We start from the raw sequence: 144179 nt of genomic DNA, 5'->3' as shown, positions 1-144179 counted from the left end.
TGTTTCTCTGGAAGATCGCTGCAGCCAACCGAATTCCAAACGGGCATCTGTTGTAGATGAACAGTCTCTTGTGCGTGTTGATGCAGGTGAGGCCCTTCGAAGACTCCTCCAGCTCCTGCATCATGTAGGTCGAAGTCAGGTCGAACTTGGTGAACGTCTTGCCTCCTGCCAGCGTCGCAAATAGGTCGTCTGCCTTAGTTAGCGGATATTTGTCCTGTAGGGAGAAACGATTAATAGTTACTTTATAATCGCTGCAAATCCTGGCCGTGCCATCACTTTTGAGTATTGGAACAATCGGGCTGGCCCACTCGCTGAATTCCACTGGGGAGATGATGCCCTCGCGTTGCAGCCTGTCCAGCTCGATTTCCACTCTCTCCCTCATCATGTGAGGTACCGCTCGCACTTTGTGGTAAATGGGTCGTGCCTCTGGGACCAAGTGGATCTGCATCTTCGCCCCAGAAAAGTTTCCAATGCCTGGCTCAAAAAGGGAAGGAAATTTGTTAAGAACCTGGGTACATGAGGCCTCATCGACATGTGATAGCGCTCGGATGTCATCCCAGTTCCAGCGGATTTTGCCCAGCCAGCTCTTTCCAAGCAGTGTGGGTCCATGACCCGGGACAATCCAGAGTGGCAATTTGTGCACCGTGCCCTCGTAGGTGACCTTGACCATGGCGCTGCCCAGGACAGTGATAAGTTCTTTGGTGTACATTCTCAGTTTCGTGTGGATGTGGCTCAGGGCTGGTCTGAATGCCTTGTTGCACCACAGTCTCTCAAACATCTTTTTACTCATGATGGATTGGATAGCGCCAATGTCCAGTTCCATGGCTATGGGTAAACCATTCAATTTTACGTTTAGCATTATAGGTGGACATTTCGTCGAAAACATGTGCAACCCATGTACTTCAGCATCTGCCTCCTCTCTCTCAGGCTCGAAATTGCTTTGATCCACCATGGACCAATCTTCCTCTGCCACGTGGTGGTTAGCAGGTTTTGCAGAGATTGCAGCTTGTTTGCAAGCTCGTTGGAGGTGCCCCATTGTTCCACAGCTCTTGCAAACATACCCTTTGAAGCGGCATGAATAGGCTGAATGGAAGCCTCCACAATGCCAACAAGGTGTGAATTGCCTTGCATTCATCCTTTGTTGGGGACTCTGAGTCATCTCGGTCACCTGAGGCCTGCTGGCAGTTGCAGACTTGTGTTTTCTGTCCTGTACATGTCTGCTCACAAACACTGTAGCAGTTAATTTATGAACATTGCTAGCACTTGTGTGCTGAGAGATTTGTTTGGTGCTATCGCAATGGCCTTACTGAGGGTCGGTGTCTCTACAGTAAAAAGTTTTTGTCGGATGGTCTCGTGGCCAATGCCCAATACAAAAAAGTCTCTGAGCATTTGCTCCAGGTAGCCATCAAACTCACATTGTCCTGCAAGTCGCCTTAGCTCGGCGACGTAGCTCACCACTTCCTGACCTTCAGATCGCTGGCATGTGTAGAACCGATACCTCGCCATCAGCACGCTCTCCCTCGGGTTAAGTTGCTCCAGAACCAGTGTACACAGCTCCTCATACGAATTATCACTGGGTTTCACCAGAGCCAGAAGATTCTTCATGAGGCTGTAGGTCGGTGCCTCACAGACTGTGAGGAGGACCGCTCTCCTTTTTGCAGCGCTTCCTTCTCCGTCTAGCTCGTTGGCTACAAAGTACTGGTCTAGCCGTTCAACATAGGCTTATAAGAACATAAGAACATAAGAATTAGGAACAGTAGTAGGCCATCTAGCCCCTCGAGCCTGCTCCGCCATTCAACAAGATCATGGCTGATCTGGCCGTGGACTCAGCTCCACTTACCCGCCCGCTCCCCATAACCTTTAATTCCCTTATTGGTTAAAAATCTATCTATCTGTGATTTGAATACATTCAATGAGCTAGCCTCAACTGCTTCCTTGGGCAGAGAATTCCACAGATTCACAACCCTCTGGGAGAAGAAATTCCTTCTCAACTCGGTTTTAAATTGGCTCCCCGTATTTTGAGGCTGTGCCCCCTCGTTCTAGTCTCCCCGACCAGTGGAAACAACTTCCCTGCCTCTATCTTGTCTATCCCTTTCATTATTTTAAATGTTTCTATAAGATCACCCCTCATCCTTCTGAATTCCAACGAGTAAAGACCCAGTCTATTCAATCTATCATCATAAGGTAACCCCCTCATCTCCGGAATCAGCCTAGTGAATCGTCTCTGTACCCCCTCCAAAGCCAGTATATCCTTCCTTAAGTAAGGTGACCAAAACGGCATGCAGTACTCCAGGTGCGGTCTCACCAATACCCTGTACAGTTGCAGCAGGACCTCCCTACTTTTGTACTCCATCCCTCTTGCAATGAAGGCCAACATTCCATTCGCCTTCCTGATTACCTGCTGCACCTGCAAACTGAGTTTCATGCACAAGGACCCCCAGGTCCCTCTGCACCGCAGCATGTTGTAATTTCTCCCCATAATTTCTTCCCAGTCATCACCCTCCGAGAACTTCTCCAGGATGCCCTCAGTTTGCTGCATCTTTGCGTTGGATTCATATTTTCGTCGCCAGTTATTGTGTTCCTAACACAGATGAGGCTGCACACAGTGAGGTTAGAGTAACAGTGACTTCAGTCTTTAATAAGACACTCCAGAGTGAGGAACAGGCCTTAGGGGTCGGCTTATATACAGTGCTCCCAAGGGATGCTGGGATCTCTTGGGACTTCAGGGGATGCACTCCGTGGTGGCGGAACATGGGAGTGCATGCTTTACAGATGCACAACAAAAACCACCATTAAGGGTCTGTCAACAAGCCAATAATTGCTTTAATTGGGTTGCCCGCCATTGCTGGTCGGGTCCAATCCAGGATCACAGACGCACCATTGGGAAAGGCGTGTTGCGGCGGGATAGCGTGTTCTGGACTCACTGTAAAAAAAAAAAAATCTAATTTTTCACCCGACCCGCCACCAATCCTGCCCACTGACCTCCCGGAAAATTCCAGCCTTAGATTCTAAAATTGAGATGATAACTGACCATGTCTTTCTGTGCCAGTAGCTGGAATTTTAACTGAATTGACACGTGAGAGGTTGCGTGAACAGTGAAGAGAACCAATCCAAACACTTGGAATACCTGGTTACACTTGGAATATCTGGTTATTCTCTAAACAAACTTTATTTCCTGGTAACAATATTTTCTTTTGGTGGTGGAACCCCTTTGATAATCTCAGTTTGTATGATAGGAAGTTAACCACACTTGTTGCCAAGAAGAGTATATGAGATTTGTAAGTTGCAAGCTCTAATATAATTTTTCATGCCAAGCATCTTTATTTAGGTCTCAATGAGGGTCTCAATTACACTGACAGTTTTCCCAACAATCAATGCTGTACAATTTGTAGCAAGTGGCAGACTTTGTCCTTAAGATCTATCTCTTGATGTTCTCAGCACAAGGTCTCTGCAATCAGGATGCAGGCTGATAGTTTTCATTTTTGAGTCAGATCTCAGTAACATTACCAGAATACTAACAGCAGTTAAACATGAACAGAGACATCAGATGCCCCACACAAGAGCGCTATACCAGTATCCACCGGTAGTCACCTCCACACACCAAATCTTCTGGAGTAACAGTTTCCTTCTCTCCATCTCATAAGAAATATATGCCCTCCAGGCTGTGTTCAGGGGTTAAACTGCTCCTTCTCTTTCTGGTACCTGTTTAAACGTAGCCTGGGAATAAAATTAAAACCGCGCTGATTTTGCATTACTCAATAAAAATGCTCAAAGGCTGGTTCTCTCAAGTGGACGTAAAAGATCCCATGGCACTACACGTTGTACCTTTCCAGTCCGGGATTCTCTCATCCGGAAACATCCATGGTTCGGCAATAGTTGGACCTGAGGGAATGGAGGGTTTATTTTTTTTGACGTTTTCATCGGCTGCAATGGCTGCCAGCAGTGTGTTTGGCGAATGGCTAGGAATGGCTGTCAGTCAGTGAATGTGTGTGCGTGGGTGCTGAGGAAGCCACTCACAGGCTGCCAACACGCACTCACGGGGGCGCGGCGCTGTCCACTGGTACCAGTAAGCAAGACCTCCCGTCGTTCGGGAAATTCTCTGTTCCGGCACCGGTCAGGTCCCAAGGGTGCCAGAGTGGAAAGGTATAACTGTATTTCGAAGAAGAGCAGTGGAGTTATCCCCGGTGTCTTGGCCCCTAAATCAACATAACAAAAGCAGATTATCTGGTCACTATCACATTGCTGTTTGTGGGAACTTGCTGTGCGCAAATTGGCTGCCACGTTTCCCACATTACAATAGTGACTACACTTCAAAAGTACTTCATTGGCTGTAAAGCGTTTGAGACATCCGGTGGTCATAAGTATTGTGTGCAGTTTTGGTCTCCTTACTTGCCATAGAGGGAGTGCAGCGAAGTTTCGCCAGACTGATTCCTGGGATGGCAGGACTGTCATATGAGGAGAGATTGGGTCGATTAGGCCTGTATTCACTAGAGTTTAGAAGAATGAGAGGGGATTTAATTGAAACATATAAAATTCTGACTGGGTTGAATAGACTGGATGCGGGGAGGATGTTTCCCCCGGGAAATCTAGAACAAGGGGTCACAGTCTCAGGATACGGGGTAGAAAATTTAGGATCGAGATGAGGAGAAATTTTTTTCACTCAGAGGGTGGTATACCTGTGGAATTCTCTACCACAGAAGGCTGTGGAGGCCAAGTCACTGAATATATTTAAGAGGGAGATTTCTTGAAACAAAAGACATCAAGGGGTATGGGGAAAAAGCAGGAATATGGTGTTGAGATAGAGGATCAGCCATGATCATATTGAATGGCGGTGCAGACTTGAAGTGCCGAATGGCCTACTACTGCTGTTATTTTCTATCTTTTCCCGCATCACGTACGGCACCGCTCTGGCCTTGTGGTGTACTGGCCTGGCGTCCGGGTTTATGTGAATCACTACCTTGGTTCCCATGAAAGTGCCAATGCCGGGTTGAAATAATGAGTCAAATTTGTCCAGGACCTGTGAGCATGATATTCGCTCCACAGAAGAAATTGCATTGACATCGCCCCATTTCCAGTTCATGAAAGCCAGTCAACTTCTCCCCAGTAGTGCGGGACCATACCCCGCGAGGCCCCTTGGGGAAGAGTGACCATAATATGGTGGAATTCTGCATTAGGATGGAGAATGAAACAGTTAATTCAGAGACCATGGTCCAGAACTTAAAGAAGGGTAACTTTGAAGGTATGAGGCGTGAATTGGCTAGGATAGATTGGCGAATGATACTGAAGGGGTTGACTGTGGATGGGCCAATGGCAGACATTTAGAGACCGCATGGATGAACTACAACAATTGTACATTCCTGTCTGGCGTAAAAATAAAAAAGGGAAGGTGGCTCAACCGTGGCTATCAAGGGAAATCAGGGATAGCATTAAAGCCAAGGAAGTGGCAGACAAATTGGCCAGAAATAGCAGCGAACCCGGGGACTGGGAGAAATTTAGAACTCAGCAGAGGAGGACAAAGGGTTTGATTAGGGCAGGGAAAATGGAGTACGAGAAGAAGCTTGCAGGGAACATTAAGACGGATTGCAAAAGTTTCTATACATATGTAAAGAGAAAAAGGTTAGTAAAGACAAACGTAGGTCCCCTGCAGTCAGAATCAGGGGAAGTCATAACGGGGAACAAAGAAATGGCGGACCAATTGAACAAGTACTTTGGTTCGGTATTCACTGAGGAGGACACAAACAACCTTCCGGATATAAAAGGGGTCGGAGGTTCTAGTAAGGAGGAGGAACTGAAGGAAATCCTTGTTAGTCGGGAAATTGTGTTGGGAAATTGATGGGATTGAAGGCCGATAAATCCCCAGGGCCTGATGGACTGCATCCCAGAGTACTTAAGGAGGTGGCCTTGGAAATAGTGGATGCATTGACAGTCATTTTCCAAGATAGAAAGCGAATTGGACTGCCTGCTGAGGGAAGGCATCATCTTGCCAGTCGAATTCAGTGACTGGACGAGCCCGATCGTGCCGGTGCTCAAGGCGGATGGGTCGGTCAGGATATGTGGCGATTACAAGACCACTATCAATCGGGTGTCACTCCAAGACCAGTACCTGCTACCGAGAGCGGAGGACCTCTTTGCAACGCTATCCGGTGGCAAATTTTTTTCAAAATTGGACCTGACCTCAGCTTACATGACCCAGGAGCTGGTGAGTGAGTCGAAGAAGCTGATCACCATCACGACACACAAGGGATTGTTTGAGTATAACAGATGTCCGTTCGGGATTCGTTTGGCCGCCGCGATCTTTCAGCGAAATATGGAAAGCCTCCTCAAGTTGATTCCAAGGACGGTGGCTTTTCAAGACGACATCCTCATCACAGGTCGCGATACTGAAGAACACCTCCACATCCTGGAGGAGGTGCTACGCAGACTGGAACGGGTAGGGCTGTGACTGAAAAAGGCGAAGTGCGTCTTCTTAGCTCCAGAGGTAGAATTCCTGGGGAGGAGGGTAGCAGCAGATGGGATCAGACCTACTGCATCCAAAACGGAAGTGATCCAGGGAGCGTTCATTCCTGGGGCTCCTGAACTATTTTGGTAACTTTCTTCCCAATTTGAGCATGCTGCTAGAGCCGCTACACGTGCTCCTACGCAAAGGTCGCGATTGGGTCTGGGGGGACAACCAGGAAAGGGCTTTTGATAGAGCACGCAATTTGTTATGCTCCAACAAACTGTTAACGTTATATGACCCGTGTAAGAAACTTGTTTTAACGTGCGATGCGTCATCCTATGGGGTCAGGTGTGTGTGTTGCAGCATATGAATGCCAATGGTCAGTTACAGCCGGTAGCTTATCCCTCCAGATGTCTGTCCCAGGCAGAAAGGGCCAAGGGATGGTAGAAAAGGAAGTGCTAGCATGTGTATATGCAGTAATAAAAATTCACCAGTACCTGTTTGGCAGGAAATTTGAGCTGGAGACAGATCACAAACCCCTAACGTTCCTTTTGGCGGACAACAAGGCCATAATTGCGAATGCATTGGCCCGCATACAGAGGTGGGCACTTCCGTTAGCCGCCTATGACTATACAATTCGGCACAGACCGGGCACTGAAATGTGTACCCGATGCACTCAGCAGGCTCCCACTAACCACCACTGAGGGGGCAGCTGAGCATGATGCTGAGATGGTCATGGCTGTTGAAGCCTTCGAAAGCGAAGGCTCAGCTGTGACAACCCGTCAGATTAAAGTCTGGCATTCGATAAGGTGCCACACAAAAGGTTACTGCAGAAGATAAAGGTACACAGAGTCAGAGGAAATGTATTAGCATGGATAGAGAATTGGCTAACTAACAGAAAGCAGAGAGTCGGGATAAATGGGTCCCTTTCAGGTTGGCAATCGGTGGTTAGTGATGTGCCACAGGGATCGGTGCTGGGACCACAACTGTTTACAATATACATAGATGACCTGGAAGAGGGGATAGAGTGTAGTGTAACAAAATTTGCAGATGGCACAAAGATTAGTGGGAAAGCGGGTTGTGTAGAGGACACAGAGAGGCTGCAAAGAGATTTAGATAGGTTAAGCGAATGGGCTAATGTTTGGCAGATGGAATACAATGTCGGAAAATGTGAGGTCATCCACCTTGGGAAAAAAAACAGTAAAAGGGAATATTATTTGAATGGGGAGAAATTACAACATGCTGTGGTGCAGAGGGACCTGGAGGTCCTTGTGCATGAATCCCAAAAAGTTAGTTTGCAGGTGCAGCAGGTAATCAGGAAGGCAAATGGAATGTTGGCCTTCATTGCGAGAGGGATGGAGTACAAAAGCAGAGAGGTCCTGCTGCAACTGTACAGGGTATTGGTGAGGCCTCACCTGGAGTACTGCATGCAGTTTTCGTCACCTTACTTTAGGAAGAATATACTAGCTTTGGAGTGGGTACAGAGACGATTCACTAGGCTGATTCCGAAGATGAGGGGTTACCTTATGATGATAGATTGAGTAGACTGGGTCTTTACTCGTTGGAGTTCAGAAGGATGAGGGGTGATCTTATAGAAACATTTAAAATAATGAAAGGGATAGACAAGATAGAGGCAGAGAGGTTGTTTCCACTGGTCGGGGGGACTAGAACTAGGGGGCACAGCCTCAAAATACGGGGGAGCCAATTTAAAACCGAGTTGAGAAGGAATTTCTTCTCCCAGAGGGTTGTGAATCTGTGGAATTCTCTGCCCAAGGAAGCAGATGAGGCTAGCTCATTGAATGTATTCAAATCACAGATAGATAGATTTTTAACCAATAAAAGGAATTAAGGGTTATGGGGAGCGGGCGGGTAAGTGGAGCTGTGTCCACGGCCAGATCAGCCATGATCTTGTTGAATGGCGGGGCAGGCTCGAGGGGCTAGATGGCCTACTCCTGTTCCTAATTCTTATGTTCTTACATTCTTATAAAGACCCGCTACTGTCTTTAGTTAAGAAATATGTCCTGAATGAGGACTGGCAGCCACGTACGGGGCATGCCTTGAGGAATTTAAACCGTTTCATAGGCGCAAGGATGAACTCTCGATTCAGGCCGATTGCCTACTGTGGGGAAACCGAGTAGTCATGCCCCAGAAGGGCAGAGAGGTGTTTATCAGAGAACTTCATAATGAGTACCCAGGGATTGTCATGATGAAGGCAATTGCCAGGTCACACGTTTGGTGGCCAGGGATAGATGCAGACCTGGAATTTTGTGTTCGCAGGTGCAACACGTGTGCCCAGCTGGGCAACGCACCCAGGGAAGCCCCCCTTAGCCCCTGGTCCTGGCCCGCCAAGCCATGGTCACGCATCCATGTGGACTACGCAGGTCCTTTCATGGGAAAAATGTTTTTGGTTGTAGTAGACGCCTACTCCAAATGGATTGAGTGTGCCGTTTTAAATTCAAGCACATCCTCTGCCACGGTAGAAAGTCTACGGGCAATGTTCACTGCCCATGGTCTACCGGACGTCTTGGTCAGCGACAATGGCCCGTGCTTCACAAGCACTGAATTCCAGGACTTCATGGCAGGCAATGGAATCAACCATGTCAGAACAGCACCATTCAAGCCGGCCTCAAACAGCCAGGCGGAACGAGCAGTGCAGATAATCAAACAAGGGATGCTCAGAATCCAAGGGGGTTCCCTACAAAGCCGCTTATCACGCCTCCTGTTGGCCAATAGAGCCCGACCACACTCGCTCATCGGGGTTCCACCCACAGAGCTGCTAATGAAAAGGACGCTCGAAACCAGGTGATCCCTTATACACCCTACTATGTCAGTCACAATGTGACTATCATGACAGGAATGCTAGGGCACGATGTATTGATGTCAATGACCCTGTTTTTGTCCTTAATTATGCTGCAGGGCCCAAATGGCTTGCAGGCACTGTGATTGCCAAAGAGGGGAATAGGGTTTTGGTAGTTAAACTTACCAATGGACAAATCTGCCGCAGACACATGGACCAAACTAAAAGGAGGTTCAGCAACCCCATAGAAGAAGCAGAGGAAGAACACGACGTAGAGTTTACTCCACACAAGTGACCGAACACTGGAACCAAGTGGAGGAGAACCCAGTCACTGTGGACAGTCCGGACAGGCCTGAGGCACCGCAAACAGCAGACACTCAGGCCAGCGCCCAACAACCGGAGCCCCAACTCAGGCACTCTACAAGGGAGCGTAAACCACCACAGAGACTTAATCTGTGATCCCAATAAGACTTTGGGGGGGAGATGATGTCATGTATTCAACTGTCATTGTAACCCATGTATAAGCTGACCTAAGTTGGACAGCTTGAGAACACTGACCACAGGGGGCGAACATGTGGGAGACACTCCTAACCTGGACTTTCCGGTATAAAAGGGAAAGCTCCACCCACCGTCTGTCTCTTGAGGTCTTGGTAATAAAGGCAACTGGTCAAAGAGTGACCTTCTCTCAAGTATGGGCCTCGAGTGCATTTATACTGTATAGTAAGGACATATCACCATGAATGTAATACTTCTGTTGCTTCACCGAGGGATGACACATGATCACAACTAATACTTCCACTTCAGTTTTACTGATTAGTGGTTCATCATGTTTCACTTTTTGTAACTTGGAACTTCAGCTGCCTGGCTTGGCCCTTATACAACGTAGTCTGAATTAGGCAATCACACAACTAGATTTCAATTTCTGCCTAAACAACTCAGAAGTTTCATATAACTTATTGTACATTCAGCCTGTACCTGTTGCAGCTTCTGGTCTGTCTGTTGGATATCAGTCAATTGTTGGTGAGCTTCACAGTTGGTGCAAGTTGGTAAGTAGTTCAGAATTCCAGGCACAATTCTGATCTTGGCAGAACTTCTTAATATGCAAATACCACTCTCCACTCCCAACTATATGTGAGTTCAGGATGTGCAAGATTGGCAGGGAGAATTTTCTGGCTTGATGAATATATGCTGGGCTCAATAGAATATCATTACATAGTAACCACTCTAGAGAAGTATATCATTGCAAAGAGGTGCACTGTGTTTTGTCTGTCTACTGGTTATCACTTTCTTCTTTTTTAGAGAACACCTGAGAGATCAAAAGGACTAATTATAATGACTAATACTAAAAAAAAAACTTATGTCATCAACTGGTATCTCTACTTAGCAGTTCTTATGGCAGAGTTCACTGGGATTCCAGAAAATACTTAGACACTGGAAGTATTGGCAATCAACACTTTTTTCGCAGAAGGTAGCAATTTCTCTTAAAATCTAAAACAATCATGAAACTTTGATTGACTCTTTTTATATTTAAAAGACATGAAAAATATCACCCATCAAGACTAGTAGCCATTGAGTTGCAGTTGCTGCTCAAATCTCTATTCTCATACAAAACTCAATCACGCAAGCAATTGAACTGAACACTGCTTTGACTCATTCACTGAAAGAGTTAATATTTACACCCATATAACAGTAAGAACTAACCATTCAAATAAATAGATCACATGGAAAAAAGAAACATCGTGACATTTTTGTTTGAATCACTACTTTTGACCTGTATTCAAGAGAAAACAAATTATTTTTAAAAACAAATAAGGGCCAAGAAATGGCAGGTTACAAAGGGCTGCACAAAATAAATCTTGGAGTCATGTTGATAGGTGACTTAAAAAGCCTGAAGCCATAAACAACTTTCTAAAAAAATTAATAAAGGGTAAAACTTCTCTAAATACCTCTGAATAAAATGTAGGGGTAGGAAAAAGCCTATATTCCTTTAAACTGGTGTCACATTTCACTCATAGTAACCCTTTAAAATTAAGAGCACAGACTGGAGGAGAAACTAAGGCTTAGAAATTTGTGACTGCCCACAAAAGCTGGCAGTGCCATCGTGGTCGGATTTTAATGGCCTAAAAATTGTCGCTGGGGACTAATTAACATATTTTCTAGAGCTTAGTAGAATAAGAGGCGATCTCATTGAAACATACAAAATGTTTACAGGGCTTGACAGGGTAGATGCAAGGAGGATGTTTCTTCTGGCTGGTGAGTCTAGAACCAGGGGGTCAGTCTCAGAATAAGGGGTCGGCCATTTAGGACTGCGATGAGGAGAAATTTCTTCACTCAGAGGGAGGTGAATCTTTGGAATTCTCTGCTCGAGGGTTGTGGAGGCTCAGTCATTGAGTATATTCAAGACAGAGACCGATAGATTTTTGGATATTAAGGGAACCAAGGGATATGGGGCTAGTGCAGGAAAGTGGAGTTGAGGTAGAAGATCAACCATGAACTTACTGAATGGCGGGGCAGGCTCAAGAGGCCGAATGGCTTACTTCTGCTCCTATTTCTTATGTTCTTAACTTTAGCCCAGCACTTTACTCACAGTGCAACACCGTCCTGGTGCCAATGGTCCTGGCAGGAGGCTCCAATGTGGTGTGGCCCAAGCATCGTTGCAGCTAGAACAGCCTGTTCTGAAAGCGAGGCTGTCATTTCAGAAAGCATTGTTGATTTCTTAAAGGGCCAATGCCTTCTAAAATGAAAAAATAAAAATGATGTAAAAATATGCAGTTTTTAGCCCTTACAGCTCAACTGCCTTCTGAAAAAAAATTAACATTAAAAACAATTCCCAAATGGGAGTCTTTAGCTCTTAAAGCTGAATTCCTTTCTGCACCTAAAAAATGGGAAACGTGTTTCAACATTAACACAAATGGTTCATCAAGCCAGGGAAGGGGCACACAGGGTCTCGCACACAGGACTCCAGCTTTGTACAGGGGGTCAACACTGCAAGAGAGGTCTTCTACCCACAGGGGTCAGGAGGCCCTCCAGAAAGAACGATGTGGGACTACATCATAGAGGCCATCACTGCTAGAGTGCCGCCCCCACGATCTGGCTCCAGTGCCCAAAGAAGCCTCAGACTAGTGGTTGAGGTTAGTGAGTGCATCTTCAAAAGCCGTCTCCTACCAATTGCACACTAGCCTCAGACATTTCTCAATGCACGACTTCCCCCCAATCACTCATCTATCGACAATCTGCACTAGACACCTCCCATTCCTAGCTTCACCTCACCCCCTTGGAGGAGACAGTGCTGGCCATTCTTAGCAGGGGCTTGTCAGAGCCCTTGACTAGCAGAGGGGCTGCAAGGATACAAGATGTTGGTACCCTCATACGTTATCCTCCTTCTCGCATGCAACTCTTGCTTTCCTGCCCTCCCCTCACCACAACTCCACTCTTGTGCCTTCCTCATTTCACAAAGCCAAGAAATACTGCCTGCCCAGCCAGTGGTTGACCAAGAAGTGAGAGAGGAGAGTGAAGAAGAAAAAGAAACACTGTCACTCGATTTGGCACTCACAGCCACCAGCTCCTCAAGGTCAACCAACAAGGCCATTTGCAGTTTCCCCCACTGAAAGTTAGCAGCCTTCCACCAGCCATGCTGTATGCACTGGGGTAGCACTGTGTGATGTTAACAGGATAGACAAAGGCACACAGAAGACAGTCACTAAGGAAATGGTGAATTGATTTCTTGATGTCATATTGGTTGGATAGATGTATAAAATTGGATTGGAAAGTTTTCTTTGTGGTGGCTATTATTTCAGCATTGTAGCCAAGAGGATGCTGTGATGGTCAGTAACAGAAGGAATGTAAGGTGTGGGACAACTTTTGGAAGGGGAATTGGGGTTGTGATCGCGTACTGCAGGTGGATGATTCCCCTGTATATCCCAGCCAGAAAGTGTCTGTCTGGGTTGCATCCTTCCTTCTGCTTCCTCCTCTTTTGCTTCCTCCTCTTCTGCATCTTCCTCTTCCTTCTACGAGCGGATGCTGTAAATCTAAAATAAAAGCATAAGTTATTGGAAATACTCAGCAGGTCAGGCAGTATCTCAACCTGAGACGTGGACTCTGTCTCTCTCTCTCCATGGATGCTGCCTGACCTGCTGAGTATTTTCAGCATTGTCTGTCTTCTCAGAGGCCTTCCTTTATCATCCGAGGCCTTGCAAGCATCCAGCAGCACTCCCTGCACACTTAAAAAACTTTTAACTGATCCACTACTTCAATTAAAAAATTTAAAAATCCAGTCCAAAAGCTTAAATGCAAACTTACCTGAAAGATGTGACTGTCCCTTAAGAGGTGCTGACAGCGTCTCTGTCACTCTGCTGCATGGTGGCTTTTCATGGCGAGCTTAGGACCCAGCGCTGAACTCAGCGCTAAGGTCAAAGTTCGTTGAGGTGACATTAAGTCAGAGTGCCGTCACCCTCACTTCATTTACATTTTCCGGGCCAATGCTGCTGTTGGTAGCGCTAAGGCCCACACCAAAATGCTGGCCGCTGAGTCCCACGCCAGAGAAGGTTGCTTGAGTGGCGGTCGCCATTTTTCAACTGATCGCGGGGGTAACTTGTGGCAGTAAGTGGCCCAATTTCTAGGCCTATGTCCTTTGACACCACTGGTGGAAGAAAGAAATAATAACACAGCAAAGAGAGACACAGGTTCAACCTTACAAGCACTCATTGTCCAGCCTACACAATATTCAGTCATCCTTCAGTGGCTGACAACATAGAACAACACTTCTCAGCTATATGAGTCTTAAACTTGCACTGTCTTCCTACTCACTCACACATACTTCACACTCCACTCAAGTGGTTTTAGTCACATGCTGGTTGTCATTGGCTACAGTGAGTTGGTGGATAGTCTGTTACACACATCCAGCTGCTGTCCTGGTGGAGATATTGACGCTACTGCGTTCATTTTCATTATGTCCTTCTCTATTGTATCATGGTCTAATTCACTGGGATGGGGTCCTGTTGTCTCATAATCCTGAGTATGTAAACCTATTATTAATTAACAAGATTATAAAGTGATAAATTTCAGATAAAATAATAAATGGAAATCATGATTACAATTTATCTAACCTTAATGATAATAATACTGAAATCCTGCCTATGCAATGTGAGACAGTAAAATATCAAAGTGTTACAAAATCTAGTGGAACTGCAGAAAATGCAAAACATATTTATTAAATGAATTAGAAGTGATTAGTAGTTAATTTGTATTGAAATATAAATGCATACACATTTATATTAAATTAAAATTTAAAAAGAATGATATAATGTGGAGAAGTTATGTGCGGAATGAAGTTTAAAGAAATGATGAAAAAGCATTGAAAGTTAATTTTAAAAATTCAGACTCTAATATATACATGGGGGAAGGCGAACGAGGCAGCAGGAAAGGACCTTGGACCTAAGGAACTGATTTGGACCGATACGCTCAATCTCGGTGGAGGGAGTAATCAAACAGGTTAAAAAACATATTTATAGAATAAGTAATATTAAAAATGTAAGCCTGCCTCTAATATTCAAGCAGGGAAGCTGTAAGATTGATTGTGCCCTGGAGCTGTGAAGGTTCTGAACTTGTACAATGGTGAGTTAGCAATGGGAATGTGGAGCGTCTGTAGCTCCATTTGTTGATGGAGGTGGAGCTGCTGGTGTCACTGAAAAATTAAGGCAACTACTGCGACACAGGTCGTGAACTTTTAGAGACTCATATACTATAACATTTAGGTCTCTCTCCTGCTCAACAGAACTCAGCATGGTATACACATGCTTGGCATTAGCCCTACTCATATGCTCAGTGGGTGGCACTCTCGCCTCTGAGTCAGAAGGTTGTGGGTTCAAGTCCCACTCCAAGGACTTGAGCACGTAATCTAGGCTGACACTCTAGTGCAGTGCTGAGGGAGTGCTGCGCTGTCGGAGGTGCCGTCTTTCGGATGAGACATTAAACCGAGGCCCTGTATGCTCTCTCAAGTGGAAGTAAAAGATCCCATGGCATTATTTCGAAGAAGCGCAGGGGAATATTTATCACTCAATCAACATAACAAAAACAGATTATCTGGTCATTATCACATTGCTGTTTGTGGGAGCTTGCTTGGGCGCAAATTGGCTGCCGCATTTCCCACATTACAACAGTGACTACACTCCAAAAGTACTTCATTGGTTGTAAAGCGCTTTGAGACGTCCGGTGGTCATGAAAGGCGCTATATAAATCCAAGTCTTTCTTTTTACATTACACCACCCGCCCCCCACCAAAAAAAATTGCAATATATTATGCAATGGTATGCATCTGAGCTATGGTATTTGTCTGGCGAGTAACAAGGAAATTGTCCTCCTCAATCTGACAACATACATCTTAACATTTCCTCAGTGCTGAGGTAAACATTGAGGTAAATTTTCATATAGATAAACTAAGAATAATGAACATCTATTTACACAAGAATATTAGTACAGAATAGCTTTATGTGTATAGTGGAACTGCTCCATATGTTCCCACCATACAGACTGTCTGGAAGTGCAAGAATGTACTTATAAACATACACTGACCTCTGCTCATCTTCTGTACAAAATTAATAGGAAACAGATCAACAGCTGTAGTTGTTATAAATTTGTTTATATGGAATTCTGCAATGCCCGCTAAAATATTTATTTTTGACGTGTTTAGTTAAGTTTGAAAAAATATACCAAACAAAAGATAAAGGCAGTTTATACATGCATTCTGACATTACTAAGCACTCCCTGCAGATGAAATTTTATTGAGACAAGTATCGTCACCAGAATGGGATAAAATAACATTTACAAAGGCTGGTGGATCTGCTTGGGTATTGCTCAATAAATTGGGGATATGCTATCTTATAAGGAATGGAGTATTATATCAGGTAATATAAGATGTGTTTTCTCATTTTATTCAGCTTTATTTTACAGATGTGGTAAAGTGTATGAAAACGGTCATTTAATTTTCCTCATCATACCTTCATTTATGAAATGCTGTCACGTGTACTTTGGCAGAGCACACCGACAGTAAATCCTGCCTCAACATAAGAACATAAGAATTAGGAGCAGGAGTAGGCTATATGGCCGTTCGAGCCTGCTCCGACATTCAATAATCTTCGACTTCAATCCACTTTCCCGCATGATCCCCATATCCGTTGATTCCCCTAGAGTCCAAAATTCTGTCTACCTCAGCCTTGAATATATTCAGAGACTCAGCATCCACAGCTCTTTGGGGTAGAGAATTCCAAAGATTCACAACCCTTTGAGTGAAGAAATTGCTCCTGATCTTAGTCTTAAATGGCTGACCTCTTATCTTGAGACTATGCCCCCAGTTCTAGGCTGACACTCCAGTGCAGTGCTGAGGGAGCACTGCATTGTCGGAGGTGCCGTCTTTTGGATGAGACGTTAAACCGAGGCCCCGTCTGCTCTCTCAGGTGGAGTTATCCTGGGTGTCATGGCCAATATTTATCCCTCAATCAACATAACAAAAAAACAGATTATCTGGTCATTATCATAGTCCCGTTTGTGGGAGATTGCTTGTGTGCAAATTGGCTGCTACCTTTCCCCACATTACAACAGTAACTACACTCCAAAAGTACTTTATTGGCTGCAAAGCGCTTTGAGATGTCCGGTGGTCGTGAAAGGCGCTATATAAATCCAAGTCTTTATTTTTTGTAGACTCTCCAGCCAGGGGAAACAACCTCTCAAAATCTACCCTGTCAATCCCACTCAGAACCTTATATGTTTCAATGCGATCACCTCTCATTCTTCAAATTCCAGAGATTATAGGCCCAATCTACTCAATTTCTCCTCATAGGACAACCCGCTCATCCCAGGAATCAATCTAGTGAACTTTCGTTTCATTGCCTCTAAGGCATGTATTTTCTTTCTCAGATAAGAAGACCAAAATTGTGCATAAAGTGTGGGTCACCAAAGCCCTGTACAATTGTAGTAAGACTTCCTTACTCTTGTACTCCAACCCCCTTACAATAAAGGCCAACATGTCATTTGCTGTCCTAATTGCTTGCTGTACCTGCATGCTAACGTTCTGTGTTTCCTGTATGAGGACACCTAAATCTCTCCGAATACCAACATTTAATAATTTCTCACCGTTTAACAAATATTCTGCTTTTCTATTCTTCCTACCAAAATGAATAACCTCACATTTCTCCACATTATGCTCCATCTCAAGACACTTGATTCATCTAGTTTTTCTACCACTAATCATAAGTCTCTATAATAACATCATTTTTGGGCTTCAACATCAGATTCCCATCAAATACAGAAAGCTTTCTTTTATGAGTGGAGCAGTAAGCACCTGCAGCGTACACTGACCCAGTCAGCATTCATATATGTGATACGTCAGCATGATAGTCCATGTGATAAAACAACAATGGCGTGCATCGCACAAATGCTGCCAGAGTCTCTGCTGCCTATATTTTTTCTGAGTCATCTGGATACAAGAGCATAGGTAATTTCTCAGGAGATTTGAGGAGGAATCCAGCTGGAATCTCATTGAGCTTTATCATTGCTTTGTCCTGTCTTTGTTTAGTCTGCTTAAAAATGAAGTAAATAGCTTGGGAACCGGCTGTTGCACTCAAGGTCACTTGAGTAGGGAGCTAGCTGGCCGTTAGGAAAGTAACACTCCATGTGGACGGGTAGGGAAGTAACACTTCATGTGAGCAGACAGGGAAGTGACACTCAGTTGGTGCGGATAGGGAAATAACACTGAGTGCGGATAGGGAACTGATACTCAAAGTGGGTAGAAAGAGATGTAACACTTTCCACATGTAGGTAGAGAAGCCACACACCATGTAGGCAGGTAAGGAAGCAATTTTTTCAATTCATGGGATGTGGGCATGGCTGGCTAGGCCAGAATTTATTGCCCATCCCTAATTGTCCTTGAGAAGGTGGTGCGGAGCCACCTTCTTGAACTGCTGCAGTCCATGAGGTTAGGGAGGCAGTTCCAGGATTTTGAACCAGTGAGATGAAGGAATGACGATATATTTCCAAGTCAGGATGGTGTGTGACTTGGAGGGAAGTTTGGTGATGATCTTCCCATGCGCTTATTGCCCTTGTCCTTCTAGGTGATATAGGTCGCAGGTTTGGGAGGTGCTGTCGAAGAAGCCTTGGCGAGTTGCTGCAGTGCGCCGGTGCTGGAGAGAATGAATGTTAAGGTGGTGGATGGGGTGCCAATCAAGCAAACTGCTTTGTCCTGGATGGTATCGAGTTCTCGAGTGTTGGAGCTGCACTCATCCTGGCAAGTGGAGAATATTCCATCACACTCCTGACTCGTGCCTTGGTAGATGATGGAAAGACTTTAGGGAGTCAGGAGATGAGACACGAGCAGCAGATTACCCAGCCTCTAACCTGCTCTTGTAAGAACAGTATTTATATGTGCTTACAAGAATGGGGTACTGAAGTTGCATGTTCAGCCATGAACTCATTGAATGGCGGTGCAGGTTCGAAGGGCCGAATGGCCTACTCCTGCACCTATTTTCTATGTTTCTATGTTTCTATATGGCTTGTCCAATTAAGTTTCTGCTCAGTGGTGACCCCAGAATATTGATGGTGGGGATTCTGCGATGAATGTCAAGGGGAGGTGGTTAGACTCTCTCTTGGATATAGGCATTGCCGAACACTTGTGTGGCGTGAATGTTACCAGTTATCAACCTATTAATTATGTTCCTACAGTAATAATAAATTCAACAACAAAAAAGATCAGTATTTAATAGTTATTTACAATGACTTAACTTGGTACTTATAATTCAGATTTTATTTTGTCCCCTCAAGGAGTTAGGTGGAAGGAGGTCTACTGCAAGTACACATGTATATTATATGTTCATTTATATATATAAAATATATATATATAAAAAATGACCTGGACTTGGGTATAGGAAGTACAATTTTGAAGTTTGCTGATGATACGAAACTTGGCAATGTAGTAAATAGTGAGCAGGATAGTAGCAGAGTAGAGGTAAAATGGGATGTGTGAGTAGAGGTCAAATGGGACCAGTGTGCGGAGAGATAGAATGGGATGTGAGTAGTAGAATGGGATGTGTGTGAGTAGAGGTAAAATGGGATGTGCAAATAGAGGAAGCACGAGATGTGTGAAACTATTCGCAAAATGTAAGTTGAAGAGAGGTTCCTTCTCACCAAACCTCCAGACGTTGATGTAATGGCCATCGTCATGGTTTGACTGCTAATCAATTTAACCTGATGTTTCCTGTCTGAATTTACAAAGTTACAGGAGATGAACAAAATTGGCTCAGAGACAGCAAGCAAAGGCTAATGGTCGATAGGTGTTTTTATGACTGGAAGGCTATTTCCAGTGGGGTCCCGCAGGGCTCAGTGCTAGGTCCCTTGCCTTTTGTGGTATATATCAATGATTTAGACTTGAATGTAGGGGGTATGATTAAAAAGTTTGCAGGTGATACAAAAATTGGCTGTGCGGTTGACAATAATGAAGAAAGCTGTAGACTGCAGGAAGATATCAATGTACTGGTCAGGTGGGCAGAACAGTGGCAAATAGAATTCAATGCTGAGAAGTGTGAGGTAATGCATTTAGGGAGGGCTAACAAGGTAAGGGAATACACAATACATGGTAGAACACTAAGAAGTGCAGAAGAACAAAGGGACCTTGGAGTGCATGTCCACAGAGCCCTTAAGGTAGCAAGCCAGGTAGATAAGTTGGTTAAGAAGGCATACGGAATACTTGCCTTTATTAGCCGAGGCATAGAATACAAGAGCAGGGAGGTTATGATTGAACTGTGTAAAACACTAGTTAGGCCACAGCTAGAGTACTGAGTGCAGTTCTGGTCACCACATTACAGAAAAGATGTGTGTATTAGAGAGGGTACAGAGAAGATTAATGAGGATGTTGCCTGGACTGGAGAATTTTAGCTATGAGGAAAGGTTGGATAGGCTAAGGTTGTTTTCTTGGAACAGAGGATGCGGAGGGGAGACTTAATTGAGGTGTATAAAGATATGAAGGGCCTAGATAGGATAGATAGGAAGGACCTATTTCCCTTAGCAGATAGGTCAACAACCACGGGGCATAGATTTAAAGTGATTGGTGGAAGGTTTGGTGGGGATTTGAGTGGAAATGTTTTCACTCAGAGGATGGTGGGGGTCTGGAACTCATTGCCTGAAAGAGGTAGAAACTTATTGAAACATATAAGATAATGAGGGGGCTCGACAAGGTAGATGCAGAGAGGATGTTTCCACTCATGGGGGAATCTAGACTAGGGGGCATAGTTTCACAATAAGGGGTTGTCCATTTAAAATTGAGATGAGGAGGAATTTCTTTTCTCAGAGGGTTGTAAATCTGTGGAACTCTCTGCCCTGGAGAGCTGTGGAGGCTGGGTCATTGAATATATTTAAGATGGAGATAGAGAGATTTTTGAGCGATAAAGGAGTAAAGGTTTATGGTGAGCCGGCAGAGAAGTGGAGCTGAGCCCGTGATCAGATTAGCCATTATTGAATGGCAGAACAGGCTCGAAGGGCCAAATGGCCTATTCCTGCTCCTATTTCTTATGTTCTTACGCTCTTAAACCCTCACCACATTTTAAAAGTACCTGGATATGCACTTGAAGTGCTGTAACCTACTAGGCTACGGACCATGAGCTGGAAAGTGGGATTAGACTGGATAGCTCTTTGTCGGCCGGCGCAGACACGATGGGCCGAAATGGCCTCCTTCCGTGCTGTAAATTTCTAGGATTCTATGCCCTGGACATTCCCAGATAGTTCATTTGACCTGCTAACAGTTTTTTTTTTTTTGAAATTCGTAGCCAATCGTTCCAATTCTTTGTCAAATCACAAACGCCAGAGGTCACCTTGGGCCCATTCAAGGATCACTCTGCGCCAATGCTCTTAGCCAAAAGGCCTAGAGCCACTGCACCGTTCCTGGAAGTACTGCAATACCAGGTTCGTGCCATGGAGGTGGATGGGTCAGGTCCCCCACACACCTCCATGGAGGTGGATGGGTCAAACCACCCCACCCACCTCCTATTTCCAAAAAGCAAGCATATACCTTCCTGATCCAGGGAGAACCACCTTGGGGTTATGGTGGTTACTCCCCTGTCAGGTCAGTTACGCATGATCTTAGCCAAAAGGCCGAGAAGCGATCATTTGACCTGCTAACAGTTGCTATGTGTTAGCTTCGGTGCCTCCATTGTTCTGGCCAATTTGCTATTAACACCCGGGATGGCGGGACTGACCTATCAAGAAAGATTGGATCAATTGGGCTTGTATTCACTGGAGTTCAGAAGAATGAGAGGGGACCTCATAGAAACGTTTAAAATTCTGACGGGTTTAGACAGGTTAGATGCAGAAAGAATGTTCCCAATGTTGGGGAGGTCCAGAACCAGGGGTCACAGTCTGAGGATAAGGGGTAAGCCATTTAGGACCGAGATGAGGAGAAACTTCTTCACCCAGAGAGTGGTGAACCTGTGGAATTCTCTACCACAGAAAGTAGTTGAGGCCAATTCACTAAATATATTCAAAAGGGAGTTAGATGAAGTCCTTACTACTCGGGGGATCAAGGGTTATGGCGAGAAAGCAGGAAGGGGGTACTGAAGTTTCATGTTCAGCCATGAACTCATTGAATGGCGGTGCAGGCTAGAAGGGCTGAATGGCCTGCTCCTGCACCTATTTTCTATGTTTCTATGTTTCTATGAGATGTTGCCTGACCTGCTTACTTCTTCCTACTCCTCCATTGTCAAAATTAATCTCCAATATTAGCATATCCTAATCAGACAATGACCCTGAGATGTTATTATTAACTTAGATGAGACACCTGACAGAGAAAATTTTAATACAAGACATGTGTAAGAGCTGTGACCTGTTAAAGATTAAATAAAGCCACTAATGAGGTTTATAAACCAAAAAAAAAAGCAATGATTTTAATGATTTTTAAGTTTGTCTAATTGTCTTGTGATTTGAGAGGGTGGGGTGGCAATATAGCATTACTGTATATAGTCTTTTAAGCGGTTGCTGTTTACATTGTAAAAGTTGTTGTTGTAAAATTTGCCCACGGACAAATAGGTCGCGGTCAAAGGACTTCGCAATACGCTCTGTACAAAATAAAATTAGAGGGAACATTGGTGCGGAACTCAGGAGGAGGCTGAGATGAATCATTCACTCGGCACTTCTGGCTGAAGATGGTTGCAAACAATTGCTGGGCTCTGCCATCATTGAGGATAGGGACATTCATGGAGCCTCCTTCTCCAATTAGTTGTTTAATTGTCCACCACCATTCATGACTGGATGTGGTAGGACTGCAGAGCTTTGATTTGATCTGTTGATTGTGGGATCACTTAGCTCTACCTGTAGCATGCTGCTTCCACTATTTAGCATGTTTGTAGTCCTGTGTTGTAGCTTCACTAGGTTGGCACCTCATTTTTAAGTACGCCTAGTGCTGCTCCTGACATGCTCTTCTACACTCGTCATTGAACTACAATTGGTCCCCTGACTTGATGGTGATGGTAGAGTGAAGGATATGCCGGGCCATGAGGTTACAGATTGTGGTGAAATACAATTCTGCTGCTGCTGATGGCCCACAGTGCCTCATGGATTCCCAGCTTTGAGCTGCTAGATCTGTTCTGAATCTATCCCATTTAGATTCCATACAGTGGTAGTACCACAAACACAATGGAAGATGTCCTCAGTGTGAAGACAGGACGTCTCTGCAAAGAAAAAGATACATGCATCTTGCTAAAAGGTGCTTAGCAGTGGCTTCTGGGAATTTTATTTTTGCTCTTTGGCACATTTTCCTAGCCCTCGAATGAGATGTTTTAAATATTATATGTCTAGCCTGAAGCAAATCTGTGGAGATCCAGGATTGATGTTTTTTTCTTATACGGTGTTTATTTTAGAAATATTTTTAAGGACTAGATGGTAGGGTCACTAAGAAATTGAGATGGCACTAGAAATCACTGATACATGTTTTAAGCATTTAATTTGTTGGCTTTGAGGTGCTTCCTCATTGGTTAATTTTATTTTTGAAACTTGTCGGTTTGCTTGGGCTTCTCCCTGGCCATATGCATGATGCAGCTATTACTATGCAATATAATTGTTTTTAATAAAAAGGAAGGTGAAGTGAGAGGTTCTATGATACAACATTGATTGTTTTGAAAATCATATCCACGCTCCTACAATTTCATCTTATTCATTGAAAGTACAATAGAGTTCTGCTTATTATACTCATCACACAATATTTGTAAATACTATAACCTTACTCGCTCAACCCAAAATACCAATACTAAATTAATAACTCCATAGCGAAAGCCTCTGTGGATTACAACTCGCTCTAGAGTGTTGGTATTTTCCATCTCTTTAAACAACCCCATGCTACTCAGTTGTCAGGAAGCCTGCGCACAGAATTTAATACCATTACGACTAAAAAGTAAAAAAGTTGCAACTTGCATTGTCTGGTTGAAGTAGTTCATAGGAAAACATTTTACATACCATGGTTCAAAGACAGGTTTTTTTTGTTACTGGGATGGTTATAATTTCCTTTCTGGCAGCGTGAACGACAAGTTATGAAATAGAAATTAAAAAGCAAGCATGGAAAAGCAGTTAAAATTAAATAAGATCAACTCAAATGCTTATAGAAATAGGAAGTTGATCTTGAGGAAAGTAGTCATATTTCACATGAATCAGAGTGAAAGTCACAAAGTACGACACAAAGCATACCCTTAAAAATGACAGATATAAATGCCGCTATTCTATATGCTTTTTAAAGTCACATTTCCATGTCTGAAGTCCCAAGTTTGGACCGCTTGGGCCTTTGCATTCTCCACAGCCATCATTGATGTTCCATAAGCCAACAGGAGGCAGACAGACCTCTTTCCGAACAGTTTATCCTTGTATAGAAGGAGTGTAGAGTATGGTGTATAGATAGGAGTATTCTACCATGTCAGAAGATACCAGCACAACTTGCATATGGCAAATGGAAAACTTCAAATCCACTTTGGATGTCTAGCACAGAGATCTAGGATTCAATCAGAGCTTATACTTCTGCATAATGCTTTCTTGTGTGACATGTCAAAACAGAATACACCTCTATAAATATTACTTATGAGAATGAATAAATGCATAAATGTGCTCTATTCAGGCACTTTCAAAATCATAGTTTATTAACTGAAAGGTAAAAAGCTAGTATACAGATCAGGGATCCCTTTAATTTCAAGTCTACAGTTCTACACCATCTTGTATTTTTGCTCTGAATATTTAAACAAAAATAATTCACAAATACCTGTAAGCCCCACCATTAGTATGCAGTATATCTTGAATCACTGTATTTCTAATCATCTCCTTGTTATATATACATATGGTGAAACCAGCAGCAATGAAGCAAGCAGTGGAAAGAGCTCACAGGTTAAAAAAGCCAATAATTTCATATGATATGCTAAATCAAGTTATATGTAAAACTAATAAAATCTGTGCCATAATTGGAATATTTGCTATCCCTCAAAGGAACAACCTTAATAATTACAGTGGCTGTCATTGCTACAAACAATCCACATGCCATGCCTATAAAAGAACATTTCCAAGGTTGATATTAATTAAAAATTAACAATATTTGCAGAAACCAAAAATTGTGATTTCACATCATGTTTCAGTGTACAAAGAACAAAGAAATGAAAAAATTGCACTCAGCTTGCTATCGGTCACAAACGTTCTTTGACATGAAACATATTCTTTACAATGACATAGAATTAACTTGTACTGTACATTGAATAACATAATAAAAGGCTATGCATAGGTCAAAGTACCTGCAAGGTACTTTTCCACATACATCAAAATCACATACAAGAGTTTTGCACATGCTTTACAGATGAAGCCCCTTTTCACCATATATCAGTGGCTAAGCACAGATGAGGCCAGGTGTAGAATTCATTGTGTCTTGCAAAAAACTAGGATGGGGTAGGTAAATATACAAGTCTATAAGTTGAACTATATACATAATATACTGGAATGTTGGCTATCCCAGAATTGCTTCCATTTAAAATTAGGAATTGATGGACCACTGTTAGAAGACCTCCTCTGCCAACTAAGTTGATGTAATAATTTAAAAAGAGAGATGCCTTACAAAAAAGTATATATGTAACAAAAACATATAAAGTTACAAAACTAACAGAAATCTTCAAACTTTAAAGAGACTGTTATTATTCTGTTCTGTTACAGGGGCAGGACTGAAAAGAGGGAGAAAATGCACATACTGACAATCTAGTTCCAATGGAGGAGAATCTCTCACTGAGAAAACACAACTAAATTGTAGCTATGGAAATATTTTTCCATGTTTCTTTCATACATGAACCAGAAGATGATGCCATTTCCTGACATGTATTTTTAAGATTTATCAGATGTGTACAAGCTTTTTTGTGTTTTATGATTTTATTAATTTACATGTGCACGCCTATTTTTCCAATGTTCATTGTGAGCAGTAATGTCAATAGTTTCACTGCTGTCATTACAATGAATACTTACTTTCACTGGAATGAAAAGATCACTTTTGGTGGCATTTTACAATTGATGCCACACACAAACAATAACGTAATACTGTAAAGCTTCACTTAAACTTCTAAATGTAGTGTGCATGGGCCCCCTAAATTTCAGTAACTGGCTTTAAAAGGATGGGGGGGGGGACTACACACATTCTCTTATATATCTCATCTTTATAAGAAGATTGACATTAATTTAAACTGTAGAAGAAAACGCTGCAGTAAAAATGCAGATCTTTAGTGTTTTATACTGCAGCAATTGAATCTTTTTTTAAATTGTGGCAATGCAGTTTACAGTCCAGATAAATGCATACTTGATCCAAATATAAAACCCACCATCCCCATTCACTCCTATTACATAAAAATGCTGACAGACATAAAATATCTTGGCAGACTGGTTATGAATTTATCAGGAATAAACTGCATTTGCTTTTTTTTGACACTATCAATCATTTCAATGTACCTGGGAGTAGAGAATTGGACATGCCACAAAATAAAGTTGATCGTATCTCTTTGGCTGTACTAAATGCAGCGTTTCATAGGCCATTTATGAATCAATCTTCCTCGATTAATTGCAAACAAAGCCTCTAGCAGCTTCGAAAGGAAATAACAAATGTTATGGAAAAAAACTACAGTTTAAGGAGTATATGAATAATAATGAGGAAAAACAGGAAAAAATATACTTCATATAATTCGATAAATTTTACTTAGTAAAGGCTGCCACTACAGCCCAAAGCAATTCATTTGTATTAGACTTCATAGATTCAACTTCAGGATCCAAGTCCAGTAGCTGTCGTACTCTTTTCATGGCCAAGTCATAATGTTCATCCAAGAGTGGGGCAAAAGCATTCTCCAGTACATCCGAGGCATGGGCTAAATAAATGAGGGCGAGCAGGCGCTTGTCCATCCGGTGAGGGTCATTCACCCACTTATCCAGCACCGCTTCCTGCACTTTTTTGATGAGACGCTGCTTGATGACATTGTTGGTAAGGGGGTGAGTTGTCATGTCGAACAGCAGGAAGTTCTGTTTCTCTGTAGTCAATACACCTTTCTCCACCAGGTTTTTAGCCAATCGTTCACGGACATTTCGTAATTGATAGTGTAGTTTTAATGGATTCCACGTTTCACCTTAGGGTGTGAAAGGAAAGAAAGAAGAAACATGCATAATTAGTACTTCACCCTTGTATATGATGGAAGCTGGAACAAATTGTGCAGAAATTTAACAAACTTGAAGTTCAAATTCATTAGAAATGATGTTTTCTGTAAATCTGAATAATGTCAGAGGATCCAACAATCCACTAACATTTTAAACATATTTCCAAGTATAATGTTTATAAAATAACTAAAGCAAAGCTGGAACAAGTTAACATTAAACATAGAGATACTCTCTCAGATTGGCCCTTCTATTTATATAACAAATGCTTCAATCTTGAGTGTGCAATGAAATAGCACATGGTCCTTTCAACTCCAGTTTTAAACCTGTCCCAACTAACAAAGTAAGTCTCCTCTCTCTGCTGGCTGCAAAGGTCTTCATGGAATGAGTTACACTGTCTCAAATGGGTTTCAACAAGTAGCTGCAAGCACAAAAGAGGTTGGTTTGTATGAGCAACAGGGAAAATTCATATAAGTGCAGTGGGGTGCCCTTCCGAGATTAGAGTCAAGGCACACATTGGAGTAGATGTAGTTATTCTTTGCAACTAGCTACGTTATTCCTCACCTGACAGCACTTGCCATTAACAAAAGTGGAAAAGTGCTCCATTTACCAGCACAAATACACTTCACCATCAGCAAAAACATAACTACAAAATTAAAAATATTCAAAAGCAGCATTCAAGATGTTAGAACCAATGTAAGACTCGGTGTAACTAAGCACATTTTTCAAGCATGTGATGGTCACAATAATCAAACTTCATCTGTAGAAGCTTTAGAGTTCTTAAAAGAGGCATCATGGCATGATTTTTTTAAAATTCTTTCATGGGATGTGGGCGTCACTGGCAAGGCAGCATTTATTGCCCATCCCTAATTGCCCTTGAGAAGGCGGTGGTGAGCCGCCGCCTTGAACCGCTGCAGTTTGTGTGGTGAAGGTATTCCCAAATTTCTTAGACATGCATCGTCTACAGTCCTAACTCTCGCACAGGTCTTAGTATCATCTGCAAAATGTTTCCAGATTGTGCCCCCAAAACCAACATCCAGATCATTAATAAAAATAGTAAAGGGCAACGGTCCCAAAACCAATCACTATGGGACACCACTGGTGACCGGTCTCCCAGCAGATCCAAATCCATCTATTACTTTACAAGCTCATGGTCTACAGGGTTGTAGTAATATCCGCCCTCCTGTATGGCTCAGAGACATGGACCATGTACAGTAGACACCAAGTTGCTGGAGAAATACCACCAACGATGCCTCCGCAAGATCCTACAAATCCCCTGGGGGGACAGACGCACCAACATTAGCGTCCTCGACCAGGCCAACATCCCTAGCATTGAAGCACTGACCACAGCTGATCAGCTCCACTGGGCAGGCCACATCGTTCACAAGCCAGACACGAGACTCCCAAAGCAAGCGCTCTACGCGGAACTCCTTCATGTCAAACGAGCCAAAGGTGGGCAGAGGAAACGTTACAGGGATACCCTCAAAGCCTCCCTGAAAAAGTGCAACATCCCCACTGATACCTGGGAGTCAAAGATTGCCTTAAGTGGAGGAAGTGCATCCGGGAGGGCGCTGAGCACCTCGAGTCTCATCACCGAGAGCTTGCAGAAATCAAGCGCAGGCAGAGGAAAGAGCGTGCAGCAAACCTGTCCCACTCACCCTTTCCCTCAACGACTATCTGTCCCACCTGTGACAGAGTCTGTGGCTCTCTATTGACTGTTCAGCCACCTAAGGACTCATTTTAAGATTGGAAGCAAGTCTTCCTCGATTCCGAGGGACTGCCTATGATGACATCCTGCCAGCCAGTTCTCAATCCAGCTCAATATATTACCACTAATACCGCAGGCTTTGATATTATAGAGAAATCTCTTGTGTGGTACCTTATCAAAAGCTTTTTCGAAATCTAAGTAGACTATGTTGGTGTTCCAATATACAGTGCCTCTATGCCACATCACTTTTTAAGTATATGGATGACACTGGCAAAGCCACATTGATTGTCTATCCCTGATTGAATGGAGATGGTGGTGGCAGTAGTAGTACAACGCCTTCTCCATAAACCACTGCACTTAGGGCTCCCACAATTGGAACTACAGAATATTGACCCAGCAAAAAAGGAACGCCAATATATATCTGTCAGGAAGGTGTGTGACTTGGTGGCGAAGTTTGTGGTGATGATGTTCACACGACAGTCTACTCTTGCCCTCTTGGTAGACATCATCATATCATAGGCAGTCCCTTGAAATCGAGGAAGACTTTCTTCCATGCTAAAAGTGAGTTCTCAGGTGGCTGTACAGTCCAATACAGGAATTGCAATCTCTGTAACAAGTGGGGCAGATAGTGGTTGAAGGAAAGGGTGGGTGGGGAGCCTGGTTTGCCGCACATTCCTTCTGCTGTCTGCACTTGGTTTCTGCACGCTCTCGGCGACGAGACTCGAGGTACTCATCACCCTCCCAGATGCTCTTCCTCTAATTAAGGCGGTCTTGGGCCAGGGATTCCCAGATGCCGGTTGGGATGTTACATTTTATCAAGGAGGCTTTGAGTGTACAGTGGCCTGAGCGAGAACATTGACGTGGGTGCATCTGTCCTCCTAATGGATTTGTAGGATCTTGCGAAGGCAGCGCTGGTGGTACTTCTCCAGCGCTTTGAGTGCCTGCTGTATATAGTCCACGTCTGAGCCATATATGATCAGGCCAACATCCCCAGCATCGAAGCACTGACCACACGTAACCAGCTCTGTTGGGCGGGCCACATCATCCGCTAGCCCGACTTGAGACTCCCTAAGTAAGTGCTCTACTTGGAACTCCTACACGGCAAGCGAGCCCAAGGTGGGCAGAGGAAACACATCAAAGACACCCTCAAAGCCTCCTTGATAAAGTGCAACATCCCCACCTGGGAATCCCCTGCCAAAGACGGTCCTAGGTGGAGAAAGAGCATCCGGTAAGGCGCTGAGCACCTCAAATCTCGTCGCTGAGAGCATGCAGAAATCAAGCGCAGGCAGCGGGAGGAGCGTGCGGCAAACCAGACTCCCCACCCACCCTTTCCTTCAACGACTGTCTGTCCCACCTGTGACAGAGACTGTAATTTCCGCATTGGACTGTACAGTCACCTGAGAACTCACTTTTAGCGTGGAAGCAAGTCTTCCTCGATTTCGAGGGACTGCCTATGATGATGATGTTGGCCTGAGTGAGAACAATGACATTGATGCATCGATCCTCCCAATGGATTTGCAGGATCTTGCGGAGGCAGCGCTGGTGGTACTTCTCCAGTGCTTTGAGGTGCCTGCTGTATATAGTCCACGTCTCAGCCATACAGGAGGCAGGTATCACTACTGCCCTGTAGACCATAAGCTTGGTGCCAGATTTGAGGTTACGGCTTTCAAACACTCTCTTCCTCAGGCGACCGAAGGCTGCGCTGGCACACGGGAAGCGGTGTTGGACCTCATCATCGATGTCTGCCCTTGCTGATAGTATAGTCCCAAGGTATGTAAATTGTCCACGTTGTCCAAGGCCGAGCTGTGGATTTTGATGACCGGGGTGCAGTGCTGTGTGGTGGGGTCAGGTTGGTGGAGGACCGTTGTCCTACAGATGTTTAGCGTAAGGCCCATGCTTTCGTACGCCTCAGTGAAAGTGTTGAAGATGGCTTGGAGTTCGGTCTCTTGGTAGGAGAGGTTGCAGGAAAGAGAGTTGCTGCCACAGTAACCTTGCTGAGTTGCTTCAGTGCATTCTGCAAATCATAATCACAGTGCGCTAGTAGCGGTGGTGTTCGATATGGAGTTCAGGCATTGATCAAGCAAACTGCTTTGTGCTGGATGGTGTTGCGCTTGAGTGCTATTGTGGTGCACTCAGAAAGTGGTGAGCATTCTATCACACACCTTGTAGATGGTGGAGAGGCTTTGAAGACTCAGGAGGTGAGCTACGCATTGTACAATACCCAATATCCCTGTCCTGCTTCTGTAGCTAAGTTGCTGATATGGCTGGTCCAGTTTAGCTTCGAGTCAATGGTGACCCCCAAGACGTTGATGGTGAGGAACTTGAGAAATGATTGTTCTAGTTAATTTCAAAGGGGACGGTTGGGCTTTCTCTTGCTCAAAATGATCATAAACAGAAACAAAGGTGGTGTGAATGTTATCTGCCACTTGTCATCACATGCTTAAATGTTAGCCAGGTGCAACTCTAGGCTGGCATGGGCTGCTTCATTATTGGATGAAGCTGAACACTCAAATAATCAGTAAACAGCGCTAAATCTGACCTATGACAGGAGGAAAGTAATTGATGAAGCAGCAGAAGATGGCTGTGCCAATGCTGCTTCCCTGAAAAACTCCTGTAGTAATGTATGGGGACTGTGATGATTTGGTCTCCAACAACCACACCATCTTCATTTGCATCAGTTATAACTCCAGCCACTAGAGGATTTTCCCTTTGACCCTCAGTTTTCCCAGGGCCCTTAGTCGAATGATCGAATGATGCCTTGATAGAGGGTACCGACTCTTCTCTCTCCTTTGGCATTCAGCTCATGTTTATGTCTGGATCAAGGCATAGATTAGGTCAGGAACCCAAACAAAGCTTCGGTGAGCAGGTTATTGGTAAGTAGGTGTTATGTGATGGCTCTATTGATGACTACTTCCATAACTTTACTGATGATTGAAAGATGATTGATTGTGAGGTAATTGGCTGGTTAGATTTATCCAGTTTTTTTCCAAATTGCCAGATTGATGCAAGTGTCATAACTGTGCTGGAGACACAGCTTGACAAGATCATCAGTTAGCTCTATTTTTTTTAATAAATTATTTGTTCTCAGGATATGGGTGTCGCTAGCACGGTCTGCATTTACTGTTCATCCTTAGTTGCCCTCGAGAATATGGTGGTGAGCCACCTTCTTGAACCGCTACAGTCCATGTGGTAAAGGTACTCTCAGTGTTGTTACATAGGGAGTTCCAGGATTTTGGCCCAGTGACTATGAAGGAATAGCGATATATGTCCAAGTTGGGATGGTGTGTGATCTGGAGGGGAACTTGGAGGTGGTGCTGTTCCAATGCAACTGCTGCCCTTGTCCTTCTAGATGGTGGAGGTCGTGGTTTTGGGAGGTAGTGTCGAAGGAGCCTTGACGAGTTGCTGCAGTGTATCCTATGGATAGTACAGCCACAGTGAGACGGTGGTGAAGGGGATGTTTAGTCTAGTAGGTGAAGTGCTGATCAAACAAATTGCTTTATCTTGGATGGTGTCGAGCTTCTTGGATGTTGGTGAAGCTGCTCCCATCCAAGCAAGTGAAGAGTATTCCATCAACTCCTCACATGTGCCTTTTAGATGGTGCAGAGGCTTGGGGAGTCAGGTGGTGCGCCACCCGCCACAGAATACCCAGGCTCAGACCTGCTCTAGGAGCCTTGGCATTTATGTGGCTGGACCAGTTGAGTTTCTTGTCAACGGCAACCTCCAGGATGTTCATGATGGGAGATTCAGCAATGGCAATGCAATTGAATGTCACGGGGAAGGCAGCGATGTCTTGGGGCGTTGATGATTGGCCTCCAACAACCACAACCATCTTCCTTTGTGCTAGGCATGTACGCAGCCTCTGGAGAGTTTTCCCCTGATCCCCATTTACTTCAGTTTTACTTGGCCTCTTTGATGCCATGCTTGGTCGAATGTTGCCTTGATGTCAAGGTCAAGGACAGTCACTCTCCTCTCACCTCTGGAATTCAGCTCTTCTTTCCAAGGTTGGATCAAGGCTGTAATGAGATCTGGAGCCGAGTAGTCCTGGTGGAAACCAAACTGAGCATCGGTGAGCAAGTTATTGGTGAGTAAGTGGCACTTGACAGCACTGTTAATTACTCCTTCCAACATTTTAAAGATGATTTAGAACAGGATAATAGGACGGTAATTGCCCAGGTTGGATTTGTCCTGCTTTGTGTGTAGTACATAGCGAGGCATTTTTCCACATTGTTGAAACGATGCTTGTGTTGTAGCTGTACTAGAACAGCTTGGCTAGAGGCACGGCTAGTTCTGGAGCAAAGCTCTTCAGTACTACAGCCGAGATGTTGTTGAGTCCCGTAGCCTTTCCCATAGTCTAGTGCACTTATCTGTTTCTTGACATCATGTGGAGTGAATCAAATTGGCTGAAGATTGGCATCTGTGATGGTGAGGACCTCAGGAGGAGGCAGAGAAGGATCATCCACTCAGCACTTGTGGCTGAGACCAGGATGGGAAAACAGAAGGGTAATGGAGAGATTAGGATGAGGAATCAAAGGCACAGCCAAAGAGGGTATTTAGGTTTTGGAAGCAGAGTGAAGTGTGGCAAGGCAGAAGGAGCTGCTTTGAATTTCAACAGGTAGCAGCATAGTTACTGAACATGTAGCCACTGAAAGCAGAGGGAGCAAGGGACGAGGAAAAATGTTAGAGGAGTAGGGTGTGTGTGCAGGATAGAATTTAGGTAGGATGGGCAAAATTATGGAGAGATTGAAAAAATAAAATTCTTTCTAAAAATCAAAATATTAGGACAGAGGGAGCCAATAGTACTGCGAGAGGATGGAAGTGGAACTTAATATTATCAATCCTCTTGATTTTAGGTAACAGTTCTGTACCACTTTGAAGGTTTGGATGTTTCCCTAGTGCCTTGGTGACTAGAACTGCAACATTCAAGATCTGGCCTGTACTGCACGCCTCTATTGTTTTGGCAATGTAGCTCTGCATTTGTGCTTTGAGCTGTACTGGACATGACTGGACATGATCAGTGCTGAATCTACTTACAATCGCAGACCCTCTTCAGCTAGTTTAGCACCATTAACCTCGATCTCCAATTCTTTCCCCAACTTTCTTGCACTTATCAGTATTAAATTTGTTCAGAGTGCTTCCGACTACTCTCTGCCCCAGTTTGGCATCATATTCAAATCTGACCAACATATTTTGTGTTTCTGAATCTAGCTTACTTGTACAGATCATAAATGGGAGCAGGACCAGTAGGGATTCTTGGTTATGTGAATCCAAGCAGCATTGTCTGCCCCTTGATTGCATCCCAGAGGTAAAAATAGAGAGTTTACTACTGATCAAAATAAAAAACAAGAAATATATAGTGTGGCCATCAAATGGCAACTTCACCAATTTGCTGCTGAAGAATTGCTGCCAGATGACCAGGTTTTTAAGGGTTAACCCCCTTTACACCTCAAAATGAGAAACTCTCTCACGATGGAACTCAACGGATCAATTTTTTGTGTCACCAACATTGACATTGAAACTACTACCACAAAGTGAGATTTTAACAGCTATTATTTCTGCCAGAGAAGTGTTCTTCTTTGGCGCTTAATTTACTGAAATATGTCCACTTCCAGTACAAAGTAACCATAAAATTAGCCACTAGAAAAGTTACCCTGATTACTAAATACATTGCATAGTGCAATATTGAGCCATAAAGACTAGGACAATTCTAAGTTTGTCAATGTCAACTGAGACAGCGGAGGAAGCACTATATCATTGATCTCAATTTCACAGGAGAAAAATTGGGTCGATTTGGCACCTCTGATCATTATCAAATGACTACTTGCTGAAAAGTAGACTAGGACCAGATCGTAGTCAGTTGTGACACATTCAAATAATCTACCAACTTTCATGCCTAACTCACATGAATTGTCACTTGGGAGAAGTACCCCAGCATGAATCAGCTCCTTCAGAACAGCAAGGAAAGAATACAAAACTGCAACAGTAGTATCGAGTGATAAAACATAATGGGGGAAAATTACGGTCTGAGGCTTCCTTCGTACGAATGCCTCCGACCCGAAAAAAAATCTAAGAAAGTACCTGGGGTCCCGGAGGAAAGTAGGATTCCGGTCGGAGGCCTAGATTCGTTGCACAGTACATGGGAAGATGCCTTTCAGGTACGTATGTACAAGCTGGAGTCACATGGGCCTGGACCACCATTCACTATGCAGTATTCTCATTGATAAAAATGGGAGCTCTGTTTGTATGGACTTCCATCATTATCAATGAGAAAACCCCATAAAACACCAAAACACAGCATAATAAATAATTAAAACACCTCACATATTTAAAATGAATTGTAATTAAATGTTTTAGAAAAAATATATATTTTTTGGAATTTTTTTAATGTGTTTTAATAGTGTTAAACATAAACTTACCTTAATGGACAGAGATTTTAATATAAAAATGAGTGTTGAAATTTAAATTTTATATGTTTTAAAACTTTTATGCTGGTAAAAGTAAGCTATGCGTCTGCTTTTACCAGGCGTAAAAGTTTGAAGGACATTCGCTGGGCATGAGTTGGGCAAATAGCCCAATCTCTCCTGTACGGATGTCCTTCCTTCTCTCTCTCTCTCTCTCTCTCTCTCTGTCGGATACGGAGGATCTGTCTTTAGAAATCTTGACAGATCGGAAAAGCCGGTTTTCGGCTTTTGCGAGGCCTTGCCGGGTCCGTGCGCACTTCGTACGGACCCGGCAAAGCCGGAATTTTTGACCCAATCATTTTTACATGGTTACTCAAGTGAATCATGTCCTCCCAGGGGATTTGCAGGATCTTGCGGAGACATCATTGGTAATGTATCTCCAGCGACTTGAGGTGCCTTCTATACATCATCCATGCCTCAGATCCATACAGGAGGGCGGGTATTACTACAGCCCTGTAGACCACGAGTTTGATGGTAGATTTGAGGGCCTGGTCTTCAAACACTCTTTTCCTCAGATGGCCGAAGGCTGTGCTGGCGCACTGGAGGCGATGCTGAATCTCCGCATCAATGTCTGCCTTTGTTGATAAGAGGCTCCCGAGATACGGGAAATGGTCTATGTTGTCCAGGGCCGCGCCGTGGATCTTGATGATTGGAGGGCAGTGCTGTGCGGCGGTGACAGGCTGGTGAAGGACCTTTGTCTTACGGATGTTAAGCATAAGGCCCATGCTTTCATATGCCTCAGTGAATACATTGACTATATCCTGGAGTTCAGCCTCTGAATCTGCACGGACGAAAGCGTCGTCCACATACTGCAGCTCAATGACAGAGGTTGGGTTGATCTTGGACCTGGCCCGGAGGCAGTGTAGGTTAAACAGCTTCCCACTGGTTCTGTAGTTTAGTTCCACTCCAGCGGGGAGCTTGTTGATTGTAAGGTGGAGCATGGCGGTGAGGAAGATTAAGAAGAGGGTTGGAGCGATAACGCAGCCCTGTTTGACCCCGGTCCGGACGTGAATTGGGGCTGTAATGGATCCGTTGGTAAGGATCACGGCCTGCATGTCATTGTGAAGCAGGTGAAGGATGTTGACAAACTTTTGGGGGCATCCGAAATGGAGGCGAACGCTCCATACACCCTCACGGTTGACAGTGTCAAAGGCCTTTGTAAGGTCGAAAAAGGCCATGTATAAGGGCTGGCGCTGCTCCCTGCATCTTTCCTGCAACTGGCGCGCTGCAAAGATCAAGTCTGTTGTGCCCCGTGGGGGACGAAATCTGCACTGTGACTCCGGGAGGAGCTCCTCGGCCACAGGGAGAAGACGATTGAGGAGAACTCGAGCGACAACTTTCCTCGTGGCTGATGATAGGGAGATTCTCCTGTAATTGCTGCAGTCAGACTTGTCCCCTTTTTTAAAGCATAATACAGTGCACGTAACCAATCAGAAGGTAATTAATTTCAAAGATCTGCCAGTTAAGATACAGTTATTATCAATGCACTGCACCAACCAGTGCAGTTTGCAATATTTCTGTTAATAAAGATTTTTACAATTGTACAAAATAAAATACCTTATATACTGCAAGTTGCACCACATTCAGAACATACATTTGGGGACAGAAACTCTTTTGAGTTGAATCTGGAAACCTAGGAGATGAGGAGGCTTCAATAAGGGGAAAGGTGTCGCCACCCATGAGCCACGTTTCAGTCCAAGCCAGGATGTCAATGCAATCACCCCAATAAAGCTGTGGGTGGCAAGGGTCTTGTTCATGAATGGACATTCAAAAGGGAAATGTGCTGAGGGAGTGTGATTGTTAATCTGCTGGCATGGACCAAGTGATAAAAGTGCAACAGCGAGTGCAACTAGTACGGCTAGTTTACAGTAGAATAAAAATGCAACTGAAACAATGTGAAACCATACAGTATTTTCTTTTTGAAAATAGATGACAAGTCCAAATTGTAATCACAATGCATCTCAGCACTTCTAATTAACAAATAAGATCTCCATCTGAACATCTTCTGCTGGTCATAACAGCTGGCTTATAGTGACACCATGTGGTCACTACTGCAAAGTGCAGAGTACAGTGCAAAAAAAAAAACAAATCACTTAATTCTTGTCCACAAATAAAAACAGCGATGGAGGAAGGAAAGCACTTCAAAATCACTTACCTTCCAGTTCTAATTTGCAAGATGCTGCATTTTTATTATTTTGGGGAGCTGACTTATAGAAATTCTGCTCTGAAAGGAGAATAGCTCTGGATAAAAAAAAAGATTTCCTATTTTGCAACAGCAAACGTTTCTGCAATATATATTTTTTTATAACTCTAATGTAGGCTTTAGATTTTGGGGGAGTGGCAAAAAGAAAAGAGAAAAGCTGAGCAACTGTTTCTGTCACCAGTAGCGAGAACAACCAGAAGTGGCAACTTAATTTTAATAGGGATAATCACGCATAAAGGACACAATGTGCCATTATACTCTGTTCAAACAGGTGAAATGTTCAGGCAAAATTAGGTGCAAACCAGTTCTGCCTGATTCTACAATTTGCAGTCCAACCTGGGTCATACGTTGGAAGCTCTCATGAGAGACTTCATTTCAATGTGCAAAAGGATGCAGAAATCACCAGCTCAATTGACCAGCATACCACAGGCCAGGTTCAATGCACACCTAGGAAATTAGTGTGCAGGGGTACCGGGGGCAGAGATTTCAGGCAGGATATCAATTAAAGTTCAGTTTTTAAAAAGATAAGTGATTTGAGGTCATTTCTGTTCCTTTTTTCTGCTCATACTAGGGCTTTCATGAGCCTTTGTGCCAATTATAATTATTTTCTCTCCCAGCTTCCTTTACTGGCACCAAGGGCTTCCCAGTGGGAATCCCTCCATAGAATCATTGGGCCCAAGTTTCGGCCTCAGTTGCTCCTGATTTTTTGGAGCAACTGGTGTAGAACGGAGTATCTTAGAAATTCAAATTATCGGCATTTAGTTTGCTCCAGTTCTAGTCAGTTAGAACAGTTTCACTTTGGAACAGAATTCTTTTTTCAAAAGGGGGCGTGTCCGGTCACTTACACCTGTTTTCAAAGTTTCAGCAGTGAAAACTTACTCCAAACTAACTTAGAATGGAGTAAGTGAAGATTTTTGTACGCTCGAAAAAACCTTGTCGACACTTGAGAAAATCAGGCGTAGGTTACAAATCAGGCGTAGGGAATGGGGGGGGGGGGTTTAAAGGGAAGTTTACAAACATTAAACACTTCAGTTTTACAAATAAAGAGCCATCATTAATAATAAATGATAAAAACATCAATAAATCAACCAATAAATCAATAAAAAAAAATTAATAAGAAATTATTTTTTTTTTAAATCAATAAATAAAACATTTTTTACTTACCGACTGCAGCACCGGGAGCACTCCAACAGCGTGCTGGGATGCTCCCCGCCCCCCCCCCCCCCAGTGTGTCTCTGTCAGTGTCTCTATCTCTCTGTCTGTCTGTGTGTGTCTCTCACTCTCTGTCTGTCAGTGTCTGTGTTTCTGACAGCGAGGGGAGGGCGAGGAGGGGGGTACAGGGAGATAGGGGGGGGGCAGGGAGGGAGGCAGAAGGGGAGGGAGGGAAGGGGGAGGGATGGAGGAGAAGGGGGAGGGAAGGGGGGGAGGAGAAGGGGAAGGGGGGGAGGAGGAGAAGGAGAAGAGGGGGAGGAGGAGAAGGGGAAAGGGGGGGAGAAGGGGAAAGGGGGGAAGAGGAGAAGGGGAAAGGGGGGGAGAAGAGAAGGGGAAAGGGGGGGAGAAGAGAAGGGGAAAGGGGGGGAGAAGAGAAGGGGAAAGGGGGGGAGAAGAGAAGGGGAAAGGGGGGAGGAGGAGAAGGGGAAGAGGGGGAGGAGGAGAAGGGAAAGGAGAGGGGGGGAAAGGAAAGGAGAAGGGGGAAAGGAGAAGGGGGAAAGGAGAAGGGGGAAAGGAGAAGGGGGGGGGTGGGGTGGGGGAGGGAGGCTGAATGGGTCAGGCCCGGCTGGGCCCAAGACTTCTGGCAGGGCCCTCCCCAGCACCAGATTTACAGGTAGGTGGCGTTGGGTCGGGTCGGGTCGGGTCCGGGATCCGGAGCGCGCGCAGGTCGGGTCGGGGGGGGTGGTGGGAGGGAGGTCGGTTCGGTTCAGGTCGGGGGGGGGGGGGGGGGGAGGGAGGGAGAGGGAGAGGGAGGTCAGGTCGGGTGGGGGGGAGGGGTGGGGGGGGGGGGGGGAAGTGCAGGTCGGGTCCAGTCCCGGGAGGTCGGGTCCGGTCCGGGGGCAGGGGGGAAGCGGGAGTCGGGTCGGTGTCGGGGGGGGAGAGCTGGAGTTGAGTCAGGTCGGGAGGAAGCAGAAGCTGGGCGTGGGAGGCAGCCTTATGCAAGTGGGAGGCAGCCTTATGCACGCAGCCCCAGTGATGCCATTTGGCCAGGGCTAGGGGCTGTGTGCTTCGGGCCCCTAGCCAGAGAGCGCAGGGACCTGGCTCCGCTCCCTACAGCTCCTGCTGCGCCGCACCCGGCTCCAGAGGACCAGCAGGATCTGTAAGTTTTTTTTAGGCGCACTTTGTGGCGCGAAAAACGGGCGTCCAGGTCGGGGCTGCGCCGTTCTAGGCGCGGCCCGAAACTTGGGCCCATTGATTGGTTACAGCCCAGAAGGCCATTTGGCCCATCAAGCCCCTACCGACTCTCAGCTAGTCCCATTCCCCCACCCTTTCCCCATAGCCTAGCAAATTCTTTTCCTTCAGATACTTATCCAACTCCCTTTTCAATTATAAAATTGAGTCTGCCTCCACCATCCTTTCAGGCAGTGCATTCTAGATCTTAACCACTCGCTGTGTAAAAAAAGTTCTGTCTTACACCACCTTTGGTTCTTTTGTCAACCACTTTAGAAACATAGAGTTCATGGCTGAACATGCAACTTCAGTATCCCATTCCTGCTTTCTCGCCATACCCCTTGAACCCCCCAGTAGTAAGGACTACATCTAACTCCTTTTTGAATATATTTAGTGAATTGGCCTCAACAACTTTCTGTGGTAGAGAATTCCACAGGTTCACCACTCTCTGGGTGAAGAAGTTTCTCCTCATCTCGGTCCTAAATGGCTTACCCCTTATCCTTAGACTGTGACCCCTGGTTCTGGACTTCCCCAACATTGGGAACATTCTTCCTGCATCTAACCTGTCTCAACCCGTCAGAATTTGAAACGTTTCTATGAGATCCCCTCTCATTCTTCTGAACTCCAGTGAATACAATCTCAGTTGATCCAGTCTTTCTTGATATGTCAGTCCAGCCTTCCCAGGAATCAGTCTGGTGAACCTTCGCTGCACTTCCTCAATAGCAAGAATGTCCTTCCTCAAGTTAGGAGACCAAAACTGTACACAATACTCCAGGTGTGGCCTCACCAAGGCCCTGTACAACTGTAGTAACACCTCCCTGTCCCTGTACTCAGATCCCCTCGCTATGAAGGCCAACATGCCATTTGCTTTCTTAACCGCCTGCTGTACCTGCACGCCAACCTTCAATGACTGATGTACCATGACACCCAGGTCTCTTTACACCTCCCCTTTTCCTAATCTGTCACCATTCAGATAATAGTCTGTCTCTCTGTTTTTACCACCAATGTGGATAACCTCACATTTATCCACATTATACTTCATCTGCCATGCATTTGCCCACTCACCTAACCTATCCAAGTCACTCTGCAGCCTCATAGCATCCTCCTCGCAGCTCACACCGCCACCCAACTTAGTGTCATCCGCAAATTTGGAGATACTACATTTAATCCCCTCATCTAAATCATTAGTGTACAATGTAAACAGCTGGGCACCCAGCACAGAACCTTGTGGTACCCCACTAGTTACTGCCTGCCATTCTGAAAAGTACCCATTTACTCCTACTCTTTGCTTCCTGTCTGACAACCAGTTCTCAATCCACGTTGGCACACTACCCCCAATCTCATGTGCTTTAACTTTGCACATTAATCTCTTGTGTGGGACCTTGTCGAAAGCTTTCTGAAAGTCCAAATACATCACATCAACTGGTTCTCCCTTGTCCACTCTACTGGAAACATCCTCAAAAAATTCCAGAAGATTTGTCAAGCATGATTTCCCTTTCACAAATCCATGCTGACTTGAACCTATCATGTCAAATGCGCTGCTATGACATCCTTAATAATTGATTCCATCATTTTACCCACTACTGACCGGTCTATAATTCCCTGTTTTCTCTCTCCCTCCTTTTTTAAAAAGTGGGGTTACATTGGCTACCCTCCACTCCATAGGAACTGATCCAGAGTCTATGGAATGTTGGAAAATTACTGTCAATGCATCCGCTATTTCCAAGGCCACCTCCTTAAGTACTCTGGGATGCAGACCATCAGGTCCTGGGGATTTATCGGCCTCCAATCCCATCAATTTCCCCAACACAATTTCCCGACTAATAAGGATTTCCCTCAGTTCCTCCTTCTTATGAGACCCTCTGACCCCTTTTATATCCGGAAGGTTGTTTGTGTCCTCCTTCGTGAATACCGAACCAAAGTACTTGTTCAATTGGTCTGCCATTTCTTTGTTCCCAGTGATGACTTCCCCTGATTCTGACTGCAGGGGACCTACGTTTGTCTTTACTAACCTTTTTCTCTTTACATATCTATAGAAGCTTTTACAGTCCATTTTAATGTTCCCTGCAAGCTTCCTCTTGTACTCTATTTTCCCTGCCTTAATCAAACCCTTTGTCCTCCTCTGCTGAGTTCTAAATTTCTCTCAGTCCCCGGGTTCGCTGCTATCTCTGGCCAATTTATATGCCACTTCCTTGGCTTTAATACGATCCCTGATTTCCCTTGATAGCCACGGTTCAGCTACCTTCCCTTTTTTATTTTTACGCCAGACAGGGATGTAAAATTGTTGTAGTTCATCCATGCGGTCTCTAAATGTCTGCCATTGCCCATCCACTGTCAACCCCTTAAGTATCATTCGCCAATCTATCCGAGCCAATTCACGCCTCATACCTTCAAAGTTACCCTTCTTTAAGTTCTGGACCATGGTCTCTGAATTAACTGTTTCATTCTCCATCCTAATGTAGAATTCCACCATATTACGGTCACTCTTCCCCAAGGGGCCTCGCACAACGAGATTGCTAATTAATCCTCTCTCATTACACAACACCCAGTCTAAGATGGCCTCCCCGCTAGTTGGTTCCTCGACATATTGGTCTAAAGAACCATCCCTTATGCACTCCAGGAAATCCTCCTCCACCGTATTGCTTCCAGTTTGGTTAGCCCAATCTATATGCATATTAAAGTCACCCATGATAACTGCTGCACCTTTATTGCATGCACCCTTAATTTCCTGTTTGATGCCCTCCCCATCATCACTACTACTGTGTCCTCTGGTCCTCGACCCTTCTGCCAATGGGAACAGTTCTCTATATCATATAGGTATCAATGATTTAGGTAAAAAAAGGGATGAGGTCCTACAAGACGAATTTAGGGAACTGGGAGCTAAATTAAAAAGTAGGACCTCAAAAATAGTAATCTCAGGATTGCTACCAGTGCCACGTGCTAGTCAGAGTAGGAATCGCAGGATAGCTCAGATGAATACGTGGCTTGAGGAGTGATGCAGCAGGGAGGGCTTCAAATTCCTGGGACATTGGAACCAGTTCTGGGGGAGGTGGGACCAGTACAAACCGGATGGGGTCTGCAGCTGGGCAGGACTGGAACCAATGTCCTCGGTGGAGTGTTTGCTAATACTGTTGGGGAGGAGTTAAACTAATATGGCAGGTGGATGGGAACCTATGCAGGGAGACAGAGGGAAGTAGAATGGGGGCAGAAGCAAAAGATAGAAAGAAGAAAAGTAAAATTGGAGGGCAGAGAAACCTAAGGCAAAAAGCAAAAAGACCCACATTACAGCAAAATTCTAAAGGGACAAAGTCTGTTAGAAAGACAAGCCTGAAGGCTCTGTGCCTCAATGCGAGGAGTATTCAGAATAAGGTGGACGAATTAACTGCGCAGATAGCAGTTAACGGGTATGATGTAATTGACATCACGGAGACATGGCTCCAGGGTGACCAAGGCTGGGAACTCAACATCCAGGGGTATTCAACATTTAGGAAGGATAGACAGAAAGGAAAAGGAGGCGGGTTAAAGAGGAAATTAATGCAATAGTAAGGAAGGACATTAGCTTGGATGATGTGGAATCGGTATGGGTGGAGCTGTGGAACACCAAGGGGCAGAAAACGCTAGTGGGAGTTGTGTACAGGCCACCAAACAGTAGTAGTAAGGTTGGGGACAGTATCAAACAAGAAATAAGGGATGCATGCAATAAAGGTACAGCAGTTATCGTGGGTGACTTTAATCTACATATTGATTGGGCTAACCAAACTGGTAGCAATGCGGTGGAGGACGATTTCCTGGAGTGTATTAGGGATGGTTTTCTAGAACAATATGTCGAGGAACCAACCAGGGAGCTGGCCATCCTAGACTGGGTGATGTGTAATGAGAAAGGACTAATTAGCAATCTTGTTGTGCGAGACCTCTTGGGGAAGAGTGACTATAACATGGTAGAATTATTTATTAGGATGGAGAGTGACACAGTTAATTCAGAAACTAGGGTCCTGAACTTAAGGAAAGGTAACTTTGATGGTTTGAGGCGTGAATTGGCTAGAATAGACTGGCAAATGATACTAAAAGGGTTGACGATGGATAGGCAATGACAAACATTTAAAGATCACATCGATGAACTTCAGCAATTGTACATCCCTGTCTGGAGTAAAAATAAAACGGGGAAGGCGGCTCAACCGTGGCTAACAAGGGAAATGAAGGATAGTATTAAATCCAAGGAAGAGGCATATAAATTGGCCAGAAAAATCAACAAACCTGAGGACTGGGACAAATTTAGAATTTAGCAGAGGAGGACAAAGGGTTTAATTAAGAGGGGGAAAATAGAGTACAAGAAGAAGCTTGCCGGGAACATAAAAACTGACTGCAAAAGCTTCTATAGATATGTGAAGAGAAAAAGATTAGTGAAGTGAAACGTAGGTCCCTTGCAGTCGGATTCAGGTGAATTTATAATGGGGAACAAAGAAATGGCAGACCAATTGAACAAATACTTTGGTTCTGTCTTCACGAAGGAAGACACAAATAACCTTCTGGAAGTACTGGGGGACCGAGTGTCTAGTGAGAAGGAGGAACTGAAGGATATCCTTATTAGGCAGGAAATTGTGTTAGGGAAATTGATGAGATTGAAGGCCGATTAATCCCCGGGGCCTGATTGTCTGCATCCCAGAGTTCTTAAGGAAGTGGCCCTAGAAATAGTGGATGCATTGGTGATCATTTTCCAACAGTCTATCGACTCTGGATCAGTTCCAGACTAGAGGGTAGCTAATGTAACACCACTTTTTAAAAAGGGAGGGAGAGAGAAAACAGGTAATTATAGACCGGTTAGCCTGACAACAGTAGTGGGAAAATGTTAGAATCAATTATTAAGGATGAAATAGCAGCGCATTTGGAAAGCAGTGACAGGATCAGTCCAAGTCAGCATGGATTTCTGAAATCATGCTTGACAAATCTTCTGGAATTTTTTGAGGATGTAACTAGTAGAGTGGACAAGGGAGAACCAGTGGATGTGGTGTATTTGGACTTTCAAAAGACTTTTAACAAGGTCCCACACAAGAGATTGGTGTGCAAAATCAAAGCATATGGTATTGGGGGTAATATACTGACGTGGATAGAGAACTGGTTGGCAAACAGGAAGCAGAGAGTCGGGATAAACGGGTCCTTTTCAGAATGGCAGCAGTGACTAGTGGAGTGCCGCAGGGCTCAGTGCTGGGACCCCAGCTCTATACAATATACATCATTGATTTGGATGAAGGAATTGAGTGTAATATCTAAAAGTTTGCAGATGACACTAAACTGGGTGGCGGTGTGAGCTGTGAGGGGGACGCTAAGAGGCTGCAGAGTGACTTAGACAGGTTGGAACTGGTGCTCTCCATTCTCTCATCCTGCAACAATTGGAACTGTTGCTCTCCACTCTCCAGTTTGTGTAGGAGGGAGGGCTTTAGTTTCCTGAACAATTGGGACCGCTTCTGGGGTAGGTGGGACCTGTACAAGTCGGACAGGTTACACCAATGTTCTCGCGGGTGGTTTTGATAGTACGGTTGGGAGGGCTTTAAACGAGCTTGGCAGGGGGATGGGAACCCAGGAGAGGGCTCTGAGCTAGTTAGAGTGGGTGAGAGCGCAGATGAACAGAACCCCAAGAAAGAATGCAAAAGGCAGGAGGCAACAGAGCAGAGTAGCACTGGGGTAAGTGTAAACCACAAGGTGATAGGAAGGGACAATATGTATGAATATAAAGGGGCTGCAGGAGGGGTCAAAACGAAAAATCATGGTTTAAAAACTAGTATTAAAACACTTTACCTAAACACACGCAACATTCGAAACAAAGTAAATGAGTTGACGGCACAAATCATTACAAATGGGTATGATTTGCTGGCCATTACTGAAACGTGGTTGCAGGGTGGCCAAGACTGGGAATTAAACATACAGGGGTATATGACAATTCGGAAAGATAGACAAGAAGGGAAAGGAGGTGGGGTAGCTCTGTTAATAAAGGATGATATCAGGGCAGTTGTGAGAGACGATATTGGCTCTAATGAACAAAATGTTGAATCATTGTGGGTGGAGATTAGAGATAGTCAGGGGAAAAAGTCACTGGTGGGCATAGTTTATAGGCTCCCAAATAATAACTTCACGGTGGGGCGGACAATAATCAAGGGAATAATGGAGGCATGTGAAAAAGGAATGGCAATAATCATGGGGGATTTTAACCTACATATCGATTGGTCAAATCAAATCGCACGGGGTAGCCTTGAGGAGGAATTCATAGAATGCATACGGGATTGTTTCTTTGAACAGTATGTTGCAGAACTTACAAGAGAGCAAGCTATCTTAGATCTGGTCCTGTGTAATGAGACAGGAATAATAAACGATCTCCTAGTAAAAGATCCTCTCGGAATGAGTGATCATAGTATGGTTGAATTTGTAATACAGATTGAGGGTGAGAAAGTAGTGTCTCAAACGAGCGTACTATGCTTAAACAAAGGGGACTACAGTGGGATGAGGGCAGAGTTAGCTAAAGTAGACTGGGAACACAGACTAAACGGTGGCACAATTGAGGAACAGTGGAGGACTTTTAAGGAGCTCTTTCATAGTGCTCAACAAAAATATATTCCAGTGCAAAAGAAGGGCAGTAAGAGAAGGGATAACCAGCCGTGGATACCAAGGACATAAAGGAGAGTATCAAATTAAAAACCAATGCGTATAAGGTGGCCAAGGTTAGTGGGAAACTTGAAGATTGGGAAAATTTTAAATGACAGCAAAGAATGACTAAGAAAGCAATAAAGAAAGGAAAGATAGATTACGAAAGTAAACTTGCGCAAAACATAAAAACAGATAGTAAAAGCTTTTACCGATATATAAAACGGAAAAGAGTGACTAAAGTAAATGTTGGTCCCTTAGAAGATGAGAAGGGGGATTTAATAATGGGAAATGTGGAAATGGCTGAGACCATAAACAATTATTTTGCTTCGGTCTTCACAGTGGAAGACACAAAAACCATGCCAAAAATTGCTGGTCACGGGAATGTGGGAAGGAAGGACCTTGAGACAATCGCTATCACTAGGGAGGTAATGCTGGACAGGCTAATGGGACTCAAGGTAGACAAGTTCCCTGGTCCTGATGAAATGCATCCCAGGGTATTAAAAGATGGCGGAAGTCATAGCAGATGCATTTGTTATAATCTACCAAAATTCTCTGGACTCTGGGGAGGTACCATCCGTTTGGAAAGCAGCTAATGTAACACCTCTGTTTAAAAAAGGGGGCAGACAAAAGGCAGGTAACTATAGGCTGGTTAGTTTAACATCTGTAGTGGGGAAAATGCTTGAAGCTATCATTAAGGAAGAAATAGCGGGTCATCTAGATAGGAATAGTGCAATCAAGCAGACGCAATATGGATTCATGAAGGGGAAATCATGTTTAACTAATTTACTGGAATTCTTTGAGGATATAATAAGCATGGTGGATAGAGGTGTACCGATGGATGTGGTGTATTTAGATTTCCAAATGGCATTCGATAAGGTGCCACACAAAAGGTTACTGCAGAAGATAAAGGTACACGGAGTCAGAGGAAGTATATTAGCATGGATCGAGAATTGGCTGGCGAACAGAAAGCAGAGAGTCGGGATAAATGGGTCCTTTAAGGGTTGGAAATCGGTGGTTAGTGGTGTGCCACAGGGATCGGTGCTGGGACCACAACTGTTTACAATATACATAGATAACCTGAAAGAGGGGGAAGAGTGTCGCGAAACAAAATTTGCAGATGACACAAAGATTAGTGGGAAAGCGGGTTGTGTAGAGGACACAGAGAGGCTGCAAAGAGATTTAGATAGGTTAAGCGAATGGGCTAAGGTTTAGCAGATTGAATACAATGTTGGAAAATGTGAGGTCATCCACCTTGGAAAAAAAAACAGTAAAATGGAATATTATTTGAATGGGGAGAAATTACAACATGCTGCGGAGCAGAGGGACCTGGGGGACCTTGTGGATGAATCCCAAACAGTTAGTTTGCAGGTGCAGCAGGTAATCTGGAAGGCGAATGGAATGTTGGCCTTCATTGCGAGAGGGATGGAGTACAAAAGCAGGGAGGTCCTGCTGCAACTGTATAAGGTATTGGTGAGGCCGCACCTGGAGTACTGCATGCAGTTTTGGGCACCTTACTTAAGGAAGGATATACTAGCTTTGGAGGGGGTACAGAGACGATTCACTAGGCTGATTCCGGAGATGAGGGGGTTACCTTATGATGATAGATTGAGTAGACTGGGTCTTTACTCGTTGGAGTTCAGAAGGATGATGGGTGATCTTATAGAAACATTTAAAATAATGAAAGGGATAGACAAGATAGAGGCAGGGAAGTTGTTTCCACTGGTCGGGGAGACTAGAACTAGGGGGCACAGCCTCAAAATACAGGGGAGTCAATTTAAAACCGAGTTGAGAAGGAATTTCTTCTCCCAGAGGGTTGTAAATCTGTGGAATTCTCTGCCCAAGGAAGCAGTTGAGGCTAGCTCATTGAATGTATTCAAATCACAATTCGATAGATTTTTAACCAATAAGGGAATTAAGGGTAATGGGGAGCGGGCAGGTAAGTGGAGATGAGTCCACGGCCAGATCAGCCATGATCTTGTTGAATGGCGGAGCAGGCTCGAGGGGCTAGATGGCCTACTCCTGTTCCTAATTCTTATGTTCTTATGTTAGGTGAGTGGGCGAATGCATGGCAGAAGCAGTATAATGTGGATAAATGTGAGGTTATCCACTTTGGGGGCAAAAACGCGAAGACAGAATCTTATCTGAATGGTGGCAGATTAGGAAAAGGGGAGGTGCAATGAGACCTGGGTGTCATGGTTCATCAGTCATTGAAAGTTGGCATGCAGGTAGAACAGGCGGTAAAGAAGGCAAATGGTATGTTGGCCTTCATAGCTAGGGGATTTGAGTATAGGAGCAGGGAGGTCTTACTGCAATTGTACAGGGCCTTGGTGAGGCATCACCTGGAATATTGTGTTCAGTTTTGGTCTCCTAATTTGAGGAAGGGCGTTCTTGCTATTGAGGGAGTGCAGCGAAGGTTCGCCAGACTGATTCCCGGGATGGCTGGACAGACATATGAGGAGAGACTGGAGTTTAGAAGGATGAGAGGGGATCTCATAGAAACATACAAGATTTTGATGGGACTGGACAGGTTAGATGCAGGAAGAATGTTCCCGATGATGGGGAAGTCCAGAACCAGGGGATATAGTCTTAGGATAAGGGGTAGGCCATTTAGGACTGAGATGAGGAGAAATTTCTTCACTCAGAGAGTTGTTAACCTGTGGAATTCCCTGCCGCAGAGCGTTGTTGATGCCAGTTCATTGGATATATTCAAGAGGGAGTTAGATATGGCCCTTACGGCTAAAGGGATCAAGGGGTATGGAGAGAAAGCGGGAAAGGGGTACTTAGGGAATGATCAGCCATGATCTTATTGAATGACGGAGCAGTCTCGAGGGACCGTATGGCCTACTCCTGCTCCTACTTCTTATGTTCTTCGGTCTCTCTATTCATGCACCCCCTTTAGGATTGTACCATTTAGTTTATTTGTCTTCTCTTCATTCTGTCTACCAAAATGCATCACTTCACACTTTTCTGCGTTAAATTACATCTGCCACGTGTCTGCCCATTTCACCAGCCTATGTCTTCCTGAAGTCTATCACTCTCCTCCTCATTGTTCACCAGCCTATGTCTTCCTGAAGTCTATCACTCTCCTCCTCATTGTTCACTACACTTCCAAGTTTTGTGTAATCTGTAAATTTTGAAATGTACCCTGTACATCCACATCCAAGTCATTGATATAAATTTCAAGAAAAGCAATGTTCCTGGAACCGACCCCTGGGGAACACCACTGTATACCTTCCACCAGTCCGTTCACCACTACTTACTCTCTCTTTCCTGTCACAGCCACTTTCATATCCAGGCTGCCACTGTCCTTTTTATTCCATGAGCTTCAATTTTGCTGGCAGGCCTATTATGTAGTACTTTCTCAAATGCCTTTTAGAAATCCATGTACACCACGTCAACCGCATTACCCTCATCAACCCTCTCTGTTACCGCATCAAAAAACTCGATCAAGTTGGTTAAACATGATTTGCGTTTAACAAATCCATGTTGGCTTTCCTTAATTAATCCATAATCCACCCCTATCCAACCAAGTGACTGTTAATTGTGTCCCAAGCTGATGTTTGGAAGAAGAGGACCAATGGAGGAATGCCAGGCTACCTAAGAGGTGTTCCATGATCTCCAACCAGCACCTGTATCTGAATGGAGAGATGACATTAGCTCACTCTAGCAGATATGCTCATGGAAGCTCCTTTTCCGAGCAGCAAATCCTTGATGGTGTCATTACAATACATGACTACCTGACAACAACTTGCATTTATATAGCACCTTTAATACAGTAAAACATCACAAGGCGCTTCCAGAGGAGCATTAGCAAACAATATCTGAGACTTGAGCCACATGAGGAGATATTAGGACAGACAAAGAGGTAGGATTTAAGGAGCGTCTTAAAGGAGGAGAGAGAGGTAGAGAAGCAGAGAGGTTTAGGGAGAGAATTCCAGAGTTTAGAGCCTAGACAGCTGAAGGAATGACCACCAATAGTGAAGCGAAGAAAATCGGGGATGTGCAAAAGGCCAGAATTGTATTGTGCTGCATAGTTCTTCAGAAGCACCTCAATCACGGTATGTCATGCTTTAGGAAATACTGCATGAAAGGCGGCATAAGAACTTAAGAAACAGGAGGAGTAGACCATTGGACAACTTAAGACTGCTCTGACATTCATGCTTGACAAATCTTTTAGAATTTTTTGAGGATGTAACTAGTAGAGTGGACAAGGGAGAACCAGTGGATGTAGTGTATTTGGACTTTCAAAGGGCTTTTGACAAGGTCCCACACAAGAATTAGAATGCAAAATTAAAGCACATGGTATTGGGGGTAATGTACTGACATGGATAAAGAACTGGTTGGCAGACAGGAAGCGAAGAGTAGGAATAAACGGGTCCTTTTCAGAACGTCAGGCAGTGACTAGTGGGGTTCCGCAAGGTTCAGTGCTGGGACCCCAGCTATTTACAATATAGATTAATGATTTAGACGAAGGAATTGAATGTAATATCTCCAAGTTTACAGATGACACTAAGCTGGGTGGCAGTGTGAGCTGTGAAGAGGATGCTAAGAGGCTGCTGGGTGACTTGGACAGATTAGGTGAGTGGGCAAATGCATGGCAGATGCAGTATAATGTAGATAAATGCACTTTGGTGGCAAAAACAGGAAGGCAGAATATTATCTGAATGGTGACAGATTAGGAAAAGGGGAGGTGCAACGAGACCTGGGTGTCATGATACATCAGTCATTGAAAGTTGGCATGCAGGTACAGCAGGCGGTGAAGATGGCAAATGGCATGTTGGCCTTCATAGCGAGAGGATGAGAGTATAGGAGCAGGGAGGTATTACTGCAGTTGTACAGGGCCTTGGTGAGGCCACACCTTGAATATTGTGTACAGTTTTGGTCTCCTAATCTGAGGAAAGACATTCTTACTATTGAGGGAGTGCAGCGAAGGTTCACCAGACTGATTCCTGGGATGGCAGGACTGACATATGAAGAAAGACTGGATCGACTAGGCTTATATTCATTGGAATTTAGAAGAGTGAGAGGGGATCTCATAGAAGCATATAAAATTCTGACAGGATTGGACACGTTAGATAGAAACATAGAAAATAGGTGCTGCACCACCATTCAATAAGATCATGGCTGATCATTCACCTCAGTATCCCTTTCCTGCTTTCTCTCCATACCCCTTGATCCCTTTAGCCATAAGGGCCATATCTAACTCCCTCTTGAATATATCCAATGAACTGGCATCAACAACTCTCTGTGGTAGGGAATGCCACAGGTTAACAACTCTCTGAGTGAAGAAGTTTCTCCTCATCTCAGTCCTAAATGGCTTACCCCTTATCCTTAGACTATGTCCCCTGGTTCTGGACTTCCCCAACATCGGGAACATTCTTCCTGCATCTAACCTGTCCAGTCTTGTCAGAATTTTATATGCTTCTCTGAGATCCCCTCTCATCCTTCTAAACTCCAGTGAATACAGGCCCAGTCGATCCAGTCTCTCCTCATATGTCTGTCCTGCCATCCCGGGAATCAGTCTGGTGAACCTTCGCTGTACTCCCTCAATGGCAAGAACGTCCTTCCTCAGATTAGGAGACCAAAACTGAACACAATATTCCAGGTGAGGCCTCACTAAGGTCCTGTACAACTGTAGTGTGACCTCCCTGCTCCTATACTCAAATCCCCTAGATATGAAGGCCAACATACCATTTACCTTCTTCATCGCCTGCTATACCTGCATACCAACTTTCAATGACTGATGTACCATGACACCCAGGTCTCATTGCACCTCCCCTTTTCCTAATCTGCCGCCAGGAAAAATATTCCCGATGCTGGGGAACTCCAGAGCTAGGAGTCACAGTCTAAGGATAAGGGATAAACCATTTTGGACCGAGATGAGGTGAAACTTTCTGTGGTAGAGAATTCTACAGGTTCACAATTTTCTGAGTGAAGAAGTTTTGTGAGATATATTCAAAAGGGAGTTAAAGGGCTCAAGGGGTATGGAGAGAAAGCAAGAATGGGGTACTGAAGTTGCACGATCAGCCATGATCATATTGAATGGTGATGCAGGCTCGAAGGGCCGAATGACCTACTCCTGCATCTATTTTCTATGTTCCAATAAGATCATGGCTGATCTTCTACCTCAACTCCACTTTCCTTGGGGAAGAGTGACCATGATATGGTAGAATTCTTTATTAAGATGGAGAGTGACACAGTTAAATCAGAAACTAGGGTCCTGAACTTAAGGAAAGCTAACTTCGACAGCATGAGGCGTGAATTGGCTAGAATAGACTGGCGAGTGATAGTTAAAGGGTTGACGGTGGATAGGCAATGGCAAGCATTTATAGATCACATGGATGAACTTCAACAATTGTACATCCCTGTCTGGAGTAAAAATAAAACAGGGAAGGTAGCTCAACCGTGGCTAACAAGGGAAATTAAGGATAGTGTTAGATCCAAGGAAGAGGCATATAAATTGGCCAGAAAAAGTAGCAAACCAGACGACTGGGAGAAATTTAGAAATCAGCAGAGGAGGACAAAGGGTTTAATTAGGAGGAGAAAAATAGAGTACGAGAGGAAGCTTGCCGGGAACATAAAAACTAACAGCAAAAGCTTCTATAGATATGTGAAGAGAAAAAGAGTAGTGAAGACAAACGTAGGTCCCTTGCAGTCGGACTCGGGTGAATTTATAATGGGGAACAAAGAAATGGCAGACCAACTGAACAAATACTTTGGTTCTGTTTTCACGAAGGAAGATACAAATAACCTTCCGGATGTATTAGGGGACCGAGAGTCTAGTGAGAAGGAGGAATTGAAGGATATCCTAATTAGGCGGGAAATTGTGTTGGGGAAATTGATGGGATTGAAGGTCGATAAATCCCCGGGGCCTGATTGTCTGCATCCCAGAGTACTTAAAGAAGTGGCCCTCGAAATAGTGGATGCATTAGTGATCATTTTCCAACAGTCTATCGACTCTGGATCAGTTCCTATGGACTGGAGGGTAGCTACTGTAACACCACTTTTTAAAAAAGGAGGGAGAGAGAAAACGGGTAATTATAGACCAGTTAGCCCGACATCAGTAGTGGGGAAAATGTTGGAATCAATTATTAAGGATGAAATAGCAGCGCATTTGGAAAGCAGTGACAGGATCGGTCCAAGTCAGCATGGATTTATAAAGGGAAATCATGCTTGACAAATCTTCTGGAATTTTTTGAGGATGTAGCCAGTAGAGTGGACAAGGGAGAACCAGTGGATGTGGTGTATTTGGACTTTCAAAGGGCCTTTGACAAGGTCCCACATAAGAGATTGGTGTGTAAAATCAAAGCATATGGTATTGGGGGTAATGTACTGGCGTGGATAGAGAACTGGTTGGCAGACAGGAAGCAGAGAGTCGGGATAAACGGGTCCTTTTTGGAATGGAGGCAGTGACTAGTGGAGTGCCGCAGGGCTCAGTGCTGGGACCCCAGCTATTTACAATATACATTAATGATTTGGATGAAGGAATTGAGTGTAATATCTCCAAGTTTGCAGATGACACTAAACTGGGTGGCGGTGTGAGCTGTGAGGAAGATGCTAAGAGGCTGTAGGGTGACTTGGACAGGTTAGGTGAGTGGGCAAATGCATGGCAGATGCAGTATAATGTGGATAAATGTGAGGTTATCCACTTTGGGGGCAAAAACACGAAGGCAGAATATTATTTGAATGGCGGCAGATTAGGAAAAGGGGAGGTGCAACGAGACCTGGGTGTCATGGTTCATAAGTCATTGAAAGTTGGCATGCAGGTACAGCAGCGGTGAAGAAGGCAAATGGCATGTTGGCCTTCATAGCGAGAGGATTTGAGTATAGGAGCAGGGAGCTGTTACTGCAATTGTACAGGGCCTTGGTGAGGCCTCACCTGGAATATTGTGTTCAGTTTTGGCCTCCTAATCTGAGGAAGGATGTTCTTGCTATTGAGGGAGTGCAGCGAAGGTTCACCAGACAGATTCCAGGGATGGCTGGACTGACATATGAGGAGAGACTGGATCAACTGGACCTTTATATACTGGAGTTTAGAAGGATGAGAGGGGACCTCATAGAAATGTATAAGATTGACAGGACGGGAGAGGTTAGATGCGGGAAGAATGTTCCCGATGTTGGGGAAGTCCAGAACCAGGGGACACAGTCTTAGGATAAGGGGTAGGCCATTTCAGAAGATGAGGAGAAACTTCTTCACTCAGAGAGTTGTTAACCTGTGGAATTCTCTACCGCAGAGAGTTGTTGATGCCAGTTCATTGGATGTATTCAAGAGGGAGTTAGATATGGCACTTGCGGCTAAAGGGATCAAGGGGTATGAAGAGAAAGCGGGAAAGGGGTACTGAGGTGAAGGATCAGCCATGATCTTATTGAATGGTGGTGCAGGCTCGAAGGGCCGAATGGCCTATTCCTGCACCTATTTTCTATGTTTCCTGCACTATCCCCATATCCCTTGATTCCCCAAATGTCCAAAAATCTATCGATCTCTGTCTCGCAGATACTCAACGACTGAGCTTCCACAGCCCCCTGGGGTAGAGAATTTCAAAGATTCACTACCCTCTGAGTGAAGAAATTTCTCCTCATCTCAGCCAACCCCTTATTCTGAAACTGTAACCCCTGGTTCTTGACTCCCCAGTCAGAGGAAATATCCTCCCTGCATCTACCCTGTCAAACCCTGTAAGAATTTTGTATGTTTCAATGAGATCACCTCACATTCTTCTAAACTCTCAAGAATATAGGCCTAGTTTACTCAATCTCTCCCCATAGGACAATCCCCCCATCCCAGGAATCAGTCCGGTGAACCATCGTTTCACTCCCTCTATGACAAGTATATCCTTCCTTCGGTAAGGATACCAAAACTGTACACAATACTCCAGGTGTGGTCTCACCAAGGCCCTGGAGCACCATTGGAGCAGGCCGGGGAGCGGAAGGAGCAGCGTAGCGGCCTAGCCCAGCAGTCTGCGCGGCCCCGGCCTGCGAGCACCATCGGAGCAGGCCGGGGAGCGGAAGGAGCAGGATGGCAACGTACCACTCCAGGGAGCAGCACGTGCTGGAGCAGGAGAGCAATGGCAGTGAAAAGGGACGCCACCAAGGTCCAGATCATTGATTGGAGCATGGCCAGGTACAGCAGGAGTGGCGAGATCGGGGCGAAGGAGTGGTGAAAGGCTGTAGAGGGATGTGATTGGGCCCAGGAGAGGCACGAGTTCGGGGCCCAGAAGTGGCGAGGGCCCAGGGGCAGCACGGGCCAGCCCACCCTGCGATATGTGTGCGCACTAGGTCCGTGCAGCAGAGCAGGTCTCCGGTCGTCTTGGTTAATCCTTGCTACTGGACCAAGACCTAGCTCTGTCAAGCCTGTGTGGTGGCTGGGGTGCAACGGTCACCACACGTTAAAAAAATCCAAGCACAGGCATCTTCCACCCTTCAAGATTTAATACGGACCTGCAATTTTAGGTCCATCATTGAAACACCTGTGAACTTTTTGACGTGGAAGCAAGTCACCCTCGGTTCGACGGACTGCCTATGATGATGATATAATTGCAGTAAGACATCTTTACTCTTATACTCAAATCCTTTTGTAGTAAAGGTCAACATACCATTTGCTTTCTTAATTGCCTTCTGTACCTGCATGTTAAACATTATATTCCATTTGCCATGTTCTTGCCCACACACTTAGCCTGTCTATTTTCCCTTGAACTCTCTTTGCATTCACCTCACAACTTACATTCCCACCTAGCTTTGTATCATCAGCAAACTTGGATATATTACATTTGGTCCTCTCATCCAAATCATTGATATAGATTGTGAATAGCTGAGGCCCAAGCACGGATCCTTGTGGTACAGGTTGAGCGTCCGAAATCCAGAGTTCCAAAATTCGGAATGTTCCGAAATCCGGACATCACGCTGATCCATGGGGGGGGGGGGTCGTCCGTAATCCGGAAAATATTCCGAAATACGGAACTTTTTAAAACCGATTACCTCTGTGAGTTGGGCCTAGGGAGGGGAGAAAACACCAATTTTTTCCCCCCAAAAAACAAAAAATAAAAATTCACAAAACCCTTACCTACTAAATCACTGAAAAGAAATTTTTTTTAAACTTTAACTTACCATTTTTGCAGATCTTCAATGCAGGTTTTTCCCGGCTGCCGACACTGCCGAACCCAGACCCACCGCTGCTCCGGACCCTCTGCCGCCACAGCACCCTTACCTCGGCCCAGGCGTTTCTGGATTCGGGACGTCGGAAAGACGTTCCAAAATCCGGAAACACCTGAAATCCAGAACAGAGGTTTCCGGATTTCAGACACTCTACCTGTAACCCACTAGTTACAGTCTTCCAACTCGAAAATTACCCATTTATTCTTACTCTCGGTTTTCTGTCCGTTAACCAATTTTCAATCCATGCTAGTACATTACCCCCAATCCCATGAGTCCTAATTTTGATTAATAACCTCTTGTGTGACACCTTATCGAATGCCAGAGTGATCATGAGCCAGTGTTCACTGAATGATCACATCCACTTCTGCATGCCCTTGGACACCTAGCTAGGGAACTGTCTTTATAGGGTCTGGGTCAGATGCAGATGCAGAGCTGTTTCATCTGCTGCAAAGACATCTGCAGCTACTGCGCAGTATAGGGCTAGCACATGCAGGTACATTAGTGGTTAATTGGTGACACCCCCCTTTAATTGTCTCCATTCCTTTAAGTTGGACTGACATTCAATCTTCTTCTCCCATCGCTAGTGTGCTACTTAAATTTGAGTCTGTACCTGATGCTGTGAATAATTATGCAAATTAGCTTACACCAGAGAATTGACTTATTGACACTTGACCTTTTGAGGAGGATTTGAACCAGTTCTTAACTATTTAGAACGGATTTAAACCTGCAGACAGAAATTAGCCCGAATTACATTTTTTGCAACATTTTTTAAACAAAATTTATATTGGTAATTTATATTATTCGACAAATACTTTTTAGTGACTCAACAATTACAAAGCAGTGAGATATTTTCTCACATTTCTAATAGAAACACCAAAAATGAGGGGCACAACTTTGATAAGGGTTCCCTAATTTCCAACTGTAACTTGGTGAAACTCCACACAGACAGAGTAAACAGCTATTTACCCCATAATTACTGGATAATCAAGAATACCTCACGGAAATACTGCAGTCTTTTAATAAAAAATACATATTAAAAACAGTTCAACTTTAGGTGTCTGCCTTGTACAATGTTTGAAGTGATTGGTTTGCATTTCTATCAATTTTGTTATACATTAGAACACTTGTCCTTTGTACCATTCTGGGCTCTTTTGCTCACTCACCACTGAGAAGTTCAATCCAGCTTTGCACCGCTTCTGGAGGCTGTGTTTCCTTAATATGTTTCAAGGCTTCATCAAGCAAAACGTCTCCAGTAGGAGTATCCGACTTACAGATGACCTAAAGAGACAAAAGGAAAACAACTAAATATTTTATATTTGTATTAATTTCCAAAGCTTTTACATAGCTTGTTAATAATTTATATCTGCTGCAACAAATGACGGGTATTTCTTTGTAGTTTTTCTACCATTCTCATGTTGGGGGATGGTTCCAGAGATGATGACTGCCCTGTGTCACAGTGTGACCAATTTTCATTTAAGAGCCTAGATGTTGACTGCTGGCTGACTACATGCAGGGGCTTCACAGGCAAATCTATTATGGCCTCAACAAATATCCATATAGGGACACTTCCCAGCAGTGTCACTGGTTAGTGAACTGCAGCAAGATGCCGGTCTGATTTTTATATTCTATGGTACAGGGGCACTGAAGCTGGAGTAGCATTCCAGGAATCAGGTAACATGGCACAGACCATGTATACAGAACTTTGTACCTTCCTGGTCTATATGGTTTAGTACTGCACTCGGCAACATTTGTGCCCATTGATCCATCAGGAGAGTGAGAGGGACCACCTTAATGAAAAAAAGTATTTGAAATAACTGAAAGGTTTACCACACAATGCAATGACAAATCACATGTTCGCAAGTGATGCAAAGATATGAGCGGGTGTAAGGATCTTAGATTAAGAAAAATAGATTGCGGGCAGATCTAGATGTGATGAGGGAATGAGCCCGTATCTGGCAGATGTCTTTTAATATAGACACATGAATTATGTACTTGTGAGGGGCAACAACAAGCACATTTACACTATTCAGTGTTGCATGTTAGTCTCTTCTCTTTCCACCCCCCCCCCATCTTCTTCTCTTCTCCCGCCCCCCCCATCTTCTTCTCCCCCCCACCCCCCCTCTTCTCCCCGGTGCTGCAGTAGGCGAGTAGAAATAATTTTTTATTTATTGAGTGAATTTTAATTTTTTTTTAATTTTTAATTTTTTAATTTATTTGGATTGATTTATTGGTTGATTTATTGATTTATTTATCATTTATTATTGATGATGGCTCTTTATTTGTAAAAGTGAAATGTTTAATGTTTGTAAACCCCCCCATCTTTCGTTCTCTACGCCTGATTTCTAAGTGTAGGCAAGGTTTTTCTGAGCATACAGAAATCTACACTTACTCCATTTGAGGTTAGTTTGGAGTAAGTTTTCGTTGCCTGAACTTGCAAAACAGCGTAAGTGACTGGACACGCCCCCTTTTGGGAACAAAATCTGTTCTAAAATGAAACTGTTCTAACTCACTAGAACTTGAGCAAGCTAAAGGCCGAGAATTGCAATTTCTAAGATACTCCATTCTAAACCAGTTGCTCCAAAAAAGTAGGAGCAACTCAGGCCGAAACTTGACCCCATAGAAGGCAGGTGGGTGGGGGAAGAGAGCGAAGTGTCTCCTAGTCACTGCAGTCTCCTGGGTCAGAAAGGCCTTTTCCTTACTTGGCCTAAGGTTTGTTGCTTTTTCCTTGCCACTCCCAGGAGACTGCATGGCCGGTGGGTAGTTAGGGGGTGGAGGAGAAACGGCAGATGGGAAATGATGTGTAGAAATCACACCATAACATTATATGACAGCTGGTCTTTTCCCATCTTCCTTTTTGTTACGTTCATCTGTACAATCTATAATCTAGCGCAGAAAAAAGCCCATGTTCTCATTTGCACATTTAATGTGAAGAAGGCAGGCAATGGGAAGAGGAAGAATGGAGTGGCTGCTGGTGAACTTTTTGACTGGCACACAACGTACATAGCCATACAAATTAAGATGTCAAGATTAGATGTCTAATCCTCGAATGTTCCACTCCACTTTTAGTTTGAAAGAGTAATATTGTACTCTAGATCAATTTTAAACACAGGATGAAGAATAGTAACAAAAAAGTAAATGCACAAGCATTGTAAGAAGAATCACTATTAAAAATAGAGAAAAATGATTTGCAATTACAATGGGTCAAGAAATAAAACACATTACTCATACCTTGGACCATATCAAAACAATAATTTTTTACGCAACGTCCCAACTCAAATCCCACAAATTCGTGTCTCCAAAGAGATGGTTGCCTACTTCCTCCTGAAGCAATCTATGACTTTGTCTAAGCAAGCTACTTTGTTACTATGGCAATCGGTGTGAGCTTTTGGCTTAGTGACGGCAATCCAAGTCAGAAGTTGCAGGGTTCGAATCCCGATCCCCCCACCCAGACAGTTTCACAAGTGGAGACTAGAGCTCCACCTCCGAATTCTTGGTTGACATCTAGCGGGATCACTCGCACTGAGCAGGTGGACCTCCTGTATGGGCTGTGCAAGCAGATAATATACTCCCGCCACATAGAAGTAACCACCCTGCCAGCTGGTATAAAGATGGTTACAGCCATGGAAAGAACATTCCCATGGCCCATCAGCCTGCAAATCCTTTTACTATGGTCCAGAACTTAAAGAAGGGTAACTTTGAAGGTATGAGGCGTGAATTGGCTAGGATAGATTGGCGAATGATATTTAAGGGGCTGACTGTGGATGGGTAATGGCAGACATTTAGAGACCGCATGGATGAACTACAACAATTGTACATCCCTGTCTGGCGTAAAAATAAAAAAGGGAAGGTGGCTCAACCGTGGCTATCAAGGGAAATCAGGGATAGTATTAAAGCCAAGGAAGTGGCATACAAATTGGCTAGAGATAGCAGCGAACCCGGGGACTGGGAGAAATTTAGAACTCAGCAGAGGAGGAGAAAGGGTTTAGAAACATAGAAACATAGAAACATAGAAAATAGGTGCAGGAGTAGGCCATTCGGCCCTTCTAGCCTGCACCGCCATTCAATGAGTTCATGGCTGAACATGCAACTTCAGTACCTCATCCCTGCTTTCTCACCATACCCCTTGATTCCCCTAGTAGTAAGGACTTCATCTAACTCCTTTTTGAATATATTTAGTGAATTGGCCTCAACAATTTTCTGTGCTGGAGAATTCCACAGGTTCACCACTCTCTGGGTGAAGAAATTCCTCCTCATCTCGGTCCTAAATGGCTTCCCCCTTATCATAGAAACATAGAAAATAGGTGCAGGAGTAGGCCATTCGGCCCTTCTAGCCTGCACCGCCATTCAATGAGTTCATGGCTGAACATTCAACTTCAGTACCCCATTCCTGCTTTCTCGCCATACCCCTTGATCCCCCTAGCAGTAAGGACCTCATCTAACTCCTTTTTGAATATATTTAGTGAATTGGCCTCAACAACTTTCTGTGGTAGAGAATTCCACAGGTTCACCACTCTCTGGGTGAAGAAGTTTCTCCTCATCTCGGTCCTAAATGGCTTACCCCTTATCCTTAGACTGTGACCCCTGGTTCTGGACTTCCCCAACATTGGGAACATTCTTCCTGCATCTAACCTGTCTAACCCCGTCAGAATTTTATATGTTTCTATGAGGTCCCCTCTCATTCTTCTGAACTCCAGTGAATACAAGCCCAGTTGATCCAGTCTTTCTTGATAGGTCAGTCCCGCCATCCCGGGAATCAGTCTGGTGAACCTTCGCTGCACTCCCTCAATAGCAAGAATGTCCTTCCTCAGGTTAGGAGACCAAAACTGTACACAATACTCCAGGTGTGGCCTCACCAATGCCCTGTACAACTGTAGCAACACCTCCCTGCCCCTGTACTCAAATCCCCTTGCTATGAAGGCCAACATGCCATTTGCTTTCTTAACCGCCTGCTGCACCTGCATGCCAACCTTCAATGACTGATGTACCATGACACCCAGGTCTCTTTGCACCTCCCCTTTTCCTAATCTGTCACCATTCAGATAATAGTCTGTCTCTCTGTTTTTACCACCAAAGTGGATAACCTCACATTTATCCACATTATACTTCATCTGCCATGCATTTGCCCACTCACCTAACCTATCCAAGTCGCTCTGCAGCCTCACAGCATCCTCCTCGCAGCTCACACTGCCACCCAACTTAGTGTCATCCGCAAATTTGGAGATACTACATTTAATCCCCTCATCTAAATCATTAATGTACAATGTAAACAGCTGGGGCCCCAGCACAGAACCTTGCGGTACCCCACTAGTCACTGCCTGCCATTCTGAAAAGTACCCATTTACTCCTACTCTTTGCTTCCTGTCTGACAACCAGTTCTCAATCCATGTCAGTACACTACCCCCAATCCCATGTGCTCTAACTTTGCACATCAATCTCTTGTGTGGGACCTTGTCGAACGCCTTCTGAAAGTCCAAATATACCACATCAACTGGTTCTCCCTTATCCACTCTACTGGAAACATCCTCAAAAAATTCCAGAAGATTTGTCAAGCATGATTTCCCTTTCACAAATCCATGCTGACTTGGACCTATCATGTCACCTCTTTCCAAATGCACTGCTATGACATCCTTAATAATTGATTCCATCATTTTACCCACTACCGATGTCAGGCTGACCGGTCTATAATTCCCTGTTTTCTCTCTCCCTCCTTTTTTAAAAAGTGGGGTTACATTGGCTACCCTCCACTCCATAGGAACTGATCCAGAGTCAATGGAATGTTGGAAAATGACTGTCAACGCATCCACTATTTCGATGGCCACCTCCTTAAGTACTCTGGGATGCAGTCCATCAGGCCCTGGGGATTTATCGGCCTTCAATCCCATCAATTTCCCCAACACAATTTCCCGGCTAATAAGGATTTCCCTCAGTTCCTCCTCCTTACTAGACCCCCCGACCCCTTTTATAACCGGAAGGTTGTTCGTGTCCTCCTTCGTGAATACCGAACCAAAGTACTTGTTCAATTGGTCCGCCATTTCTTTGTTCCCCGTTATGACTTCCCCTGATTCTGACTGCAGGGGACCTACATTTGTCTTTACTAACCTTTTTCTCTTTACATATCTATAGAAACTTTTGCAATCCGTAGACTGTGTCCCCTGGTTCTGGACTTCCCCAACATTGGGAACATTCTTCCTGCATCTAACCTGTCTAACCCCGTCAGAATTTTAAACGTTTCTATGAGGTCCCCTCTCATTCTTCTGAACTCCAGTGAATACAAGCCCAGTTGATAGGTCAGTCCCGCCATCCCGGGAATCAGCCTGGTGAACCTTCGCTGCACTCCCTCAATAGCAAGAATGTCCTTCCTCAGGTTAGGAGACCAAAACTGTACACAATACTCCAGGTGTGGCCTCACCAAGGCCCTGTACAACTGTAGTAACACCTCCCTGCCCCTGTACTCAAATCCCCTCGCTATGAAGGCCAACATGCCATTTGCTTTCTTAACCGCCTGCTGTACCTGCATGCCAACCTTCAATGACTGATGTACCATGTCACCCGGTCTCGTTGCACCTCCCCTTTTCCTAATCTGTCACCATTCAGATAATAGTCTGTCTCTCTGTTTTTACCACCAAAGTGGACAACCTCACATTTATCCACATTATACTTCATCTGCCATGCATTTGCCCACTCACCTAACCTATCCAAGTCGCTCTGCAGCCTCATAGCATCTTCCTCGCAGCTCACACTGCCACCCAACTGAGTGTCATCCGCAAATTTGGAGATACTACATTTAATCCCCTCGTCTAAATCATTAATGTACAGTGTAAACAGCTGGGGCCCCAGGACAGAACCTTGCGGTACCCCACTAGTCACTGCCTGCCATTCTGAAAAGTCCCCATTTACTCCTACTCTTTGCTTCCTGTCTGACAACCAGTTCTCAATCCATGTCAGCACACTACCCCCAATCCCATGTGATTTAACTTTGCACATTAATCTCTTGTGTGGGACCTTGTCGAAAGCCTTCTGAAAGTCCAAATATACCACATCAACTGGTTCTCCCTTGTCCACTCTACTGGAAACATCCTCAAAAAATTCCAGAAGATTTTTCAAGCATGATTTCCCTTTCACAAATCCATGCTGACTTGGACCTATCACATCACTTCTTTCCAAATGCACTGCTATGACATCCTTAATAATTGATTCCATCATTTTACCCATTACCGAAGTCAGGCTGACCGGTCTATAATTCCCTGTTATCTCTCTCCCTCCTTTTTTAAAAAGTGGGGTTACATTGGCTACCCTCCACTCCATAGGAACTGATCCAGAGTCAATGGAATGTTGGAAAATGACTGTCAATGCATCCACTATTTCCAAGGCCACCTCCTTAAGTACTCTGGGATGCAGTCCATCAGGCCCTGGGGATTTATCGGCCTTCAATCCCATCAATTTCCCCAACACAATTTCCCGACTAATAAGGATTTCCCTCAGTTCCTCCTCCTTACTAGACCCTCCGACCCCTTTTATATCCGGAAGGTTGTTTGTGTCATCCTCAGTGAATACCGAACCAAAGTACTTGTACAATTGGTCCGCCATTTTTTTGTTCCCCGTTATGACTTCCCCTGATTCTGACTGCAGGGGACCTACGTTTGTCTTTACTAACCTTTTTCTCTTTACATATCTATAGAAACTTTTGCAATCCGTCTTAATGTTCCCTGCAAGCTTCTTCTCGTACTCCATTTTCCCTGCCCTAATCAAACCCTTTGTCCTCCTCTGCTGAGTTCTAAATTTCTCCCAGTCCCCGGGTTCGCTGCTATTTCTGGCCAATTTGTATGCCACTTCCTTGACTTTAATACTATCCCTGATTTCCCTTGATAGCCACGGTTGAGCCACCTTCCCTTTTTTATTTTTACGACAGACAGGAATGTACAATTGTTGTAGTTCATCCATACGGTCTCTAAATGTCTGCCATTGTCCATCCACAGTCAACCCCTTCAGTATCATTCGCCAATCTATCCTAGCCAATTCACGCCTCATACCTTCAAAGTTACCCTTCTTTAAGTTCTGGACCATGGTCTCTGAATTAACTGTTTCATTCTCCATCCGAATGCAGAATTCCACCATATTATGGTCACTCTTCCCCAAGGGGCCTCGCACAACGAGATTGCTAATTAATCCTCTCTCATTACACAACACCCAGTCTAAGATGACCTCCCCCCTAGTTGGTTCCTCGACATATTGGTCTAAAAAACCATCCCTTATGCACTCCAGGAAATCCTCCTCCACCGTATTGCTTCCAGTTTGGTTAACCCAATCTATGTGCATATTAAAGTCACCCATTATAACTGCTGCACCTTTATTGCACGCACCCCTAATTTCATGTTTGATGCCCTCCCCAACATCACTACTACTGTTTGGAGGTCTGTACACAACTCCCACTAACGTTTTTTGCCCTTTGGTATTCTGCAGCTCTACCCATATAGATTCCACATCATCCAAGCTAATGTCCTTCTGAACTATTGCCTTAATTTCCTCCTTAAACAGCAATGCTACCCCACCTCCTTTTCCTTTTATTCTATCTTTCCTGAATGTTGAATACCCCTGAATGTTGAGTTCCCAGCCCTGATCATCCTGGAGCCACGTCTCCATAATCCCAATTGATTAGGGCAGGGAAAATAGAGTACGAGAGGAAGCTTGCAGGGAACATTAAAATGGACTGTAAAAGCTTCTATAGATATGTAAAGAGAAAGAGGTTAGTAAAGATAAACGTAGGTCCCCTGCAGTCAGAATCAGGGGAAGTCATAACAGGGAACAAAGAAATGGCAGACCAATTGAACAAGTACTTTGGTTCGGTATTCATTAAGGAGGACACAAACAACCTTCCGGATATAAAAGGGGTCAGAGGGTCTAGTAAGGAGGAACTGAGGGAAATCCTTATTAGTCGGGAAATTGTGTTGGGGAAATTGATGGGATTGGAGGCCGATAAATCCCCAGGGCCTGATGGACTGCATCCCAGAGTACTTAAGGAGGTGGCCTTGGAAATAGCGGATGCATTGACAGTCATTTTCCAACATCCCATAGACTCTGGATCAGTTCCTATGGAGTGGAGGGTAGCCAATGTAACCCCACTTTTTAAAAAAGGAGGGAGAGAGAAAACAGGGAATTATAGACCGGTCAGCCTGACTTCGGTAGTGGGTAAAATGATGGAATTAATTATTAAGGCTGTCATAGCAGTGCATTTGGAAAGAGGTGACATGATAGGTCCAAGTCAGCATGGATTTGTGAAAGGGAAATCATGCTTGACAAATCTTCTGGAATTTTTTGAGGATGTTTCCAGTAGAGTGGACAAGGGAGAACCAGTTGATGTGGTGTATTTGGACTTTCAGAAGGCTTTCAACAAGGTCCCACACAAGAGATTAATGTGCAAAGTTAAAGCACATGGGATTGGGGGTCGTGTGCTGACATGGATTGAGAACTGGTTGGCAGACAGGAAGCAAAGAGTAGAAGTAAATGGGTATTTTTCAGAATGGCAGGCAGTGACTAGTGGGGTACCGCAAGGTTCTGTGCTGGGGCCCCAGCTGTTTACATTGTACATTAATGATTTAAACCAGGGGATTAAATGTAGTATCTCCAAATTTGCGGATGACACTAAAGTTGGGTGGCAGTGTGAGCTGTGAGGAGGATGCTATGAGGCTGCAGAGTGACTTGGATAGGTTAGGTGAGTGGCAAATGCATGGCAGATAAAGTATAATGTGGATAAATGTGAGGTTATCCACTTTGGTGGTAAAAACAGAGAGACACGACTATTATCTGAATGGTGACAGATTAGGAAAAGGGGAGGTGCAACGAGACCTGGGTGTCATGGTACATCAGCCATTGAAGGTTGGCATGCAGTTACAGCAGGCGGTTAAGAAAGCAAATGGCATGTTGGCATTCATAGCGAGGGGATTTGAGTACAGGGGCAGGGAGGTGTTACTACAGTTGTACAGGGCCTTGGTGAGGTCACACCTCGAGTATTGTGTACAGTTTTGGTCTCCTAACTTGAGGAAGGACATTCTTGCTATTGAGGGTGTGCAGCGAAGGTTCACCAGACTGATTCCCGGGATGGCAGGACTGACATATCAAGAAAGTCTGGATCAACTGGGCTTGTATTCACTGGAGTTCAGAAGAATGAGAAGGGATCTCATAGAAACGTTTAAAATTCTGACGGGGTTAGACAGGTTAGATGCAGGAAGAATGTTCCCAATGTTGGGGAAGTCCAGAACCAGGGGTCACAGTCTAAGGATAAGGGATAAGCCATTCAGGACCGAAATGAGGAGAAACTTCTTCACCCACAGAGTGGTGAACCTGTGGAATTCTCTACCACAGAAAGTTGTTGAGGCCAATTCACTAAATATATTCAAAAAGGAGTTTGATGTAGTCCTTACTACTAGGGGGATCAAGGGTATGGAGAGAAAGCAGGAATGGGGTACTGAAGTTGCATGTTCAGCCATGAACTCATTGAATGGCAGTGCAGGCTCGAAAGGCCGAATGGCCGACTCCTGCACCTATTTTCTATGTTTCTATGTTTCTATTTCACACTATTATACAAGGGAAAGAGTGAAGGCAAGAAAACAACATGGCAACAGTCCTTTCTTGATTACCCAATGTCTTTATATAGAAATATTAACTCATAATTTAAACTTTTTAGTAGCAATTAATGTTCTATTACACTCTAAGTTTATGTTGATAAAACTAATAAAAAGTTAATTTTTGGGCTAGAAATTCAACATAAACGGTATTTTTATGCCAAAATTACCGTTTTCGCTTCGCTACCATTAGTAGGCCCGATTTTCAGCCTTTAATTTGCGCAGCGGTAAAAATCGACGTTGCACGAGGATTCTCGGCCCAAACCGCAAATTCCGGCAACTTTAGTCTGGGGCCAATAGCACTGCGAGAGAGGTCTTGGGGGGGTGGGGGGGGGGGGGAACATTTTAAAAATTGGAATAAAACAACAAAAAATTCACAAAACTTTTACCTATTAAATCGCTGAAAAATTAAAAAATAAAAACTTTAACTTACCTTTTTTGCAGGTCTTCATACTTACCGCTGCTGACAGGGCTGCAACGCAGGTTTTTCACTGACAGTATTCACAGAATACGGGTGCGGAGAGAGCCGAATTTAGGGCGAAAACGCTATTTCAAGTGTTGCACGGCTGCGCTCCTCTCCCGGCGATACGCGGAAAGCGCCGCCACAAAAGGTCACCGAAGTCCCCGCCGGCAGATTTTTTGCCGCGAAGGGTGAAACATCGCCAAAAACCTGGTCGCAAAGTCGGCGAATTTCTAGCCCAGTCTTTAGATTAGATATGTCTGACAATTCCACTTATCTCACCTGATGAAATGCCACTGGAAGAATGAATGAAGCAAATAGAAAAATATTTTACAACCCTTATGGTTCCCATGATATTAAATCAAAAAAAACTATTTGATCTGCTGCAAAGTCACTCGCAGGGCAAGTAATTATGCCTCTTAACAGCACCAAGGCCGGACAGTAAGATGGAGGGCCAGCGACTTGGGTGGGCGGAAAGACAAGAAATTGCACAGCACAGCTTTTGGCAAGAGACTTTGGGGCCGAAATTCATATAGCCAGAAAAGGCTGGTGGTGTTAAGGCCTTTTTAACCCCGATTAGCGCCGCAAAGTTTACGGCAGCCATTGGATCCAAATTCAGCTTTTTGACCACAAAAAAGTGATCCAGTCTTATTAGCCCTTCAAACCTGAAAGTTTGCAGTCTTAATTGGGGCGTTATTCCCACGGGATATTCACCCTTAGGATGATGTGGCAGCTGCCATTGAAGCACAGGCGCAAGGGAACGAGCGTATCGATGCTGCTTTGGAGAGGATGGCCGCGGTTCTGCAAGAGTCGATGGAGCATCTAAGTGCTGTCATATCTGGTGGCTTTCAGACTGTTGCTGCTCGCATGCATTCTCAGCTGGATGCCCCCTCGAGACCTCAGTGTTGCTTTCGCAGCTGGGTCCAGCACGGGCCATGGGGGACTTTCCGGTGTGGCGCCACAGCACCGACCTGAGCTCCCTCAGATTGGTGGTGGTGGTATTGTGCCACTCCTGGTGAGTTATTCAGGCTCCTCGGGCCAGGATACGGATGATGCGTTCCCTCCGGCTCGCAGCATCCCTGTCACTCCTCCAGTGCCCCCACGCATGGCCTCGCCCGAGCCAAGGCAGACTGAACCCTCCCAGAAGGATGTTGACCAGTCTATAGCCGGCCCTTCAGGCCCAAAGCTGCTTGAGGGCTTCCTAGAAGGACATCTGCAGCTTCCACAAAGGGAACACAGCAGACTTCCCAGACCCAGGAGGCAGCCACAGGGAAGACATGGAGGTGAAATCGCAGGTTAGGCATGCGTAAGATCATCATAGGCAGTCCCTCGAAGTCGAGGATGACTTGCCTCCACTCAAAGTGACATCTCAGGTGACTGAACAGTTCAATGTGGGACCTACAGTCTCTGTCACAGGTGGGGCAGACAGTGGTTGAAGGAAAGGGTGGGTGGGGAGCCTGGGTTGCCGCAAGTTCCTTCCGCTGTATGTGCTTGGTTTCTGCGTGCTCTCGGCGATGAGACTCGAGGTGCTCAGCGCCCTCCTAGATGCTTTGAGTGATCTTGGGCCAGGGATTCCCAGGTGCCAGTGGGGATGTTGCACTTTATCAAGGAGGCTTTGAGGGTGTCCTTGAAAAATTTCCTTTGCCCACCTGGGGCTTGCTTGCCGCGCCAAGGCTCCGAGAAGAGCGCTTGCTTTGGGAGTCTCGTGTCAGGCATGCCGACGATGTGGCCCACCCAGCGGAGCTGATCGAGCGTGGTCAGTGCTTTGATGTTGGGGATGTTGGCTTGAGCGAGATCACTGAGGTTGGTGTGTCTGTCGTCCCAATGGATTTGCAGGATCTTCCGGAGGCAGCGTTGGTGGTACTTCTCCAGTGCTTTGAGGTATCTGCTGAAAATAGTCCACGTCTCTGAGCCATATAAGCGGGCGGATATCACTATTGCCCTGTAGACCATAAGCTTGATGCCAGATTTGAGGTCCTCGTCTTCAAAAACTCTTCCTCAGGCGATCGAAGGCTGTGCCGGCACACTGAAGGCAGTGTTGGATGTCGTCATCGAGGTCTGCCGTTGCTGACAGTAGGCTCCCGAGGTATGGAAAATGGTCCAGTTTGTCCAAGGCCTCACAGTGGATTTTGATAACCGGTGGGGGGTGGGGGGGCAATGCTGTGTGGCAGGGTCAGGTTGGTGGAGGACCTTTGTCTTACGGATGTTTAGTGTAAAGCCCATGCTTTCGTACGCCTCGGTGAAGGTGTTGACAATAACTTGGAGTTTGGTCTCGCAAGCGTTGTCTGCATACTGTAGTTCGATGAGAGGATGGGACGACCTTGGATCTAGCCTGGAGGCAGCGGAGGTGGAACAGATTCCCATTTGTTACCGCTTGGAATGCTGAGCTGGGGCAACATTTCCAGTCTGAGCCCCAGGATGGAGATTTCAGTTTTCTCTCTGTGAATCATCGGGATCTCTATTTCTCTGTCTCTCTAGTTTTTTCCCCTATTTTCTCTTTTTCTCTCTCTCCCAATCAAATATGTTCTCATTCCCTTTTCTCACTTCTATCGCTTTCTCCTTTCTCTTTTGCTCACCCTCTCTCTTTCCCTCTCCTTCCCTCCCTCTCTCCCATTACTTCTCTCCTTTCCTCTCTCTCCCTCCCCTTGAGTGCGGATTCGGTGCTGAACTTCTCTGGTCCATTGAAGAGGCTCCTGGACTTGTTGCTGAGCAATACGGAGCTGGCTCCGGGATCTCGCCCCGTCCGGAGTTCACTGATCTCCCCGAGATGATCTCTCTGGATCATCCAGATGGACTTCTCTGTGAGACCAACTCAGCTGCTATTACTTTGAGGACTCCGAGGAACTTCCGACTCATCCTCAAGTTTGGATCTTACCTTCTTGTCTCTCACTGCTCCCATGGCTCCGAGATCTCTACCACTCTGCACCGGCCCTAAAAGCTGGCAGGGGCACCGTCAGCGAAAGGGCTGGCTTCTTCACGCTGAAAATAGGTCCGGGGGCAGAGCGGCAGCGGTGCACACTTTTAGCGTGTCACTAGCGCCGCAAACCCCACACCGCCACGAGAGTCGGCAGTGGCCCACACCGCTGCTAGACCTCCCGGGCCGAATCTATGTCGGGGCGGCCAGTTGAGCCGCAAGTGGCAGCCATTCAATTTTGATGAATGGCCGCTGCAACGGGCAGTAACGGTCCTTCCTGGGACCGTGAATTTCGGGGCCTTTAATCTTACTGACATTGTGCTTTAGAGAACTTACCACTCAAAAAAAAAACTGATTCATAGGCACAGTGCTATCAAAGGCTGCAGGTTAGGATCGTCCAAGGAGCATGAAGTAGGCCCCAGAGAGAAGTGAGTCTTACGTTCAGTCCGGGAGGCCCATAAGTGGCAAGATTGAATAGTGATTATATAACCAATACTAGTGGTATTCCCATCAGAGATTGAGATCTCATCTTGGCTGGGCTGGGGGGGTGGGGGGAAGAGGGTGTGGAGAGTGGGAAATGGTATGCTGCTGCAGGACTTAAATGCCTGCATTAGCTTAAAAAAGGCCAAGCATCAGCAAGAGAAGATTTTTTTCTAGCAAGTAGGATTAGCTTTTGTGAAATGTAAAGAGGTCAGACACAGGGTGCAGAGCCCCCAGATATTTGGAGTCATTCCACAGAAATTCTGCTGACCTAAATTCAGAAGAAGAAGGGAGCACTGGCTAAGGAGTCTGCCTAGACCCAGTGAAAAGGAGGTGGCCCTGAAAGTAAGTGCAACACCCACAACCCTTCTCATGGCAACTCAGTGCTGGAGGATTAATGACCTTAATAGATCAGACAAGGCAGGAGTCAACCACTCCTGCCAAGAATGCACTGTACTAAGCATGTTTGCCACTTATAACCACATTCACCTCATTGCTGAAGTGTTTCAATAATGTCCAGGAGATTCCACGGGGCCCTTTACACCCCCCAACAACCATATGCAAGTGTTCCTTCACATACAGCCCATGCAAGTACCCCACTTTTGCATAAACTTGGCTAGTATTTCCTTGAGTGTAGAAAATTTAAGAGGTGATCTGATCGAGGTGTTTAAAATTTTTTATGGATTTATAGGGTCGATAGAGAGAAACTATTTCCTCTGGTGGGGGAATCAAGAACAAGGGGACTTGACCACTTCATCCTCCTCCAATCCTCTCCACCACCATCCTGCCAATGAGACTGCACTCGCCTGGTTCCATTCTTATCTATCTAATTGTAGCCAGAGAATCACCTGCAATGGCTTCTCTTCCCACTCTTGCATCATTACCTCTGGGTTCCCCCAAGGATCTATTCTCGGCCCCCTCCTATTTCTCATCTATATGCTGCCCCTTGGCGACACCATCCGGAAACACGGCATCAGTTTCCACATGTACGCTGACGACAGCTCTACCTCACCACCACTTCTCTTGACCCCTCCAGTCTCTAAATTGTCAGACTGCTTGTCCGACATCCAATACAGAATGAGCAGAAATTTTCTCCAATTAAATATTGGCATTGTCTTTGGTCCCCGCCACAATCTCAGTTCCCTAGCTACCGACCTCAGCACTCTCCCAGTATCCATCGGAGACTGAACCAGACTGTTCGCAGCCTTGGTGTCATATTTGACCTCGAAATGAGTTTCTGATCACATAACTGCAGCATAACTAAGACTGTCTATTTCCACCTTCGTAACATAACCCCGTCTCCGTCCCTGCCTTAGCTCATCTGCTGCTGAAACCCTCATCCATGGCAGCAGAAATATCATGGTGAATGGAGGGCCAAAGTGCAGTTGTGAGAGAGTTTGGAGAGTTTTTTATCCAGGGGCAGACACAGAAGGAAGTAGGTTTGGGTGGGGGCAGGGGAATATGGGTGGATAGCAATACAAGGAAGTGGTCAGAGATGGCCTTATCTGCAATTGACACGGTGGAAAGAGCGAGGCCATGAGAGATGACAAGGTCAAGAGGGTGGCTGTGAATATGGGTTGGGGAGTTCATGTGGAGCGAGCGATTAAGGGAGGATAGGAGGGCAGTGAGCTCAGAGAAGAGAGATCATGAATTGAGACAGAGGTTAAAATCACCGAGGATGACAAGTCACTCGGTGCAAAGGCTGAGGGAGGAAAGCAGTGAAGATCTCTCGGTGATAACATTTTTATCGTACTTGGGAGGGTGGTAGAGAACGAAAATTTAAATGAGAGGTGAGAGGGGCGGAACAAGTTGCGATGATCAAAGGAGAAGAAAGTACCAGAGGAGTAGGGAGGACAGACTAAAGTGTGATTTGGTGGTGAGAGCCATACCTCAACCACGGTGGTCTGGGCGGGGCAAGTGGAGGATGGTATAGCAAGGCAGGGAGGCTTTGTTTAAGGGTAAGGTGTCATCGGCCCTCAGCCATATTTCCGTCAGGACCATGATGTCAATGCAATCATCCACGATAAGTTCATGGATGGAAAGCGCCTTGTTCGTAAGCGAACGGACATTCTGCAGAGCGATGCGGAGAGGGTCTGTGATGGCTGATCCACTGCCAGCATCCACAGGGTCAGTGCTTGGAGGGGTGAGTTGGACGGGGAGACTGGCAAGGTTAGTCCCTTCGCGGGCCAGCTAGACGGCAAGGTTGGTGAGAGAGTAAGATGGGACAGTTGGGGTTGCTACTCGTGAAGAGACAACGATGAGTGCCATGGTGGGCCCTTCAGAAGATGTCAAGAGAGGCATAGAGGGAAGTTGTAGGGCTATCCAAGAGGGAGACAAGCCTGGGACGGCTGCAGGAGAATAGGAAGATCGAAAAGTAATGAAGGGTTGGGGTAGGGATTTGGGAGGGCAGAGTATCCGAGAGAGGAGAGATAAAAGGTGGCATGAGGACAGGAGAGGCCAGTCAAGGAGCGAGAGAGAAAAAAGATAAAAGGGGGAGAAAGAAGTGGAAATAGAAGTGAATGGCTCTGATCTGGAGCGGCAGCCAAAATGCGCACGTAAATGGACACAGGGAAAAACTCAAGTTACATAAGCCTGGTTATGTAGCAATTATGTAGCAAGGGATGCATATTTCCTGGTAGTAACAGGGAATAGGTTGGTGACAATAGGAGGGAGTCCAGAGTTAAAGTCGGAGATCCCATGGAGGGAAAAAGTTAACAGATAGGATGGAGTCGGCATTGAGCATCGACGAACTGTTCTCCAAGTTCAGGGACAGATGTAGCAGGCGAAAGAAGTCCAGAAGCTATTTGAAGGGTAGAGAATTGAAGGATGGAGGTTATTGCCGTGGTAATGAGAATCGGTTGCGGTGCAGGAAGATGATGGTGAAGTTGACGCAAAGTTGGAGGTCACCGTCAATGAATCCTGACTGGCCATACCTGCCAATATACTAGTAAACCATATGGCACTACAGCTCATGGTCTACAGGACTGTAGTAATACCTGCCCTCCTGTATGGCTCAGAGACATGGACCATGTACAGTAGACACCTCAAGTCGCTGAAGAAATACCACCAACGATGCCTCCGCAAGATCCTACAAATCTCCTGGGAGGACAGACGCACCAACATCAGTGTCCTCGCTCAGGCCAACATCCTCAGCATTGAAGCACTGACCACACTTGATCAGCTCCGCTGGGCAGGCCACATTGTCCGCATGCCAGACACGAGTCTCCCAAAGCAAGCGCTCTACTCGGAACTCCTTCATGGCAAACGAGTCAAAGGTGAACAGAGGAAACGTTACAAGGACACCCTCAAAGCTTCCCTGATAAAGTGCAACATCCCCACTGACACCTGGGAGTCCCTGGCCAAAGACCGCCCCAAGTGGAGGAAGTGCATCCGGGAGGGCGCTGAGTGCCTCAAGTCTCATCACCGACTGCATGCAGAAGACAAGCGCAGGCAGCGGAAAGAACGTGCAGCAAACCTATCCCACCCTCCCTTACCCTCAACGGCTGCCTGTCCCACCTGTGGCAGGGACTGTGGCTCTCGGATGGACTGTTCAGCCATCTAAGGAGTCATTCTAAGAGTGGAAGCAAGTCTTCCTCGTTCCCGAGGGACTGCCTATGATGATGATGATGATGATGATAACACCATATACAGGCATTGTATCCTCACAGAAACCGGGTTAAATGCAGAAATGTGCCAACTGCCACTATGCCATCATGCAACCAAGTTGGGCACAGTCAGTGACAGTAATGGTCAGCTGTAGACTGAAGCCCGACTCCATCTCCTGCCCAGCAATTATCACATTTGGCAATGATGATATGGAATAGCAAACAGGAGCAACCCTCTTTCCAACCATTGCATGACAAATCATCTCCACTTCAGCAGCCAGAATGCTGAGCTGTTGTCATTTGCATGCAACTTCATGCCTACAATTGGATTTCCTTTCCTCTTTTCCCATTACGTCCTTGTCTATTGATAAGGCTGAGATACCTTTTGAGCTTTTTCAAACATGGTTAGAATTTTTGTCCCTATTCTGCCACTTCCTTGCAATTGCTTGCACACCTTTACATTTCACCTATATGCAATTTTCTAGTGTGCTCCCTGCATCTAGAGCTGTGAATAATTATACAAATGAACCACCCACAAAATTGAGTGCTATTATCACAAACATTTTGACAAGATTTGCACTCAGTCTCAGCCATTCAGGAGTGACATACCAGTAGGTAAAAATAAGCATCAGCATCTTCTAGGCAAGAGCACCTCTAAATAACTTATGGGGACCGAAATTGCCCCTTTCTACAAGGCCCATAGCCGCCTGAAAGCGGCAGCCACGGGACTCGATGAGGACTGGCCGCTGAGTCGCCGCGGAGGGGCTGCTATTTTGTATATTGCCCTCCTTTAGTTTTGGAGCAGTGTATGGGCCCACCCCGCCTGTTTTCCCGCCATGTCGTGCATGCGTCGACCCCTTACTGACCGGCGGTGACCCCCTTTTGGAAATTGCCCCACGGGAAATTACCCCGCGGGAGCAGCGTCGCCGCTGGTCGGGGCCACTGACAGCTTTTTCTGTTGGTACCCTTTTTGTGGCTGGGCAGCGCGGGTGTCTTTAAACAGGAGGTTGCGATGCCAATGACTCCATTTTATTTTTTTCCATCGGCCGACTGCCAGGTCGGGCCAACAATTATGCCTCTTGGGCGCCAAGCCACTGGCTTGGCCAAAACTGTCCCTGGTGGCCCAGTATTTGCCACTAAAGTGGCTGCAGAGTTCGCAGCGGCCCTCCCCTTTAACTGAAGGGGCAGGATGCTGTGACACATATGCGCAATGACGTCATCAGCGCGTCACTGATGACTTGGAGCGTTGGCCACTCCAACCCGACCGCACTTCCGCCCCTCTCCCGACACCAACACCGCTCCGACCGGAAACAAAATACAAAGACCCGAGTTTCACCGGATTGTCCGCCGTATGCTTTGGGGCGGACGGAACACTTGAAAAGCGGTATGTGCGACTCATTTCGGGCGGAGAGCAATTTCGGCCCCATGAACTCTTGAATTTTGAGGCAGCTCTACAGAAGTGGAGGAATGTCCTTCCAATTTTTTTTGTAAATCTTCAAATCATATTTGATTAGGAAAGTATCAGACTCAGCAACCTCTAATTCCTTCAGCTACTACATTGATGTAGTGGCAAAAACATTTGTATTTTAAGCTTCCCGTTTGTTTTTCTGCATGGGTCTCTTAAATTCATGTTTGGATACACCATCATCTTGAAAAGAACCTCATTTCTATTTTGAATGGTGGAAAAGACAAACCTCTTCAATTTAGAAACTGGATACCATTCTTAGTTTAATAGCTTAACCCTCTTAAGCCATCAAATGAGAACTATGGAAAAACTGCTTGAACAACAATTTCACTTATGCAAGGGAGAATTTTAGCACCTAATCTGTACTCAGCTCCATACAGCACAAAGGTGGGGAATATCATTTAATCCTCTCGGTTACATCAAGGTAGATTTAAGGGACAATGAACACAGAGGTATGAAAGAAAGAAATATATTTATATAGTGCTTTACAATGCTGTAAAAACACCTCGAGGTACTCCACACAATAAAAAATGATTTTGGGAGTAAACTAATGTGTTGTGTAGGCAAACTCAGCAGTCATTCCGCTGTCCTGAGGTGAATAACGAGTTAATAGTTTTTATGGTGGAACTGGTGAAGAAGGAATATTTGCTAGCAGACAGAGAACTCCCTATTTTTCTTTGAATAATACCATGGTATCTTGGACATCTATGCAAAAAGAGAACCTCAGTTTCAGATTAAGACTTCATCTCAAGGACAGACCTAAAGGCTGGCAGACAGTCTGACTCTGATATGCCGTGAAGGCACCTTGCACATGCCCAGTGTTGTGTATCTGTAAAGCATGCACTCCCATATTCCACCACCAGGGAGCGCATCCCCTGAAGTCCCAAGGGATCCCAGCATCCCTTGGGAGCACTGTATATAAGCCGGCCCCTAAGGTCTGTTCCTCACTCTGGAGTGGCTTAATAAAGACTGAGGTCACTGTTACTTTAACCTCCCTGTGTGCAGTCTCATCTGTGTTAAGATGCAGCAAACTGTGGGCATCCTGGAGAAGTTCTCGGAGAGTGATGACTGGGAAGCCTATGTCGAACGGTTAGACCAGTACTTTGTAGCCAACGAACTGGACGGAGAAGGAAGCGCTGCAAAAAGGAGAGCGGTCCTCCTCATGGTCTGCGGGGCACCGACCTATAGCCTCATGAAGAATCTTCTGGCTCCGGTGAAACCCACAGATAAGTCGTATGAGGAACTGTGTACACTGGTTCGGAAGCATCTTAACCCGAGGGAGAGCGTGCTGATGGCGAGGTATCGGTTTTATACGTACCAGCGATCTGAAGGTCAGGAAGTGGCGAGCTACGTCGCCAAGCTAAGGTGACTTGCAGGACAATGTGAGTTTGATGGCTACCTGGAGCAAATGCTCAGAGACTTTTTTGTATTGGGCACTGGCCACGAGACCATTTACGAAAACTTTTGACTGTAGAGACACCGACCCTCAGTAAGGCCATTGCGATAGCACAGGCGTTTATGTCCACCAGTGATAACACCAAACAAATCTCTCAGCACACAAGTGCTAGCAATGTTCATAAATTAACTGGAACTGTGTTTGCGAGCAGAAATGTACAGGGCAGAAACCAAGAGTCTGCAACTGCCAGCAGGCCTCAGGTGACCCAGATGACTCAGAGTCGGCAACAAAGGATGAATGCAAGACAATTCATACCTTGTTGGCGTTGTGGAGGCTTCCATTCAGCCTATTCATGCCGCTTCAAAGGGCATATTTGCAAGAGCTGTGGAACAATGGGGCACTTCCAATGAGCTTGCAGACGAGCTGCAAGCTCTGCAAAACCTGCTAACCACCACGTGGCAGAGGAAGATCGGTCCATAGTGGATCAAAGCAATTTCGAGCCTCAGAGAGAGAAGGCAGATGCTGAAGTACACAGGGGTGCACACATTTTCGACGAAATGTCCACCTATAATGCTAAACGTAAAATTGAATGGCTTACCTGTAGCCATGGAACTGGACACTGGCGCTAGACAATCCATCATGAGTAAAAAGATGTTTGAGAGATTGTGGTGTAAAAAGGCGTTCAGACCAGCCCTGAACCCCATCTACACGAAACTGAGAGCTTATCACTGTCCTGGGCAGCGCCATGGTCAAGGTCACCTACGAGGGCACGGTGCACGAACTGCTACTGTGGATTGTCCCGGGCAATGGCCCCACACTGCTTGGAAGGAGATGGCTGGGCAAAATCCGCTGGAACTGGGATGACATCCGAGCGCTATCACATGTCGATGAGGCCTCTTGTACCCAGGTTCTGAATGAATTTCCTTCCCTTTTTGAGCCAGACATTGGAAACTTTTCGAGGGCGAAGATGCAGATCCACTTGGTCCCAGAGGCACGACCCATTTACCACAAGGTGCGAGCGGTACCTCACATGATGAGGGAGAGAGTGGAAATCGAGCTGGACAGGCTGCAACGCGAGGGCATCATCTCCCCAGTGGAATTCAGCGAGTGGGCCAGCCCGATTGTTCCAATACTCAAAAGTGATGGCACGGTCAGGATTTGCAGCGATTATAAAGTAACTATTAATCGTTTCTCCCTACAGGACAAATATCCGCTAACTAAAGCAGACAACCTATTTGCGATGCTGGCAGGAGGCAAGACGTTCACCTAGCTCGACCTGACTTCGGCCTACATGACGCAGGAGCTGGAGGAGACTTCGAAGGGCTTCAGCTGCATCAACACGCACAAGAGACTATTCATCTACAACAGATGCCCGTTTGGAATTCGGTTGGCTGCAGCCATCTTCCAGAGAAACATGGAGAGTCTACTCAAGTCGATACCACGCACGGTGGTTTTTCAGGACGACATATTGGTCACGGGTCCTCCAGCGACTGGATCGCGTAGGGCTGCGGCTGAAGAGGTCGAAATGCGTCTTCATGGCAACAAAAGTGGAGTTTTTGGGGAAGAAGAGCACGGCGGACAGCATTCGGCCCACAGACACCAAGACAGAGGCTATCAGGAACGCGCCCAGGCCACAGAACGTCACGGAGCTGCGGTCATTCCTGGGACTCCTCAACTATTTTGGTAACTTCCTACCGGCGTTAAGCACCCTCTTCGAGCTCCGACATGTGTTATTGCGTAAAGGTGAGAACTGGGTGTGGGGAAAAAAACAAGTAATTGCTTTTGAGAAAGCCAGAAACATTTTATGCTCCAACAAGCTGCTTGTATTGTATAACCCGTGTAAAAGACTCGTGCTAGCATGTGATGCGTCGTCGTACGGAGACGGGTGTGTATTACAACAAGCTAACGTTGCGGGGAAGTTGCAACCTGTCACCTATGCTTCCAGGAGCTTGTCTAAGGCCGAGAGGGCCGACAGCATGATTGAGAAAGAGGCATTAGCGTGTGTGTTCGGGGTAAAGAAAATGCATCAGTACCTGTTTGGCCTCAAATTTGAGCTGGAAACCGATCACAAGCCCCTCATATCCCTGTTCGCTGAAAACAAGGGGGTAAATACTAATGCCTCAGCCTGCATACAAAGATGGGCACTCGCGCTATCAGCATATAACTATACCATCCGCTACAGGCCAGGCACCAAGAACTGTTCGGATGCTCTCAGTCGGCTACCATTGCCCACCACAGTGGTGGAAATGGCGCAGCCTGCAAACTTGTTGATGGTGGCGCAATCCGCAGACTTGTTGATGGTCATGGAAGGGTTTGAAAATGATATATCACCTGTCACAGCCCGCCAGATTAGGACTTGGACCAGCCAAGATCCTCTGCTGTCCCTAGTAAAAAACTGTACTGCATGGGAGCTGGGCCAATATCCCCGTTGAAATGCAAGAGCTAATCAAGCCGTTCCAGCGGCGTCAGGACGAGCTGTTGTGGGGTAAACACATAGTGCTACCCAAAAAGGGCAGGGAGATGTTCATCTCGGATCCCCACAGCACACACCCGGGTATAGTAATGATGAAAGCGATAGCCAGATCCCACGTGTGGTGGCCCGGTATTGACTCTGACTTAGAGTCCTGTGTACGGCAATGCAGCGTTTGTGCTCAGTTGAGCAACACGCCCAGAGAGGCACCACTAAGCTTGTGGTCCTGGCCCTCCAGACCATGGTCGAGGATCCATGTCAACTATGCGGGCCCGTTTCTCGGTAAAATATTCCTGGTGGTGGTGGATGCTTTTTCAAAATGGATTGAATGTGAAATAATGTCAGGAAGCACCGACATCGCCACCATTGAAAGCCTGAGGGCCATGTTTGCCACCCACGGCCTGCCCGACATACTGGTCAGTGGCAACGGGCCATGTTTCACCAGTGCCGAATTTAAAGAATTCATGACCCGCAATGGGATCAAACATGTCACCTCGGCCCCGTTTAAACCAGCCTCCAATGGGCAGGCAGAGCGGGCAGTACAAACAATCAAACAGAGCCTCAAACGAGACACAGAAAGCTCACTCCAAACCCGCCTGTCCCGAGTACTGCTCAGCTACCGCACGAGATCCCACTCGCTCACAGGGGTGCCCCCAACTGAGCTACTCATGATAAGGACACTTGAAACCAGACTCTCGCTGGTTCACCCCAACCTGCATGATCAGGTAGAGAGCAGGCGGCAGCAACAAAATGTAAACGATGGTCGCGCCACTGTGTCACGGGAAATTGATCTGAATGACCCTGTGTATATGCTAAACTATGGACATGGTCCCAAGTGGATCGTGGGCACGGCGATAGCTAAAGAAGGGAGTAGGGTGTTTGTAGTCAAACTAGACAATGGACAAATTTGCAGAAAGCACCTGGACCAAACGAGGCTGCGGTTCACAGACTGCTCTGAACAACTCACAGCAGACACCACCTTTTTCGAGCCCACAACACACACCCAAAGAATCAACGACACCACCCCGGACCAGGAAATCGAACCCATCACGCCCAACAGCCCAGCAAGGCCAGGCTCACCCAGCAGCCCTGCAGGGCCAACAACACGTCAGCCCAGCAAGGGCACAGCCAATACACCAGAACAGACATTTGTACTGAGGCTGTCCACCAGGGAAAGAAAGGCTCCCGACCGCCTCACCTTGTAAATAGTTTTCACTTTGACTTTGGGGGGGGCGGGGCGGGGAGTGATGTTGTGTATCTGTGAAGCATACACTCCCATGTTCCGCCACCAGGGAGCGCATCCCCTGAAGTCCCAAGGGATCCCAGCATAGAGACTGAGGTCACTGTTACTGTTACTTTAACCTCCCTGTGTGCAGTCTCATCTGTGTATAGGAACATAACACCCTCGATATACAGATACAGCAATGCGACTACTGCAATGCTGGTATGCTCATTGATATGTTGGTTTTATGAGATAAATGTAAATATATGGTATGCCTTTTTACTTAAAGATGGAATACTTAAGATTCAAGATGGACTCATTTTTTTCTAAATAGACTCTTGATTTTGTTAAGAGTACTATTCGTCCTTAAAAAAAGAAAATTCAAACTTAGCTTCAGGTAGATAGTAGCTACACAATAGAAATGGAACCAACACCTCTACATGTCATGAGGCTCAGACTGAAAAGATGCCTAGATCAAAATACTTTGTTGTTAAATATGCTAGAAACGTGTGCCTGCATGATTATTTCTCTTTGCAAAACAAACTCTACATAACTTACAATGCCACTACTACTGTTCTTACCTTCCTAGTTAGTAAACTTTTGCGTCTCATTCCAAAAGATTCCAGTTGCAAACGTCCTCTTAGAGCCAATTCAATCAGCATGCATCCACGCAACCCAGATGAGATGCAGTCATTCCAAAATGACGTGTAACCCTGTTGCACAAGCAAACGTTTTAAAGTTAGCTTTCGGTTAAGAAACTTAGTGTATATATATATATATATTTACATGTTCCACAGTGATATATATTGTTCCATATATCCACAAAACTGAAAATAAAATTCTGCCAGTTTTGAGGATATTAAACTTTAAACATGTATTCTCCAGTTCTGCAGTCACAAGCCAAGTAAAACAGGCTGCTTACACATAAATTCTCTGTGCCCCTCAGCATTTTAAAAACCTGGATCATGTACCTCCTCAGTGTTCTTTTTTCAAATGCAAATAAGTTCAGATCTGAAAATGTCTCCATACTAAATGAGAGCTCTGTATTTTGAAGGCATTTGATCAATAAACCCATTCATTTGTGACTACCAAAATTAATAATTTGCTTCTACTTGCACTCAAAATGGTCCCTTCTTCACTGTGCACTTATTTCATGTATATTGGAACAGGGAACATTACCATTTATCTATCTATTTATGTTGAAGTCTATCTGCAATTCGTTGGGTCAGAGCTCTTCATTGCCATTTATCCTGACCATGCAATGTGGTATCAGCAAATGTTAAATTACAAGTACTAATTATGAATAGGATGAACAGCATGGGGCCCAGGACAGATCTCTGCCAAACTAAACTCAATCACTATGTCCCAGGAACAGCCTTTATTTGTGCAGTCATTATGTGTGTACTTATTTCACAGCTGAATCGATTTCATGCAATTGGGATGACCCCTTAAAAAATGAAATGTGAATAATTATGCCTATGTCAGCAATTTTGGACTGATGCAACAGGATTTCAGATGAAAGTAGTATGAATTCACCTTCAGCTGGATTTGGATCTCATTTCTAAATGGTGTAGACAATCAGCCAAAAATGAATTTGAGCAAAATAATTAAAATCCATAAAAATAACAGGCTGACTAAATAACTCAACAGTGAGTTTTAAATACATTCCCCTGGGCTCCCTTCCCCCACAAAGCTGTTAGACTTCACTCTCTCCAATGTGCCAGATCACAGAAACCACCATTACTGCCAAACTCTGGCCCCCAGTGCTCCAAACAGTTGCAAGATGCCAGGAACTCCTTTCATTGCTTGCATTTCCAGTGCTCGCCGAGTTAGCTCACTCTCTCTAATGCTCTCAGATCCTAGGACCCCTCACAAATGTTCCCAGATCCTGCCCTAGTGTTTCCAAAGCCTTCCCTCCAATGTTGCCAGGATCCTTTTTCACTGCTGAGACTCCTCTCAAATTAATGCTAAATCCAGAGACTCCATCCCATTGGTGCTGGAAAAATGCTCCCCTTTCCCAATGCCCAAGGCCATCCCAAATGCTGATAAGTCAGTGGTGCTGGTAATATTACTTGGCATAACACATTTGTTCTTTAAAACCTCCAAATTAATGTTCGCAACACCGTGAGAAATCTGTTCGTATATAACTGCTTTTAGTCTTTTATATGAAAAATGTTGTGGACCAACCAGTGACACATTGCAGAAATCTGCACATACGATAGCTTCACATGCAAGTGAAAAATGTTGCAAGTGCATAAATGAACACTTTTAGTGCAGATATATTCATCAAGCCTCTACATAACTTGTGAAATTAGTCTTTTCTGACCATTTTATTAGGGGATCAAAAATCTACTGAGTGCTGATTTTAGCACACTAGATAAGATGTTCATTTATTTTTCCAAAGATTCAGAATTTCTTTCAAAACATCATAAGTCTGAATGGAGGGGCCTTTGACAGAAATATGCAAGTGATAAAAGTCCAACTGTTTACAAAAAAACACAGAACTAAGACGTTATCCTATTGCACTAAAATTCTGCTTAACTATAGCTCCTCCTACAAGAACAGAGAGCAGAATTTTGGCCAGCTTTAACAAACTGAGAAACATAGAAACATAGAAAATAGGTGCAGGAGTAGGCCATTCGGCCCTTCGAGCCTGCACCGCCATTCAATGAGTTCATGGCTGAACATGCAACTTCAGTACCCCATTTCTGCTTTCTCGCCATACCCCTTGATCCCCCTAATAGTAAGGACTACATCTAATTCCTTTTTGAATATATTTAGTGAATTGGCCTCAACAACTTTCTGTGGTAGAGAATTCCATAGGTTCACCACTCTCTGGGTGAAGAAGTTTCTCCTCATCTCGGTCCTAAATGGCTTACCCCTTATCCTTAGACTGTGACCCCTGGTTCTGGACTTCCCCAACATTGGGAACATTCTTCCTGCATCTAACCTGTCTAAACCCATCACAATTTTAAATGTTTCTATGAGATCCCCTCTCATTCTTCTGAACTCTAGTGAATACAAGCCCAGTTGATCCAGTCTTTCTTGATATGTCAGTCCCGCCATCCCGCGAATCAGCCTGGTGAACCTTCGCTGCATTCCCTCAATAGCAAGAATGTCCTTCCTCAAGTTATGAGACCAAAACGCTACACAATACTCCAGGTGTGGCCTCACCAAGGCCCTGTACAACTGTAGCAACACCTCCCTGCCCCTGTACTCAAATCCCCTTGCTATGAAGGCCAACATGCCATTTGCTTTCTTAACCGCCTGCTGTACCTGCATGCCAACCTTCAATGACTAATGTACCATGATACCCAGGTCTCGTTGCACCTCCCCTTTTCCTAATCTGTCACCATTCAGATAATAGTCTGTCTCTCTGTTTTTACCACCAAAGTGGATAACCTCACATTTATCCACATTATACTTCATCTGCCATGCATTTGCCCACTCACCTAACCTATCCAAGTCACTCTGCAGCCTCATAGCATCCTCCTTGCAGCTCACACTGCCACCCAACTTAGTGTCATCTGCAAATTTGGAGATACATTTAATCCCCTCGTCTAAATCATTAATGTACAATGTAAACAGCTGGGGCCCCAGCACAGAACCTTGTGGTACCCCACTAGTCACTGCCTGCATCACATTAAGATACCCAGCTTGACTCGAGGCTTTATCAATTGGATGTTAACTTGGAGCACCAGCTTTGTCCTGAATACCAAGTAGATATCTCTTGAACAATTAACATTTATCTTTGACGTCACCTCTGCAAAGTCTATTTTGTAGTTCAGCCAAAACCAACACACCATATTTAAATTTTTCTTGCAAATAGATGGCTTGAAGTAGGTAACAACCAAATTTGTAACCTGGCAGGTTTTTCCACTGGTTCTGCCCGGCTTCTGCAAATGTCACTAATTGACAACTTCAGCTGGCAATATAGTTGTCATTTGTATTACATGTTTCAGGCCATTTCAATATTGGCATAATGCTTCCATCTACTCGCCCTGAGGTATATTATGTTTATGAACCCCATTAAAATATTAACCAGAATCCTTCCCGATTACTGCTCACATTCCCTTGAGCATTCTAGAGTGGATACCAGTTAACTTGTCGACACTGATGGGTGGTTTTCCACGTTGGTGCTCTAATCCCATGTATATCAGGAAATTATACAATCCCTTTACCCCAGCCTGTGATTTTCCATCCATTAAAATTCATGGAAGGAAAAATCATTGACTTGGGTGTGCAATTCTCCAATATGCACCTCGAAAATTGCCCCTCAAATCTATTGAGTTTCTTCATAACACATCCTTTAATGATATGCATGTATGTCTCAAATCCCTGAGCCAAAAGGACTAGATCTGCAATAGTCAACTTGCATTTTTGTAACATCCCAACATATCTTCATCTTCCAGATCGAATCCCTTAAAGGATGTGTCTGGTCTCTTCTACAGACCAGCTTTCAGTAATTATAAGTAGATGATATTGTAGTGGCGGCACAAACACCGTATAAAAATTGTCAGGATAATATTCTATAGCTGGTCAGCTGATGGAGACAGATGGGCCTTTTGGACTTTAATTATTAAACTATAAACAAAAGATACTCTGTGATGCCCTTTGGCTGCCACAATGTAGATGAATACCACATATCCAACTGGTGATATTTAAGGTGGCTGTGAATTCAAGCCATTTAGATTAATATAGAGGCACTATGGATTAAGATTTAAAACTAATTTGGAGATTCCTTTGGTGGGCCACTAGTCAAAAAATGTCACATCACAATATAGTTGGGGCCAAAATTGTCACTTTTTTTTTAAGGCTCGTTAAAATGGAACGGGAAGGCCTCTCCAACCGGGGGCAGGCAGATAGTGTAACCCGTGTTTCCATCCCTTCGACCCGTTGTTGGCTGCACGGCAACGCCTTTTTCGCCCCGCGGGGGAAATCGCCCCACGGGAGCACAGCCGCCGCTGCTCAGTGCCCCTAACAGGTTCGCGCGGTGGGAAGCTGCCAGTGGCTGGGCGACACATCCATCCTTAAAGGGGAGGGCGCACCGCCACAGCCGCCATTTTGTTTTATTTGTTGGCCGAATCTGCAGTCGGCCAGACAATGGCGGCCACTGGTTTGGCCAGGCCACTAACAAGCAGCCAGCACCCCCTCTTGGGTGCCGGGCCAGCCTTCCCTAGTGGCCCAGTGGGTGCCAAGGAGGCCTCGCAGTGTCCCTCCCCTTTAAGTGAAGGGGAGGGATCTTGCTACACATCAGCGCTGCGCCGACGACACCACTTGCTTTCCGCCCCGGCTCTCTTCCGGCTCCAACACCGCCCCCGTTCATTTTTTGCAGTCAAAAGTGCCCAATTTCCCTCTATTCCCCGCCCCATCTGTACTGGCGGTAATTCGAATTATCCATCCCAAACAGGGCGAAGGGCAATTTTGGCCCCGTTATCTCTTACCCCCAACCCCCTTGTTTTTAAAAAAAGTGTTCTTCGAATGTGGGCACCGCTGGCAAGGCCAGCATTTATAGCCCATCCCTAATTGTCCTCAAGAAGGTGGCGGTGAGCCGCTGCAGTCAGTGTGGTGAAGGTACTCCCACAGTGCTGTTAGGGAGAGAGTTCCAGGATTTTGACCCAGCGACGACAAAGGAATGGCAATATATTTCCAAGTCAGGATGGTGTGTAACTTGGAGGGAAACTTGGAGGTGATGGAGTTCCCAAGCGCCTGCTGCCCTTGTCCTTCTAGATGGTAGAGGTTGTCGGTTTGGGAATTGCTGTCGAAGAAACCTTGGCGAGTTGCTGCAGTGCATCTTGTAGATGGTACACACTGCAGCCACAGTGGTGGTGGAGGATGTGAATGTTTAAGGTGGTGGATGGGGTTGCCAATCAAGCGGGCTGCTTTGTTCTAGATGGTGTCCAACTTCTTGAGTGTTGTTGGAGCTGCACTCATCCATGGAGAGTATTCCATTACACTCCTGACTTGTGCCTTGTAGATGGTAGAAAGGCTTTGCTGTGCCCTAACACGAGTCAACCGTGGAGTGCTAAGTATTGGCAGCTCAGCCAGCAGCTACTAAGAGACAATCTTGTGAAAACAAATTCTGTGATATATACATTTTAATAAATTGCCTTGTTACGCTCATCTCGAATGGTTCTTTTTTTGTGCATTTTGCGGAAAGACAGGGAATTTAATGGGTGTCATTTGACAGTCACTAGGGAATTAAAATAATATATGCAGAGTTAGATTAGATCAGTGGGTGTCAAACCTTTCTATGGGGAGGGCAATTTTCTGGAGATATTGACACATTCCTGGGGTAGTGGCTCTTAAGTTTTGAAAGACTGTTTTAGCTAACTAAAGGAATAGTGTTATTATTGCAAAAAGCTCTTTATATTACACACAATGATAAAAACAATAGGGGTAATTTTAACCTAAAATGGGTGGGTTTGAGTAGGGTGGGAAATTAAAATTTAAAAAATTTCAAATCCAAACCCAACTTGCCTCAAATCGACCCACTTCCGGGTTTAATAGAGGCAGGACTGGCAACCAATCTGCTAAATATTTTAACGAGGCTGCATGCCTAAGATTTTATCTCTGTTCCAGCTTTAACGCTGGCTGACCGTGCCTCAGGATACTCGGCAGCCGAAAGGAGGTGAGGACTGCTGGATGGAACAAGCAAGTATCTTTCCAGCACTGCTTCTGGGTCAGGTGGAGCAGGAGTGTTTCCCCCCTACCCCGTCCCACAAGCTATCCCCATCCTCGCCCCTCCCTGGCGCGCAATCGGGACCTTCTACGAACTTGCTGACCCCATTACCTACCTCTCTGGCCCCTTCAATGCCTCGGAGGCCCGACCTATGATCTGCCCAGGACCTCTCTACCAATGTTCCCCACCCCCGACAACACTTTCTCTCTGGGCCCTCCCCACCGATATCCCCACCCACCCCAACCCAACCCACAATCTCTCCCTCCCTTCCAAGGGATCTTGGGGCCGAAATTCAGTACCGTCAGAAAGCTGGTGGTGTTAAGGCCTTTTTTCCCTGATTAGCGTCGCAATGTTTGCGGCGGCCACTGGATCCAAATTCAGCTTTTTAACCACAAAAAAAGTGTTCCAGTCTTATTAGCCCTTCAAACCTGAAACTTTGCAGTCTTAATTGGAGTGTTAGTCCCACGGGATATTCACCTTTAGGGGTGATGTGGCAGCTGCCATTGCAGCACAGGCACGAGGGAATGAGCATATCGGTGCTGCTTTGGAGAGGATGGCCGCGGCTCTGCAAGAGTCGATGGAGCGTCTAAGTGCTGTCATATCTGGTGGCTTTCAGACTGTGGCTGCTCGCATGCATTCTCAGCTGGATGCCTCCCCCGGAAATCTCAGTGTTGCTTTCACGGCTGGGTCCACCACGAGCCACCTTCTGGTGTGGCGCCACAGCACCGACCTGAGCTCCCTCAGAATGGTGGTGGTGGTATTGTGCCACTCCTGGTGAGTTACTCAGGCTCCCCGGGCCAGGCTATGGATGATGCGCTCCCTCCGGCTCGCAGCATTCCTGGCCCCAGACCTGTCACTCCGCCAATGCCTCCACGCATGGCCTCGCCCGAACCAAGGCAGACTAAACCCACCCAGGAGGGTGTGGGCCAGTCTCCAACCTGCCCTTCCAGGCCCAAAGCTGCTCAAGGGCGTCCCAGAAGGACATCTGCAGCTTCCACACAGGGAAGACAGCAGCCTTCCCACACCCATGAGTCAGCCACACGGGAGACACTGAGGTTAAGTTGCAGGTTAGACACTCATAAGAGGGGTTATAAGGTGTGATCCTCACTCTGGAGTTAACAAATAAAGGACTAAGGTCACTACAGTTCAAGTACAATACATTGCTTCGTGGAGTCATTATTAGAGCATCTAAGGACATAACAATTGGCGACGAGATTACGGACCTTCATGCTAAAATGGCTACCCCTTGGTACGTTGCAGCAGTTCGCCGATGGTGATGATTGGGATGCCTTTGTGGAGAGGCTCGACCATTTCTTCACAGCAAACGACCTGGCAGGAGACTGGCTGATAAGCGCAGAGCTATCTTGCTAACCAGTTGTGGGCCCACCGTCTATGACCTCGTCAGGGACTTGCTGGCACCAGCGAAGACAACGACCAAGACGTACGAGGAGCTCGTAACCCTGATCCATGAGCAACTCAAGCCCAAGGAGAGCATCCACACAGCCAGACACCGGTTCTACACCTACCGATGGTCCGAAGGCCAGGAAATCGCAAAATATGCCACAGACCTCAGGAGCCTGGTGGCACCGTGCAAGTTCGGCACCCACCTCAATGTTACTGGAATTGGCCATGAGGGCCTTCTTCATAAGCTACTGTCTGCGGATACCACAGTCACACTGCAGAAGGCCATCTCTGTGAGCCAGGCATTCACGACCTCGACCTGCGGCTCTAGGCAGATGACTCACTCTCAGGACTCAAACCCGGCAGGTACTGTGCACAGAGTGGTGCCTTTTAGAGGCTGGACTGTGGAACGCGAACCCTCTCAGGGGAGAGAGAACAGGCCTCCGAGTCCCTTAACTCAGAGTCCGCCGAGGGGGGCTAATCAAGTAGCTCCATGCTGGCCTTGTGGAGGGAATCACAGGGCTCACCAGCGTCGCTTTAAAGACTATGTATGCAAGGGCTGCAGCACAAAGGGCCACCTCCAGCGAATGTGTAAGAGAAATATGACTCACTGTGTCGATGAAGAGTCTGCAGATGGCCATGAATCCAGCGCAGATTATGAAACGATAGGCAGAGAGGCAGCTCAGCCCCACGATGAGGTATAGCATGTTTACTTGCACCACCGAGTGTTCCCTGTTGAGGATGGAAATCAGGATAAGGTGGCGTTCCAGTCTTTATGGAAGTGGACACGGGGGCGAGCCAGTCAGTATTGAATCAAGAAGCCTTTGAGAGGCTATGGGACAATCAAGCTGAGTTGGTCCCGGTTCAGGCAAAGCTGCACACCTACACCAATGAACTTATCCCAGTCGTTGGTAGTGCAAATGTAAAGGCACTCCATGATGGCTCGGTGCACAAGTTACTTCTGTGGATTGTTGAAGGTGATGGACCAACGCTGCTCGAAAGAGGCTGGATGGAGAAAATCCATTGGAAGTGGGAAGACTTCACCCCTCCAGCGATCGACGTCCTCCGCATTCGGAGGCACAGCAAGCCCTCCGTTGAGGGTGGACCCGGCACCAGAGAGCAGACCAGCACAGAAGCCGAGGCACAGACTGCTCAGTACGACTGCGTGGAGATGATCAGCTGAGACGACCTGAACGCACCTTCCAGGCTCCAGTGGCAGGACTCCGGAGGAAGAAAATCGGATCCAAAGGCGACTTCCCAGCTTCAGTGGCAGAACCCGGGGAGAAGAAGATCACCACAGTCGACATCGTGGATGGAGGAAAGATGGCGTCCAAACCACGAGGTGAGGCGCTGATGGAGCAACACGTGACACCAAACAGAGAAGAGGATTGGGGTTAAAGAAAGCAAGGCTCTCTTAAAGGAGGCCTGCAACCTACTACAATTAAAGGGACAGTTCCACACACTCAAGCAATGTAATAGCAACTGTAAGTTAGAGATAAAGGGCCCAAGTTTCGGCATCTGGTGAAAACGGCGAACCTCTGCGACTTACGTGACCTGCCTGGGCTCGAAGGTGCGCCGGAATATTCTGCAGCAATTCTCCGGTCCTCCTGGACCATACTGTGGCGTGGCGTGGCGCAGCGGAGTCTCCCTGGGGAGGAGCCTGCCTGCAGGGGGGCGGGGCTAGGGATCATGCTGCCTTCTCAGTGCCGGCAGCATTGCGCAGGCGCGTTGGAGCATGTGCGCCTGCGCAATACCGGGGGGGAGCGTGGGTACCGGGAGGAGGGGGGACGTGGGTACCGGGAGGAGGGGGGACGTGGGTACCAGGAGGAGGGGGGACGTGGGTACCGGGGGTGGGGGAGGGGGCGTGGGTACCGAGGGGGGGGCGGGGCGTGGGTACCAAGGGGGGGGGGGGCGGCGTGGCAACTGGGGGGAGGGCACATGGCAACTGGGGGGGTGGGGGGGGGGGGGAGCGTCTCTGGCTGTGCCTGCACTAAACTTAACTCTAGGTAAGGTTTTTCAGAACTTACAAAAGTAGACACTTACTTCATCCTAAGTTAGTTTGTAGTAAGTTTTCACTGCCGAAACTTGCAAAACAGGCCGAAGTGGCTGGACACACCCCCTTTTGAAAAAAAAGTACCTTACCTAAAGCCAACCTAAACTAACTCACTAGAACTGGAGCAAACTAATATCTGAGAATTGCAATGTCTAACATACTCCAAACTAAACTAGTTGCTCCAAAAAACTAGGAGCAACTCCACCCGAAATTTGGGCCCAATATGTGTAACTGATGATCAGAATTGTGTACATGCAATAAGCAAGGAAAAGTCGCGCGATCATGTAAAATGTGTAATTGATGATCAGAATTGTGTACATGCAAGAGCATCCACAATAAGTAATGAAAAGTTGTGCAATGTAGGATTTGAACTGCATGCAGCCAATGCAGCGGGCAGACATCCATCGGGAGCACACATGTCCAGTGAGCTACCCAATGCTGTAGCCTGCATCCCTGGGACCAGAGTTATGCACCATGGAGTGTGGCCATTCAGAGAGTGGTTAACCTGTGGAATTCTCTACCGCAGAAAGTTGTTGAGGCCAGTTCGTTAGATATATTCAAAAGGGAGTTAGATGTGGCCCTTACGGCTAAAGGGATCAAGGGGTCTGGAGAGAAAGCAGGAAAGGGGTACTGAGGTGATGATCAGCCATGATCTTATTGAATGGTGGTGCAGGCTCAAAGGGCTGAATGACCTACTCCTGCACCTATTTTCTATGTTTCTAAGGACATAACATAAGGAAATGCATAAGAGTGGTAAATGATGTTTGTGTGTTATTTTTCTGCGCTGTTTATTGTTCTGGTAGCTGTTTGGAGTGATATTGATCATGTATTAAATCTTTATTTTTCGCACCTATATCTGGGCTGCTGTATAACGTGAGGTGAGCATCATCATCATCATCATAGACAGTCCCTCGTAGTCGAGGATGACTTGCTTCCACTCTATCAGTGAGTTCTCAGGTGACTGACGAGTCCAACATAGAAACATAGAAAATAGGTGCAGGAGCAGGCCATTCAGCCCTTCTAGCCTGCACCGCCATTCAATGAGTTCATGGCTGAACATGAAACTTCAGTACCCCCTTCCTGCTTTCTCGCCATAACCCATAACGCGGGACCTACAGTCTTTGTCACAGGTGAGGCAGACAGTGGTTGAAGGAAAGGGTGGGTGGAGAGCCTGGGTTGACGCACGCTCCTTCCGCTGTCAGCGCTTGGTTTCTGGCTGCTCTCGGCGACGAGACTAGAGGTGCTAAGTGCCCTCCCGGATGCTCTTCCTCCACTTTGGGCGGTCTTGGGCCAGGGATTCCCAGGTACACTTCATCAAGGAGGCTTTAAGGGTATCCTTGAAATGTTTCCTCTGCCCATCTAGGGCTCGTTTGCCGTGTCGAGGCTCCAAGAAGAACGCGTGCCTTGGCAGTCTTGTGTCGGGCTTGAGGACAATGTGGCCCACTCAGCGGAGCTGATCGAGCATAGTCAGTGCTTCATTGCTGAGGATGTTGGCCTGGGTGAGAACACGGACGTTGGTCCATCTGTCCTCCCAATGCATTTGCAGGATCTTGAGGAGGTAGCATTGGTGGTACTTCTCCAGTGCTTTGATGTGTCTGCTGTATATAGCCCTCATCTCCGAGCCATATAGGAGGGCTTGGTGCCAGATTTGAGGTCCTGGTCTGCAAACACTCTCTTCCTCAGACTGCGAAGGCGGTGTTGAACCTCGTCATCGATGTCTGCCCTTACTGACAGTAGGCTCCCGAGGAATGGAAAATGATCCACGTTGTCCAAGGCCTCACCGTGGCTTTTGATAACCAGGGGTGGGGGGGGCAGTGCTGTGTGGCAGAGTCAGGTTGGTAGAGGACCTTTGTCTTATGGATGTTTAGTGCAAAGCCCATGTTTTCATATGCCTCGGTGAAAGTGTTGACGATGGCTTGGAGTTTGGCCTCCGAGTGTGCGCAAACGCAAGCGTCTTCTGCGTACTATAGTTTGATGTCAGAGGATGGGACGAGCTTGGATCTAGTCTGGAGGCGGCGGAGGTTGAACAGATTCCCATTTGTTACCGCGTGGAATGCTGAGCTGGGGCCACATTTCCAATCTGAGCCCCTGGATTGAGATTTTTATTTTCTCTCTGTGAATCTTGGGCTCTCTATTTCTCTCTCTCTCGTTTTTTTTGCCCCTTTTCTCTTTCTCTATTCCTATTTCTCTCTCTCCTAATCAAATTTTCTCTTTGTTTCAATTCCCTTTCCTCAACTTCTATCTCTTTTGCCCCTTTCCCTCTCTGTCTTTCCCTCTCTCCCTCTCTTTCTTTCCCTCTCTCCCTCCCCTTGAGTGTGGATTCTGTGCTAAACTCCTCTGGTCCATTGAAGAGGCTCCTAGACTTGTTGCTGAGTAATACGAAGCTGGCTCCGGGATCTCGCCCCGTCCGGAGCTCAATGATCTCCCCCAAGATGCTCTCTTACTGGACTTCTCTGCTGCCGACGTCGAGCTAAACCAGCTCCGAAATCTCTGCCACTAAGCGGGGGCATCGTAAGTTCAAGGGCCGGCTTCTTAACCGTGAAAATGGGTCCGGGTCCGGGGCCGGGCGGCACAGCAGCGATGCGCGCTTTTACCGCGTCACTACTGCCGCAAGCCCCACACCGCCACCACCGCGATCGCGGCCCACAACGCTGCCAAACCTCCCGGGCCGAATCTATGTCGGGGTGGCCAGTTGAGCCCAAAGCAGCGGCCATTCAATTTTGGCAAACGGGCAGTAACGGTCCTTCCCGGGACCGTGAATTTCAGGACCCTTATCTCTATTTCAGAGGCCACTTTTTGGAGATGGTCATTTGCTGGTTCTTATACAGTATAAATGTTACCTGCTTCAGCCTGGATGTTGGTCACACCCTATTGTAGGCTGGCGTTGGTCTGCTTTAGCAGAGTTGTGAATGGATCTCAGTGTTATAGAACTGTCAGTAAACAGCCCCACTCCTGACCGTATGACAGGAGGAAAGGTCATTGATGAAGCAGCTGAAGATTGTTTGGCCACAGGAGACCTTGTGACTTCTACATTGTCCTCAATCGTTGCCACTACTTAGTGCCAGTGGACTCCACTCATTGTGGCAATGGTCCAATTAAGTTCTACACTATAACTCCAGATTTCACATCTGTAGCCCTGGATCTCCTCGAGGCAAGCACATCACAGCTACAGTAGGGAAAATAGAGGAACCGTAGTCAACATCAGGATTGATAGCCAACCGAGAGATGTTAACAGTGAAGTTACCCAAATAGTATGGAAAACAACCATGGGGGCAAATATTACAGAAGTCCTCATAGAAAGCAGGTTGCATTAGCAGGCCAAAGTTTGAGAATTTGCAGCTTGACTACCAAAAGACCAACAAAAGTGTTCATTTATATCAATTATTAGGAGGAACTTTAAATCAGTTTCAATGTTTTAAGTAGCAACAAATTTAGTGTGAGGAGGATAAAGTACATTAACAATATGCAATGATACTCCACATTAGGACTCCATGGGGACAAGAATTAATAGCATGCCTGTACAACAAAAACCTCTCGAGCTGTTTTTCAAACCAATTAATAGTTTGACTTTAATGCTACAATTTGCACCAAAGATCTATTCATATGTTTATTAATTCAAAGTTAATATGGTACCTCAGGTTGTCACAAAGAAACCTTTATATACAACAAAACACACAGAAGCATCTAGTTCTCATTTCTGTCATCTAGATTTTAACAGTGCAGAACTGTAATCATATTTCCATACAGAACTGTAATTGTATTTCTGTGCAGAACACAAACTATAACACTGACAAATTCCCATCCCAATCTACTCAGAAAATGGCTGCATTAAGATGTAAAACTACCAAAGTTTCTTCTATTTCAACAATTTTACTTTGCTGTATTCAGTACTACAAATTGCAGAAAGCATAACACAAGCAGATTAGGAAAGTTTCAAGGAGATTGACAATATCCTAGCAAAGACCTGCAAAATCTCAGTTGCAAAATGTTTTTCTTCACACTTCAATTTAGCACATATTAAAGATATCTTTCAGAAATGATGTTCTATGGTTCAAAGTTACAGTAATAAAATCTGTATAATTTGTTTTCCTGACTTTTAAGAGGACAAAAGAGCCAAGCACTTGAGCTAGATACCGCAGTCCTTCAGATATAAAAGGGACGACTCCATGCAAGTTTTAACAAGGTGGGACACAAAGCATGTAAATGTTGGTTGAAGAGGCAGTCCGAGACATTCGGGAAGACTGAGTGCTATCTGATACCCACATTACCATTCAGCACGTCACAAAAGTAAAATACTGCAGATGCTGGAAATCTGAAATAAAAAACAAAAATGCTGGAAATACTCAGCAGATCGGAGGTCAGGCAGCATCTGTGGAGAGAGAAACAGAGCTACCGTTTCAAGTCAATGACCTTTCATCAGAACTGGAAAAAGTTAGAGATGTACCAGATTTTAAGCAAGTGCAGGGGCAGGGAAAGGGGTGGGGAAGAGGAGGATAGGGTGGAAGACAGGAGTGATTAAATGACAAACGGTATGATTGTACAAAGCGAGACAAAACTATACTCATGTAAATATAATGTTGTATTCTACACCAGCTATATTGACTGGTCAGGCTTGTTTCATATAGAATGTAATCTCACACTAGTATGCCCAGATATATGGTCCAGGAAATTCAGTACCAGAAGGCAGCAAGGAAAGAAAATAAAAGAAAAAGTGATAAAGGCAGAAAGAAAGAATTGCATTTATATTGCACCCTTCATGACCCATGAATGCCCCAAAGCGCTTCACAGCCAAAGAAGCACTTTTTTTGAAGTGTAGTCACTGTTGTAATGTAGGAAACGTTGCAGCAAATTTGCACACAGCAAGATCCCACAAACAGCAATATTGGCCTGGACATCAGGAAGAACTACCCTGTTCTTCAAATAGTGCCATGGGGTTTTTAGATTTATTCGTCAGAAGGGGCCTCAGTTTAACGTCTCATCTGAATGACGGCATATTCTTGGAACTACAGTGAACAGTGAGGAGGATAGTGATGATGGACTTCAAAGGACATAGACAGGCTGACGGAATGGGCGGACGCGTGGCAGATGAAAGTTAATGCAGAAAAGTGCGATGTGATACATTTTGGTAGGAAGAATGAGGAGAGGCAATATTAACTAAAGGGTATACTACGTATGCGCTGTCATTCAGATGACATTCAGAGAGATATACTTGCATTGGAGGCAGTAGGTTCACTCGCTTGATTCTTGAGATGAAGGGGTTGGCTTATGAGGAAAGGTTTGGCCTATATTCATTGGAGTTTAGAAAAATGAGAGGTGATCTTACTGAAACATAAGAGATTCTGAGGGGGCTTGACAGGGTAGATGCTGAGAGGATGTTTCCCCTTGTGGAGGAATCTAGAACTAGGGGGCAGTTTCAGAATAAGGGGTCGCCCATTTAAAACAGAGATGATGAGGAATTTCTTCTCTTAGAGGGTTGTAAATCTTTGGAATTCTCTACCCCATAGATCTATGGAGGCTGAGTCATTGAATATATTCAAGGCGGAGATAGACAGATTTTTGAACTACAAGGGAGTCGAGGGTATGGGGAACAGGCAGGAAAGTGGAGTTGAGGCCAAGATCAGATCAGCCATGATCTTATTGAATGGCGGAGCAGGCTTGAGGGGCCAAATGGCCTACTGCTGCTCCTATTTCTTATGTTCTTGTGCAGGTGTCGGAGAAAAACATCAATGCAGACTGTGTACCGAGCAACCTATTTCTGTGTGGTAACATTCTAAGATTCCATATTGAGATGTTAATCCTACTTAGTTTTACACTGATTATGGAGAGAATATTACTCATTCTTTTTTCTAGAAAAATATTTGCAGGAATTAATCTTAGTATTTTATATTCACTCTCAGTTTTGACCCGTTGGCATCTTAAGGATTCTTACCTGACCTGACTAATCTCTTTTTGTTACAATAAGTATGAACGTATCTGAATATTGTCCTAGGGGTAATATGCATCCTAGGGTCTTAAGAGAAATAGCAGCAGGGATAGTGGATGCATTGGTTGTAATTTACCAAAATTCCCTGGATTCTGGGGAGGTCCCAGCAGATTGGAAAACTGCAAATGTAACACCCCTATTTAAAAAAGGAGGGAGACAAAAGCAAGAAACTATAGTCCAGTTAGCCTAACATCTGTGGTTGGGAAAATGCTGGAATCCATTATTAAAGAAGCAGTAGCAGAACATTTGGAAAAGCATAATTCAGTCAGGCAGAGTCAGCATGGATTTATGAAGGGGAACTCATGTTTGACACATTTTCTGGAATTCTTTGAGGTTGTAACGAACAGGGTGGATAAAGGGGAACCAGTGGATGTGGTGTATTTGGACTTCCAGAAGGCATTTGACAAGGTGCCACATAAAAGGTTACTGCACAAGATAAAAGTTCACGGGGTTGGGAGTAATATATTAGCATGGATAGAGGATTGGCTAACAACAGAAAACAGAGTCGGGTTGGCAATCAGTAACTAGTGGGGTGCCACAGGGATCAGTGCTGGGACCCCAACTATTTACAATCTATATTAACGACTTGGATGAAGGGACCGAGTGTAACGCAGCCAAGTTTGCTGATGATACAACGATGGGAGGAAAAGCAATGTGTGAGGAGGGCACAAAAAACCTGCAAAAGGGCATAGACAGGTTAAGTGAATGGACAAAAATTTGCCAGATGGAGTATAATGTTGGAAAGTATGAGGTTATGCACTTTGGCAGAAAAAAAATCGAAGAGCAAGTTATTATATAAATGGAGAAAGATTGCAAAGTGCTGCAGTATAGCAGGACCTAGGGGTCCTGGTGCATGAAACACAAAAGGTTAGTATGCAGGTACAGCAAGTAATCAGGAAGGCCAATGCAATCTTGGCGTTTATTGCAAAGGGGATGGAGTATAAAAGCAGGGATGTATTGCTACAGTTATACAGGGTATTGGTGAGGCCACACCTGGAATGCTGCGTGGAGTTTTGGTTCCCATATTTAAGAAGGATATACTTGCTTTGGAGGCAGTTCAGAGAAGGTTCACTAGGTTGATTCCTAAGTGAGGGGGTTGACTTATGAGGAAAGGTTGAGTAGGTTGGGCCTCTACTCATTGGAATTCAGAAGAATGAAAGGTGATCTTATCGAAATGTATAAGATTATGAGGGGGATCCAGAGAGGATGTTTCCACTGATCTTAGAATAAGGGGCCGCCCATTTAAAACTGAGATGAGGAGGAATTTCTTCTCTTCGAGGGTTGTAAATCTGTAGAATTCGCTGCCTCAGAGAGCTGTGGAAGCTGGGTCATTGAATAAATTTAAGACAGAGATAGATAGTTTCTTAACCGATAAAGGAATAAGGGGTTATGGGGAGCAGGAAGGGAAGTGGACCTGAGTCCATAATCGGAACAGCCATGATCGTATTAAATGGCGGAGCAGGCTCGAGGGGCCAAATGGCCTATTCATGCTCCTATTTCTTATGTTCTTATGTCCTATTCAACCTTGTGGGGCCCCTCACCTTTCTTCCTAAATACTTGTAAAGTTTGTTTTCTTCCTTATATCCTTATTTCTGATTATCTTGTTAATCTACATGGTCATGCTTGTTTAGACTAAATGAGCTAATCCTAGGTATATATTTATCATATATGCTCAGCAATATGCTTTAAAGCTACTCCATTTGTCCTTTACTCAAGTTTTTAAAAAATTTGTTTTGAGATGTGGGCGTTGCTGGCAAGGCCAGCATTTATTGCCCATCCCTAATTGCCCTTGAGAAGGTGAAGGTGATCCACCTTCTTGAACCACTGCAGTCCTTGTGATGAAGGTACTCCCACAGTGCTGTTAGGGAGGGAATTCCAGGACGATGAATGAACGGCGATATATTTACAAGTCAGGGTGGTGGAATTTGGAGGTGATAAGAGTTCTCAAAAACATGTTGCCTATGTCCTTTTAGCTGGTTTTGGAGGTGCTGCCGAAGAAGCCTTGACGAGTTGCTGCAGTGCATCTTATAGATGGTACACACTGCAGCCACGTTGCACTGGTGGTAGAGGGAGTGAATGTTTAAGGTGGTGGATGAGGTGCCAATCAAGCGGGCTGCTTTGTCCTGGATGGTGTCGAGCTTCTTGAGTGTTGTTGGAACAGCACTCATCCAGGCAAGTGGAGAGTATTCCATCATACTCCTGACTTGTGCCTTGTAGATGGTGGAAAGGCTTTGGGGAGTCAGGAGGGGAGAACACCCAGCCTCTGACCCGCTCTTGTTGCCACAGTATTTATGTGGCTGGTCCATTTAAGTTTCTGGTCAATGGTGACCAGGATGTTGATGGTGGGGGAATTCAGTGATGGTAATGTCATTGAATATCATGGGGAGGTAGTTAGACTCTCGCTTGTTGGAGATGGGTCATTGCCTGGCACTTGTGTAGCGCGAATGTTACTTGCCACTTATCAGCCCAAGCCTGAATGTTGTCCAAGTCTTGCTGCATGTGGGCATGGGCCACTTCATTTTCTGAGGAGTTGGTGAATGCTACTGAACACTCTGCAATCATCAGCACATATCCCCACCTCCGACCTTATGATGGAGGGAAGGTCATTGATGAAACAGCTGAAGATGGTTGGGCCTAGGCTGCAAGAGGAACTCCTGCAGCAATGTCCTGGAACTGAAATTAAGTGTTGCTGAATAACTCCCCACAACTTCCTTAAGCTCTTCCCCGCTGCTGGTCCTCAGTTTGCTGAGGCAAATTTACTTAGTTGCATTAGGCAAATTTTAGAGCGGTGAAGAGCTTTACCTTATGTCTAAACCCACACTCAACTGGGGAAGGTTTTTAAACTTGTGCAACATCAGAAATTGGTAATGAACCCACAGTACTTCAAATACTCATAAGAAACAATGCCAGGTTAAAAGTACTAATGAAATTGGGACAGAAGTAGGAAAAGTTGTGGATAACACTTTTAGGGTTTATAAAATGAAGGTAAGTATAGAAAATGCCACCTGTGAATATCCTGTTGTGGTCACTGTACTTACTGAATGACACAGTGCAAAGGTCAAGGATGATTTGGGATTTTAAATCATCAAGCAAAATACAATAACTGAGCTCCCCAATGGCTTAGCTACTCACAAAAAATGTCCCACGATAGAATGAGAGTCTGTGCCAAGCTATCTGATCTCAGTTTGGAAAGCAGTTGGTGCTATAAATCAGCCCCAGCACTCCCAGTTTAAGGAGGAGAAAATCAGTCAGGATGAGGTGAAAATCAGGCTCAGCTGTAATGCTTCCATAATGGAACAGCTTGCTTACGCTCATCGTTGAGGCACATACAAGATTAATGGCTATTTAAGTCAGGTAACAGAGGGTGTCTGCCATCTTTAAACTGTAACTACCAAGGATTCAACACCTTCAGGAGATGAGGTGAGTGCTGAAGAAAAAAATAGGCAGAAGAAAGAACGAACGGGTGTCTACTGAGGAGCCAAAATTTTATTTGGTTTTGCAACTGTTGCCTTGGAGTGTGATATTTCAATGTTTGGTAAACTACTGTGACTTACAGGAACAGTATGCTGAACCCCTGTAATTAAAAAAAACTTTGTACATGCACATTTCTTTTATAAAAGCTAGATTTCACGGTGAAGTTGCAAGATTGTATTTAATGCTTTCGTTAAGGTAGAGACGGAAACAAAACATACCATTTTTAATATACATATTTAATCACTTATTCAGCACTTGTGTATTACAATTTAAGTGTTATAAAGTTCCTACCGTTATATGGATTAAAACAATTAAATCTTTTATCACTAGCTCTGATCTTGTACAATATAAAAGCATTAAGAGTCAGCAGTTGCTAACGTAACCTGAACCTGTACTCTCCAGTACCATTAAAATATACAAAATACAGGCCTCCACAGCACTGCTGAATGGAAAAAAAAAGTTGGCAGGAAATTTACTCAGCAAGCGGTATTATTTCCAAAATATACGTACTAACAATTGTAAAGATCAAAATGCTATCCAACAGTCCTTCATTTTGAAACGCACTTAAAAACAATTAGATGTGCAAATTTGCTTTACTCACAGCTAGACTGCATTGTGCTGTGAAGTGAATAGCTAAGTGCTTAGGTAACACAATGAATCATACAAATTAGAAAGGTTACTTTTTAAACTAAAACCACAGCTACAGAATTCAGTGTGTGCTTTTTGTAGGGCAACAAACATGAGGCTGGCAGATTGCCTTCTCTGTGGAACTCGGCACACAATGTTACTGAACAAATTTATTAGCTGCTGTGCCTTCTAAGGTTATGTCATGTGCTTAAAAACTGAAAAGTATTTGAATCAGATGGCTAAAGTGAGTTTTCATTTTGACTCATACTTAGATGCAACACATTCAGAGGGTACACATCATTTAATGTTTCATTCAGTGCTGTCATTCCCATAACTTCAATTCAAGATACACTAAGAGGAAAGGGAAGTTATAGACAGGATAGTAATAGATAGAGAAAACGTACCAAAAAAAATTAGCATTATTGAAAGTTGGTAAGTCACCTGGTCCAGTTGGAATGCATCCTAGGTTGCTGAAAGAAGCAAAGGTAAAAATAATAGACATTGGTCACAATCTTTCAATCCTCATTGGATACAGTAATAGTGCCAGAGGACTGGAGGGGTGCTAATGCTATAACACTATACAAGAAAGGGGAGAGGGATAAAGCACAAAACTACAGATTGGTCAGCCAACATCGATGGTGGGGAAATAATTGGAAGCCATTTTCAGGGACAATATAAACTTTAATCAAGGAGAACCAGCCTGGATTTGTTAAACGCAAATCATGTCTGACTAACTTGATTAAATTCTTTCATGAGGTAACAGAGAATTTCAGAAGGCAACAGAGAATTTCAGAAAGCATTCAACAAAATGCTACATAGGAGAATTATCAAGAAGATGGACGCACATGGAATTAAGGGGAAGTGGCAGTATGGATACAAAACTGGCTCAGTGACAGGAAGTAAAAAGCGATGGTGGATGGATGTTTTCAGACTGGTAGATGGTTTGCAGTGATGTTAATTTTGGATCCATTACTCTTTGCAGTTTTTATAAACGCTCTGGACTCGGGTGTAGGGAGCAACATTAGAAACATCAACAAATTGTATTTATATAGCACCTTTAATGTAGTGAAATGTCCCAAGACGCTTCACAGGAGTATTAAGATATAAAAAATTTGACACCGAGCCGCACAAGTAGAAATTAGCGGAGGTAACCAAAAGCATGGTCAAAGAGGTATCTTTTAAGGAGTGTCTTGAAGGAGGAAAAGAGAGGTAAAGAGGCAGAAAGGTTTAGGCAGGGAGTTCCAGAGCTTGGGGCCTAGGCAACAGAAGGCAGGGCCACCAATGGTTGAGCGATTATAATCAGGGATGCTCCAGACGGCAGAATTAGAGGAGCGCAGACATCTCGAGACTGGAGGAGATTACAGAGATAGGGAGGGGCAAGGCCATGGAGGGATTTGAAAGTAAGGATGAGAATTTTGAAATCAAGGCGTTGCTTAACTGGAAGCTAATGTAGGACAGCGAGCACAGGGGTGAAGGGTGAGCAGGACTTGGTGCGAATTAGGACACGAGCAGCTGAGTTTTGGATCACCTCTAGTTTACGTAGGATAGAATGTGGGAGACCAGCCAGGAGCGAGTTGGAATAGTCAAGTCTAGAGGTAACAAAGGCATGAATGTGGGCTTCAGCAGCGGATGAGCTGAGGCAAGGACGGAGACGGGCGATGTTATGGAGGTGGAAGTAGGCGGTCTTAGTTATGCTGCGGTTATGCGGTCGAAAGCTCATTTCAGGGTCAAATATGACTCCAAGGTTGCGATCAGTCTTGTTCAGCCTCAGACAGAAGTTGGGGAGAGGGATGGAGTCAGTAGCTAAGGAACGGAGTTTGTGGCGGGGACCGAAAACAATTGCTTCGGTCTTCCCAATATTCAATTGGAGAAAATTTCTGCTCATCCAGAACTGGATACCAGACAAGCAGTCTGACAAATGAGACCGTGGAGGGGCCGAAAGAAGTGGTAGTGTGGTACAGCTGGGTGTCATCAGCGTACATGTGAAAACTGATACCGTGGTTTCAGATAATGTCGCCAAGGGGCAACATGTAGATGAGAAATAGGAGAGGGCCAAGGATAGATCCTGGAGGGACACTAGAGGTAATGATGCGAAAGCAGGAAGAGAAACCGTTGCATAAGCTTGCAGATGATACGAAACTTGGCAAAGTAGTAGATAATGATAGGCTTCAGGATGACAGGCAGAATGGTGAAATGGCCATAAGCATGGCAAAAGCAGTTCAATGCCGAGAAGTGTAAAATGATGCACTTTGGGAGGACTAACCTGGAAAGACAGTACACTATAAATGGCACGATTTTGAAAAGTGTAGATAAGCAGAGAGACCTTGGTGTCCATATACACAAATCCTTAAACATGGCATGGCAAGTTGATATGGTGGTTAAAAAAGCATATGGGTGACTTGGATTTATAGAAGAATAGAATATAAAAGCCCAAAGACATGATAAAACACTGGTTAGGCTTCAGCAGGAGTATTGTGGACAATTTTGGGCATCACACTTCAGGAAAGAAAGGCATCCATTGTAACTAGTAAGGTGCCACAGGGATCAATGCTGGGGCCTCAACTATTTACAATCTATATTAATTATACTTGGATTAAGGGGACTGAGTGTACTGTAGCCACATTTGCTGATGATACAAAGATAGGAAGAAAAACAGGCTTGGATTTATATAGCGCCTTTCACAACCTCAGGACGTCCAAAAGCACTTCACGGTCAATGAAGTACTTTTGAAGTATAATCACTGTTGTAATGTAGGAAATATAGCAACCAATATGCACACAACAAGGTTCCACAAACAGCAGTATGATAATGATCAGATCATCTGTTTTTGTTTAGTGTTGATTGCGAGATAAATATTGACAAGGACACCGGGGATAACTCCCTGTTCTTCTTCGAAATAGTGCTGTGGGATATTTTATATCCACCTGAGAGAGTAGGCGTTTACTGTTTATTCCGAAAGATGCAAAGGCCTTAGAAAGGGTACAGCGACGGTTTACCACGATGTTACCAGGGATGAGGGACTTCAGTTACATAGGGCCCAAGTTTCCACAAGAAAAAAAACGGGCGCCCCTCCGAGCTGGGCGCCCATTTTTCGCGCCTAAAACGGCGCCTAAAAAAAAAATCGCGATTCTCGAGCGTTCTGCAGCTCCTTGTCTGCCTGGCGCGGTGTGCAGGGGGGCAGAGCCTACACTCGCGCCAATTTTGTAAGTGGGAGGGGGCGGGTACTATTTAAATTAGTTGTTTTCCCTGCCGGCAACGCTGCGCGTGCGCGTTGGAGTGTTCGCGCACGCGCAGTGTGAAAATAACATTGCCTGCCCCTCCCTCTCTCTCCCTCCCCCCACCTCTCCCTCCCCCTCCCCTCCCCCTCCCCCGTTCGCGGGAACATCGCTGAGCTGACTAAGGCTTTCACCTCAAGTGGAAAGCTGTTTGCTGCCTCGTTACTGCCTGCCCCTCCCTCCCCCCCGTTCACGGGAACATCGCTGAGCTGACTAAGGCTTCCACCTCAAGTGGAAAGCTGTTTGCTGCCTCGTTACTGCCTGCCCCTCCCTCCCCCCCATTCGCGGGAACATCGCTGAGCTGCCTGAAGCACTTTCACACAGGTAGGAAGATGGTTTGTTTAATCTTTTCTTTGCTTATAAATGTTTATTCAGGTTGGATTTATTTGTATAATATTTGTATAAGTATAAATAAGGATTTATTGTCGAATTTAATTAGTTCCCTTCCCCCCCCACCTCCCCCCACCCCGTTCTGGACGCCTAATTTGTAACCTGCGCCTGATTTTTTAATGTGTAGAACAGGTTTTTTCAGTTCTACAAAAATCTTCACTGGCTCCATTCTACTTTAGTTTGGAGTACATTTTCACTGTGGAAACTTTCAAATCAGGCGTCAGTGGCCAGACACGCCCCCTTTTGAAGAAAAAATTCTGTTCTAAAGTAGAACTGTTCTACCTGACTAGAACTGCAGAAAAAGAAATGTGGAGAATTGTGATTTCTAAAATAGTCCGTTCTCCACCAGTTGCTCCTAAAAATCAGGCGCAAATCATGTGGAAACTTGGGCCCAAAGTGAGGTTGGAAAAGTTATGACTGTTCTCCTTGGAACAGAGATGGTTAAAGGTGACCAAATAGAGGTTTTCAAGATGATGAAAGGTTTTGAGAGTAGATAGAGAAAACCAATTCCCTCGAGTGGGTCAATAACTGGAGGTCATAGATTCAAAATTCCTGGAAAAAAATCTAAAGGGAAAATTAGGAGAAATGTTTTCACTCCGAGTTGTCGGGATCTGGAAAGCTCCATCTGAAAAGGTGATGGAAGCTGATCCCATAAATAATTTTAAAAGGGAGTTGGACAAGTATTTGAGGATGAGGAACTTAGAGGTTTACGGACACAAAGCGACAATGTGGGACTAAGCACAACTGCTCTTTCAAACAGCCAGTACAGGCATGATGAGCCAAATGGCCTCCTTCTGTGTTGTAAGTTTCTATGATTCTATGAAGAGGCACTTGAAAATTAAATTCCGAATGCGAAAAAGACCATTTGGCCCATCGAGGCTGCTCTATCCAGAGTCCATGTATGATTATATCAGGAATTCTTTCCCACCCATCTGTTAATGCATTGCTTCAGAGAATGCCACCCAGTTGATGATTCCCCAAGTTTAGGAACACCAAATTACTTCCCCTAGCTTCCTAAAACAGATTCAAGTAGACCAATTACTATCTCCTCAATCCCCCATTCCATAAATATCCATCCAGCTCCTTTTAATGGGTCCAATAGACTCCAAATCAACTAGCTTCTTTGGAAATCTGTTCCAAATTCCCGTTATCCCATGGAGAAAAGGTCTTTTTTTTCAAACAAATCTCTTGTGCTTTTGAAATGTTGTACTTTGTGTCCTCTGATCCAAGTTAAATAGCTAGCTTACTTCAACTGTATTGTTTTTTGAAGGCCCGTTATCATGCCTGCGCTCAATTCTCATTTATCCAGTTAAAAGTCGAGTCTACATAATTTAGTTCCCCAAGGCCTGAATTCACCTTGGCCATTGTTCATAGAATCGTACAGTGCAGAAGGAGGCCAGTGAGCCCATCATGCTTGTGCCAGCTCTTTAAACAGGCTATCCAATTAGACCCACTCCCTTGTTCTTTCGACGTTGCCCTGCAATTTTTTCCTTTTCAAGTATATACCCAATCCCCCCTTTTGAAAGTTACTATTGAATTTGCTTCCACCACCCCTTCAGGCAGTGCATTTCAGATAATAACTTGCAGCATAAAAATAATTAGCATCTCCCCTGTGGTTCTTTTGCCAATTACCTTAAATCTGTGTCAAGTTATCGACCCTCCTGCCAGTGGAAATAGTTTCTACTTATTCACTATCAAAACCCTTCATAACTTTGAACACCTCTATTATTTCACCCCTTAATCTGCTGTTATTTGCCTTAATTCCGTATGCTATTATATTTACCATAGGTCTCTTATGTGGTATCTTATCAAATACTTTTTGAAAATCCATTTAAACCACATTCATTGCATTTCCCTTATCTACCCTCTATTATTTCTTCAAAGCATTCTATTAAGGTTGATTAAGCATTAACTGCCTTTTAGAAATCTATGCTCAACTAATGTTTTATGAGGAAATCATCCCCAACTGGCTCTGTGAATTTATTTATACTCTTACCTCCACCCTTCAGCTTATCACCGATATGTTCATTCAATCCGTGGGTTTTTTAAAAATTAATTCTTGGGATGTGGGCATCACTGGTAAAGCCAGCATTTATTGGCCATCACTCCTTGCCCTCGAGAAGGTGGTGGTGAGCGTTCTTCCTTATCTACTGCTATATCCAGACTTCCTATAGCTACATCCATAGAACAACTTTTCCAACACTCATTATAGGTCTATCTTTGAAAAATATTTTATACCCTCAGCTCCAGCTTCCGGCCATCTTCTGCTGTTAGCCATGTTTCCGAGATAGTAATATTCTACTTGCAGAGACTTCTAACTTTAGTATTTTCTTGATGTTCCCTGAATTTGGGCAAAAATATTTAAGCTTATCCATCAAAACATTTAATTTCTTAATTAATTGCTCTGCAATTATTATTAACCTCCTTTCTTTTGAGCTGTTTGTTTATCCCCCTCCCATACCTTAACTAGTTTAAATCTTCCTCCATTGCCTTGTTTATTTCTCTGGAATGACATTTAGGCGAACCCCATCCCTGTATTTCATTCAATCTCAAAAATACCTCAGTGAATGGTTAAAAAAACACAGTATTTTGTAGAAATTTAGAATAACTTTGTGACAAACCAGTGACAAGAATCACTGAAACTCTGGACATTCAGAACACCACTTCGAACACTGCTTCAAACAAGTAAAAGCAAGTTCTTCTTGCACAAAGTGATCAGCATATGGAATGGACTTGCAGGTAGAACAATTAGTTAAAATTCTGAATCGTTTAAAGAAAGTTTGAATGCTGCAATAGGGAACTGAAGTAGCTTTCTAAATGGAGTTAAAATGAGCCAAACGGCTTTCTTCATCTGTATCTCTCATGATCTTATAAATATAATTATTGGTTGTGACTGGTGTGAATGGAATAGGCATGGGGGAGGGGAGTGAAACTATGGCCCCAAGTTTCCACATGATTTGCTCCTGATTTTTAGGAGCAACTGGTGTAGAACGGAGTATCTTAGAAATCGGAATTCTCCACATTTAGGCCCCAAGTTTCCACACGATAAAAAACGGGCGCCCCTCCGAGCTGGGCGCCCGTTTATCGCGGCAAAAACGGCGCCGTAAAAAAAACGCGCGATTCTGGAGCGCCCTGCAGCTCCATGTCTGCTTGGCGCGGCGCCCAGGGGGGCGGAGCCTACCACTCGCGCCGATTTTGTAAGTGGGAGGGGGCGGGTACCATTTAAATTAGTTTTTTTCCTGCCGGCAACCCTGCGCGTGCGCGTTGGAGCGTTCGCGCATGCGCAGTGTGAAGGAAACATTGGCACTCGGCCATTTTTGTAGTTCTTTGTAGCTGTTTAATTTTTGAACATTTTTTAATAAAAGCACATTGCCATCAGCACAGAGGCTTCTTGCAGCAGTGAGAAGGCTGCAGGAAGCCTCAGAAAGTTGAGGCAGCCGTTTCCCTCTCCCCCCCCGCCCGCCGTCGGGAACGGCTTCTTCCTTCCCTCCCCCGCGGGAACGAACGGCTGCCTCCTTTCCCCCCCCCCACGGGAACGAACGGCTGCCTCCTTTCCCCCCCCCCGCGGGAACGAACGGCTGCCTCCTCCCCCCCCCCCCCACTCCCACGGGAACGAACGGCTGTCTCAACTTGTGAGGCTTCCTGCAGCATTCTCCCTGGCTGAAGCACTTTCACACAGGTAGGAAGATGGTTTATTTAATCTTTTCTTTGCTTATAAATTTTTATTCAGGTTGGATTTATTTGTATAATATTTGTAGAAGTATAAATAAGGATTTATTATAGAGTTTAATGACTTCCCTTCCCCCCCCCCCTCCTCGTTCTGGACGCCTAATTTGTAACCTGCGCCTGATTTTTTAAAGTGTAGACAAGGTTTTTTCAGTTCTACAAAAATCTTCACTTGCTCCATTCTAAGTTAGTTTGGAGTACATTTTCACTGTGGAAACTTTGAAATCAGGCGTCAGTGGCCGGACACGCCCCCTTTTGAAGAAAAAATTATGTTCCAAAGTGAAACTGTTCTAACTGACTAGAACTGCAGAAAAAAAAATGTGGAGAATTGCGATTTCTAAGATAGTCCATTCTCCACCAGTTGCTCCTAAAAATCAGGCGCAAATCATGTGGAAACTTGGGCTCTTAGTTTTCTGCAGTTCTAGTCAGGTAGAACAGTTTCACTTTGGAACAAAATTTTTTTTCCAAACGGGGGCGTGTCCGGCCACTGACGCCTGATTTCGAAGTTTCCACAGTGAAAACGTACTCCAAACTAACTTAAAATGGAGTAAGTGAAGATTTTTGTACGCTTGAAAAAACCTTGTCTACACTTTAGAAAATCAGGCGCAGGTTACAAATTAGGCGTAGGGAATGGTGGGGTGGGGGGGGGGGGTGGTGTTTAAAGGGAAGTTTACAAACATTAAACACTTCAGTTTTACAAATAAAGAGCCATCATCAATAATAAATGATAAATACATCAATAAATCAACCAATAAATCAATCAAAAAAAATTAATAAGAAATAATTTTTTTTTTAATTAATAAATAAAACATTTTCTACTTACCGACTGCAGCACCGGGAGCCCTCCAACAGCGTGCTGGGATGCCCCCCTCAGTGTGTCTCTGTCAGTGTCTCTATCTCTCTGTCTGTCTGTGTGTCTCTCATTCTCTGTCTGTCAGTGTCTGTGTTTCTGGCAGTGAGGGGAGGGGGTAGAGGGGGAGGAGGGAGAGAGGGGGGGAGCAGAGGGAGGGAAGGGGGAGGGATGGGGGAGAAGGGGGAGGGATGGGGAGAAGGGAGAGGGATGGGGAGAAGGGGGAGGGATGGGGAGAAGGGGGAGGGATGGGGGAGAAGGGGGAGGGATGGGGGAGAAGGGGGAGGGATGGGGAGAAGGGGGAGGGATGGGGAGAAGGGGGAGGGATGGGGAGAAGGGGGAGGGATGGGGAGAAGGGGGAGGGATGGGGGAGAAGGGGGAGGGATGGGGGAGAAGGGTAAGGAGATTGGGGGGGGAAGGAGATGGGGGGGAGGAAATGGGGGGGGATTGGGGGGGGGGAGGAGATTGGGGGGGGGGGAAGGAGATTGGGGGGGGGAGGAGAAGGGGGGGGGGGGTGGGGGGGAAGGAGAAGGTGGGGTGGGGGGGAAGGAGAAGGGGGGGGGGGAGGCTGAACGGGCCGGGCCCGAGACTTCAGGCAGGGCCCATCTCCAGCACCAGATTTACAGGTAGGTGGCGTTGGGTCGGGTCGGGGGGGGGGGTGGTGGGAGGGAGGTCGGTTCGGTTCGGGTCAGGGGGAGGAAGGGAGAGGGAGGTCAGGTCGGGGGGAGGGAGGTCAGGTCGGATCCATTCTGGAGGCAGAGGGGGGGGGAGAGCGGGTGTTGGGTCCAGTCCGGGGGCGGGAGGGGGAGCGGGTATCGGGTCCGGTCCGGAGGCGGGGGGTGGGGGGGAGCGGGTGTCGGGTCCGGGGGTGGGAGCAGGTGTCGGGTCCGGGGCGGTGTCGGGTCCGGTCCGGGGGCGGGAGGGGGAGCGGGTGTCGGGTCCGGTCCGGAGGCGGGGGGTGGGGGGGAGCGGGTGTCGGGTCCGGGGGTGGGAGCGGGTGTCGGGTCCGGTCCAGGGGGGGTCAAGTCGGGTCAGGAGGAAGCAGGAGCTAGGTGTGGAAGGAGCCTTATTCACGCAGTCCCAGTGAGGCCATTCGGCCAGGGCTAGGGGCTGTGTGCTTCGGGCCCCTCCCACACAGTTTCGGGCGCCTGGAGCTACTGCACTTGCGTGCCCACTGTAGCGCGCATGTGCGGAGTCCCGGCACTGTTTTCTGCGCAGGGACCTGGCTCCGCTCCCTACAGCTCCTGCTGCACTGCGCCCAGGGCCAGAGGCCCAGCAGGGAGGTGGAGAATACGGAGGTTTTTTTTAGGCGCACTTTGTGGCGCGAAAAACGGGCGTCCAGGTCAGGACTGCGCGTTCTAGGCACGGCTCGAAACTTGGGCCCATGAGAACTACAACTGGACTCAATCTCCAGCCTGCAAAGAAAAAAACATTTGGCGGGGTTCTTACTTTGATTATTACTACCAACTCCCTCCTGGAATGCATGTGTGTGGGCATCATGGTTTAGACCTGATGCCTATATGATCCAATGGTCTGTTAATACTCACTATTTCGGTGCAGGTATGAAAATGGGTATTTCAGTATGGCATTAAAAGGACTGCCATTACTTGTGGAACTGTACCACATCTTAAGTTGCCACCATTAGGATACATTTGTCCAACACGTTTTTTGATTGCTGAGTGCTTTACTTCCTTGGTTACAAAATATACACATGAAGTACATTTACCTGTAGTGAGAGCATATGCAAGGCATTTTCTACTAAAATTAGTGCACCAACTCCTGTGACAGGATTTGTACATCAGGTGAATACCCCATAATCTTAGGACTGTCAGTGAAAGCAATGAAGTGTACTGAGGAAGTACCATCTTTCAGATGGTACGTTAAACCGAGGCCCTCTCTGCCTCGTGGGTGGACATTAAAGATCCCACACCATTATTCAAAAAGAGCAGAGGAATCTCCGGGTGTCCTGGCCAAGATTTATCCCACACCCTACACCAAAAGCAGATCATCTGGTCACTTATCTCACTGCTGTTGGGAACTTGCTGTGCGCATATTGGCTGCCGTTTCCTCACAATACAACACTGATTACACTTCACAAAACTACATCATTGCCTTTGAAGTGATGGGACAGTTTGATTTTGTGAAAGACACTATTTAAATGCAAGTTCTTTCTTCTTTCTTAATCTTGCATAATGTAAAAACATCAATTTTTCATGTCACTGTACAAATCTACATCTGCAATAAAGGTTTATGGTCTCCATGCTTCAGTGAGTACACCACAATCCAAAAGTCTGAGGGCAGATTTGACCTGCTGATATAGCAACTCCCACCAGCCAGAACCTTGAGATCACTGCAGGAGTTTCTCAGAGCCACGTCCTCGGCCCAACTATCTTCAGGTCCTTCAGTGACCTTCCCTCCATAAGGTCAGAAGTGGGGCTGTTCACTGATAATTGCGGTGTTCAGCACTGCAGCAATTTGCCACGGCCTCTTCGGCAAAACATCCAAAACCCGTCATCTCCACCAGCTAGAAGGACATGGGCAACATGTTCATGAGAACTCGATCACCTCCAAATTCCTTCAAAGTCACACATCACCCTGACTTGGATATACAGAATATCGCCATTCCTTCATCGTCACTGGGTCAAAATCCTAGAATTCCCGAGCTAACAGCATTGTTAGAGCACCACTAACTTTCTCATAAACAACTTGCAACGGGTAACAATATGCCAGCATTATCAGTGACGCCCACATCCCAAGATTTTTTTTTAAAAGAGAAGCTAAATTAATAAGTAGGACCTCAAAAGTAGTAATCTCAGGATTGCTACCAGTGCCACATGCAAGTCAGAGTAGGAATCGCAGGATAGTTCAGATGAATATGTGGCTTGAGGAGTGGTGCAGAAGGAGGGATTCAAATTCCTGGGACACTGGAACCGGTTCTGGGGGAGGTGGGACCAGAACAAACCGGACGGTCTGCACCTGGGCAGGACTGGAACCAATGTCCTAGGGGTAGTGTTTGCTAGTGCTGTTGGGGAGGGGTTAAACTAATATGCCAGGGGGATGGGAACCTATGCAGGGAGACAGAGGGAAGTAGAATGGGGGCAGAAGCAAAAGATAGAAAGAAGAAAAGTAAAAGTGGAGGGCAGAGAAACCTAAGGCAAAAAGCAAAAAGGACCATATTACAGCAAAATTATAAAGGGGAAAAGTGTGTTAAAAAAAACAAGCCTGAAGGCTCTGTGCCTCAATGCGAGGAGTATTCGGAATAAGGTGGACGAATTAACTGCGCAGATAGCAGTTAACGGGTATGATGTAATTGGCATTACGGAGACAAGGCTCCAGGGTGACCAAGGCTGGGAACTCAACATCTAGGGGTATTCAACATTTAGGAAGGATAGACAGAAAGGAAAAGGAGGTGGGGTGGCATTGCTAGTTAAAGAGGAAATGAATGCAACAGTAAGAAAGGACATTAGCTTGGATGATGTGGAATTGGTATGGGTGGAGCTACGGAATACCAAAGGGAATTGTGTACGGACCACCAAACAGTAGTAGTGAGGTTGGGGACAGCATCAAACAAGAAATTAGGGATGCGTGCAATAAAGGTACAGCAGTTATCATGGGCAACTTTAATCTACATATTGATTGGGCTAACCAAACTGGTAGCAATGTGGTGGAGGAGGATTTCCTAGAGTGTATTAGGGATGGTTTTCTAGACCAATATGTCGAGGAACCATTTAGAGGGCTGGCCATCCTAGACTGGGTGATGTGTAATGAGAAAGGACTAATTAACAATCTTGTTGTCGAGGCCCCTTGGGGAAGAGTGACCATAATATGGTAGAATTCTTTATTAAGATGGAGAGCAACATAGTTAATTCAGAGACTAGGGTCTTGAACTTAAGGAAAGGTAACTTCAATGGTATGAGACGTGAATTGGCTAGAATAGACTGACGAGTGATACCAAAAGGGTTGACGGTGGATAGGCAATGGCAAACATTTAAAGATCACATGGATGAACTTCAACAATTATACATCCCTGTCTGGAGTAAAAATAAAACGGGGAAGGTGGCTCAACCATGGCTAACAAGGGAAATTAAGGATAGTGTTAAATCCAAGGAAGAGGCATATAAATTGGCCAGAAAAAGCAGCAAAACTGAGGACTGGGAGAATTTTGTTATACAGCAGAGTAGAACAAAGGGTTTAATTAGGAGGGGGAAAATAGAGTATGAGAGGGAACATAAAAACTGACTGCAAAAGCTTCTAGATATGTGAAGAGAAAAAGATTAATGAAAACAAACATAGGTCTCTTGCAGTCAGATTCAGGTGAATTTATAATAGGGAACAAAGAAATGGCGGACCAGTTAAACAAATACTTTGGTTCTGTCTTCACGAAGGAAGACACAAATAACCTTCCGGAAATAATAGGGGACCGAGGGTCTAGTGAGAAGGAGGAACTGAAGGAAATCGTGTTAGGGAATTTGATGGGATTGAACTGATGGTCTGCATCCCAGAGTACTTAAGGAAGTAGCCCTAGAAATAGTGGATGCATTGGTGATCATTTTCCAACAGTCTATCGACTCTGGATCAGTTCCTAGGGACTGGAGGGTAGCTAATGTAACACCACTTTTTAAGAAAGGAGGGAGAGAGAAAACGGGTAATTATAGACCGGTTAGCCTGACATCGGTAGTGGGGAAAATGTTGCAAACAATTATTAAAGATGACATAGCAGCACATTTGGAAAGCAGTGATGGGATCGGTCCAAGTCAGCATGGATTTATAAAAGGGAAATCCTGCTTGACAAATCTTCTAGAATTTTTTGAGGATGTAACTGGTAGAGTGGACAAGGGAGAACCAGTGGGTGTGGTGTATTTGGACTTTCAAAAGGTTTTGGACAAGGTCCCATGCAAGAGATTGTTGTGCAAAATTAAAGCACATGGTATTGGGGGTAGTGTATTGACGTGGATAGAGAACTGGTTGGCAGACAGGAAGCAGAGTGTCGAGATAAACGGGTCCTTTTCAGAATGGTAGGCAGTGACTAGTGGGGTGCCGCAGGGCTCAGTGCTGGGACCCCAGCTATTTACAATATACATTAATGATTTGGATGAGGGAATTGAGTGTAATATCTCCAAGTTTGCAGATGACACTAAGCTGGGTGGCTGTGTGAGTTGTGAGGAGGTTGCAGGGTGACTTGGACAGGTTAGGTGAGTGGGCAAATGAGTGGCAGATGCAGTATAATGTGGCTAAATATGAGGTTATCCACATTGGTGACAAAAACACAAAAGCGGAATATTATCTGAATGGCGGCAGATTAGGAAAAGGGGAGGTGCAACGAGACCTGGGTGTCATGGTGCTTCAGTTATTGAAAGTTGGCATGCAGGTACAGCAGGCGGTGAAGGTGGCAAATGGTATGTTGGCCTTCATAGCTAGGGGGTTTGAGTATAGGAGCAGGGAGGTCTCACTGCAGTTGTGCAAGGCCTTAGTGAGCCCTCACCTGGAATATTGTGTTCCGTTTTGGTCTCCTAATCTGAGGAAGGACGTTCTTGTTATTGAGGGAGTGCAGCGAACGTTCACCAGACTGATTCTCGGGATGGCAGGACTGACATATGAGGAGAGACTGGATTAACTGGGTCTGTATTCACTGGAATTTAGAAGGATGAGAGGGGATCTCATAGAAGCATATAAAATTCTGATGGGACTGGACAGGTTAGATGCAGGAAGAATGTTCCCGATGTTGGGAAGTCCAGAACGATGGGACATAATCTAAGGATAAGGGGTAAGCCATTTAGGACTGAGATGAGGAGAAACCTCTTCACTCAGAGAGTTGTTAATCTGGGAATTCCCTACCGCAGAGAGTTGATGATGCCAGTTCATTGGATATATTCAAGAGGTGGTTAGATATGGCCCTTACGGCTAAAGGGATCAAGGGGTATGGAGAGAAAGCAGGAAAGGGGAAAGGGGTACAGAGGTGAATGATCAGCCATGATCTTATTGAATGGTGGTGCAGGCTCGAAGGGCCGAATGGCCTACTCCTGCACCTATTTTCTTTGTTTCTATGTTTACTTCAATGCAATCTTTTAAAATTTTATACAAAACATCTGAAAACGTCCAGCAAGATACAGTGAGAAAGACAGACTTGTGCAAACGACAAGCAGTGTCATATTCTGGTAACAACCTTGATTATAGTTCTACCAACATTCAGAAAATATTAGCATGTTATCTACCTAAATGGTAATTTATGAATGAATTCAGTGAAGTCCCTGGCTCCCCCAAAACAAATCAACATCTCTCTGCAGATGTACTTTGTGCCCTGAAACAAGAAACATATTCCTGTAACAGAATTTTTCAAAGTAATTTTTAAAAGGGATTGGAATATAAAACATTTACTCAGATCCCTATTTGGCTATTTATAAAATGATATCTGTGGAACATTTTTTCCTTCAACATGTATGTATCAAGCCATTGAAACAAACGCATCCAAGAGAGAGTTAATGCCAATATTAAAATCCTCGACTATCAGGGCCATGTTAGGCCAACAGATCATCTGGCATCTCCAACATGATTCCAACACTAAATTCAATTTCCCCTCCCTTCCCTTTTCAACAATCCCTAATGACCATGCCTTCCATGACACCCTGGTCCACTCTTTCATGGCTCCTAACACCTGCTTCCCTTTCCCTGGCATCTTCCCAAACGAGCGTAAAAGATGCAACAACAGCCCATTCAGCCCCTGCCACATATTTTGTTCCAATGTTAGGTCTCCTGTTTTCGTGTTTCTTAGAGTAAGTCAATACAATTATATGTACAATATTATTCGCATTTCTCCAACACTTGGATACATTCTTTAAGAGGGGAAACAATGATGCATAATGATGTCATGGAAACAACATAAAAGGATTATTCCATTACACCCAAGTGAAACAGTATCCTTAAACAACAACAAGCACTTTCACCAGTAAACTCCTGAAAATAAAATTAGACTTTTATCCTCAATTTATGAAGACAACACAGAAGTAGTGCATAGTTGTCATATTTCAGGAAGAACGTAGTCTGTTTTTACAGGATAGGATGACATTAATAAGACCATGGGCCCGAAATTTGCCATCGTAAGAATCGATTTAGCTCTAAATTTTGGAGCTAAAAGGTTTTTTTGAGCTAAATAAATTTAAGGCCATTTTGCTAGTTTTGCCAGTGGTGTAAAGCCGTCCTTAAAAAATAAGGGCCGATTTTTTTGAGAACCCTTTTAGTGACGTCACTCGGGGTCAAACCCAACGGTAACGCTATTTTTGCGAGTTTCCCCAATAAGGATATTTTTAAGGACAGTGCTAAATAGCTTGCCTTACCTAGTCAAGTCCAATCAAAATCGACGATAACGGCGCCATCTTGGGAAACGGAGCTAAAAGTTAAAGCTTTGGGAGGGAACAAAACCTATATTTTATATAAAAACTACTTAAAAATGTTTTCAGCATTTCCTACAAAAGGTATATCCAGCAGTTAATCATGATCTGTATCTGATTATTAACTGATCCATCGGTCAACCATAATAGCTGCTGGAGCAAATTAATTCAAAAGGTATAACCAATATACAAAGGTCATTTATAAATAGTAAAACACAATTGAAAGTTTCAGTGGTGGCCAAAATCTCTGCCATCCATAATTGGGTCAGTGGGAATCATTCCAACTCGGGGTTTTGTGAACAAATTCCTCCTGTTTAATTCAGGTTACTATAGCTGTTATTAGTTTAAGGAGCTGGGGCGAAATGCAAACAGAAAATGCAATTTAAGGATATGTTAAGATTGCCGAGAGCCCTGTCTTTTTGTGAACAAACTTACCGAGTTGCAATTGTGCCTCGCGTTTCATTGAACGTTACCCTGGAAATCTAAATGTTTTGAGTGTTGGACATGGGCAAACGGGCGTTATTTTTAAGGCGAAAAAATTTAGCTCCTTCCTCAAAAGCATTTTAAGGCTACGCCAAAATTTTAAAAACTTTTGCCGAAACTTAGGTCTTTATTTTGGCGTTATTTTGGCATTAAAAAAATCGGCTGTTATTCTCAAATAGCACCAAATTACAATGCTATTCTTAAATGTAGAATTTCTAGCCCCATGGTTCTTCCCTGAAAGCAAATTTAATACTCTGCATCCTATTGACTACAAGCCAGAGTATAAAGAAAGACATACGACGATAGTAAACTCTGCAAAAACCTACTCATTATTCCTATTATAAATGTTTACTTTAAAAATTATGCATTCTGGTTAATTTTTATACTTAACAGATGGATTTTTAATCTGAAAAGTAGAAAAATATTGTGAGACTTGGTTTTTCAGCAGACCAACCAAGCCATCATTTTGCCCAGAAGTTACCTCACAAATGCTCCTCCTCTCCCAGTTCAGTGGTATTCTACCTCAGATCCAGTCCACAGATACACTGTAACCAAACCAACTCCCCATCCTTTCATAGATTCTCTCTCCTCCTCCAACATTCCCAGTTCATTATGGCATCTTCTCGTCCCTCAATTAAAGCTGGCATTCTTCACCTTGAACTCCGCTAAAGTCAGTATGCTTCTGTCACTCCACCTCTAGCTTATGCTGACACATCTTCCCTCCCAATCCATGCTGGCATACTCCTTTCTCCTCCACCCCAAAACACCAATTCCACCTTCTCCCATCTTTCTGTTCCAAAGTGACGACCCCAGCTTCACAGATCTCCCCTTCATTGGCATCCAGTTCCCCCTTCTCTCTCACCACCCATTTCCCCCTTCCCTTTGTCACCACCCTCCACCTTTTGTAACAACTCATTTCCCCACTTCCATCTCAACTTCAATCCCCCTCATCTCAGTCCTGCTCTTACCTCACTAGTTCACTCTTCTCAATGCGCTTACGGAAGAATTACAGCTGCTGCATACTGTAGATAGGAACTCCTGTTCTCACAAGACTTACTGTCCAAAGTACACGCCAGAAAAGAATCCTTTCCATACAGTATGCAGAACCCAGTATCCCTTCTATTAACGGCAGAAGCAGCACTGTGAACAGAAACCCTGGCTTTATCCATTAGCGTCAGAATTCAGGCAAGTGAGAGTTGAGGGGTAGAGGCCTGATCAGCAACAGCTAATATGCTCAAAAACTCCCATTTGCTATCAGAAATATTGACAGTTGAGGCGGAGAACATAATTTAAAAGAAGTTTATTTTCATATATATAGTTTCAGGCATTCAGAAAATAATTGTCATGCTGCTAGACAAAAGACACATGCATACAGTTCATTTTAGCAACAACCAAGCGGCTAATCTAGATTTGTATTGTGTCCACATGAGATATATAGCAACATACGTCCCCAGAGACGGTGTGCATTACTGAAAGACATGCAAAGTTTCCTTGGCAGGTAAAATCAATAATTCAAACTGAACTAATACAGGAGTAATACCAGTAAAAATAAGCCTGGCTAGCTTCCCTCGTAAATAATTTCCTCTGTGCTGCGAAATAACTTTCCTTCTATTCTATTGATCATGTCTGCAATGCTGCCTTTAAATAACTTTCTTAAAATATCATGACTAATTTTAACATGTCAAAACCTCAGTTACTTCTGGTATCGGGGAAATTGATAATGCCACCGATATTTTGAGCACAATATTTCTGGTCAAATTTATTTTAATTGTACTAGTGCAAGCAACTTAACTAATTTCTTTGTAGTGTGTCCATAAGAATATTGTTAGAGACTGCAGAAAGCAGGTTTAAACATTTCCGGATTTTTGGCTTTCAGGGTTTTTCGGTGAAAACTGTAGCGATACGTGAAACTTACCATTTTCGCTACGCTACTGTTTTTAGGCCGAACTTTCGGTCTTTAAGTCTGCGCCAGGGAGGCGTTGCACAAGCATTCACGGCGCAAAACGCAAGTTTCGGCAACTTTAGTCCGGGGTCATTTGTGCTGTGAGAGAGGCCTTGGGAGGGGGAGAAAAAAAATTCCAAAAATATTTACAAGTTCCTTAACTCTCTAATCGCTGCAAAAAAATTAATAAAAACTTTAACTTACCTTTTTTGCAGGTTTTCGTACTTACCGCTGCTGGCAGGGCTGTACTGACACCTGTCGCTATTCTGGGTGCGGCGTACGGGTCAGGAGAGTGCCAAAAGTCGATCGCAAATGCAATCGGCGTCGTTGCACGTCGGCACACCTCTCCCCAGCGGTACTTGGAAGCGCCGCCGCAAACAGGTACCCGAGGATCCCGTCTGGGCTTTGCGACCGGTTTTTCGCCACGGAGGGTCAATCGCGGCGAAAACCCGGTCACAAACCTCTCGAGAATCCAGCCATCCAGCCCCTAGAGGTTACTATTTGTTAGTTATTGCAGCCTCCTGATGCAGCTGAGACCTGCCTATTTAAACATGTCCTTGTGCCAGTGAGTGGAACACTGCTGTTTGCGGGAACTTGTTGCCGAATTTGCCTACACAACATTGTTTACATTTCAAAAGTAATTCACTGGCTGTGAAGCACTCCTGTGAAGTGCAGGTCTTTCTTTAATTGTAGGCCACTGAATAAATACAATAATAATCACAAATTGCTAATGATACCAAATTGGCAAAAAGCAATGGAATGTATGAAAGACTGGAAGACATAGGATGTTATCACAGACATGATCTATAGAGTATAATGGAAAGTTATTAAGTAGGCTAGCAGGATGGACAGATAGGAGACAGATGCAGCTTAGTGTAAAAAGTCTAAAGTAACATTTTGGAAGTACAGAGAAAAGAAATATACCTTAAATGGAAAATAAACTTATTTTAAGGTTTTAATGGAAAGAAGCAGAAGGTCCTTGGTGTGCAGATACAACGGTCATTAAAGTGGCAACATAAGTAAATAAGGCAAAAAAAGCAAATTGAATCCCTGATCATAAATGTAGAAATGGAATGCAAAAGCAAGAAGGAAATGTTGAACTTGTACAAAATTTCAGTTAGGCCACAGTTGGAGTATTGCATAAAATTAAGAGACTTCCATTATATGAAAGATAAAAACAATGTAAAAGATACAGCATATATATGCTAGAATGTTGCATGGGATGCAGAGTCAGAGGTTTGAAGAAAGACTTGAGAGTTATGACTGGTTTCAATTGAGCGGATGAGTGACTTAATCAAGTTTGTGAAGATTATGAAGGATCACAATAAAATATATAATAGATTGTTTCCAATAGTTCACTAGACAACAATAAGAGGGTTCAAATTTAAGATAAAAAAGACTTACATTTATATAGCGCCTTTCATGACCACCGGATGTCTCAAAGCACTTTACAGCCAATGAAGTACTTTCTGGAGTGCAGTCACTGTTGTAATGTGGGAAACGCGGCAGCTAATATGCGCACAGCAAGCTCCCACAAACAGCAATATGATAATGACCTGATAAACTGTTTTTGTTATATTGATTGAGGGATAAATATTGGCCAGGACACCGGGGATAACTCCCCAGCTCTTTGAAATAGTGCCAGGGGATCTTTTACATCCACTTGAGCAGACTCAGTTTAACGTCTCATCCGAAAGACGGCACCACCGACAGTGCAGCACTCCCTCAGCACTGCACAGGAATGTCAGCCTAGCTTTATGTGCTCAAGTCCCTGGAGTGGCACTTGAACCCACAACCTTCTGACTCAGAGGTGAGTGTGCTACCCACTGAGCCACAGCTGACACGCGAAAAGATAACTCACAAAAAGAATTAAACGGGGAGGTTAGAAAAAAAAATACAAGTTGGATAGAATGTGGAATACCCTGCCACAAATCATTGTTGTAGCAGAGTCCATAAATTCTTATAAAAAAGGACTCAAAGCATATTAAAAGGTATGGGGAGCAAATAGAAAAGTTGGATTAGACTAGATTGCTTTTGTTGTTTAAAATACAGTAGCAGCTTAGATCTAATTGCCTAGTTTCTTTTCTGCAACTGCAAAATTCTATGTCCTCAACCTTTTTCCTTCCGAGGCCCCCCTCCAGTGCTACAAAAATTCCATGGATCTCCGTAACACAACACAAGTATTTTTTCTGTATAAAAATTAGTTATTATAGCTCCATTACATCTTGCGTAAAGAAGAATTTATTAAGTATTAAATTTACATGTGCAAAGACTGTGAATGCTGGAAATCTGAAATAAACACAAAAAAATGCTGGAAATACTCAGCAGATCAGGCAGCATCTGAGGACAGAGAAGCAGAGATAACATTTCAAGTCTGACAAAAGTTCATCAATCTGAAACGTTAACTCCGATTCTCTCTCCACCGATGCTGCATTTCCAGCATTTTCTGTTTTTATCCTAAATTTACATTATGTGCTTATTTTCTGCCCACAGTCTGCTCCACCCCATCAATCATTTGCTTAACAGTAATTGAACCAGGAGCATCACGTGCAGTTGCTCACTACAGGCTCATTTTGTGCAAACTTGGTTGACTGGATTAAAATTCTACATCCACTTCAGAAACAGAACTTCCCTCTTATTTCGATACCGAGTCCCAACACTAAATCCTTCAGTGACAAAGGCCGCCTCTTTCCTCCGCCCCAACCCTTTCACAAATATCCGATATCTCAAAAAGGTCACGAGCACCCAGATTAGGCAGATCCATCCACCAGATAAGCACATCGCCATGAATGTAAAGCACAGAGTTTGATGTACAAGGAAAATCATGAGGACACCTTCAGCTATTTTATTAACTCAGACTGAAGACGCCGAAACATAGAAAATAGGAGCAGTAGTAGGCCATTCGGCCCTTCGAGTCTGCACCGCCATTCAATATGATCATGGCTGATTCTCTATCTCAACACCATATTCCCACTTTTTTCTCATACCCCTTGGTGTCTTTTGTGTCTAGAAATCTATCTCCCTCTTAAATATATTCAGTGACTTTGCCTCCAAAGCCTTCTGTGGTACAGAATTCCACAGGTTCACCACCCTCTGAGTGAAAAAATTTCTGCTCATCTCAGTCCTAAATTTGCTACCCCGTATCCTGAGACTGTGACCCCTTGTTCTAGACTTCCCAGCCAGGAGAAACATCCTCCCGCATCCATTCTATCCAACCCAGTCAGAATTTTATACGTTTCAATGAAATCCTCTCTCATTCTTCTAAACTCTAATGAATACAGGCCTAGTCGACCCAATCTCTCCTAATACGACAGTCCTGCCATCCCTGGAATCAGTCTGATGAACCTTCACTGCACCCCCTCGATGACAAGTATATCCTTTCTTAGGTAAGGAGTCCAAAACTGCACACAATACTCCAAGTGCGGTCCCACCAAGGCCCTGGATAACTGTAGTAAGACATCCTTGCTCCTGTACTCAAATCCTCTTGCAATGAAGGCCAACATACCATTTGCCTTACTAACTGCTTGCTGCACCTGCATGTTTGCTTTCAATGATGTACAAGGATACCCAGGTCCCTTTGTACGGCGACATTTCCCAAGCTATCACCATTTAAATAATACTTTGTCTTTATGTTTTTCCTACCAAAGTGGATAACTTCACATTTATCCACGTTATACTGCATTTGCCATGTGTTTGCCGACTCACTCAACCTATCTAAATCGCTTGCAGCATCTTTGCATCCTCCTCACAACTCACAATCCCACCTAGTTTTGTGTCGTCAGCAAACTTGGAAATATTACATTTGGTTCCCTCATCCAAATCATTTATATATATTGTAAATAGCTGGGGCCCAAGCACTGATCCCTGTGGTACCCCCACTAGTCACTGCCCGCCATCCCAAAAAAGACCTGTTTATTCCTACTCTTGGTTTCCCGTCAGTTAACTAATTTTCAATCCATGGCAGTACATTACCCCCAATCCTATATGCTTTAATTTTGCACACTAACCTTTTATGTGGGACTTTATCAAAGGTCTTCCGAAAATCCAAATACATGACATCCACTGGTTCTCCCTTATCTATTCTACCAGTTACAATGAATCCCAATTATTACGGCCTTGGCCATAAACATCGGTAATCTCCCCTGTATATTGATGAGACAAACCAACTGGCAGACCCCTGAAACCTCCTCATGGCCCTCCAGTTGAGAACTCCTGCTACAATCGATCCAGATAAATACTCCAATAGATAGAGCATGCAGAAGGAAAACAAGGAGAGTCATATTGTGGGGATTTTTACACTAGATCCTTTCTAGAGTTCAGTATCTCTTCTCCAGTACATGGACCTTGTGTCCCATATGATCCAGGTGTGTTTTTTTCTGCCCAATATCTAAATAAACAATAGAAAGATTGAGGGATCATAACAGAGAACCTTTACTTAGTACACTAGCTACTAGAAAAGTTGTTGAGTCCAGTTCGTTAGATATATTCAAAAGGGAGTTAGATGTGGCTCTTACAGCTAAAGGGATCAGGGGGTATGGAGAGAAGGCAGGGGTGGGATACTGAAGTTGCATGATCAGCCATGATCATATTGAATGGTGGTGCAGGTTCGAAGGGCCACATGGCCTGCTCCTACACCTATTTTCTATGTTTCTACGTAGAAAGTATTACATGCCATCACGTAAATTCCACTTTCTTCAAAACTAAGCATAATCTCTTACCAGACCGAGGACATTCGGGCTCTGAACCCACAAGTGCTTTTATTTTCATAAGACAAGTAAATAAAAAGGTTTTTAAATTGTCTCTCTTTTCTCTCTCTCAATTTCATAACCTTTCTTTCCCTTTCTGTACCTGATTTGACATTAAAGTCACCATTACACTTCTAACTTACACTTCCTTGTTCAACCCTTGCGCTGTTAATTTCACAATCCTTCAATCTGATTGGTTAAGGAGATGCACCGTTGCTCGCTCTGTTCCCTCAGATCCCAGATGCCCTGTAGAAGGCGCTGCGCCGTTTTCATCTCGCACTTCCAGCAACTTGCAAGGCAAAATATCTGAGAGGTTAAATGGGCAAGGGCAAGTCTAACTAATGGCGGGTGGCGTTTATTGACCTGCCTGCCACAGCAATTTTTAGGCCATTGTCACTAAACGGATAGATGCATCTATTAGAAGGTTAGAACTACCCATGGCTATATTTTATGAAGACAATCAGTACAGCCTTGGAGATTGGAGCTGATTTGTTGACATGCTGCAAATATTGCCTAGTTCAACAAATTATGCAAAATTGTCTCAACTATAAATGGAGTTTTGAACATAAAATGAATTCTTTAATAAAGCCTTTCCTGCTAACATTCCTAACACTGGCCGTCAAAGAAGACTGTAGCCAATCAATAACCTGTTTCCTATACAAAAGGTCTCAGATACAGCCGTCAATCAAATCCATTACTAAGGACTGGGCCTAACTCTTTGACCCTGTCAAAGAGGATAGGACAGCCTCAGCAGTTATATGGAGATAAACAGCAGTAGATGACTGCCTCACTCATAACTACATTAGAATCAACAGCCATTCATCAATATTGGCAATGGTAAAGATGTCGTTGAATTGACTGGGGCCGTTCAATCACAATTAACACCTCACGAGCCCTTGTAGCCAAATTGTCATGTCTAAACTGAATAATTTTCTGTTGAGAAATACTTTGTGATACATGCTGTTTCTAGGAATACACATTTAAGAGGCAAAAATCCATTTGGTCACAGAGATGGAAAAGGGTTAACATTGAGGGCAAAATGTGCAAACTCCCCCTCTACGTATGGTTAGAGAAGATCATTCAAATGAGGAGTTTAAGTTCATGCAGTAATTTGACAAAGACAAGGAGAGACGCAAGGACTCAATGAAACTTGCTTGCTAAGACTTGAGCTGAAGTTTATGAATGGTGGTGACAATGAGAGCACCAAATCAATCCTCAAAGTGAAAGACGTATGGATTTGAATTTCAGCAGGCTAAGCAACAGCCATTACGATCCTCCAACCTTATTTTCCCACTCAACCCCAGAAAGAGAACTTTGAAAATAAAAAAACATTGGCTTTATGGTGTTTTTACTAAATATCAGAATTATGGAATGATACAGCACAAAAGGATATTCAGCTCATCGTGCCTGTGCCAGCTGTGAGCTATCCAACTAGTGCTACTCTCTGTTCTTTCCCCTTAGCCCTGCAATTTTTTCCCCCTTAAAGTATATATCCAATTCCCTTCTGAAATTTACTATTCAATCTGCTCCCTCCACCGTTTCAGGTAGTACATTCCAGATCACAAAAACTCGCCGTGTAAAAAAAATTGTTCCCTCATATTGCCTCTGGTTCTTTTGCCAATCACCTTAAATCTGTCCCTTCTCGATCCTGATCCTTCTGCCACTGGAAAGTTTTCCTTATTTGCTTTACTAAAACTATTAATGATTTTGAGCATCTCTATCAAATCTCCTCTTGACCGTCTCTGGTCAAAGAGATCAACCCCAGATTCTCCACATAACTGACGTCCCTCATATCATTCTCGTAAATCTCTTCTGCACCCTTTCTAAAACACAATTTCAGCCATTGATAAAGCTTTTTAAAAAAACACTGTTGGCCAATCACATTATAATCAAGCTGCAACATACTCTAATGGTTTTATTATATCATCTGAATCCCTTGAATGCACTCCAATTATTTATGTATAGTTCTTTCCAATATATGCTTACAATATTCCTGAAATATTACACAAATGTAAAAAAATACTTTTACACAGGTCTGTGCTTTCCATTATAATGGCTGTTGCAAAGTTCCTCTGTTGTTTAACAGAAAGGGAGCGTTTTATAGAAGATGTTACACAAGTAAAAGTGGAAAAAGTAGGAGAATAGCATCAAAAGGGAACGGTCAAATAGTAAATCAGGCGGCAAACTGGTAGAAGCAAATAACAAGAGAGCGTACAGGTGCAAATTTTACAGCAGTATATTGTGATGGCGGACCAGTTCAAGATAGCCAGTTAATTGAAAGGCTTGATGAAAACTAATAATGATTAACAGATTTAATATTATTTTCCTTTACATGAGCGATGTTGTGGTTTAATCTATTAGTTTCCCCTTCCCCACCAGGAACCCATTTTGCAGCTTTATATAAAAACAGAAAATGCTGGAAATATTCAGCAGGTCAGGCAGCATCTGTGGAGAGAGAAACAGAGTTAACGTTTCAGGTCGATGACCATTTGCAGCTCAATATTGCTGATCTGTCCACAATACAAGTCAATGCCAATTGTAAACTCATCAGGAGGCAATTTGGAGCAGTTTGGAAAGGGGGCAGAGCAATGTGATTAGACAATTCCATTCCACTCCTGAAACCAGAATTCCAATCCAGCCCAGAGCTGGCTGGATGAAACATTCCTTTATGTAATCTGCTGGCTGGCTAGATGGAATGACAAATAAGTTTTAGCATTCTCAATGAACTTCATGATAGCCATGGGCTACAACAACTTGTATGTATATAGCGCCTTTAATGTGGTTAAAATGTCCCAAGGTGTTTCACAGGAGCATTAAACAAATTTGACACCAAGCCACATAAGGAGATATTAGGGCAAATGACCAAAACTTGGTCAAAGAGGTAGGTTTTAAAGAGTGTCTTAAAAGGAGGAGAGGTAGAGAGGCAGAGAGGTTTAGGGAGGGAATTTCAGAGCTTAGGGCCTTGGGAGCTGAAGGCATAGCTACCAATGGTGGAGCGATTAAAATTGAGGATGCTCAAGAGGTCAGAATTGGAGGAGTGCAGCTATCACAGAGAGTTGTAGATCTGGAGGATATTACAGATAGGGAAAACAAGTATGAGAATTTAAAAATCAAGGCGTTGCTTGACTGGGAACCAATGTAGGTCAGCGAGCATGATGGGTGAATGGGACTTGGTGCAAGTTAGGAGATGGGCAGGAGTTTAGGAAGGCAGCAGATGAGCTGAAGCAGGGGCGGTGACGGGCGATGTTACCGAGGTGGAAATAGATGGTCTTAAGTGATTGCTCATCTCGGGGTCAAATATGACAACAAGGTTACAAACAGTCTAGTTCCATCTCAGACAGTTTCCAGGAAGAGGGATGGAGTCAGTGGCTAGGGAACAGAGTTTGTGGCGGGACCGAATATTTAGTTGGAGGAAATTTCTGCTCATACAGTACTCGATGTCGGACAATTTAGAGATAATGCAGGGGTCGAGACAGGTGGTGGTGAGTTAGAGCTGATTGTCATCAGCATACATGTGGAAACTGGCTCTGTATTTTCGGATGATGTCGCTGAGGGCCAGCATGTAGATGGGAAATAGGAGGGGACCAATGGTAGATCCTTGGGGGGAACACCAGAGGCAACAGTGCAGGAACGTAACTGGATCAATAAGAATGGAACCAGACCGGTGCAGTCCCACCCAGCTAGATGACGTTGGAGAGGCATTAGGAGAAGGATGGTGTGATCAACCATGTTGTTGATACGGATTCTTTTTCCCTCAATCTGTTTCAGCGAATACACTGACACACGAACACCTTGCCTTTTCTGTAAAGGACCTTTATTGAAGATTCTCCGGCCGGGACTTGTCAAGACAAAGGAACACTCTCAATCAGAGCCTGTTTACCTTCCCCGGACATGTCCCTTTTCAGCGCGAAAAGCACAGTAGATATACATTTTCAAAACAGAACACATTTGATTAGCACTTGGTCTATCCAATCCCTTTCTGCCTCCCCCCCCCCCCCCCCCCCCCCCGAGTACGTCCAATGGCAGGCAAGAAAGTCTCCCAATTAGGGCTGGTGTCAGGTAGGTTAGTTATAGCTTTGCTACACTGTCTTCCCTTATCAGTAAAGAACCCAATTAGTTTCTCTTCCTCCTGATCAGTAGAAGCTATTACTTTTCCCTTCCTATCTAGAATTGCTTTCTTTCTTTGTGCTGCCTTGGGCTTTCTCATGACCAGTGTCTAACCTCAACTTCAACTCTTGGTAACCCCTTTTTTTTTCTGTTGATTCTGCAGTTGTCTGTATCGTGACCATTTCTTTAGCTATTTTCCCATGATTCCCTATCTCCATCCTTTTGCCACCTTCTCTAGCCATCTACCACTTTCGCAAACCTTTTACACATTCTCAATGTCAAACCACGCCCTAATTCAGAACTAAATAACAGTATTGCGCAGACAAGCTACAAAATGGATGATATATGAAATGGATAAATGCCACAGAGGGTATGAGGAGACATTTTATCCACATAAATGGTAGTGGAAGTCTGGAATTTCCCCCACCTCCCGCCGAAAACAGGCTGTAAATGCTGGGTCAATTACAATTTCAATATTTTTATTGGCTAATGATATCAATGGATAAGAATAAAGAAACGGAAATGGAGTCATGACCTAATTGAATTACAGAACAGGCTCAAAGGGCTGAATTGCCTGAAACTGTTACTATGTATGGGAAATGTATAAATGTCACACAGTTGTAGTATTGAGTATTCATCGGAAGTTGGGGCTGAGGCACAATATTGAGGAAACATAGTAACAGGTTTCACTCTGCACCTAAAAGCAATATACCGCAGATGTTGGAAGTCTGAAATAAAAACAGAAAACATGGGAACACTCAGCAGGTCAGGCAGCATCTGCAGAGACAGGAATGTCGGTTTAACGTTTCAGGACAATGATCTTTCGATGACGATGCAGTCCCCTCTACAAATCGGAGAGACAAGCATAGATTGGGTAAACGGTTTGCTGAACATCTCTGTTCTGTTCGCAAGTGCTATTGTGAGGTTCCAGTCGCTTGCTCCTTCAATTCTCTGTCCTTGGCCTCCTACACGGTTTATGATGATGCTCAACACAAGCTCGAGCAATAGCTCATCACCTTTCCACTAGGCATTTGACAGCCCTCTGGCCTCGACGTTGACTTTAACAACTCAAGACCTTAAACACAGCTCCTATTTTCTCTCTGATAACAGGTGCTGGTAATGCAGGATGGGTGCATCAGCGCTTCTGGGAATGTGGGCAGTTATGGGTTGCTGCTTGGGATAGGAATCCCCCTATCAGTCGGTACACGGTCGGCGGGGTGGTCTGCACCCCTAGGGTCTACCTGCTTTTTTATTTCGCCACACTCCTGGGCCACTGGAGCCTTCTCCACTTTGACAGATTTTCCATGCTTCTCTCCCCGCTACTGTAACCATTCATACATTCTCAGGGTTTCAGATACATTTTTTGTTTCTCTAATTTCTCTCATTATTGCTTCCTTTTGGAGGATAGTAATAAAACCCAGGAGGACATAGACAGACTGGTGAAATGGGCAGACACAAGGAAGATGAAATTTTATGCACAGAAGTATGAAGTGATGCACATTTTGGATGGAAGAATGAATGAAGAGGCAATATAAATTAATCTTAAAACAATTTTAAAGGGGTTGCAAGCAGAGAGAGACCTGGGTGTTCATATGCATTTTTTTTTAAAAAGGTGGCAGTACAATTTGATAAGGCTGTAAATAAAACCCACACGAGCCTCCTCCCACCCCTCTTCATCTAATCCCATCAACATATCCCTCCATTCCTTTCTCCCTCATGTGCTTATCTAGCTTCTTCTTAAATGCATCTATGATAGTTGCCTCAACCACTCCATGTGGTAACAAGTTCCACATTCTACCCACTCTCTGGGTAAAGAAGTTTCTCCTGAATTCCTTATTGGATTTAATAGCGACTATTGTCTATTTATGGCCTCTAGTTCTAGTCTCTCTTCCCTGCTCCCCCCTCCCCCACCCCACCCTACATAAACGTGGAAACATCTTCAATACGTCCTGGTGCATGAAACACAAAAGGATAGTATGCAAGTACAGCAAGTGATCAGGAAGGCCAATGGAATATTGGCCTTTATTGCAAAGGGGATGGAGTATAAAAGCAGGGAAGTCGTGCTACAGTTATACAGGGTATTGGTGAGGCCACACCTGGAATACTGCGTACAGTTTTGGTTTCCATATTTAAGAAAGGATATACTTGCTTTGGAGGCAGTTCAGAGGTGGTTCACTAGGTTGATTACAGAGATGAGGGGATTGACATGAGGAAAGATTGAGTAGGTTGGGCCTCAGAAGAATGAGAGGTGATCTTATCGAAATGTATAAGATTATGAGGGGGCTTGACAAGGTGGATGCAGAGATAATGTTTCCACTGATGGGGGAGACTAGAACTAGAGGGCATGATCTTAGAATAAGAGGCCGCCCATTTAAAACTGAGATAAGGAGGAATTTCTTCTCTTAGAGGGTTGTAAATCAGCGGAATTCACTGCCTCAGAGAGCTGTGGAAGCTGGGACATTGAATAAATTTAAGACAGAGATAGACAGTTTCTTAACGATAAGGGAATAAGGGGTTATGGGGACTGGGCAGGGAAGTGGACCCGAGTCCATGATCGGATCAGCCATGATCGTATTAAATGGCGGCACAAGCTCGAGGGGCTGTATGGCCTACTCCTGCTCCTATTTCTATGTTCTTATGTCTACCCTATGAAACCCTTTCATAATCTTAAAGACCTGAGTCAGGTCACCCCTCAGGTGTCTCTTTTCTAGAGAAAAGAGTCTCAGCCTGTTCAATCTTTCCTGATCGGTATAACCTCTCAGTGTTTCACTCTGCACTCAACTGTTATACTTGAACTCAGGAATGCTCAAATTTGATACTGGGTGCCGAAAATGGAAAGTGTTCTATTACCTAGTACCAACATCATATTGACCACAAAAATACTGAAATAAAAAAGTTAAATAAAATGAATAGCTCCTCCAAATTATGGATTTCCTGGACATCAGCTCACATAAATGCATTGAAGTTTAGGTCCTATATTTACAGTCTGAATTACACAATTCATGACAATTTTGAAAAGTTATTGACTTAACTCTGCCAGCCTTGGACTTGTAAAGTGCCGTTGCATTTGACCAAACAAGCTATGATTTCACAATAACTGTACCACTGTGTTACCTACCTACAGTGACCACATAAACACTTCTGTATTAACCCCAACAGCCAAAAATCAAGGTTATTTATTAGTAATGATATTGCTCGCAAAGTCTGGGAGAGATTGACTTTTCCCACAGAGCACATTCGCCTAATTAAAAAGAATCAACGAATCTATTAAATAATGCAACATTGTTCTTATTGACAGATTATTTAAATCAATCAATTTCACCACAAAGCTAGTGTTAGCACTTGGCAAGCAGCTACCGATTGCTGCAATGAGTAAAATGGGGTTTTCAATGAATTAATCATACACAGCCACAAGAGTATTAAAACAAATGATTTCTCACACCTTTAGCTCAGTTAACCAAGGCAAAATGCGTCATTTTTTTTTCTCTTATTCCCACACCTCGATATCAAAAATGTCACACAAGCTTGGTAAAGTCCAAATACCATCTACAGAATTTGGTCACAATTCATTTCAGGCCGCAACGTGAGTCTTCTAAAGAGCTTGAGAAATTGCAAAATCAATACTGAAGAACCATGACCAATCCCAGATCTCGTCAGTGTTCCAAAAATGCACAATAGGATATATTATGTATAATCAATTATCTATGGCTAATGTATTAAAAGTCTTGCATACAATAAACACCTCCTAAAATATTCTCTGTCACACTTTGTTGATTGCTGCTGTTTTACTTTGAGTTAAATCAGAACTGATGGGATAAGGAACAAACAAATCAAAATCAAGAAAAATTGAGGGAAAATTGTCAATGAAAAACTAAGGACTAAGAAAAACAAGAAACTCTGAAATGACCAGTCAGGAGACCCTATCAAAAATATGTTTAATAAAAAAAGGTAAACCAAATTAAAAAGATTGTGTGCCATTTTTTTCAGTAGCTGAAATTTCTAATGTCCCAAATAAGGTTATAAACAAAATAAAAATTACACATTTCAGAACTAAATGTACATATTAAATTATATTTTGTGTGTTTTAATACCTTCCCTCAGGTTTTTACTTGAAGATCTTCACCAAATGCCTAGGTTTGGACTTGATATTTCACTCACGCAAATTGCTGTTGATTTGGGTTGACTTTCCCATCGACTGGAGTGAGGTCCATGCAGTGCCTATATTTAAACGGCCAGAACCGGGAAATTACTGGCTTATTCGTTTTACTTCAGTTATACCCAAGTTGCTAAAAGGGATAATTAGAGATACACAGTACAACCACCATTAGAGGAGGGGTTATTTAAACATTTCAACATTGCTTCTAAGCCCGGTCTCACAAACCAGGTTGATTTTTTTGAGGAATTTACTAGGTTGGTGGATGTTGGTAGCCTGGTCAACAATGTATATCTTGATTTGCAAAAAGTCTTTAATGAGGTGCTGCACAAAAGCTACTAAATAAAATGCAACTTCTATGGGATTAGTGGGTAGATTTTGGGTTGGATAAAAGAACAGGTTGCATTTGAGTAGGTAGGTTAATTATTAATATTAGTGATTCTGCAAGACTATCCAGAACACTGTCCAGTTTTGGTTCTTTCACATGACAGCTGCTATAGAGGCCCTGGAAAAGGTTTCAGGGAAGGCCACTAGATTGATACTTGGTTCATAGACCATTAGTTACCACAATACAGCTCTTCACTCTAGAAAAGCGGTGGAGGAAATAAGAGGTTTGACTGAGTTATTTAAAACAACGAAAGGATTAGACTCATTCCACATGCATAGGTTATTTGAGCTGGATAGGTAAGGGAGGATTAGGGGACATGCATACAAGTTATGCAAGCATAGAATGGTTAGATTTTAGGAAGTGCTTTTTTTCCAGAGATCAAAATCGTGGAACAAGTTGTGAATACATGCGGTGAGTACAGATTCGCTACAAGTAAAAAGAAAAAAAGACTTGCATTTATATAGCGCCTTTCACGATCACTCGACGTCTCAAAGCACTTTACAGCCAATGAAATACTTTTGGCGTATAGTCACTGTTGTAATGTGGGAAATAAGTAGTCAAAAGGGAGCTGTACGAGTTCCTGGTTGGCCAACATATGATAATATAAAACTTAGGTAGGTATTAGGGGCAGAAGGGGGTGTATCTCCTAGAACATGTTGGGTTGGAGAGTTGGTTCTTAATTTAGCATAAGGGTTTTTCTTTTTCTCTCTTCCAATTTGCATGGCTTACATGTGGTGTTGGGGGGGGGGGGGGGGCAGAGAGAAAGAGGAGGGAGAATGGAGATGATGCCATGTAGAAGTCACACGATTACAGCATAAAACAGGCTTGATGGGCCAGCTGGTGGGTTCCTGCCTTTCATTTTCACATTGTCAAGAAAACAAGCAGGATGTGTGCTGGCAAAAGCGTTAAGATAGCTTTCAACCCTCCATTCGCCACAACATCTCTGCAGCTGACAATCTGCTCATGCCCCCAGTAGAACACTTACTCTCCCAACTCTTTGTTCCCCTGGCATAACCCCCAAACTTGCGTCCTTAAGTTCAAAGGGTACAGACTTGAATGTAAATGGCGCACAATTACGTGGCCGGGGTGGGGTTGTTTTGTGGTGTTGTAAATCCCTTGTATCTGGTGTTTTAGGCTTAATTTGATGTACTTGGCTGGCGCTTGGATTATATTCTGCACACCCAAGTGAGAAAAGTGTGCGACAGCCAGACAGCAACAGAGGTGGAAGACCAAGACAGAGAGAGTGACATAAAAGGAATCTGAACATAGAAAGCAGAAAGTTTACAGAAAGAGATGGCACTGTATTGTCCTCTAACTGACCAATACCATTGGAGATATGTTAGTAATTATAAATATCCCTTTTACTGTGCTCAATGTCTTCAAATGAAGCACTATTACAATAGTAGCCTTTGAAAATACTTAGTATCTTAAAGACTACGGGGTAGAGTTTCCGCTAGTTTACATCAGTAATATCAGCGGAATCTGAGCGGAATCGGAAGAACCAGCGCAAAAGATCAGGGAATCTTAAACATAAGTGAGTTATGCCAAAAACCACGTAGGTTCGTGTTTTATGCTGGTTTAAGATTCAATTCGCTGGATCATGCTCTGCCCACAAAACTGGCCAGTCGCCCAGGTCGACATTGCAAGATTCTGCCGATTGGGGAAGGCTCTTCAAATTGTGCTAATTTTCTTAGGCACACAGGCACTAGTAGGCACATATTTACTAAGAAATTGAAAATAGTACAGTAAATGGTTAAGTATAGTTTTTTTTGTTAGTCATTTTAAATCAGGTAGAGGACGACTGGACGCTTATTAAAAATGCTTATTTTTTTATGGTAAACCCATTTATAGCTGTATTAATAAAACTGGGCCAGGTTACCACACTTAAATACATTTTAATGGAAAGAAAACAAAAACGATTACCGGTACGTTCTCTTAAAGTGCCCAATTGCGCTGGTTCATTTAAGATTTTACATTTGCTAATGAGTTTTACCGGAAACTTGAACTGTAATCTAACCAGCACGATTCTGAGTGCATTTTCCCCAACTGTATCCAAAGCTGAAACTCTAGCAGCCTGTAGCAGTTTGTAACTCAACTGAATATAAAAAGTCATGACCCATGTAGTGTTCACTTTTCTCACACTGCGCTCTCTATTCAGCATAGTGCTTCTGTAGAATATCAGTAAAAAAGCAAAATAAATGCTCTGAAAACAAAAAACTTTCAAATGTAAATACTATATCGAGAGACACTGATTACAATGGGTGAACCAAAACCATTTGGATTTGACTTCCATCTTTATAGTACATTATTTAATGTTCAATAACCAGCTTTCTTTAAAAAAAACTTTTTTTTAAACCAACACTATTGTACCATTTTCAGACAACTTTTTAAAAATTATCTTCCTTTTTGGAAACTCCCACACTAAAATGAAAGATGGGGAATGTGTTCCAAGGCCACTGGGAACACAGTACAGTAACTGGCCCTGCAAGATGAATCAGTAGTCATGACGACTCCGGGCTCTTATCCCCATCTGTTCCTTGTATTGTACCAGGTGACTTGATTACAATCAGGAATTCACCATGCAAGAATTGCAAGTAATATCCCAAATCCCAACATATTTTTTGTCACAGGAAGTTTTCAATTCAATCTTATAGGAAAGTCTATACAAGAAAACGATTTAACAAAATCTCAACAGCACACCCACTTTTTTTTTGTATTTAACATTCTACGACTGGTCTGAAGGAACGGTTTCCACGGAAGCACTTATGATGTGCAGCTGCTACACTAAAAACAGAGATGGGGACATATGTTTGGCTCAGCTTCATGGCTCTGCCTTTGACTTACTCTATAAGTACAATATTGAAGCTGGAACAATCCAAATTTTCAGCACATTCATTGCAACTGTTCTGCAATACGATCAAACAGTTTGCCTATTTACTAACTTCTTTCAGCACCAAAGCAAGACCATAATTCTTTAACATGCAATAGATGATAGTTTTAGTTTGCAGCAACTTTGGGTAGCAAAATTGTAATATTACTGCCAATTACATATGTTCTATGACCATTCTCTGCTTAAAGTAGTGCCTTATAAGCCAGATTCATTCAAAGAACTGTACTAGGTTAGCTGATTCATCAGCAGGTCTAGGGTAGGGAGAAAAAAAACACGCCTGACTGACTCCTCCTGGAAACACATAATTGGATGTTATGTCATACCAGGACAGAAGCAGGCTGAGCTTCAATACCTAACAGTTAAATATTCTTACACTTGCAGTCTATGTTCACATATGAAAAATGGTCACTTGTAACAGAGGGTGACTACGAATCACAAAGAATTAATGGCTTCAGCGCAGGAGCAAGAAAATTAGTTGGAAGGGGAAAATGTGAATTCTGTACAACAACAACTTTTATTTATATAGCACCTTTAACGTAGTAAAACGTCCCAAGGCACTTCACAGCGGTGTTACAAGACAAAACAGGTAAATTTGATATCAAGCCACAAAAGAAGAAATTAAAGGCAGACGACCACAAGCTTGGTTAAAGAGGTGAGTTTTAAGGAGCGTCTTAAAAAGGAAAGAGAGGTGGAGAGGTTTAGGGAGAGAGTTCCAGCGCTTAGGGCCCAAACATCGACCACCAATGGTTGAGCAATTATAATGAGGGATGTTCAAGAGATCAGAATTTGAGGAGCGCAGACATCTTGTGGGGTTGTGAGGCTGAAAAAGATTAGTGATATGGTGATTTGTAAACAAGGATGAGAATTTTGAAATCGAGGCGTTGTTTAACCTGGAGCCAATGTAGGTCAGAAAGCACAGGGTGATGGGCGATCATGACTTGGTGCGAGTTAGGACATGGGCTGCTGAGTTTTGGATGACCTCAAGTTTACATAGTGTGGAATGTGAGAGGCCAGCCAGGAGTGAGTTGGAGTAGTAAAGTCTAGAGGTAACAAAGGCATGAATGAGGGTTTCAGCAACAGAAGAGCTGAAGCAGGGGTGGAGGCGGGCCATGTTACGGAGATGGAAAAAGACGGTTTTAGTTATGCTGCGGATGTGTGGCTGGAAACTCATTTCAGGGTCAAATATGACACCTAGGTTACGAACAGTCTTGTTCACCCTCAGATTGATGCTAGGGAGAGGGATGGAGTCAGTGGTTAGGGAACGTAGTTTGTGCGGGGACCAAAGAAAATTGCTTCGGTCTTCCCAATATTTTATTGGAGAACATTTCTGCTCATCCAGTCAGACAAGCAGTCTGACAATTTAGATACCAAGTAGGGGTCAATTACAATGGAGATTAAGAAAGCAAGTGGTATGTTGTCCTTTATTACAAGAGGATTTGAGTATAAGAGCAAAGACGTCACTGCAATTATGTAGGGCGCTGGTCGCTGGTGAGACTGCACCTGGAATATTGTGTACAGTTTTAGTCTCCTTACCTAAGGAAGGATATACTTGCCATTGAGGGAGTGCAACGAAGGTTCACCAGACTGATTCCTGGGCTGGGGATAATGTCCTATGAGGACAGATTGAGTAGACTGGTCAGGTGGGCAGAGCAGTGGCAAATGGAATTTAATTCAGAGAAGTGTGAGGTAGTGCACTTTGGGAGGGCTAATAAGGAAAGGGTATGCACATTAAGCGGTAGGCCACTTAATAGAGTAGATGATGAACAAAGGCACCTTGGAGTGCTTGGCCACAGATCCCCAAAAGTAGCAGGCCAGGTGGATAAGAAAGCATACAGAATGCTTACCTTTATTGGCCGATGCCAAGAGCAGGGAGGTTACGCTTAAATTGTATAATACTCTGATTAGGCCACAGCTGGAGTACTGCATGCAGTTCTGGTCGCCGTATTATAGGAAGGACGTGATTGCACTAGAGGCGCTGCAGGGAAGATTTATCGGGATGCTGCCTGAAACGGAGAATTTTAGCTATGAGGACAGATTGGATAGGCTGGGTTTGTTCTCATTGGAACAGAGAAGGTTGAGAGGAGGTCTCATTGAGGTGTACAAAATTTTGAGGGGACTGGACATAGTGGATAGCAAGGGGCTATTTTCATTGGTGGAGGGGTCTATTAAGAGGGGGCATAGTTTTAAGGTGGTTGGTGGAAGGTTCAGAGGGGATTTGATGGGGGCTTCGTCATGCAGAGAGTTGTGGGGGTCTGAACTGACTGGAAGGGTGGTGGATGTAGAAACCCTTACCACTTTTAAAAGGTGGTTGGATAGGCACTTGAAGTGCCGCAGACTGTAGGATTACGGAACTAGAGCTGAAAATTGGGATTAGACTGGATAACCTCTTGTTGGCTGGTGCAGATATGATGGTAAGTACTGCAGGTAATCGAATACGGCCAGGATAACCTCCTGGACGGGTCGGAGAGGAATTTTCCCAGATTTTTTTCCCGGTTTTTGCCTCTACCAGGAGATTATATGGCTCCAGTTGGGGTAGAGTGTAGAATATTTCAGTGTAAAGGGTGTCGCAGTTATGTGGGGCAGACCAGTTGGGCTGGGTGCTCTTTACCTTTCTGCCATTGTTCATAGGTTTATATGTAACCTTCAGGGCTGCTAACCAAGGGCCGTACGGCTCATTGTCGGCCGGCGCGGACACGATGAGCCGAAATGGCCTCCTTCCGCATTGTAAATTTCTATGTTTCTATATTCTCATTGATCTCAGGTGATCTTATTGAAACATACAAAATTGTTACATGGCTTGAGAGGGTAGATGCAGGGAGGATGTTTCTTCTGGCTGAGGAGTCTAGAACCAGGGGGTCACAGTCTCAGAATAAGAGGTTGGTCATTTAGGACTGAGATGAGGAGAAACTTCTTCACTCAGAGGGTGGTGAATCTTTGGAATTCTCTACCCCAGAGGGCGGTGGAGGCTCAGTCTTATATTCAAGACATAGTTCAATAGATTTTTGGACATTAAGGGAATCAAGGGATATGGGGATAATGCAGGAAAGTGGAGTTGAGGTAGAAGATCAGCCATGATTTCATTGAATGGCAGAGCAGGCTCAAGGGGCGGAATGTCCTACTCCTAATTCTTATGTATCAGAGCAAATACAAAATAAGTAACATGACCATATTAGCAAAACAATTGCATCAATTTATTTTTGATCTTATTTATCAATAGCACAATTACTATTTTTTTTAAATTCACTCAGACCTGGCTGGTAAGGCCAGCATTTATTGCCCATCCCCAATTGCCCTTGAGATGGTGGTGGTGAGCCACCTTCTTGAATCGCTGCAGTCTGTATGATGACGGTACTCCCACAATGCTGTTGTTAGGTAGGGAGTTCCAAGATTTTGACCCAGCAACGAAGAAGGAATAGCATCATGATTATGTTTGACTTGGAGGAGAACCTGGGGATGGTGCTGTTTCATGCAATTGCTACCCTTGTCCTGCTAGGTGGTGGAGGTCACAAGTTTGGGGGGTGCCGTCAAAGCTATGGCAAGTTACTGCAGAGCATCCTATGTTGACTGTATAAACCCAGACTAAACAGGCTAGGGTTTTATTCATCATTGATATTATCATTATTGTACCACTACAGGACATAGTGAACTGTTCTCATTTTATTAAAATTATAAAATTGCTCTTTTTAGTTACACATATATTGCTAACATTTTTTAGACTAGGTTATTTTCAATTTCTAAACAGTAAATTTAGAATGCATTATAAACTAATATTCTAGGTTAGATTATTGGTTAATAAATGATCTGAACCTACAAAATGAAAGCTTTTGCACAGATGAACCCATAACAATATGAATAACTTTTGATTTATCTATAGCATCACATCCTCAGGACGTCCCAATGCGCATTAAATCCAATGGATTACTTCTGAAGTACAGTCACCGTTATGTCAATAAATACAGCAGTCAATTTGCATACAGCAAGGTCCCAGAAAATGAGAAGAATGTTGGCCAAGACAACAGAAAGCTCCTTGTTCCACAAAAAAAAATGCCATAGGATCATTTGCATCCAGGGGAGCTTACTTTAATGTAAAAAACATCTTCCAATCTGCAGTACTCTTTGCATAAGAGTAAAAATGGGAAATGTGACCCTTCCCTAACAGCAGTTCAAACACCTAAATGTGAGATATACTTCTAATGGAAGACAACCTGAATCTTCATTAAAGATGTACATGACCAAATCCACAACAAACATTGATTCATTGCTACAACACACATTGCCTGAACCAGTTTATTTAATTCCTATTTTAACAGTTTAAGTGGAGTTCAGTTTTACAACAACTGATTTCAAGTAAGTTTGTTTGTCCCCAAATCTTAGCTCAAAGAACTTGCAGTGTAGATGAGGTTTTCTAAATTTGCACATGAAAGTTCTGCAAGAAAGGTGCAATAACATAAATACCATTTAAATCAAACATCTTCATCAGGAAACTTTGCTATGGGCATGTCCTTTATTGAAGTACTGCAACCACAAATCAAGGGGCAAAAAACATTTAATTATTTTTTTCACTGAAAAATCAATAAGCACACTTTTTATACGCTGCATGGAAAATTTGACAAGTCTCGATTTGCTTTTGGATCTAGATTGGGACTATTCCGAAAATGCAGTTTAGAACAAACATCGTGGCCTAAAAAAAATCTACTATACTTTTACTTAAAAATACAATTGAAAAGTACTGTATACCAACAGGCTTCACAAGCGTTTTTAAAGTAACGGCAAGCCGTACAGGCACGTTTAGCAAACCCAGCTGTTAAAAAAAAAGAGTATTTTTAAACTATACTCCTGTTATCAAGGTTCAGAGTTTTTACAAAAATATAAAAGCAAACTCTACAAACATTAAGATTTTAGCAACAAAGTTGTTACACCAAGTATATATTTTAGTAATTATTATGTATGCCTTCCTTGGCACCAAACTTCAGACATTTCGAAAATAGCAGACATTAAATAATTAACATACTGGAAGTACAAAGCAGGTCCATCAGTATTTGAAAACAAAAAACGTTCGGCTAATGTTTCATGAAAAGACCCTTTATGTTAGCTTTGTTCTCACGGTCTCTACCCAAAACATTAACCCTCTCATGTTTTCAGCAGTTGACTGACAGTCCTGAATTTTTTGTTTTAACTTCAGATTAAGTTATTTCTTTTTAAAATCTGCTATCCAGATCAGCGCCCCGCCAGAGAAAAATGGCACGGTCTGTCCATTTAAGAACGCCAGCTACGGCAGAAATATTTGTTGTAATATTATTCCTATCACCCACACCTGGCCCTTAGTCAGCCTGCAGCCGGAACTGAGCTGGTGTGGAGTTAAAGTGGGGGCATTGTGTACTTTTACAACCAACCGCACTTGATGCGCGGACCCGCCCTCCTTTCAGTCCGATTGGACCGATTCCATCCCACGTTCTTTTTGAACAGCTGTTGCCTTCACCATTGGTCAAAACGTACGTCAATCATCTATAAAAAGCCCGCCTCTCCCCTGAAGTCCTTCCGTTTAACGAGGTTAGGTGTAGGCCTCCAGTATTGTATCAATCAGACCGCGTATTTTTTTAAAACAAAGGCAGAAATTTTGTCGCATCTAACGGAAACCGAATAAAACAAATCAGACCTCCCGGTCCTTCAGGCCCAAGAGCAGCACCTCCTCCATCAGGGTCAAGCGAGTCTCTTTGGAGTCGCATTTCTCGTCTTCATGGTCCTGCTCATCCCTCTGGTCCTCGTCGTCGTCGGGGATTTTTTCCGCGTTTCTGGAAGCTTCGGTTTTCCTCTGGACGAGACCGGAGCTCCTCTGGGTCAGACTCGACATGGCTCGAGGAGGGTCGGAGGCGGCTGCTGCTGCTTTTCTCTTGTCAGCAGTGAGGCTTCATAAATTTAAAACGGAGGGGAGCGGTTGTTTTCGCTCAACGCCGGCGGTGGGGGTGAAAACTCCGGGGGAGCGACGAAGCTCGAAACTGGGTTACTTTTCACCAATATGGCGGCGGCGGCGGAGGCAGCGAGTCGGCCCGCGTGACGTCACAGTGGGATGTGGCAGCCGCCGAGACCTTAAAGTTGGAGGCAGGGAGCTCTGCTCGAACAGGGGCGGGGCGGGGCCGGGCCGGTGTGCTGGGGCTCGCAGCGGGGCCAGGCCAAGATCGGGCTCCAATACAGATGGGGCGGGAGCTCAGAAGAAATAGGAGTGCGAGAAGGCCATTTGGCCCTCGATCCTGCTCCCCATTTAATAATATCATGGCTGAAATGGTCATGGATTCTGCTCCACTTCCTTGCCTGCTCCCCATACCCCTTTGTTCCCTTATCGTTCAAAAATCTGCCTTAAATATATTCAATGAGCCAGCCTCCAGCTCTCTGGGACACAGAATTCCATAGATTTATAACCTTCAGAAGAAATTTCTCCTCATCTCAGTTTTAAATGGGCGAGCCCTTGTGAGACTATGTCCCTTAGTTATAGTTTCCCCTATGAGTGGAAATACCCTCTCTGCATCCACCTTGTCGAGCCCCCTCATTATCTTTTATGTTTCAATAAGATCACCTCTCATTCTTCTGAACTCCAATGTGTATAGGCTCAACCTATCTTCATAAGTCAACCCCCTCATCTCCGGAATCAACCTAGTGAACCTTCTCTGAACAGCCTCCAATGCAAGTACATCCTTAAATATGGAGATCAAAACTGTACGCCGTACTCTGTGTGGCCTTACCAATACCCTGTACAGTTGTAGCAGAACTTCTGTGCTTTTATACTCTATCCCCCTTGCAATAAAGATCAACATTCTATTTGCCTTCCTGATTACTTGCTATACCAGCACACTAACTTTTTGTGTTCATGCACAAGGACCTCCAGGTCCCTCTGTACTGCAGCACTTTGCAATTTTTCTCTCTTTAAATTATAATTTGCTTTTCTATTTTTACTGCCAAAGTGGATAACCTCACATTTTCCCACATTATACTCCATCTGCCAAATTTTTGCCCACTCACTTAGCCTGTCTACATCCCTTTACAGATTTTTTGTTTCCCCACAATTTGCTTTCCCACCCATCCTTCTATCATCAGCAAACTTGGCTACATTACACTCAGTCCCTTCATCCAAGTCACTAATATAGATTGTAAATAGTTCAGGCCCCAGCACCGATCCCTGCGGCATCCCACTAATTACTGTGTGCCAACCGGAAAATGACCCATTTAACTCTTTTAGAGTCTACCTGCAAAACATAAACATTAAACTGTGCCACCCGACCTGGGTGACACACCAGACATTTACAAGGCCCTTTTTTTCCTTTTTTTTTTTGGGGCACTAAAATCACAATTTCTCCGGTGCCCCCTATAAAAGGGAAGGGGACACTAAACCCATTTATCCCGACTCTCTGTTAGTTAGCCAATCCTCTATCCATGCTAAAATATTACCCCCAACCCCGTGAGCTTTTATCTTGTGCAGTAACCTTTTATGTGACACCTTATCGAATGCCTTCTGGAATTCCAAATACACCACATCCACTGGTTCCCCCTTATCCACGCTGCTCGTTACATCCTCAAAGACTCCAGCAAATTTGTCAAATGTGATTTCCCTTTCATAAAACTATGCTGGCTCTGCTTGATTAAATTATGTTTTTCCAAATGTCCTGCTACTGCTTCCTTAATAATGGATTTTAGCATTTTCTCAACGACCAATGTTAGGCTAACTGGTCTATAGTTTCCTGCTTTCTGTCTGGCTTTTTAAAATAGGGGCATTACATTTGCGGTTTTCCAATCTGCTGGGACATCCCCAGAATCTAAGGATTGTTTGTAGATTATAACGAAGTCATAACGGGGAACAAAGAAATGGCGGACCAATTGAACAAGTACTTTGGTTCGGTATTCACTAAGGAGGACACAAACAACCTTCCGGATATAAAAGGGGTCAGAGGGTCCAGTAAGGAGGAGGAACTGAGGGAAATCCTTATTAGTCGGGAAATTGTGAAGGGGAAATTGATGGGATTGAAGGCCGATAAATCCCCAGGGCCTGATGGACTGCATCCCAGAGTACTTAAGGAGGTGGCCTTGGAAATAGCGATGCATTGACAGTCATTTTCCAACATTCCATTGACGCTGGATCAGTTCCTATCGAGTGGAGGGTAGCCAATGTAACCCCACTTTTTAAAAAAGGAGGGAGAGAGAAAACAGGGAATTATAGACCGGTCAGCATGACCTCAGTAGTGGGTAAAATGATGGAATCAATTATTAAGGATGTCATAGCAGTGCATTTGGAAAGAGGTGACATGATAGGTCCAAGTCAGCATGGATTTGTGAAAGGGAAATCATGCTTGACAAATCTTCTGGAATTTTTTGAGGATGTTTCCAGTAGAGTGGACAAGGGAGAACCAGTTGATGTGGTATATTTGGACTTTCAGAAGGCTTTCGACAAAGTCCCACACAAGAGATTAATGTGCAAAGTTAAAGCACATGGGATTGGGGGTAGTGTGCTGACATGGATTGAGAACTGGTTGTCAGACAGGAAGCAAAGAGTAGGAGTAA

The 144179-nt window shown here is 44.5% G+C and overlaps 1 protein-coding gene and 1 pseudogene across 1 annotated transcript; both read right to left on the bottom strand.

Moving 5' to 3' along the window:
- Nucleotides 1-21141: 21141 nt before the first annotated feature.
- On the bottom strand, nt 21142-21379 carry LOC139251884 (U2 spliceosomal RNA; annotated as a pseudogene).
- A 2988-nt stretch (nt 21380-24367) lies between these two features.
- Nucleotides 24368-141678, bottom strand: golph3a (golgi phosphoprotein 3a). Its single transcript, XM_070868341.1, has 4 exons — nt 141289-141678; nt 81660-81791; nt 57611-57725; nt 24368-26886 (listed from the first exon to the last, which is right to left on the bottom strand). Exons 1-4 carry the CDS (start codon nt 141481-141483, stop codon nt 26462-26464), a joined length of 867 nt encoding a protein of 288 aa, XP_070724442.1. The 5' UTR covers nt 141484-141678; the 3' UTR covers nt 24368-26461.
- Between the last annotated feature and the right edge of the window lie 2501 nt (nt 141679-144179).

This window comes from Pristiophorus japonicus, chromosome 2 (assembly GCF_044704955.1).
Source record: "Pristiophorus japonicus isolate sPriJap1 chromosome 2, sPriJap1.hap1, whole genome shotgun sequence".
Lineage (NCBI taxonomy): Eukaryota > Metazoa > Chordata > Chondrichthyes > Pristiophoridae > Pristiophorus > Pristiophorus japonicus.
The sequence above is the reverse complement of the archived record's forward strand: the minus strand, read 5'-3'. Positions and strand labels throughout refer to the sequence as shown.

Bases quoted from the DNA above. Each gene is read 5' to 3' on its own strand.
- golph3a (XM_070868341.1), bottom strand. From the start codon at position 141,483: ATGTCGAGTCTGACCCAGAGGAGCTCCGGTCTCGTCCAGAGGAAAACC. The intron at 81,792-141,288 runs GTCTGATTTGTT...CTTGTGCAACAG, and splicing joins TGGGCCTGAAGGACCGGGAG to GGTTACACGTCATTTTGGAA. The intron at 57,726-81,659 runs GTAAGAACAGTA...TTGTCTCTTTAG, and splicing joins AAAGTTTACTAACTAGGAAG to GTCATCTGTAAGTCGGATAC.